Source organism: Microtus pennsylvanicus, chromosome 8 (genome assembly GCF_037038515.1).
Source record: "Microtus pennsylvanicus isolate mMicPen1 chromosome 8, mMicPen1.hap1, whole genome shotgun sequence".
Lineage (NCBI taxonomy): Eukaryota > Metazoa > Chordata > Mammalia > Rodentia > Cricetidae > Microtus > Microtus pennsylvanicus.
The window spans coordinates 73,992,248-74,136,426 of record NC_134586.1 but is presented as its reverse complement, the minus strand read 5'-3'; the positions used below and the strand labels follow the sequence as shown (position 1 = coordinate 74,136,426).

Below are 144,179 nucleotides of genomic sequence, written 5' to 3'. Positions count from 1 at the left end.
GAACTGTAGACAAGGAATTCCTAGGAATAATGTCTCCTCTAGGGATGGCAAGAAGAGGAGGACTCAGATTTCTGGTATATGTAGGAGGTGTGACAAAGGCCAACATTGGACCAATGAATGTAAATCAATGAAAGATAAACAAGGCAACCTGATACCATTGGGAAACTCCTTGAGGGCCTCTCACAGCCCCCCATGTCAAATGTGGTTCAATCATTCCCAGTCACTGTGAAGAACATGTCTCACCAGAAAAATTAAACAATCCAGTGCCTACTGTAAAAAACCAAACTGTTCTGGATGATGGGATGGACATGGAGGACAAATTAAAAAGTCTAGTAGGAAATAGGAAACATATATTTTGGAAGACTTTTATAAATGATCAAAGACAAAAGCTAAGACTGCATATAAATGACATTGTAATTGAGGGATTACTAGACATGGGTGCAGATGTATCATTACTCCAGAATCTTGGCATCTGAATCAGCCTCTTTAAGAGGCAGATATTTAGTTCCTAGGAATTGGAACCCTATCTCAAGTGAAACAAAGCGCAAGACAGGTTGGATGCATAGAGCCAGAAAGACAGAAAAGAAGGTCGAGGCCATATGTAGCTAATATTGGGGTGAATTTATGGGGTTGTGACCTATTGCAGCAATGGAATACCCAGAATAATGTTCCTGCAGTTCCAAAACTTCATGTTTCTGGGAAGGATATTATAAGGTATTATAGATAAACATCACTAGCCATTCAGGCTGAACAAGAACACAAAGCAACTAGCAAACCTTTAGAGGTACTAACAGCCCTGCCTTTAAAATGGTTAACTGAGAAACCAGAATGGATTAAACAATGGCCTTTAACAGAAGACAAGCTGTAGGCTTTAGAACAGCTGGTACAAGAACAACTAGATGCTCAGCATATTGAAGAGGCAACCAACCCTTGGAATTCTCCTGTATTTGTTGTTAAAAGACAAATCTGGAAAATGGAGAATAATGACAGATCTAAGAGCTGTCAACAAGGTTATCCAACCTATGGTCCATCTACAGTATGGAATTCCTCTGCCTTCTTTATTATCAAAAAGATTATTGATTTAAAAGATTGTTTCTTCACTATACCTTTACAAGAAAAGGGCAGAGAAAAATTTGCCTTCACAATGCCTACTTGTAATAATTCTCAGCCTACCAGGAGATATCAGTGGACCATCCTCCCACAGAGAATGCTCAATAACCCCACCTGTGCCAATACTTTGCAAGTCAGTAATTGGAAATAATACATAAACAATTTCCTAAGTCTATAATTTACCATTTCATGGATGACATTTTTCTATCTGATTCAAAAATAGATGCTTTAGAAAGAATGTTTGAAGAAATAAAGAAACTTTTGCCTAAATGGGGATTACAGATTGCTCCTGAGAAAATACAAAGAGGAAATTTTGTCAATTACCTAGGTTACAAAATAGTTTTACAGAAAATTAGAACACAAAAGGCACAAATTAGGAGAGACTGATTGCAGAATCTTAATGACTTTCAAAGATTGTTAAGAGACATTTCCAGTCTATGACCGGCTGTTGGAGTAACACCTGAGCTAATAATTTATTTAAACAAAACCTTAGATGGTGACAAAGACTTAAATAGTCCCAGAGAATTAACAGCTGAAGTGGGAAAAGAATTGACCATCATTGAGGAGAAATTACAGGAGGCACTTGTAGATAGGGTGAATCCAAATCTTAGTTGTATTCTGGTCATATTGCCTTCCAGGATTCCCCCTACACAAATTTTAAGGGAGAGGGAAGGTATTATCTTAGAATGGATATTCTTGCCACATAAATCAAGTAAAAAATTAAAAACTTATGTGGAAAAAGTCTCTGAATTAATTATAAAAGGAATATTGAGAATTCGTCCACTATCAGGTATAGGTCCAGCGGAGATTATTGTGCCTTTTACTACAAATGAAATAAAAAAATTATGGGAAGACAATGACCCATAGCAAAGAGCTTATGCTAATTTGGGGGGAGAAATTAATATCAATTATCCCAAAAGCAATAGATTAACCTTAAAGAGAAGTACTTGTATTCTTCCCCAAAATGTACATGATGCACCAATAACTGGAGCACCTACATTTTATACTGATGCAAATAAATCAGGAAAGGCAGGTTACAAATCAGAAGAGTTAAGTAAGGTGGAACAAAGCCCTATAATTCTGTTTAAAAGGCAGAGTTATATGTTATTCTCATGGTACTAAGGGATTTTAAAGAACCTTTCAATATAGTTACTGATTCACAATATGCAGAAAGAGCTGTCTTGCATATTGAAACTGCTGAATTTATACCAGATAATACATAATTGACTTTATTATTCATTCAGTTTCAAGACATAATCAGGAATAGGGTTTGTCCTATGTACATAACACACATTCGATCCCATATGGGTCTGCCAGGTCCTCTAGCACAAGGTAATGCAGAAATTGATCAATTATTAATTGGAAGTGTGCTGAAGGCCTCGGAATTTCATAAAAACATCATATCAATAGCAAAGGTTTAAAGAAAGAACTTCCTATTACATGGTAACAAGCTAAGGAGATTATAAAGAGATGTCCTACTTACTCTTTCTATAAGCAAATACTGTTACCTGCAAGGAGTAACTCAAAGGAATGAAATCTGACAGTTGGATGGGTTCACTTTGCAGAATTTGGAAAATTAAAATATGTATACCACACCATTGACACCTATTCACGCTTTCAATGACCAACTGCCTTGAGCTCAAAAAAGGCTGATTCAGTAATCATGCATTTATTAGAAGTTATGGGGGGCTGGAGAAATGGCTCAGAGGTTAAGAGCATTGCCTGCTCTTCCAAAGGTCCTGAATTCAATTCCCAGCAACCACATGGTGGCTCACAACCATCTGTAATGGGGTCTGGTGCCTTCTTCTGGCCTGCAGGCATACACACAGACAGAATATTGTATACATAATAAATAAATATTTAAAAAGTTATGGCCTTTGTGGGTATACCTGCACAAATAAAGACAGCATATATGTCTAAGAAAATGAAACAGTTTTTTGCTTATTATAATATAAAGCATATTATAGGTATAACATACAATCCTACAGGTCCGGCACTTATAGAAAGATCAAATTGAACAATAAAGGATATGCTAAAGAAACAGAAAGGGATGGAAAATGCCCCCAGAAATAGATTGCATAATGCTTTATTAACCTTGAATTTTCGTAATGTTAATGAGAAAGGAACAACATGAGCAGAGAGACATTGGATAATAGAAAATCTTCTGAATTAAATCAGCCAGTATATTTCAAGGATGTGTTAATCTCACAGTGGAAACCAGGAGATGTGCTGCATTGGGGAGGGGTTTCACTCTTGTTTCCACAGGAGAAGAAATGCTATGGATATCATCAAAATTAATACAAATTCAGTTTGAAACAGAGAAACCTCTTGAGGAAGAGAAATGGCAGCTCATCCACAGAGGTGACAACCGTACAAGTGGTAAGAAAAGCCCAGAAGGGTCGGTGCAGGGTTCTGTGCTTGTGTTTGCAGGAAAATACACATCTTCAAAAAGTCAAGAGATTTTGTACATTTGGATGCCTGAAGAGGAAAAAATAAATATCCAGAAAGGATTACCAAACAAAAAGGAATATGACTTATGAGGACAGGATATCTGAAAAAAAATTCATTATATATATGTATACACACACACACACACACACACACACACACACATGCTGGCTTTGGAGTTGGAAAATGGCTATCCTTCTCTAAATCCAAGCATTCAAAATTTCTGTCTCATGTCAGGAACCATCTGGTATGGGACAGAAAGAAAAAAAGAATTTAGAAAAAAATTTAGCTTTTCTCCATGTCTATTTTGTCTATTTTGCATCTTTGGTTGAGTATCTTGTCTATATGACTAATGTTTAAGTTTTCCACAATGAACAGTAGCTTTTCCTGCAGTAATCTTTGAAGTTTCCAGGAAGAAGATGGGGCCCACAACATCGACTCCACTTGGCCAATATGATGTCAAGATGCTGATAGCGCTACTATAAGACCAGTTTTGGGTGCCAACTGCTGAAATGGTGTACCTTCTTATAATGTTCTGGTCAGAACTCCAAACAGGGACCTCAGAAAAACACTATTGGCTACTCAGAGACCATTTGCAATTATACAAAACAGTAATCTTGAAACTTAACCATCATTTACTTTTATAGGATCCCATAGAAAGAACATCACCTCCATGATAGCTAGAAGCAATTCTAGAAGATGGCATCCCCTCTCCCAAAAAAGTTTATCCTCAGGGTTAAGGACAGCATTTTGGGGTTGATTATTACTCGTACAGGGTTGGGGATTGGGGTAGAAATTATGTAGGTTCAAGGTTTTCAAGGTTTTTCTCCTTGAAAAAAAAAGAGGGAAAATTGAATGGGATAATAGATAACAGATAATAAACTTATTCACACTAATAATAATAATAATAGTGAGTAATAAAGTGAATTCTTGTGAGCTAGTATTTATGGACAGTTTACATTAGTTAACTGATATAACCAATGCATATAAGTTCAAATTATCTTTATTATATTGAGTATGCTCCTACTCCTGTTTACAATATTTGTATACCTATACAAAGTTATTTTGTGAGATTTTATGCTTGCATGCTTCTACTTCTGTTTAATACATTTTGTATATGGATACATTTTTAGGATATATTTATCATATTGAATTATATATTTCTACCTCTAATCAAGAAACTTTTACATTGTTTACATTTTGAGGTCATTGTCCTCATTTACTGCACAGTGGTTTAAAGATTGCTTAATATTCTGATAGGAAGTCTTTAAGTTATATAGGTATTAAGTATTATAGGTCAATAGTCATTCATGCTTGTTGTACTTATAGTCAGACTAATTAGGTTCTTTAGATACACAGAGATTGTACTCTGCATAGATAGGTAATTTTCAACCACTTCAAAGATCTGTAGAATATGGCATTTAAATAACTTAGGGTTCTGTTGACATGAGACAAGATTGCTCCTGGCAGCACTGATCTATTCTTGGGAGAATGTTGAGCACTGAAGGCACCCCATTGGGAGCTTGTTTTCTTCTTGGCACACCTGGCCTTTGGGCAAGGAACTACCCATGCCTTGACCACTGACAAAATGCATGATGTCTGGACTGGACAAGCAGGATACAAGGAAAAAGACTGCCAAATCTTGCCAAGACAGGTTAAGATGGTTCTGAAAATTTTCCTGCCTCTGAAAATAGTCTATCAGTTACTCTAGGCCTTAGACAAAGTTGGTTTCTTCAACATTGCAAATGAGACTTTGGATGATTGCCCAGATAGCCAGTTGTCTCTGTCATCTACTGCACATTTTGGAAGCTGCTTGATTGCAATTCCTGCCTACTCAAGTAATATTATTTTTCTCTCAGGCATTCGATGGGGTTGAAGATTAGATAGTCGTAGTCACCTTCCTCTTATGATATAGCCAAATCATTTCTAATACAAGACTTAGATTCCTTAGTATAGAATGATTATTAAAACATTTAGCATATGTTCCTTGCTTGATATTGTTTAAGCTGGTTGTAATTCTAATTTTTATACTTGATATTTATTCTTATTATTTATGTTTTGTATTATTAGGCTTAGAACTCTCTTATTTAGACAAAATGGGGAGGAGGACTTGGGAAGTCCTTCTGTATTGATAGGGCAGAATAGAGCTAGGAGAGGGAGGGGGCTAAACTTAATGCTGGGAGAAAGAGGGTGGAGTTAAGGAGAAACCAGGGACCCATCAGAGGAGAAAGACACGAGGCCCCAGCTGAAGCCTTGCTGGTAGGCCACGAACCTCATAGTAAAATATAAAATAATAGAAATGGGTCAGTTTAAGATGTAAGAGCTTGTTAGGAATACACTAAAGTCATTGGCCAAGCAGTGTTGTAGTTAATATAGTTTCTGTGTAAATATTTCAGGTCAGGGCAGCTGGGAATGAACTAGCAGCCTCCTCCAACACCCTCCCACTGGGATCCACACCCTTTTTGTCTCCTTTAGAAAACAAACAGGCATCTAATGAATAATAATAAAATACAATAAATATAATAAAATGAGGGAAAACAAAAGCAAACAAATCAGAATAGGACAAAACAAGCAGACAAGAAAAAGAGACAAAGCATAAGAAATGCATATAGATAGGCACAGAGATATTCTCCTTTCAGCTCTAGGTCCCCTCTGGTGCAGACCTGTGTGGCCCCGTGCATGCTGCACAGTCTGTGTCTGTGAGCGCATGTGTGCACCAGCCCTCTTGTGTCTACAAGGCCTGTTCACTGCTGTCCTCCACCCCCTCTGGCTCTTGCACTCTCCCCTTCTCCTCTTCCACAGAGTCCCTGGGCCCTGGGGTCAGGGATTTGATGAGACAGTACTTCTAGGGCTGGGCATTCCAAGGTCTCTCACTCTCTGCTTATTGTCTGGCTGTGGATCTCTGTGTTTGTTCCTATCTGCTACAGGAGGAAGCTTCTCTGATGACAGCTGAGCAAGGCACGGCTCGATGAGTACATCAGATGTTGTGAGGAGTCATTTTATTGCTGTGTTCCTTTAGCAGAACAGTAGTATTTGGTTTTTTGTAGGCCCTTGGCTTATCGAGTCTCAGGTTCTTGGCCCCCGAAGCACCACTGGCTATGGGTTCCATCTCATAGGGCAGACCTTAACTCAAATTAGATATTGTGCCACTCCTGCATATCTAGCAGGCAGCTCACCATTGTAATCAAAGGTTTCATAGCTGGACTGGTGTTTACCTTCTTCCTTTGGAAACTTCTAGAGTGCAGAGTACCTTCCAGTGCCATTACCACTAGTCCATAGGTGTGAAGGCTCTAGGTAGCCACCAGCTCAACTTCTCCATGTTCAATGAAGTTGTGCAGGTGTTATCTTCTGCAATTGGGCCTTGCTGTCAGTGTGAGGAGAGCAAGCTATAGCCCTGGCAATAGTCTGGGTTGTTTGGGGTTCCTGTGGGATACCTTTGGCCAAGAACAAGGTTATATGTAACCCATTTGGTGATACACAGCTGAGGTTCTGTCTCCCCCGCTATTTGGTGATTTCACTTAGATGACCTTCACTTACATCTATATTTTTGGAAGCCTCTACTGAATTAGGTTTCCATATGACTCCTCAAATGGCCCTTAGTTTTAACTGTTACTCCTGGTATTCCCTCACTTGGCCCTTCTCTCCTTCTCCTCTTTGTTTCATCCTCCCATTCCAGTCCTCCCCCACCCCCACAGTATCCATCTGTCTGTCCATAACTATTTATTCTGTTTTGCTTTCCTAGGGAGATCCACCTCCCCCACCCCTTTAATCTCTTCCTAACTTCTGTGGTTATACAGATTGTAGGATGATCTCTTGAAAACTCATCGGAACCACCAGCTCCTCTAGGCTCCAGAACAGTTGAGACTATTTATGTCTCTGTTTCAAAGATTATTCTATATTGTGAGTTGATCCTTAGACTAAAACACAACCAAGTCCTTGTTGTTTTTCCTGTGCTGTTTCTCTCTTTCTTCTTATGGTCATACTTCCCCATCCTTCTCTGTTTTTTATTAGCTCCTTGACCTTGGACATACTATTTCATCAGACAGAGAGATGGCTCCGTAGGTAAAATTCCCTTCCACTCAAGCCTGATGACCCAAGTTCAGTCTCCAGAGAACCCACAGTAATGGAAGGAGATAACTGGCTCCACAAAGCTGTCCTCTGGCCTCTATAGATATGAAGTGGCGGTGCATGCCTAGACATACATATCATGTACACACACAATAATAGTAGTAATAATAATCAAAGTGCTGATGTGAGGCCAGAATAAGGCAATGCTTACAAAAGGCCTGGCATAGTGCCTGGCGTGCTTCGTGCTCAATAAATGGTAGTTTTTAGTCAAATATATTTATAAAGAAGACCTGGAGGATAGAAATTCGTTTCACACCTGTAAACCCAGCACTCATGAGCAGAGGTGGAGGAATTGCTATGAGTTTGTGGCCAACCTGTGTTACATAGTGAATTCTAAGCTGCCTCCATTACAGTGTGAGTACTTCTCTCCAAACAATTAAAAAAACTATATGTTTAGATATAAAGTAAGATTGTATTGTTGAAATAATAGTACCTGGTTATTGGATGAAAAGTGCATAAATACCATAGAAATACACTTGCAATATATGTGATATATATATATATATATATATATATATGCTTTCATTGGACATCTATGAATAATGCTTATATTACATGGTATGGTTATATATTATTTAAATATACTACACACACTCAATTCATATGTTGTATGCAAAATATATTTACTGCCAAAATGGCATGTTTTCTGAAGTTTTGAGGCTAGCTTTGGCTATATAGAAAATTTGAGGCCGTCCTGGGCTATATAATAAAATCGTGTCTCAAAAACACTAGTATGTGGCTGTGTGTGTTCAGAAACCTTCAGTTTCGAATCATAGGCAGGCAAGCCATGTGATTTGAGTGCTGGGAACTGAATCCATCTCTTAGCCCCTCTTCAATTCTGGCGATTGCTTTGGCTCAAAGCTGCATGGTTCTACTCTGTGTCCCCACCATGCCAGGGCTTTCTTTCTGTGCTTGCCTCTGAGTGTCCTGTGTCTTTCCTTTCTGCTTTTCCTTTCCTTCTTTTCCCTCCATCTCTTCCTCCTTCTCCTCCTTCCTTCCAGTGTCGAGGGAAGGAACTTGGGACCTAACTTATGGTAAGTTGTGCCACCATGGAGGCACAGCTCCATGCTCTCCTCTTAGGACAAGGGCCCAGTGTAACCCAGCGAGAACTGTATTTCAGGTCAACAAAAGTATTTCCAAGTAAGGTCGCATCTGAGGTTCCCAGTAGATAGGATTTGCTTGGGCGCTATTCTCCCTTACCTCCTATCACGAGCCTCTCAAACAGAGAGAGATAATGCCAATTACAAGGCTGAGACTGGACTTAGATTCAGACAAACACACTTTCTTTCTTAATTGGGGCACCTTTGTTAGACTTGAACAGCACGTTCCAACTGATCTAACTGTATCGCTGGAGAGGAAGGGAGGGGAGAGGGGGGCAGGGTGTGCTGTGAAGAATGAAGTAGACCAGCATAGGGGTTGATAATGTTGGCCCTCAGTCTGGATAATTTCCACAGTCCTCAGGCCTCCTAATAACTCCAGAGAAAACAATTTAAAAGTTCACCGAAGGCAGATGGAGCGGCGACCTGAGTCAGTTCCTCAAGGTGTGTGCCTCAGTCGGCTTCAGCTGCTGTAACAAAATGCCATCAACAACAGGGATTTAGTCACAGGTCCAGGCTTGGAAATCTGAGATCTGGACGCCATCGGATCCTGTGTCTGAGGGCTGCAACTCACTCAGGGCTCAAGGGCGCCACCTTCTCACTGTGCCCCACCCTAGGGGAAGGAGCGGCACGTTAGCCCTCGAAGTTTACTTTTAAGAGGCCCGGATTACTCGGCCCCCGACAGTCTTCCCTGCTGTAAAGGGGGGCATCATTTTGAGATTTAGACTTCAATATACGAACCTTAGAAATACAAGCATTCAGACCACGTCATACATTTGGTTGAATCCCCACGTGGGATTTTTTCCCAAAGAATTATTTTGTTTAACGAGACTGCCATTGTGTATATTTTCATCCTTCACCAAAGCTCCCACAAAATTTTCCAGAGGAAGAAGCATAAGGAAATTCCCATAACATATAGTGAAAATCACAGAAAACGAGAGGGAAAGGGCACTAGAGAATTGTCATCTGCATTCGGAATGCTGGGCTTTGTCAAGCAGCCATGGTCACCATGCGGTCCACGCCAGTTTTGTTTTAATTTGCTTGTTTGGTTGGTTGGTCTTTGGTTTTTTTGAAAGTCTCACTTTCTATCCCATACTGGCCTGGGATTCACTATGCAGTCCAAGCTACGAGCTATCGTTCAAACAGGCTTCAAACTCCTGGCCCTCTGCCTACCTCATCAGTATACATCCCTTCATCAAATGAACTAAGCATCTTGTGCTTCAGGGATCTGTGTGGTGCACATATTGTTCCTACCCCCAGGGAGTCCGTGAATGTCTCTGGTCCTCCTAGTCTAGCGGGACAGGAACAAGAGTGTAAGGAGGAGGGACAGGAGCACCGCAGGAGGCCGGAATCAAGAGAGGCTCTCTTGGAAAGGCCAGCCAGAGCAGAAAGAATCAGGTGCGGTAACGGGCCCACCCACAGTGGCTTCCACTAACTCAGGGCTGCTCAAGCATGGGGAGCTGATCAGATCCCAAAACCCGCGTAAAAGCTGGGTGTGTCCCTGTGCACCTATAGCCCCAGCACTGTTGGGGGCAGAGACAGGAGGATTGCTAGGGCTTACTGGACAGCCCCCCCACCCCCATATTACCAACATTCTGGTTGTAATGACATCAGTAGGTGACCCATAAAAGCTAGAGAGTACTCCCCAAATAATGCGCATGTGTATATATAGACAGATTTGGGGTGTTGGCAAGGTGGGTGAAGCATTCCTCCAAGGGCTGCCTCCTGCTCTCCAGCTCGCACAAGCGCCTGCTCCAGACCCTAAATCCAGGCCTGAAGCAGGAAGCTGCCTTGTGGCTACTTATCAGAAGTTTCTGATTCAGGCCCTAACTGCTGTGGGTATCACAGTCTCCATGGGAAATTGAATTTCTGTATCCACAACAGACTTCTGAACAGACTCAGACAGCGACCAGTTGTGTCTTTGGAGTTGTTTACAGTGGTAATCCACTTTAATAAGTGCAAGAGGACAGACATAAGGGCATTTTCTCACTGCCCAGGCTCTGGGTGTAAATGCTTCCCCCTCTCAATCCAAGTGTCTGACAAGTATGGCTCTCCCCTGCCACCCTGGCTGGCACTTATCACAGACAGAGTTTTAATTGAACTTTTGAGTCTCACTTGCTAGCTTTCATATAACTGAACTCTATTTATAGAGAAAGTGATGGGGTGGAGTAGAGAATTCTGAATTAAAAGAACTGCATTAAAAAAAAGACCTACTACTACTACTAAATCTATATATCATTCAGTAAGAGCAAACTGAAACTTAAGCTAACCGTAGAAGGCTGAATTTAAAATCTCACACATCCACGTGCCCCAGTGTCAGCAGAGGTGAGGAGGCACTGCCCAGGACTTCTGCCAGTAGCCAGAGGAGTACCCCTGAGCTCCTCGGAAACTCCACTCAGTCTTGACTATGCCACAGAAAGGAATTTCAGGAGTGTCAGAGGGAAGTAAAGTTCGTGAGTTTATTAAGTAGAGGTGAGCGATGATACAATATACACTTCCTTTAAGCATGGGCTTGTAAGGAGCGATGCTCAGAAACGAGATGGTGCATACCAGACATGGGTGTGGGCTTAGGAGCGAGATGGTGTATACTAGACATGGGTGTGGGCTTAGGAACAAGAAGGTGTACCAGACATGGGTGTGGGCTTAGGAGCGAGATGGTGTATACCAGACATGGGTGTGGGCTTAGGAGCGAGATGGTGTATACTAGACATGGGTGTGGGCTTAGGAACAAGAAGGTGTACCAGACATGGGTGTGGGCTTAGGAGCGAGACGGTGTATACCAGACATGGGTGTGGGCTTAGGAGCGAGATGGTGTATACCTGACATGGGTGTGGGCTCAGGAGAGAGAAGGTGTATACCAGACATGGGTGTGGGCTCAGGAGAGAGACGGTGTATACCAGACATGGGTGTGGGCTCAGGAGAGAGACGGTGTATACCAGACATGGGTGTGGGCTCAGGAGAGAGACGGTGTACACCTGACATGGGTGTGGGCTCAGGAGAGAGACGGTGTACACCTGACATGGGTGTGGGCTCAGGAGAGAGACGGTGTATACCAGACATGGGTGTGGGCTCAGGAGAGAGACGGTGTACACCTGACATGGGTGTGGGCTCAGGAGAGAGACGGTGTATACCAGACATGGGTGTGGGCTCAGGAGAGAGATGGTGTACACCTGACATGGGTGTGGGCTCAGGAGAGAGACGGTGTATACCAGACATGGGTGTGGGCTCAGGAGAGAGACGGTGTACACCTGACATGGGTGTGGGCTCAGGAGAGAGACGGTGTATACCAGACATGGGTGTGGGCTCAGGAGAGAGATGGTGTACACCTGACATGGGTGTGGGCTCAGGAGAGAGACGGTGTATACCTGACATGGGTGTGGGCTCAGGAGAGAGACGGTGTATACCTGACATGGGTGTGGGCTTAGGAACAAGAAGGTGTATACCTGACATGGGTGTGGGCTCAGGAGAGAGACGGTGTGAGAGAGTCACATTTGCCAATCTTCACGTGGCCATGGGTGATTCTGTCGCTTTCCTTCTTACATTGCTAAAAGGATACAATTTATGACAAGATTGAAAGACTAAGCAAAATTTTAAGATTGAGGAAGAATTATGAGCTGGTGTATAGTCATTCCCTTTCCTTAAAACACTTCCTGTGGTAAATGAAATTGTAAAATAGTTTCTTCATGACTTAGAAATGAAAATCGAGTGTTAATACAGTTAAAGAGTTAAACTCAAGGCCACACAGCCCTTCTGGACCTGGGCTAGGCGTTCTTGTTTCAGATGTCTTTAGGAAGACAGGCCCTGCCACTGTTGGCAATTTTGGTTTCAGTCATTGGCTTGCAGTTTCTGATTCCCACACGCGCTTCATATCAAGGGACGTTTTTTATCGTCCCATATCCTCTTAATTTTTCCTGTCTCTCTCCTTTCTCTCAAAAGTCCCAAGGTGCTATAGGAAATCCTACAGCTAGTAGTTACCCGCCCACTGGGGCATGGCCTCTTATACTATTTATGCCTATGTAGAGCATGCATCTGGCCTCTTTTCCGGCTGCGGGATTCGGTTTCTTTTCTCCATTCCAGGTGAGATTTCTGATTTGTGAATCTACCCCTATTTTTCTCAATTCTGAGCTAGTGTGGGATTTCTTTTAAGCTTCCTTCTTCATCTGGCATCTGCATGGATTCAGACTCCACACCTACTGGGTGGACGGCCTAAAGGACTAGCTGGTCCATGGCCCAGAAAGTCTCCCAACTTTGCCTGCTTGGCTTGCTTTTAACTAAGTGTTTTGCTTTTAACTAAGCGGTTTTTTTTTTGTAAAAACCCCTGCCACAGTGAAGCTTACTGCATATGATAATTGGGAAACTTCCCAAGCACACGCACAACTGCCCTGGTGCCGTTCCTTACCTTGTGGCAACTTGTGCAGCTTCCGGTTTCTGCTCCCTGCCTGTGAGTTCTGGGTTTCTTGCTCCGTGTATGGAATTTGAATCCAACTTAGAATGCAAAAAGATACTTGGATCTTTAAAGGTTAGATCAGGACCTATGGATGAATGGATCCTGAATATAATGAACATTGAGACATTTGACTATAATACTGAATCTTGGGTAGGAGAAGAAATTTCCAAAGGAAATCAAATGACATCAAAATGCCAAATGTTTTAATTGTGGTAGAATAGAACAACTGAGAAGCGAGTGTAGACAAGGAATTCCTAGGAATAATATCTCCTCTGGAAATGGCAAGAATAGGAGGGCTCAGCCTTTAGGTATATGTAGAAGGTGTGGCAAAGGCCGACACTGGACCAAAGAATGCAGACAAGGCAACCTGATACCACTGGGAAACTCCTTGAGGTGTCTCTCACAGGTCCCCAAGTCAAAAGTGGCCCAGTTATTTCCAGTCACTGTGGAGGACATGTCTAACCAGGAAAATTAAAAAAAAATCCAGAGTCTTCTGTAAAAGACCAGACTGTTCTAGATGATGACATAAAAATGGAGAAGTCAAAATTTCCAATAGGAAATGTATATTCTGGCAGATTTCTATAAATGATCAACGACCAAAGCTAATAGTGCATATAAATGCCATTGTAATTGTTGGTTTGATAGACACGGGTGCGGATGTGAATATCATTACTCCAGAATCTTGACATACAAATTGGCCTCTTCAAGAGGCAAATGTTTATTTACTAGGAATTGTAACCATATCTCAAGTTAAACAAAGCACGAGATGGGTTGACTGTATTGGTCCAGAAGGTCAAAGAGGGAAACTGAATATTGCAGTAAATTTATTGGGTTGTGACCTGCTGCAGCAATGGAATATCAGATTAACATTGCTGCAGTCCCAGGAACTCACAATTCTCAGGAGGATATTATAAGGTATTATACACAAAGGTCAAACCTTTACAGATACCAACAGCCCTACCTTTAAAATGGCTGAGAAGCCAATATGGATTAAGCTGTGGCCTCTAGCTGAAGATAAGTTGCAGGCTTTAGAGCAGCTGGTACAAAAGCTACTAGACACTCAATATATAGAAGAATCAACCAGCCCTTGGAATTCTCCTGTATTTGTTGTAAAAAAAAAAGAAAAGAAAGAAATCTGGTAAATGGAGAATAGTGACAGATCTAAGAGCTGTCAATAAGGTAATTCAACCTATGGGCCCTCTACAATCTGGAATTCCTCTGCCTTCTCTATTACCAAAATGATGGCCTCTTATAGTTATTGATTTGAAAGACTGTTTCTTCACTATACCTTTAATAAGAAAAGGATAGAGAAAAATTTGCCTTCACAGTGCCTACTTATAATAATTCTCAGCCTACTAGGAGATATCAATGACTATCCTCCCACAAGGAATGCTCAATAGCCCCACATTGTGCCAATACTTTGTAAGTCAGACATTGGAAATAATACGTAAGCAATTCCCTAAGTCTATAATTTACCATTGCATGTATGACATTTTGCTATCTGAGTAGTACATGGATACTTTAGAAAGAATGTTTGAAGAAGTAAAGAAAGTTTTGTCAAAATGGGGATTACAAATTGCTCCTAAAAAAATACAGAGAGGAGAGCCTGTCAATTATCTAGGTTATAAAATAAGTTTGCAGAAAATTAGAACACAAAAGGCACAAATTAAGAGAGACTGGTTGTGGACTCTTAATGCAAATAAATCAGGGAAGGCAGGTTACAAATCAGAAGAATTAAGTAAGGTGGAACAAAGTCCTTATAATTCTGTCCAGAACACAGAATTATATGCTATTCTCATGGTCCTAAGGGATTTTAAAGAACCTCCTGGGGCTGGAGAGATGGCTCAGTGGTCAAGAGCACTGACTGCTCTTCCAGAGGTCCTGAGTTCAATTCCCAGCAACCACATGGTGGCTCACAGCCATCTACAATGAGACCTGGCACCCCCTTTTGGCTTGAGGGCACACATGGAAGGAATGCTGTACACATAATAAATAAATAAATATTTTTTTAAAAAAAAGAACCTCCTAAAATAGTTACTGATTAACAATATGCAGAAAGAGTTGTTGTGCACATTGAAACCCTAAATTTATACCAGATGAACATAATTGACTTCATTATTTATCCAAGTGCAAGACATAATCAGGAATAGGCTTTGTCCTATATACATAACATAGATCCGATCCCATATGGGTCTGCCAGGTTCTATAGCACAAGGTAATGCAGAAATTGATCAATTATTGATTGGAAGCATGTTGCAGGCCTCAGGATTTCATAAAAACATCATGTCAATAGCAAAGGTTTAAAGAAAGAGTTTTCTATTACATGGCAATAAGCTAAGGAAATTATAAAGAGATGTCCTACTTGCTCTTTCTATAACCAAACACCACTACCTACAGGGACTAACCCAACAGGTACTCAAAAGAATGAAATCTGGCAGATGAATGTGTTCCACTTTGCAGAATTTGGAAAATTAAAATATGTATACCACACTATTGACATTTATTCAGGTTTTCAGTGGGCAACTGCTTTAAGCTCAGAAAAGGCTGATTCAGTAATCATACATTTATTAGAAGTTATGGCCATCATGGGTATACCTGCATGTTATATGTATCTGTGCTACATTGGAGAAGGGGTTTTGCTTTTGTTTCCACAGGAGAAGAAAAACTATGAATACCATTAAAATTAATAAAGATTTGGTTTGAAAAAGAGAAACCTCTTGAAAAAGAGAAATGACAGCTCATCCACAATGGTGACAACCATACAAGTGGTAAGGAATGCATATGGGGTTGGGGCAGGGTTCTGCTCTTGTCTTTGCAGGAAAATACTCATCTTTATAATTTCAAGAGACCCTGGATGTTTGAATGCTGACAGATGAAAAAGATAAATATCCACTAAGGATCATCGAGAAAAAAGAACACGATTTATGACATCAGATAACTGATACAGATACATTTAAACACACACACACACACACACACACACACACACACACACACACACACACACACATATATATATATATATATATATATATATATAATGAATATATAGAGCTTGCTTTGGAGTTGGACACTGGCTCTGACTCTTTATACATCCTAGAATGTTGTTAAAATAAAAATTCAGAGTTTTTGTCTCATGTAAGGAGCCATGATATGGGACAGAGAGAAAAAAGAATTTAGAAAATTTTTACTTTTCTTCATATCTGTTTTTGTCTCTATCATACCTTTCATTGAATATATATGTCTATATAAATATTGTTTACATTTTCCATGATGAACAATGAATTTTCCTGCAGCAATCTTCGAAGTTTCCAGGAAAAAGATGGGGCCCCACAACAATAACTCTATCTGGTTGATATAACATCATGATGCCAATAGTGCTACTGTAAGACCTGTTTTGGGTACCAGCTACTTGGTTAGCTGAAATGGTGCACTTTTTTTTTTTTACAATGTTCTGGCCAGAACTTCAAATAGGAACCTCATAAAAACCCTACCAAATACTCAGAGACTATTTGCAATTATAACACACAGTAACCTTGGAACTTAACCATCATTTTACTTTCACAGGATCACATAAGAAAGAACATAGCCCCCATGACAGCTGGAAGTACTTCTAGAAGACAATGTGCCCTCTCCCAACAAAGTTTGTCCTCAGGGTTAGGAACATCGTTTGGGGGTTTATTATAATTGGTATAAGGTTGGAGGTTGTGGGGGTGGAATTTTGTAGACTCAGGGATCTTTTTGGGGAAAAACAGAAGAAAAATTGGATGGGATAATAGATTAGTATGAGCTTACTCACACTAATAATAATAGTGAGTAATAGAGTGAATACTTGTGAGCTATCATTTATAGGCAATTTACATTGGTATAGACTCTTGTATATTGATACAAACTTAAAATATATTGAATATGTTCTTATTTTCATCCACCATATTTGTATACCTAGGCAAAGTTATTTTGTCATATTGAATTCATGCATGCCTCTACCTCTGCTTAAAATATTTTTGTATATTGATACAATTTTAAGATATATTTATCATATTATAAAGTACATTTCTACCTCTGATCAAGGTACTTACACATTGTTTACATTTTGAGGTCATTGTCCTCACTTGTTGCACAGTTGTTTATTGTATAATATTCTGATATGAAGTCTTAGTCTTTAAGTTATATAGGTATTAAGAATTATAGACCAATAGTTATCCATGTTTGTCATACTTATAGTTAGCCTAATCAGGAATCAGGTTCTTTAGATACACAGATATTGTATTCTGCACAGATAGGTAACCTTCGAGCACTTCAAAGAGCTGTAGAATATGGCATTTAAATAACTTAGAGTTCTGTTGAAGTGAGACATGATTGCTCCTGGCAGCACTGATCTATTCCTGAGAGAATGTTGAGCACCAAAGACACTCCACTTGGAGCTTGTTTTCTTCTTGGCAAAACTGGCCTTTGGGCAAGGAACTGCCCATGCCACAATCACTGATGAGGTACATGGTATCTGGAAATGGATATGCAGGACTGTCAAATCTTGCCAACACGGGGTAAGATGGTTTTGAAAAGTTTCCTGCCTCTGAAAACCGTCTGTCAGTTACTCTAGGCCTTAGCCAAAGTTGGTTGCTTCAACGTTGCAAATGAGACTTTGGGTGGTTGCCCAGATAGCCAGTTGTCTCTGTCATTTGTTGCACATTTTGGAAGATGCCTGATTGCACTTTCTGCTTGCTCAAGTAATATTATTTCCCTCCTTGAATCTTCAATGGAGTTGAAGACTAGATAGTTGTAGTTACTTTCCTCTCATGACTTGGCCAAGTTATTTATTATACAAGACTTAAACTAGTTAGGATAGGATAATTATTGAATATATTTGTTCTTACTGTATATAATTTTGTATTAGGCTTAGAACTCTCTTATTTAAACAAAAGGGGTAGGTGCTATAGGAAATCCAACAGCCAGTAGGTACCCATCCACTGGGGCGTGGCCTCTTATACTATTTATATCTATGTAGAGTGTGCGTCCGGCTTCTTTTCTGGCTGCAGGATTCGGTTTCTATTCTCCGTTCCAGCAGAGGATTCTGATTTGTGAGTCTACCCCTAAATAAATAACCATCTATTTTTCTTAATTCTGAGCTAGTGTGGGATTTCTTTTAAGCGTGTTCTTCACCAAAGTAGGGTGAAGAGATGTTTTGGTGGTGAAACCAAATTCAAAGCACGAACTTGAATTTGCTTCCCTGCACCCATCAGTGGCTGGCAGCCCCTAACTGCCTGTAACTCCAGCTCCAGGGATATCTGACACCTCTGACCTTGGCAGGCATCTGCACTCACACGCTTATACACATAGTCAAAAATGGTGATCTTTCTCTCAAGTAATCATTTAAACTAAATCTATCGAAATAAAAAATCCAAGCCAGGTATGGTGGCTCATACCAAAATACCAGCACTCATGATGTTGAGGTGGGAAGATTGCCATGGGCTTGTGGCCAACCTGGGTCGAATAGTAAGTTCCAGGCTAGCCTCAGCTACAGCGTGAGTTCCTCTCTCCAGACAATATGAAACAAATAAAAAATTAAAAGTATGTTTGTAATATAAACTAAAGATTGCATTGTTGAAATAATAGTACCTTGTTATTGAATAAAAAGTACATAGACAGTTTAGAAACATTGTTTATAGTACTTATTTACATACTATGTAAATGTACTATATACAGATTTAATTTATATATTGTATACAAATTTTATATATTAGATACAAAAATATATGCCTATTTTAAAAAGTATACGTATTCTGATTTTTTTTAGTCAGATTCTTATGTAACCTAAGCGGAACTTGAACTTGAAATGTACACAAGGGTGAACTTGAATTTCTGATCATCTTGTCTTCACCCCCCAAGTGCTAGGACCATAGACTGTGTGCTTCTCCCAGTTATATGTGGTTCCGGGTTGAACCCAGGGCTCTGAGCACACTAGGAAAGCACTGTAGCACTACCTCCTCAGCCCTGAACAGTATACTCTTTGGATTTAATAATCAGATGCTTACATGCTTTTTTGATGATGCTAGAGATGCCATCTTATAATTGAGGTTCAGGGGACACCTCAGAAGAGGTTTTATGTTCTTGTGTCCAGCAACAAAGACTTGAACAGACACATAGATAGATAGTAACAAGCAAAGATAGAGAATTTATTAAGAAAGGCTACAATTCTAGGAAAGGAGGCAGCTGGAATAAAGATAACTATCAACTCAATGTCCTGCTGTACAGATCTGGAACTTTTATATTACTTTAACACAGGCTTTTTGTCTCATTTGCATAATGTGGGATTTTCTGCACATGCTCTATCTTGTGGTTCCACATACAACTTCATGCATTGCATAACTCATTGAGATCTCAAATCTCCTTTGTGTGTGTGTGTGTGTGTGTGTGTGTGTGTGTGTGAGAGAGAGAGAGAGAGAGAGAGAGAGAGAGAGAGAGAGGACTTTTTTTTTTTTGGTTTTTCGAGACAGGTTTTCTCTGTAGCTTTGGATCCTGTCCTGGAGCTAGCTCTTGTAGACCAGTCTGGCCTCGAACTCACAGAGATCAGCCTGCCTCTGCCTCCCGAGTGCTGGGATTAAAGGCCTGCGCTACCACCGCCCGGCCGAGAAGAGCTTTTTAAAGCAAAGCCTGTGCTCTGGCCATCCCAACAAACTAGACTCAGTCAACCATCCCCAAAATGCCAATAAAAAATGATAAGCAATAGAAAACAGTAGAAAAAAAGAGATTTATCCAATGTGCCTAAATTGGGAAGAGGCCCAGGTGGTCCACTGACCCCTCCCCCAAGTCTGTTGTTGGACTATTCATATTGAGGTTTGAGTTTAAACTGGGGATAAGCAGTCCTTCAGGGTGGTCCTGCCCGCCACTGTCCCACATTGTCTGTGTTCAGATCTGTTCTGCAAGATGCTCTGCGCTGTTGTCAGACTGTGGAGGTCTTTCTTTGGGAGGCGAGTTGGTCCACGCTGCTGTCAGACTGCAGAAATCTCTCTCTGCGAGGCAAGTTTCTTCTCTTGTTTCACCAGGACTCAACCCTTAACTCCACCTGGGGATTCTTGGAGAAACGTTCGTTCCTTGGCAGTCTTTGTTCCAATCGTCCAGTTGTGCAGTGGAAGGGGGCAAGCATCACTCTTTAGGATGTATCTCCATCAGGACAGTTACAAGTGGTTCTTTTAAAGACGCCCAACTTTGTGCACATTCTTGATTCGTTGACACTGCACTCAGCACTGGCAGCTCCTGTCTGAGCCCAGCTGCTTTCCTAAAGCACAGCATGATCTTCTAACCTGAGAAAACACTACATACTACTTCTGCACTCTGCAAATTACCAACATAAAGAGCCAAACTCAAGAGGAAAATCTACAGAGCTCAGAAGAGGGGCCATTACAATGTCAGGGTGTAAGTTAGTGCCATCGCTATAAAGATCAGTATGGAAGCTCCTCAGAAAATTTAGGATCCTCATCTCAAACAAGAAGGAAGGAAATAAGGGAGAGAGGGAGGAGAAAGGAAGGAAGGTAGGGAGGGAGAGAGGAAGGACCTCATGCAAACAGGCTGTCTCTCTGGATAGCAGCACTTTAAGCTACGAATGTGAGTAGACAGTATTTGGCCGTGGCTAAATGTAGAAGCGTGCCCTTGCAGCCATGATACTGACAAGTGGGGTGGGGACGCTGCTTAAAGGGTCTGAAGAAGAAACAAGAAGGACTTTGATTTAATGAGCCCAGGATCCCATCCTATAAAGTCACAGGGAACCCTGGGCACAAATTGGGATTAGTGCTGGGGACAGAAGAAAAGACAACCTCAACTGGGATTGCCAAGGCCCTTGGCTTAGGGAGTCAGAGACTGGGAGGTAGCCCCTCTGGGAGCTTGCAGGCAGTCTTTGAGGGCACCACTGGCTGCGGCAATCACATGGTGTCTTAGTCAGGGTACTATTACTGTGACGGAACCCCATGATCGAAGTAAGTTGGGGAGGAAAGGGTTCATTTGACTTGCACTTCCACATCACACTTCATCATCAAAGGCAGTCAAGACAAGAACTCAAATATGGCAGGAACCTAGAGGCAGTAGTGGATGCAAAGACCACAGAGGGATGCTGCTTACTGACTTGCTCCCTTAGCTTGCTCATCCTGCTATCTTATAGAACCCAGGACCACTAGCCCAGGGATAGATGGCACCCTCCCCCATCAACCACTAATCAAGAAAATACCCTATAGACTTGCCTGCAGCCTGATCTGATGGAAGCATTTTCTCAACTGCGGCTCCCTCCTCTCTGATGACTTGTGTCAAGTTGACACACAACTACTCAACACACATGCTTGGGAGCAAGCAAGGAAGGATGTGCACAGCTGTGTGGAAACAGTAGACAGAGAGGGTTGCTGGTTCTTGGGAGATGCTTTGGCTGCTGAGCCATCTCTACTGCCCCTACACACACACACACACACACACCCTACACACACACACACACACACACACACACACACACACACCGTTTTTAAATCAGTTTTATCAAGACTTGATTTCCAGGTAATAAAGTTCAAACAGTCTGGGGGTATGGTTCAGTTGGTATAGTGCTTGCTTGTCATGCAAGAAGCCCTGGGTTTGATTTCCAGTACCACATCAAACAGAACTAGTAGCAGACCCTATAATCCCAGAACTCAATGTTATTCTAGACTACACAGAGAATTTGGGTTATATGAGACCCTGTCTCAAAAAAAGTTCACATAATTTCAAGAAAATGCTTTGTTGGTTTTAAACAATGAATACACATACTGTGTAACTGCCAACAACACACATACATACTGTGTAACTGCCAACACATTAGGGAGTTTTCTTATGATTCTTCTCAGTTTCTCCATCCAGAACACACATGAGCTTTCCATCCTTCTAATTAGACAGCTCCGTCTTAGACTTTCAGAGAAATAAAATCAAACACTGTGTATTCTTTTTTTTTCTCATTCTAAACTTTTCGTGGCTCATTTCCATTGTTACATGAATTGATACAATTCGCTGTTTTCCTTGCTGAGTACTATTCTACAAGGTGGGTACACCACATTTTCTTTATCCATTCACCTGATGCTCTTGTTTCATTTCTGTTACTGTGATAAAATACTCGGAGAAAAACAACCTGGGCACAAGGGAGGGGCTTTTGTTAGCTCATTGGTTCAGTTCCAGGCTACAGTTTGTCACTGTGGGGAAACCAAGGTAGCAGATACTTGAGCAGCTAGTCACATCCACACACAAAAGCAACATCTTCGTTAATTTTCTATTGTTGTGAAAAGACAGCAATGACCAAGGCAACTTATAGATGAGTTTTTCTGGGGGTCTTACAGTTTCACAGGGTGAATTCATGAACTTATAGTAGTGGAGCAGTAGCCAAGAGCTCACATCTTGAGACACACTGCAAAATAGAGAGAGACTCGATTGGTGCAAGTTTTTTGAAACTCAAAAGCCTGTCCCCATTGACATGCCTCCTCCAACAAGACCACAACTCTTCATCCTTCCCGAATAGTTCCACCAACTGGGGACCAATTAGATGAACCTATTAGGGTCATTCTCACTCATGCAGAGAGATAATAATGTGTCAGTGATTGCATTCAGCTCACTTTCTCCTATTTTATACACTGGAGAACCCAAGCCTAGGGAATGGTGCTGCCCACTTTTAGGATAGCTCTTCCTATGCTAATTAACATAATCAAAGCAACTTCCAACAGATATGTCCACAGGACACCTGGTGTACATACTTCCTCACTGAGACTGTCTCCAAGGTGACTAAATTGTGACAAGTTGACAATTAAAACAAACTATCACACTTGCTACAGCTCATTTGGTCATTACATACAATGTAACCATGAGGATTCATGCGTAAGTCATTATATGATCATATGATTTCTTTCTCTTGGTAAATGTCTAAGAGTAGAGCTGCTGAGCAATGAAGTAAACACATTCTTTTTTATGAATAAATATACATTTATGTATCCTCTGATTTCCACATTTAATGCACGTATTTTAAGTAACAAGAAACTGCCACGCTGTTTTGCAAATGATCACACTGCCATCAACAATGCATGGGGGTTCCAGGTACCCATGTATATACAGCACTTGGCACTGCCAGCCTCCTTCACTATTAGCCATCCTCACGAGTAGGTGGGATAGCATCTCTCTGTGGTTTTGAAGTGCTTTGCCCAGGCACTAAGCTAAGTGAGTCCATTTACTACTTACTTCTTATTACTACTTTCGGAAGCACATAATAACGTTCTCACTCTACACATTGGTAGTTTAAGACACATAAAGAATCCATAGGTTGGAGCTTGATCAAGGCCATAACATACACAGTAAATGCCAGAGCCAGGCTTCAGTGCAGGTGTGCAGACCCCAGAGGTCAACTCCTCTGCTGTACTATCCTCTCAAGGGTAAATTCTTGGGCTTCGCTATGGGTCCTGTGGTAGTTTGAATGAGAATGGCCCCATAGGTTCATATATTTGAATGTTTGGTCCACAGTTGGTGGAACATTTTGGGAAAAATTAGGATGTATGGCCATGGTGGAGGAGGTGTATCACTGGAGTGGACTTTGAGTTTGAAAAGCCCACACCATTTCCAGCTATTCCCAGTTCTCTCTCTCTCTCTCTCTCTCTCTCTCTCTCTCTCTCTCTCTCTCTCTCTCTCTCGAATAGTATGTAAACTCTTAGCTGCTACTCCAGCACCATGCCTGCCTGCCTGCTGTCATGCTTCCCACCATGGTGGTCATGGACTCACCCTCTGAAACTGTAAGCCAGCCCCCAGTTAAAAGGTTTCTTCTAGAAGTCACCTTGGCCATGATGTCTCTTCACAGCAGTAGAAGAGTGACTGTGACAAATTCCAGCTCCTTTACAAAAAGGCTGGAGGTGGCAGCAGTCACCTGAGAAGAGAGGTGCTGCGCAGATGAAGAGGTTAAGGACAGCTGAAGAGGTTGCTGCCGACAGTCCACATTCAGAGACAGGAAAGAAGGGTGAGGCCAAAGGCCTCTGGTACCAACCTGTCTTTCCCTGCTGACCCCACCAAAGAACACCACGGTAGCCCCGCCTTTGCCAAGAGTGCACAGCCACCTCTGACCCACCCTTTGTGCTGATTGAAACTTGCCAGTGCCCTGAGAAGGGCCCCACCTGGTTCAGGCACCGTTACAAGAATCTGGGGTGTGTCTGTGGAAAGACTACCCTGCTGTCTTAGATCCTCTCTGGGAACAGGTGGGGCAGTACTATAAATGGATACATGTGCTGCTTCCATAAGGGGACAGAGAACAACCGCAGACAACACAAAACACCACAGCAGCGTCGGGTTTCCGACATGTCGCCTCTGAGTCTAGCAACTACCCTGTGCAGAATGGACTTCATTAAAACAAGACCAAGACAGGAACCCCAACCGTGGGCTATAACATCAGAAACCCAACCGTGGGCTATAACATCAGAAACCCAACCGTGGGCTATAACATCAGAAACCCAACCATGGGCTATAACATCAGGAACCTAACCGTGGGCTATAACATCAGTAACCCAACCGTGGGCTATAACATCAGGAACCTAACCGTGGGCTATAACATCAGAAACCCAACCGTGGGCTATAACATCAGGAACCCAACCGTGGGCTATAACATCAGGAACCCAACCGTGGGCTATAACATCAGGAATCCAACCGTGGGCTATAACATCAGGAACCCAACCGTGGGCTATAACATCAGGAACCCAACCGTGGCTTATAACATCAGGAACCCAACCGTGGCTTATAACATCAGGAACCCAACCGTGGCTTATAACATCAGGAACCCAACCGTGGCTTATAACATCAGGAACCCAACCGTGGCTTATAACATCAAGCTGAAATTAAAAAAAAAATGTTGACCAGTGTTCAGTCCGCGTTGCAGTCATCTTCCTATTTACACACACAGAGGTAGTGGCCCAGTGGCCACTGTTCATGTTATCTTATCTCTGTTTTTTTCCTCCACGGAGATCATTAACAGAGTTTTCCGGGTAGTATAGATTGCTCTGTCTCCTGGCTACTTTGGAATAGATATTTCAACTTTCCAAACTACTTGGTAGAAAGTCCAAAATGCTTGTTTCGTTTGGTCTTAAGAACCGAGAGATACTTGATGTTGACATTCATGCTAATGAACTGTGAACAGCTGTTTTCTTGATATGGCGGTCTCGTTCTTCCAGTTTAGAACTGAGCATACCCTATGAAAGACGGTGCCAAAAATGGCATAGCCTTCTGTACCATGACATGGAGACTTATTTTTGAATGTTCAGCGTTAGCTTATGCTCATTTCTGGCTAGTATTTTTTCTCTTTAAGTTAATCTATTTCTATTCATCTACGTTTTGCCTAGGGGATTTTTATTTTTCTTTCCTTCTGTATATCTAACATTTATGCTGTTTCCATGTCTGGCTAGCAGCTGCCTGGCTTCTGGTCCCAGACATCTCTCTCTTTTTCTCCCTCATTCTTTCCTCTCTTCTCTGTTGTTCCTCTTCTCCTACTTCTTTTCTTTGTGGGCCAACCCCGCCTATCCTTTATCTGCCTATCTATTGGTTGTTCAGCTTTTTATTAGACCAATCAGTTATCTTAGGCAGGCAAGGAGAAACAAATGCAACAAATATTTGCATACTTAAGCAAATGCAGCATAAACAAAAGTAACACACCTTTACACAGTTAAAGTAATATTCCATAGCATAAACAAACATAGCACATAGTTACATAGTTAAAATAATGCTCCACAATAGTCTTATGAGCCCCAAAAAAAGCAGACCCAGGACAAAGAAAACCAGTACTGGCTTTGAAGGTTCTAAGGTCACCCACAGGAGGAGGTTAACTAAACTCTTGAGGTACTCAGTCAGGATCCTGGAAACAGGAGTGTGTGTATATCGAGCAGGCCAGGTCTGAGATACCCTGGCCAAGTTCAGGGCTTGGGGTTAAGTTTATTCCCCCTGTTCTTTCCCACCCTGTGTCTCTGGACCAGCCCCTATCTACTGTAGCTTCCCATGGGGCAGCATGATGCTGAGCAAAAAGCTACACCAGTGTAGGTGAAAAGAACCTTGAAAGATGTCTGAGCAATAATCAATTCAGATAGTGCATCAAGAAGCTCCTGGTTATGTTAGATCTGAAACATAGTCCCCTCAAGTTCAAGGAAACTCAGGGAACCAAGGTTCACTGTTGTAATAAGTGGGGGGCTGTGTTCCTGCCACCCCAGCTCCCGGCCGCCTGACTAGCTTATGCCCCGAAATAACAACACACAAACTATATTCTTTTAAACACTGCTTGGCCCATTAGTTTTAACCTCTTATTGGCTAGCTCTTACATATTGATCTAACCCATTTCTAATATTCTGTGTAGCACCACGAGCTGGCTTACCAGGAAAGATCTTAACCTGCGTCTGTCTGGAGTGGGAGAATCATGGCAACTGCCTGACTCGGCTTCTTTCTCCCAGCATTCTGTTCTGTCTACTCCGCCTACCTAATTCTCTGTCCTATTAAAGGGCCAAGGCAGTCTCTTTATTTAACCAATGAAATTAACACAAAACAGAAGACTCTCCCCCATCAGTTCACGTGGATGGTAGTTATTGAATTGAATCTTGAAAAAATTGGTTCACATACACAATCTATTTCTTCAATCTCCCATCTGTGTGAGAAGCTGCAAAATAAATGGAAAGAACTGTTCAAATTGAGACTTCAGCTGTGGAAACGGACATGTGGGGGTGGTGCCAAGGTGTGGCTTACGGCAGGGGACACGCCTGGACATGGGAATGATGTCATCATCACAGATCTCAGGGTGCACTGCTGCTGTGCTCCAGGTCGTCTTTGGGCGTGACTTGCATCCCGCAGATGCTGCATTTATGAAAACGATACACAGAGAGGTCAATAGTGTGTCATGAAGCCAAGGCTCACTCTGAGGGAACACCAGGAGCCAAAGAAAGGGATTGGGGAACTTTCCTGATGCAAAATTGGATGAAGACTAAAGAGAGGACCAGACTCCCCAAGGCCAATGTTTTATTTGTGATTAGATCAAATTGGTTGACTAGAGCCAAGGGCTTGAAGGCCAGGGGTCACTTCCACCCTCAAAGTGTTAAGAAGATAAAAAACTAGAAAAAAATTACTTGCTGACGCTGAGGATAATACTAATCACCCGCCTTCAGTGTGGGCTATTCACCAGAGATAAATACTTGGACATGGGTTAAGCCAATAGAAAGTCTTTATTAACTGGTCAGCAATGACATCAGGAGTTTGGGACCCTAGATAGTCCTGAGTGTTTCTCAGGGTGAACTTTTAAGCACAAAAACCATGTTCTGGATTGACATACTTCAGTTCACAAGAACAGTTAGAAGCAGAATTAGAGACGCTAAAAAAGCAAGGTTAGCACATTTTGAGGTTTTCCCAGAACTCTATGAACTTTGACAGATTAGGCCTTTGTTTTGGTTTTGGCAGGTAGTGCTGTCTACATGCTGAGCTTTACAGCTCAAATGACACTTCCATCATGGAGTCAGTCATGCTAAGGTCTGGGGGCCTGCTGATATCTAGGGTCCTATTATAGCAGGACCCCCAGGAAGTGACCTACAGCCTTCACTGTGACAACTTCTGTTATGATAGGCTTGAGAGAGGTGGCAGGAAAAAGAAGTGAATAATTTGCTCCAAAGTAGAAATGGTTCCATGAAGTTTGTAGAGCTATAAGACAAAGTCATAAACCAAGTTATTTTTCAAGCACATAGTGGGAATGTTAGCCAGATAAGCAGGCGTTGGTTACTACCTGGTGACACCTGCAGCTTTGGGGTCGGTGGAAGCCAATGGTCTGTTAGCAATAGGTATTACCTGACACTTGATGTGATGCTAACCAGACTCAGTGGTGGGCAAGTGTTTTGATCAGAGTTCTCTAAAGCAGTGGTTCTCAGCCTTCCTAATGCTGTGACCAACCCTTTAACATAGTTTCTCATGATGTGGTGACCCCCAATCACAAACTATTCTCATTGCTACTTCATAACTGTAATCTTGCTACTGTTAAGAATCGTAATATAAATATCTGATGTGCAGATATTTGAGTCCTGTGGAAGGGGTCCTGACCCACAGGTTGAGAACCACTGCTCTAGAGAAACAGAATTTATATATCCTCTAATCCCAAAACAGTAGGCTCCAATGCCAGTGAAGGAATGGACTTGCTAGCAAGGTGAGAGCAAGCAGGCAAAGAGAGAGAAGCTTCCTTCTTCCATACCCTTATACAGGCTGTCAGCCAAAGGTGTGTCCCAGATTAAAGATGTATCTTCCCACCTCCAAATGATTTATTAAGAAAAAATTCCCTTACAGATGTGCCCAGTCATTTGGTTTTGAGTTAATCGGGTTTTACTTCCATTCATATGTAGTCAAGCTAACAATCAAGAATAGCTATCCCAGCAAGGAATGGATATTAAGATATATAAAAATTATACAAGATGATTTGCCTATGGATCTGGAACATGATAATTTTCTATAATCAGAAAGTTCGACTAAGTCAGCCAGCCTTCTAGACTCTGTAACACGTGCATGGTCCTTTATTTTGGGAACTTTAGCTCACAGGAAAATGTAGAAGTCTCTTCTGTTTTCAGTACAAAAAAAATACTAGGGAGACATTTTTGAGTCAGCTTATGTCTGGTGATCAACCACAAACTAATTGAAGTAATAAAGACATAAGAGAAATTGCAATTTCTAAGGCTAGGATGTGAGAGAATAACTCTCGAATACAAAACAGCAGGCTGTGTCAGAAGATGGAAGAGTTTGAGGACAAAAGCAGAAGTTGCTCCATAGCCATTCCAACAGTGAGAAAAAGGATTCAAAGTGAGCCAACTGATAGTGGCTTGAGAGCCCCATTGTCTAGAAGACTGAACTCCTCCCTGGTCTCAGCGCTTCAGGGTTGTGGCCAAGGACAAACTGGAGGGGCCCAGGATGGAGAGAGCCAAGATGTGCAACGTGTTTGTTAAGAGAAATGGAATGCAACAAAAAAACACTTTCTTCCCGCCCCTGCTTCTCTCCCCGCCTGCCCATCACTCAGCCTTGCTCTATGGAACAAGTCTTCAACAAGTTGAAGAAAGCTGAAGAAAACCTGTGGTGGTTCCACTAAGTTTCTAGTCCATTCCTCCAGACCTAAGTGTTTCGTTTCAGTAGTGACAATGTCCAGTTGAGCACAGTAAGCAAACCTGAGTCTTCCATTTACCGGTAAAGCTTACCCACTGGGCTTGTCCAGGAAGGAAACACCATGGCAGGTGGGGTAGCACTCTATTGTTTCCCTACTCAGGAGGCCCCTGCAAACCACGATTTTTGAAAATCGTAATTTATTTTCCAGTTCTAAGGATTGATCTCCAGGCTTTGCACATACAAGGCAAACCTGCTACTGAGCTATCACAGGCTCTCCTTGTTGTTGCTATTGTTGTTTTACTTTTTGAGACAGAGTCTCAGAAAGCAGCCCAGGCAGGCCTCCACCTTGCAAACCTCCTTTCTCAACCTCTTCAACAGCTGGGACTACAGGCCTGTGCTACCAAGGCCCTGATCAGCCATAATAGTCCATGCCCTCCATCCTTCGAGAAGACTGACAGGCCTTCTGATATCACTAGTGAGCATGGTGGAAGAACATGGAGAGAAGTTGGGGGGATGCTCAGAAGCCCTTGGTATTGTCTTGCTCTGGCTTTGGAGTATGCAAGGTGTGCATGCATGTGTGTGTGTAAATCAAAGCTAAACCTCAGGGTCATTCTCTGGGTAGCATCCACCTTGTTTTGGAGCACAGGGGCTCTCACCGGCCCAGAGCACACCAAGTAGTCTGGGCTTTAGGTGGCCAGCGAACCCCAGGGATTCATTCTCTTGCCTCTGTCTCTGGATTGCAAGTTTTTTTTATTTGTAACCTGGATTCTGGGGGTCAAACTCAAGTCCTATGCTTGCAAGGCATGTACTTCATGATCAAACTCTGCAATTTTGCTGTGTTTTTAAATTTTTATTAATTTTATTGTTGTTATTATTGTTATTACTATTACAGGCGGTCATTGCTATACAGGTTTGCCTTTGGTGTTTTGTTATTTGATACAGAAGCTCACATTTGCAGTCTAGGTAGGGCCTCAAACTCATGAGCATCCCCCTGCACTGACCTCCCCAGTTCTGGGTCTAGACACATAAGTCACCATGCCTGGCTTGGTCTTAGGGTTTTCACTGTCTTTTAAGTTTTCCAAGCTTTTCCCCATTTAATTTTTATTGTCTCTAGTAAAGTATGGTGACGAGAGAACTGGGGAAAAAGTTAGTTTTACTCTACTTGTTTTCATACCTAGAGCGAGCACAGGCCATGTAGGACTCAAAGAAAACCACTGGGACTGCCACAAAACAGGAGAGAAGAAGCCATAGCAAATATATTCCTGAAGGAAGACAAGGCAAGGCAGGCTTACGATTTCCTAAGTTGAATCATTTCAGGGGTACTGGAATACAGGAGCATCTCTGGTTATCTCGTATCAAGGGGTACAGTGACCTGGAGTGTGAGGGCTCTGTAAGGGAAGTGGTTTGGGACTGTGAGGTTCACAGCTGCCCAAAAGAGAAATGGCCAGCCTCCAAACTGGCCTCAACACTACATTAAACTGCTTACATTGTAAATGTTTCATAGGTTCTTTAAGACTCCTCCCCACAAAAGACAGTTCTCTTACAGCGCCTTCATTGTCAGAAAGTGTTTTCTGTGTGTGTGTGTGTGTGTGTGTGTGTGTGTGTGTGTGTGAGAGAGAGAGAGAGAGAGAGAGAGAGAGAGAGAGAGAGAGAGAGAGAGAGAGAGAGTCATGTAATGTCCAGACTGGTCTTGAACTCCATAAGTAGCCAAGAATGACTTTGAATTCATTTGCCTGTCTCTACCTCCTGAGTTCTAAGGTTACAGTGTGAACTACCATGCCCGGGTTTTGGAGGGAGGGAGCTGAGACTGGTCTTAGAATATTAGCCCAGGCTCCTGTTTCTACCTCCCAAGTACTGGAATTATAGGTACATGCCACCATGCACATTCTACCACATATGAAAGCACTGGATTTCCAGCGTCTTTCAGCTCAAGTCCAAAGTCACCTTGCCTCTGCAGGAAGCCATCTTGGACAAAGTTCCTTTAGAGAAGGCTGCAAGCTAGGTCTCTACAGAATTTCTCATATTGCGCACTGAATTTTACACAATGAATACCAGCAAAGAGCATGTCACTGGGCCCTAAGCTATTGGAGGAAGGTAGCAGCAAAGCCAAAGGATAAAGGACTAAGGCTTTCCAGTGATATTGAAGGAAGGGAGGCCATAAATTTCAGTTATCAAGATAAATACTTTATGATGCAGAAATTTTTAAATGCATGAAAATGTTTATACTGAATACAGTTTCCATTCTGCCTAAGACGCCATGAGGTTCTGCAAATGCATCTGGGCAATAATATAGACAACGTTCGGCTCTCATAGCCCATCTGCTGAGGCTTGAAGATGAACCAAGCCAAGACAGACGTATATATGTATGTACACAGAAAAATCCAAGGCGCGGGTCTGCGAGACAGCTCCTCTGGTTAAGGTGCCTGCTGCCATGCCTGATAACCCAAATCAGATTCCTAGGACCCACATAGAACTGACTACTGCATGTTGTCCTTTGACGCCCACATATGTGTGGTGGTGAATGCATTCATGCACACGCACGCTCACACGCATGCACGCACGCACACAAGTAAATGAGAGAGACATAAGGTATCTGCAGGAAAAAGAACTAAAGGGGCAAGTGGTGAATGGTGATAGGGTTGCAGACAGGGTACAGATTGTGTAGGGACACTAGAACTGTCAGCAGGCAGACACTTGCTGAGATGCTGTAATGGTGACTTAAGGGGAAGTTGAAGATGTCATGTTTCTCCTGAGGCTAGGGCATGATCTAAGTGAAGAATGACAGAATCTCGCCTAGACAGGTGTAGGCAAGATTTCAAAGTCCAGAACCGGACCTCAGTTTCTCTACCTAGTACTGAGGGTGGGGCAGCCCTCCCCGGGGGTTCCGAGGCCCAGCCCACTGGGCCACTGCGAGGCAAGGTTCCACGCACCGCACCGAGGGTGCAGGAGGACCCGCCCTGGCTGCAGCCTTAGGGCTGGGACGAACCGAGCAGGGGCGGGTCGCGCGGGTGCCCTCACCGCTAGCCGCCCAATCGCCGAGGGCCCGCGGAGCCCCGGGGGGCTGGGGCAGCAGGCGGAACGTGCCGCGGCTGCGCCGACGCGCGAGCGCGGGGCCGGGCCGAGCGGGCCGCTCAGTCTGGCAGCGGCAGCGGTGCTCGGACAGACAGACGTGCCGGGAGCGCAGCACTGCCCGCAGCTCAGCAGCCCGGGCCGCGCCCGCCCGCCTGCCCTCCCGCCATGGTGTCGTGGATCATCTCCAGGCTGGTGGTGTAAGTGGCCTCTTCTACGTCTCTTCTTCCCTTCCCTCCCGGTTCCCCAGGTCCCTTTAGGGCCGCGCGCCCCTGCGAGCCACCAACCCCGGGTCGCTAGAGCTATTAATACCCGGCGGTCGCTAAATTTAGCAGGTACAGTAGCTGCTTGGGGACTCGGGGTGTGTGAGGAGGCGTAGGACGCGCGGTGCTACTGGCCCAAGGGTAGCCGCGGGCGCAGGCGGCGCCTTGCAGGGGGACCGGGGCGTGGGTCCCCGCACACTGGTGGAGTCGCCCGGGTTGGGCGATGCGCGTCTCGCCTTGCCTCTGTTGCTTTGTTCCATTACGGGTGGGGCGGATTTACAGGGGCCAGGAGTGGGTGCCCGCGCGTCTCTCTCCTTTGGGAGAAATGCCCTGGTCTCATCTGCCGCCGGGCTTTGTCAGGTGAAAATGACAGACAGACAAGCAAGAGGTGCTGCCTGGAGGGGTCATTGCGGAGATGAGTAGCCAGAAGGAAGTGGGGCGCTCAATGGAGTGAAGAAGATACTCCTTTTTAGGTTTCTCAAATAGACAGAGGCAAAGGCAGGTGGCAAATAAACTAGTATGCATCTTGGAGTAGAAGTCTTCGTCCCTCTTGTCTGCTCTCCTTTGCAGGGGTTTAAGAGACAGGGAAAGACACCTCTAGGAATGCACAGGAAATTTCCTAGTGACAGGCAGCAGCCCACCACCCCACAACCATCACCAAAGGGCGGTGGCAGTGACACCTCCCAGACGGTGCAGGAGAGCAGAGTCATCTGGGGTGAGGCCTGTATGAAGTCCTTGGGGAGGTGTGATGGAGACTTTTGTTGTTTTCTCGCCTCCCACCTTTCCTACCTGAATCAGGACGATTGATTTACCTCCTACTCAGGGGACCTGGGACTGAAATGGGTCTGGGGAGGTCTGGGTGAGGACCACGTGCCCAGCATTTTCTTTGTCTGAGAAAGAGGGGCTATTAACACTCTTTGACAGCGCGGTACCACCTCCCACGTCTCGGCACACTTCTCTTCTTTGCTTCTTGACTGATATTTCAGGGCAGTCCAGGGTGGCTTTCTTTAAAGTCCTAGCCATTGTCTCCCAGCCACCATTCCGCCCTTTCCTCCCAAAGTCCAGCAAGTGAGCCCACTCGGGTCTCCCCAACAGCTGTCGCTGACTGCTGGAGGTTTCCTCTGTATCTTCAGGGGGTATGTGAAATATTTTGATTTCTGTGGCACCACTGGCATCAATAATACAGAGAAGCCACTGACACGCCTTGCCACGCCTCGTGCCTGACTAAAGCTTGTCTTGCCTTCAGTGGTATTTTCTTTCCTGAAGTCTTGTGATATTTGAATTGCTAGTGGCCTCTGGGGGACCTTTGGGTGGAGCGCTGGCGTTTATTTCCTGGCCTGGTGGGCTTTCTGTATAGGTCCTCAAACAGCAGCATGCCACCACTGTGGTTTTCTTAGCATCCCCCACAGAAGAGGCAACGGGGGAGGGGGGTGTATAGAAAAGATGTGCAGTGTTGGGAGGGGTTGCAACAACACCGTGATGTTACCTCCTGAAAATCCACACCCTGAAGAACTGAGACACCCGATGGCTTAAATGACCGTGAAAGTTGCCCCTCGGGTCTACTGCTATCCTCTGCACCCAAGATTGCTGGGATTTGGAGCAACTTGAAAAGGTCAAGGATGCTTCCAATCTTGTCCTTCAACCATGACATAAACTCAGCATGAACTATTAGCACCGATTTTAATCAACAATTCCTGGTTCACATTAACAATACCCTTTATGGAATATTAGTGGGTGTAAACAAACTGAAAACCAGCTACATCGTTGCCTCAGAAGGAAATCTCATGATAATTTAGGGGAGTTATAGTCTTTAAGAATATAACTTGTTCTCATATGTTTATACATATATTTGTATTTATGATGCAAGGAAATAATCGATTCAGCCCAATATTCTACAGAGGTAAAGGGTAAGGAGCTGGGGGTGGGGCTGGGATATTGTGTTTGGAATCAAGAAAATCCATGGTTCAAATCCAGTTTTGCCTCTTGCCAGCAGATCCCAGTTCATAGCCCTGAGTACACCAGATCTCGGTTCCTAAGCTGATTAGCTGCACAGTGCTGTTGCAGAGGTTTCGCTAACATGTGCCATGTGGGTTCCCAACACCATGGAGAACACTAAATCAATGGTGATTCCCTTCTGCCCTTGGGGTGCTCTGCAAGAGGATGTGAGCAGTCTGCAGTTTCCAGCTGGGTTCCCAGAGGGACTTTGCGTTTTGGTGCTCTAGTTCCATATGGACAGCTCCCCCTTCCTTTATATATTGGGGTTCCAGGTAAAACAAAATTGGATAATGTATGGGTTTATTGCTAATAAAAACCACCAATCCAGTCCTCCACCCTCCTCTAGAGAACTGCAGAGGGAATGCTCCTTGCCCAAGGTCAAAAGACCAGCTGAAGAAAACGAACTCAGGATGTTGGGTCTGATGGACCCATGGTCAAGGACCCATGATGGTTACACAGAGGCTGTCTCTTTAAGGCTTCCTTAGCACTCTGGTCTGAGCTTGTGTGAAGGTTCTGTTCATAAGTTCCATTTCCTTCCTGTGATCAGGCTCTGCAAAGTTTTGTCAGCCACATCAAAGAATATTTAAGGAAGACCTATCGCTGTGTTTAAGGATGGAGAGGGAGTGTCTTCCTGTCTTTATGGTCCCAATCATCCAACCAGAGTTACTGGGACAAGCTGATGCTGTCGATGTCCTTTCTGCCACTGGCCATGAGTATTGTGAAGACAGCAACTGTGACCTGTTCCCCTCTGCAGCCCCTGTCCCTCCAAAGGCAGCAGCGGCTCCTCACCCTTCCCCTCTTCCCCCTCGCCCTCCTCTCCTCCTGCTTTAAATTAAGTACCTGGCATCTAAGGCCACTCATGGAACGTTGATTTGTTGAAGAAGCCCAGAGGCTCCAGAGGCCCTGGATACAAGGAAGGGGTGTAACAGTGCCATCTTCTGAGGACGGAAGTATCTGGGCATCAGGCAGGCTTGTGCCCAGTGGGCAAAGCTCAATGAGTGTGCATCCATTTGAGACCCTCCCGACCGGTTGTCTTCCTCCTAATTCCCTGGGCTCAATCAGGAGAAATTAAGAGAGTCAGTGTGGTAGCAAGTAGACCTTGTTAGTGCCTAACTGGTGTCTTGATGGGCATGGGGCTGGTTTAGGATTTGCCTCCTACCTTTCACTTGTTTCTACACAGGGTCTCCTGTGCCTAGGCTGGACTCAGACTCTTGTGCGTGCTAGGCAAGCACTTTACTGAGCCAGTCAGCACTCTTGTTTCTCAAGGCCTAAACGTGAATGAATTTCACACTTAAGACAATGTCCATGAGTAAACTTGTAGAGGGGCGCACAGAGGCTGCTGTGACTCGGGAGAATGCGCCCCTTTGAAGTATCCCAAGGGGCAAGCACTCATTGTTCCTGACAGAGTTTTGGCCAAGGTTCAGACTTGGCAGAATGGACCAGAGCCTCCCAGCCACTGTGTGGTTAGAAGACCCAAACCCACCTTACTACAGGAGAAAAGAAAAATCTTCATCCAGTGAAAATGTGTGACTATCTAATGGATATACTGGGAAGAAAGTTATTTCTGCCTTGTACGGCTTCTAGGATCACTTATTATCTCTGCTGTGCTGAAGATGGAACTCAGGGTCAGTGTGTGAGGGGAAGGCAAGGGCAAGGGCAAGGCAAGGGCTAGGCAAGGGCTAGGCATGGGATCAGCATAGGGTAGGTACAGGCTAGGAACAGGCTAGGCAAGGACCCTACCTCTGGCTACACTTGAAATCCTTTTGTGTATTTTTTTAAATGTCAGTTTCTGGGCTTGGGACACAGCTCATTTGTTAAAGAGTCCCTGCCTAGGCTTTGCTGAGCTCTGCATCTTATAAACATGGCATGGTATCTCAGTAATTCCAGTACTCAGAAGGCAGAGATAGGAGGGTCAGGAGTTCAAGGCTGTCCTTATCATGTTTAAGACCAGCCTAGGACACAGGAAACCTGTCTCTAAACAAAACAAGGGACCAGTAAGATGACTCACTGAGTAAAGGAGCTTGCCCAACAACTCGAATTTGATTTCCAGGACCCACATGGTAGTCGAAGAAGAAAGCCAGCACCCCAGAGTTGTCCTCTGATCTCCACACATGAGACATTACACAAGCATCCGTACATTCACACAAACCAAAATCTAACTTAAAGGGGGGTGTCTAGTGTGATGGCTGAGCAGGTAAGGGTACTTGTTGCTAAGCCTAACAACCTGAGTTCGGTCCCTGGGACCCACGTGGTGGAGAGAGCTGACTCATGCAGGCTGTCCTCTTAACCTCAACATGGCAGACACATGTATACGACATGAGCATAACTCTTCAAACAAAAACAAACACAACCATTAGTTTTAGGGAAGCACAAAGTGATGCTGAAGTCTGGCTGGATCCCAGGAGTAGGATTTGGAGCATGACGGTGGCGTTCATTTTGTGTCAGGGATGGAAAGGAGAGGGGACTGGGAGGGTGCCTGTGGGCTGGCCTCAAGCTGTCCCCCCACTGTTACAAAACAAATGCGAAGAGACTGAACCCTCAAACAGAAGCTTGCCTTTTTCTGGGGCTTGCTCTTAAAATCTGGAACACAGAAAGATAACCCAGCTAGTAGAGGGTTATGCTTGTTGAGGATGTATTTCCTGGTGCAGCTGTGTGGGACATGGTAAAAAGACCGGGTGAATGTTCCGTTGAATTGAAAGAGGAAAGACGGTGGCTTGGAAGAGAGCATGTGGGTTCTAGTCTCCACACTGAACTTCCCGGCTGCTAGAGTCCAGAGTGTTTGAGAGATCAGATGGCCAGCATCACCTGAGAGGTCCTAATAACTCCAAGAATCGATACACTTCAAGGCTGTTTCCTTCCCTACCTGGCTCCAGAGTGCCACAAGGATTTGTAAATATAAGAACCCTGCAGGAAGTGACAGTACCAGCTTAGGTGACACCACAGCTCTTTGTTCACTAATCCTGCCTGTGTGCTAGGAAGGGGCCCTGGGACCTCCTAAAATGTATCAGTGGGATTAGCTGGCAAGGGAGGGTCTGAGTGCTGTGACCGAGTGGGCCCTTCCTGAAAAGAGCTGTCCTGAGAGAGCGCAGAAAGGCTATGCAAATCAAGATGGCTCTGTCCTAGTTCCCCTGTGTGACAGCTCCGACTGTCCTAGAACTCTCTGTAGACCAGGCTGGCCTCCAACTCACAGAAATCCACCTGCCTCTGCCTCTGAGTGCTGGGATTAAAGGTGTGCAACACCACTGCCCGGCTCTAGTTACTGCTGTAATAAAATGCTGAACAAAAGCAACCCAGTGTATGTGAGGGTTGGGGGTACATTTTATCTTACCATTCCAGGAAACAGTTCATCACGGAGGGAAGTCAGGGCAGGAACTCAAGGCAGAAACGTGGAGGCAGAAATCGAAGCCATAAAGAAGTGCTGCTTACTGACTTGATTTATTTTATTTATTATTTTTTTTTGGCTTGCCCAACTACTTTCCTATACAATCCAGGACCACTAACCCAGGGGTGGCACTGGGCTGGGCTTTCCCATGTCAATCATTAATCAAGAAAAAGTCCCCATAGATTTGATGCATACAATCTGATGGAGGCAGTTCCTCAATGGAGGCTCCTTCTTCTCAGGTGTCTCTAGTTTGTGTCCAGTTGACAGAAACTACCTGGTACAGACCCAAATGCAAGCTGAGTGAGCCTGTGCACGGCACATCCTTGACAGTGAACTGCCAAAGGTATCGTGTATTATGGCCACTTCCTTGCCAGGTTTTTTTCCCTGCGCACACACACACACACACACACACACACACACACACACACACACGTTCCCACCTGCAACTCCCAAACTATAATGGTAGAATCACTAGGTGAAGAATATGCTCCTCTTACTACTGGGCTGGAGAATGCGCCCAAAGGATTGGAAGAGGAATACTTGACAAAGTGTGCTCTGAGCTCGATGATCTCATCTGCCCTCACACAATACATACACTACTGTCCTTTTGGGGTGTTTTAGTTCTTATCCAAGCAGTATCCTAGGAATATAGGGGGAAAGTGTGTGTGTGCGTGGCACAATTAGAATGTTAGAAGAAATATTTTCTTATTTTCAGTTTTTTTCGGTGCTAGTGATCAAACCTAGAACCTTCTAATATGTTTTACCATTGAGCCACACCTCTAACCCCAAAAGAAATCTTGACAGGTATCTTGTTACAGCCCTTCATGCATGGGCATAGATGCCTAGAGCAGACATTGCCCTGCTATCTCTTATGATCCCTGTGAGGCTGTGCAGAATACTGTCTGGAGGAAAAGCCTGCAGTGGGAAGGAGTCTAGTCCTTTCAATGGTTCCTTTGGGGAAGATGGAATTAGTTGCTCCAGGTTTGATCGCTGGTTCTATCCCATCTTTACTAGGTTTGTGAGTGGAAGAGCATCCCTTTCCTGAGTTAAGATACCCTCCCAGCATCTGTCTGTCCTTCAGCAGCAGCCCCGCCAGTCCCTCTCTGCACTGCACACCAGGGCCTTAAGGCCAGACATGCTGCTGGCTGTCCAGCCTAGAGGCTCTGTATGGCTGCCTCTTCCCTCGAACAGCAATCACGCATAATTTCCACTTTTATCTTTTCATAAATTTTATATTATTTAGTTAGTTTGAGACAGTGTTTCATGTGTCCTAGGCTGGCCTGAAACTGTGTAACAGAGGATGATCTTGAACTTCCAAAGCTCCTGCCTTTACCTGGCAGGTGCTAAGATCTGTGGCGCTAACCCAAGGCTCTGTGCTCTCTTCCGACCGAATGAACGTCCCCAGTGCCTCCTTTCCTTTTCCTTCTACCGGTCATAGTTCAGTTATATTTTGCCATAGGCATTCTCCTTTGTCCTAATTCTGTTTAGTTAGTTGGAGGTTTTTTTTTAATTAAAAAAATTATATGGGTGTTTTGTCAGCATGTCTGTGTGTGCACTGTGTGCCTGCCCTGCCCTTGGTTCCTCTGGGGCTGGGATGACAGACAGTTGTGAACTGCTGGGTGGGTGCTGGGAATGGAACTCCAGTCTTCTGGAAGAGCAAACCATGATCTTAACCACTGAGCCACCTCTCCAACCCCAGTTAGCCATTTTTAAAGTCAGGGCCTTGCTGTGTAGTCCAGGTTGGCCCTGAAGGCTGAATGCAGCCCAGGGTAGCTTCCAATTTTTAATCTTCCTACCCAAGCTCCATGCCCCTGGGTATCCTTATACACTTACGTTTTATACTTGTGAAAATGATGTGCAGTTCTTTAGACTGCAGGCCAAGTTTCCCATTCCAGACAAGGACCCACCCTGCCCCGTCTCCCTCCACTAAGCTTGAAGAAAGGCAAGTGACATGGGTCTAGATATGTGCTTTGGGGGGATCATCTTTTGCTTCCTTAAATTAGAAGTATCTCTCTCATTCCCCTTTCTCTTCCTTTTCTTTGTTCTGTTTTGAAATAAAGTCACCTGAGGAGACAAAGCTTGAGGACACTGAGGAATCACGTCTAGTTATAATTTCTTCCTCATTGAACTGATCACATTCCTTGTTTTTGTGATCAAATATTTGACCAGAAGCTACTGTAGGGAGGATGGATTTATTTGGCACACAGTTTGAGGAAATGCAGACCATCATGGTGGAGCCGGAGGTGGCTGATTACATTGTTTCCACAGTCAGGAAGCAAAGTGAACAGGAAATGGGATTGGGCTATGAAATCTCAAGGTCCACCCCCATGAACTCACTTCCTCTCTCAAAGCTCTCCCTCCTAAAGGTTCTACCATCTTCCAAAACAGCACCACCAGTGTGGGAACCATGTGTTCAAACACTTTGGCTTACAGTGGACGCTTTAGACTCAGCCATAATATCCATGAAACCTTGGTCCCCTGACTGAATAAAGGTGCCCGCTAAGTTTCCAGGGTAGAACTGTCAATGTATCGTCTGATACTCTGCCTTGTGCACTTACTGCTCCTTGAAGACAGTATCTGTTCCGTTGTTCCCTCGTCTGCGTAGGGGCTGGTGAGCTCCTGTTGTATTATGGGTGAGCTAGGACCCTCTTTCCTCAAACACTGGCCCCAGCACATGGACTTCTGGAATAGCTGGGAAGACAGCATTCATTCAGGGATTCACCCAAGACCTAAGGAATCTGCATTTTTACGAAATCCTCACACAGAGCTCGAGAAGTTTGCTGAGTCAGGAGACAAGCTACATCATAACCCATATGAAAGAAAAAGGAACAGATAATCTTGGGCTGCTGCTTTGGCTGGAGAACTGGGATTCAGGCTCCTCATCTCTTCAGGAGGACTAATCCTAAGAGTCGCACCCTAACTTTCAATGAGTTTCAGATGATGTGATTGGATCCTACTTACCTAGTGCTCAGGGCTTAGAGCAGTGGTTCTCAACCTTCCCAAGTCTCTGACCTTCTAATACAGTTCCTCCTGTCGTGGTGGTGACCCCAACCACAAATTATTTTCATTGCTAGTTTCATAACTGTAATTTTGCTACTGTTATGAATTGTATTGTAATTGAATAATAATAATTGAATCGTTTTCCCATGGTCTTAGGTGACCCCTGTGGAAAGGTCATTTGACACCCCCCCCAAAGGGGTCATGAGAACCGCTTACCTAGAGCCTTTCAAAGATGGGCTGATTAACTGTGAGCAATAAAAATATGCTTTGTCACCACTGAGGTTTAAATGGGCAAGACAATGCCTGCCATACAGAATATCAGGCTAGGCAGGTTACATACACCTCTCGGAGGAGAAATGCATACAGCCTGCCTAGAGAAAGAAGCTGGTTGGACATGACTAATTGGTGCTGGAGTAGATGTCTAAGAACACTCTAGGACCTGTTCTCATGAGCACAGGAGATGTAGACCCACTAGTCCCTGTGTCTTCAAGGCATCTGAGCATACTCCAGGCCAGGCCCGTGTGCCGCTGGGGTGTCTGCCTAGTGTGCACAGTGCCCTGGGTTTGATCTTCAGAACTCTCTAGCAAAACGAATAAACAGAAACAGTTCAGGAAAATTAGCCAAAACTTTTCCACCTTGATCCCTGTTCCTCTAATGATTCATTTAAAGTGTTCACGGATAAAGCCAGGCCTAGTGGCACACACCTTTAATACCGTACGCGGGATGCAGAGGCAGTGATTTCTGTAAATTCAAGGCCAGCCTGGGCTACATATTGAGTTCCAGGACCTAAATAGTGAGACTTGACCTAAAATGCAGGATTAGATTCCTGTTTCTGGAAATACTGAAGGAAGGAAAAAAAGTCTGGAAACTTTTCCTTAAAAAAAGTGAATTAGAAAATTAAAGGAAATTCTAAGCCACGCAGGGTCATTCACAACTGTAATCTCAGCACGCAGGAGGCTGAGGCAGGAGGATTTCAACATGTTTGAAGCCAGCTTGAGCTCCATAGTAAATTCTAAGTTAGTCAGAAACCAAACATAACAAATAAAACATGTAAAATTATGAGATAACATATAACAGCACACCTCTTCAAAGGTCTAGCTGAGTTGTTTGTTTAACTAACGAAGGGAAAGACCCCCAGTCAGGCAGTCGAGACGCCCTAATTTAAGCCCCAATTTCCATTCAGCGGCTCCGTGACCCCAACAGTTTCCCAAAGACGGAATCATAAGTCATTCTTCTTTATGTCTGAGATGCCCAGCTAGGGCCTAGCACCAGGAAATGATCAATAATGGACGCTGGATTGATGATGAAGTCAGCTGAGTGATGAATTAATGAATTGGTGTTGAGAAAGGATAGGAGTCCTCACTATTTGTTTTAGTTTGGTTCCTTAATGTCCCAAAGGCCTCCGTGATTGACAGTCAGGTTTGTGCCCAGCACCCGAGAAGGCCAGAAGAGCACACCAAGTACCTCAATGCTGGGACTGAACCTGGGTCTTTTTGCCGGAGCAGCAAGTATTCTTAACCACTAAGTCATTTCTCCAGCCCCACCCCACCCCTCATGTCTTGAGGCAGGATTTTTCACTGGCCCAGAATTTACCGAGCAGGCTCTGCTAGCTGGCCTGTGAGCTCCATCCTTGGGCTTACAAGCATGTGCTGCCATGCCTAACTCTTTTCAGACATGGGTCTGGGCATGAAACTCAGGCCCTTTATCAACCAAGCTATGTCGCAAACCCTCACTATGGTTGTGTTTGTTTGTTATTGTTATTGTTTACATTCCCTGACAACTTAATAGACGGAGTGTCTTTTTGAGCATTTACTGGCCATTTATGTTGTTAGGAATATTTCCTAACACGAGCTTTCTGCTGATGCAAAAATCCCAATCAAGCCAAATCACAACAAGCCGAATTAAAGGATATCCAGGTTTAATGGGATTTCTGTGCTCTCGGGTGGCCCAGACAGGAGCGGGGCCTCCAAAGATGGAGGCCAGAGACAAGGACTTACATATGTCCTCTTTCCTGTGAAGTACCTGTTCAAATCTGGCCAATCTCCCCCTACTTTCTCTCATATGGAGGAAGAGTTCTTTAAATATCCTGTATACTATTTCATTGTCATTTATTTGTCACAAATGTCACCTCTCTGTCTGTAGCTTGTTCTCCCATTTTCTTTGTGATGTATTTTGATGTGCAGGATTTCTTGGTTTCCATGTCGTAGATTTCCAGGTGCCCTTGGAAGCAAGAAGACATAAGATTCCCTGGAATGGGAATTCCCAAATGCGAGCCCTCCATTGAGGGTGCTGGGAACTGAACCCAGCTCCTTTGCCAGAGGAGCACTTGCTCTTAGCCTCTGAGCCACGTCTCCAGTCCCTTACGTACAGTGTTGTTCATAGCCTATGCAGCTTCCCTCCCTGCACTCATGAGCCTATTGTATTGTTCCCAGCTGTTCTACAGCATCCCCATTCACGTGCCATTTTTCTAAGCCATTCTGAGCTGGGTTCATGTATAACATGAAGCAGGTGCCTAATTTTTCCCATACAGAAAACCAGCTACCCAGTGCCGTGTATTAGAAGCATGTTCTTTCTCTGCATTTCTGAGTGTCCAGCCTACCGAGAACTGGATTCCCTGGTGTGGGTGTTTCTGGACTCTGCTTCATCCGTGAATGCTTTGTCTGCCTTCACTCCAGCACCACACTTTTAATTACAGAAGCTTATGAAGAGCTTAGCATCTGGCATGGCAGTTTCCTGCCAGTTTGCTCCTTCATGTATGCATGCACACGCGCGATACACACAGGCATTTTGTCTGGAACAGCACAAATATACGGAACAATGAGAAGCTGATGTTTAGGTTCTCTTTTACCTCATAACTTCATTGTTTTAAAATTGTGTGTCTGAATGTGTGTCTGTGTGTGTGTCTGTCTGTCTTTGTGTCTGTGTGTCTCTGTGTGTGTGTCTGTGTGCGTCTCTGTGTCTGTCTGTATGTCTTTGTGTCTCTCTGTGTGTGTCTGTGCATGTCTCTGTCTGTGTGTGTGTCTGTGTGTATGTCTGTGTGTCTCTGTGTGTGTGTGCCTGTGGTGTATGGATTATGAGTGCCCATGGAGGCCAGAAGAGGACAGGCATTGGCTCTCCTGGAGGTAGAGTCACAGGAGGTTGTGAGTCATCTCACATGGATGCTGGAGACTGCTGTCTGGTCCTTGGCGTAAACTCATAATCTCTGAGTCACCTATCCAGTTAATGACTCTCAATAACATTTTATTTTATTTTATTTTATCTTTGAAACAAAGTCTCATGCTATGTAGTTCAAGCTGGCCTGGAACTCACCTTATAATCCAAGTTAGCATTGACCTCATGGAAATTCTCCTGCCTCGGCTTTCTTGCGGAGAGATGGGATTGCAGGTGTGACTCCCCTTGCCTGGCTAATTTCATCATTTTTGCTGTTAGCCCCATGCAAGGCATTTGTTCTGTTTACTCTTGGTGTTTGGTATTTATCAATACCAGCATTAAGTGTCTTAATGAACTTGTTATTTTCCAACTGTTTACTGGGGCTACAGCTTTGCTAATGTTAGATTCCAGAGGATTGCTTCTCACCCAGCCATGTCTTTTGAGGATAGTGCAATGCCTGTCTTTCCAGTCACTCCTTCCCCTCCCCTCACAGCAGCGGCAGGCCTCCCAGTGCCCGAGACTAAAAGTGGGGAAGGCAGATGTACTGGCCGGGCTACTACGTGTACAAGGCAGTTCACAAGTCTTAGGCAAGGGCCTGGAGATTTAAACACACAACGACACACAGACAGAGACACGGGTCATCCTTGAAACAAGAATGCCCCCCTTTATTGCGTTCCAGGTCAGCTTATATAGGAGTCCTTAACTGATAGCCATGCTCCAGCCAAACCCACCAGAAACCCCTCCCTTGCCATCAGGAACTCCTGAGGGTCTCGTGCTCAGAGCAGCTGCAAACACAGGAAAACAAGTTGTTTACAAGAAATTCAGGGTCTGGGGGTCCACAGCCCCCAACAGGCAGACATGCTTGTTTTGTTTGTGAATAAAGAGGGAATGTTTCTGGGTTTCCCCATGCTGTTCTTGCTGCCGGCTTTTCTAAAATGAACATTTTAAATAGCAAAATAAGATGTGTTCAGCAGCTCAGTAGACATGGCTGAGGTGACACACGTGCCGAAATTTAACTGTACTGCAGCTAGTAAGGGAACAAGATGGAAGACAAGGAGGTGTGTGAAAGACAGAGTAGAAACATTCAACATAGAGCTATGAGAATACTTGGAGGGGGCACAGATTATTGGTAATTACCAATATGTTTAGAAAAATGACTGGAAGGAGTTAAGTCCTAAAATAATGTTGACCTAAGGAAAAAAGAAATTTCATACCTCTGAAGATACCGAATCAAGCAATGATGGAGGAAAGTCATTGGTTAAATTAAAAGAAACTGCTTGGTCCTCATTGGTTAGGACATAGATAGGTGGAGTAAACAGAACAGAATGCCGGGAGGAAGAGGAAGTGAGGTCAGACTCGACAGCTCTCCTCTCCGGAGCAGATGCCTCAGAGAGAGACACCATGCTCCCCGCTCCAGGGAAGATGAAGCTCTGAAGCTCCGACCCAGGATGGACTTAGGCTAGAATCTTCCCGGTAAGACTGGTGCTACACAGATGATAAGAAATGGGCTAGTCCATGTGCGAGAGTTAGCCTAGAAGAGGCCAGGTAGAAATGAGCCAAGCAGTGATTAAATGAATACAGTGTCTGTGTAATTATTTCGGGGCATAAGCTAGCCGGGCAGGCTGCTGGGGGTGTTGGGGACGCAGCCCCACCGCTGCTCCTTATTACTACAAAGCAAGAGTGGCTCATGTCTGTAATTCCAGCACTCAGGAAGGTGAGGAGAGGATGATCATGAGTTCAAGGTTAGCCTTGGCTACAAAGTAAATTCCAGGGCAGCCTGGGCTAAAGAGTAAGACATTATCAGGAAGAAAAGAAGGGAGGGAGGGAGAGAGGGAGGAAGGAAGGGAAAAAAAGAAAAAAACAGAGAAGAAAAGGAATTAATCAACAGTTTAGAATCTTCCCATGGAAAAGCATGTGTCCCTAATGACTTTAGCAGGTTCTACTCAGTAGCTCAGGAAGAAACCCAGTCTTACACAAATGACCAGGAAGTCGAGGAAAGCTTGATGATAAGATTAATCTGTACACTTTGCCACTTAACAGTGTAATGGCAGTCTCACCAGAGGCACTAAATAAAAACAACACATTCATTCATGTTTCCATCATTAGTAAATTATCATCTAATTTTTTGGAGTTACACTTAATTATTCGTGTAAACATGCATGTGGAGGTTGGAGGACAGCTTCTGGGATTGGATTCTCTTCTTGTGCGGGGGTTGAAGACAGGTCATTGGACAAGAAGCCAGTGCCTTTACTGAGCCATTTCATCAGTCCATGTTGGGTCTGCCTTTCTTTATTTTTAGATAAGGTCTTACTGTAAAGCCCAGGCTGCTAGAGCCCAGGCTAGCCTTGGGTTTGCTTGCTCCCTCATCCTAAATGCTGAGATTTTAGGTTGTAATTTTTGCATTTTTATGATATATTAAAAATCCTATTTGGTTCTGCTGCAATAAAACCTGCCTATGTATAATAGCTCTTCTACACATTTTGAACGAATTTTTCCCCTTTAAATATGTTTGGTACATTTATTTTATACTCTGTTTTTCTTTTTGAGACAGGAATTCACTCTGGCCAAGGCTGGTGTGGAGCTCACTCTGTAGACCAGGCTAGCATCAAACTCATGCCAATGCTCCTGCCTCAGCCTCCTAAGTACTAGGTTTAAGGTGTGCACCTTTTTTTTTTTAATTTTTAAGTTAATTTCTCTTTAGGGGGGCATTAGAGGGAGCCATGGCATCACGTGGAAGTCAGAAGACAACTTTCAGGAATCAGCTCCTCCCTGCCAGCATGAGTGTTCCGGAGGGTTCTGGGCATCAGACTCAGGTCACCCTCTCACCAGCTCCCGCTTCATTGCTTCTTATCCCATTGTCTCTTAATCACAGTACATTGTTTGTATGTTTGTTTGCGTAATTTGCTGAGTTTGTATGGCTTTGGGCTTTTTCTGTAGAAATTTTTGGAGGCCTGGGTTAGAGGTGAGCTCTGCCAGAGTTTGTGCTGTGTGTCCAGGGTCTCTTCCAATATTGGACAACTAGAAAGTAAATTTTTGAGGGATATGCTCACCTCAAGAGCCACAGGCTATCCAACAAAACCTCAGTGTCACACATGGGAAGCATCCCTTCAAGTTGTAAGAGACCCCCAAAACAAGGGAGTTACCGTTGCACCCAGTTGCCCACCCCCCACCAGAACTTCAAGGTAAGCCCTTATTGCTAAAGACGCCACACGTTATAGAAACAGTCTTGGAAGAATCAAGCTGGAGCTGACTTGGAAGTCTTCTCCCTAAGGACTGGCTCTCATAGTATCAGACGGTGCTGCACAGGCTGCCGGGGGAGAGGGGCAACCAGTTGTCCTCCTCAGCTGTCAAGCAAGGCCTGCACTGGCAAGAGAACCACGATGGTATGGGGGCTCTTTTATCTTGGGGTTTCCAGCAGTTGTCTGATTGGACTTCAGGCCCTCTCAACAAGGGAAAATTCATGTCTGACTTTTTTTCCCCAACCTGGCTAAGATAAATTTGGGCTCCAGGCTTTAATGAGAGCAGGCTGGGGGTTATAGTCTCCGGGAAAACATTATTTTTTTTTCACCCAGTGTCACCGCTAAAGAATATGTACCTTCAAGCAGGGTGGGATGTCTTTCTCTAGGTCACCCTTTTACTGATATTGGAGTTATTCGCATGTTTTTATTACATTTTTATGTATTTATTTTGAGAGTGCGCGGCTTGTGCACGTGCACGCACATGCATATGGAGGTCAGAGGACAACTTCCACCATGTGGGTTCTGGGGCTTGATCTCAAATAGCTTTGTCAGTAGGCTCCCATACCAGCTGAGTCAACCTGCTGTCTCTGATCATGGGGTTCTTTGGAGTCAGTATTAGTTCTCTGGGGCTGCTATAACAAAGCATCACAAGCTAGGTGGCTTAAATTGAGAGAAATTTATTCTCACAGTTCTGAGGTCCAGAAACCTGAAGTTAGTGCAGATGGGGCCTGGAGACTTGGGAGGGGGGATCCTGCACCTGCAGGATTGTCAGCAAGCTTTTGCCTTTCTGTACCTGTTGTCCCCTGGCCTTCTCTTTACATGTCTGTCTCCTGTCCTCTTCTTCAAAGGACACCAGTCATACTGGATTAGAACCCTCTGTAATAGCATTGCCTTTACTCTGCTTCCAACTAAGATCATGTTCAAACGTCCTGGGGGGTCGAGACTTTAGCACATCTTCTGGAGAGACAGAAATTAATGCATGGCAGACTAAAGAGAGAGAGAAGCTTTGGAAAGTGTGTTCTGGACCACCCTACTGATGTGGAACTACCCTCTGTATGCTAGAAATAGGTTTTATTACCTTTGGTTAACAAAGAAACTGCTTTGGCCTAAGGCAGGGCAGAAGAAAGGTAGGAGGAAAAACTAAACTGAATGCCGGAAGAAAGAAGGTGGAGTCAGGAAGACGCCGTGTAGCTGTTGAAGGAGGAGGATGTCAGAACCTTACCAGTAGGCCACAGCATCGTAGTGATGCATAGATTAATAAAAAATGGGTTAATTTAACATATAAAAGCTAGCTAGAAAGATGTCTAAGTCATTGGCCAAATGGTGTTGTAATTAATATAGTTTCTGTGTGATTTTGTTATCGGAGACTGCCTTTTAACTTCCCGGACACCCAGACCCAAATAATCACACTGAAACTATATTAATTACAACATTGTTTGGCCAATGGCTCAGGCATATGCCTAGCTAGCTCTTACAACCTAAATTAATCTATTTCTATTAATTTATGTATCACCATGAGGCTGTGTCTGGCATCCTCCTCCTTCGGCAGCTACATGGCGTCTTCCTGACTCTGCCTTCTTTCTCCCTGCATTCAGTTTAATTTTACCTCCTACCTATATTCTTCCCTGCCATAGACCAAGGCAGTTTCTTTGTTAACCAATGGTAATAAAACATATTCCTAGCATACAGAGGGGAGTCCCACATCACCTTGCCTGGGAATTTATCAGAACTGTGCGTTCTCAGCACACTGCCCCAAGGACACCGAATGAAAGTGCCTGAGGGTGGAGCTCAGGGATCTGCATGTTAATAAACATGTCTGAAAAGCCCCACGCGTCACCTTAGATCATACCTCCTGTACTTGCCACACATGATGGCTTGTACTCTGAAGTCCAACACTTGAGAAACTACCCTACTTTACTTTTCTGGGGCTCTTCCTTGACTTGCTTTTGACGTCCAGGGAATCTTTAATTAATATGTTTGCTTAGCAAATGGTTTGTACTGATTGCATCTTCAAATCTGAAAAATATTGATACAGAAATATCAGAAAAACAGTGTGTCATTCTTATTTCAACAACACTATTGCTTTCTGCATAATTACACACATTTTTTTCCTGTTGAAGCATATAAGTACCTGTAGCCATCGCATGATTACCAACACGTTAGTCTCACTCAGGGACAGGACTATTCTGTGACAGCGGCACTCACATTTGTTTGTCTCTGGGCTTCTTTATACTTAAGGAAAAAAGAAAAAAAGAAAAAAGGCTGAAGGTTCTGTCTCCCCCAAAACTTCTGCTTCTATAGCTCTATCTTTTGGTATTTATCACATTAAAATGAAAATGGAGGCATTTGGAGTATGTGTTTATATTTGGATTTTTGAGACAAGGCATCACCTGGCCTAGGCTGCCCTTCAACATGCTATATAGCTAAAGATGTCTTTCAGCTCCTGATCCTCCTACCTCTACTGCTTAAGTGGTGGGATTACATGTCTGCTTCACCGAGCTTCCTTCATAGCATAGTTTATGAACTAATTTAAAATGACAATAAGAGCCAGTGAGATGGCTCAGCAGGTAGACGCAGTGACTGCCAAGCTGCCTCCCTGAGTGATCGGGGACCCACATGATGGAGGGAGAAAAGTGACTTCTGGTCATGTCCTCTGACTTCACACAAGTACCATGGCAAACACTAGCACACACATAAACACACACTCATACGGGGGAGGGGAGGTGGGAGGGAGGGAGAGAGGTAGGAAAAGAGAATAAATACATTTTAATAAAAATAATATTACCAGAACAAAAGAAAAATGTCAAGATACATACATTTTTAATAAAAATAATATTACCAGAACAAAAGAACAATGTCAAGAAGAGGACATTGTACCTTTCTTCAGGCCTCTTTCATATCAAGATTTATTGTGGGATTTTGTTTGTTTGTTTTTTGTTTTTAAAGACAGGGTTTCTCTGTGTAGCTTTGGAGCCTGTCCTGGAACTGGCTTTGTAGACCAGGCTGGCATCAAACTCACAGTGGTCTGCCTTCCTCTGCCTCCTGAGTGCTGGGACTAAAGGTGTGCGCCACCACTGTCTGACTTCAAGATTGATTGTATTGGTCTTTTGGAAACTATGATACGTTTTGTCATTCAGCATAAAAAATGAGACTCATGAATATTGCCTTTATTCTCGTCATATAAATCCTTCCGGGCTGGGGAGGTGGCCCGGCAGTAAGACACTGGTTGAGCAAGCATGAGCCCCTAAGTTCCATTCACAGCATCCATGTTGCCTCTTACCTCAGCACTGAGGAGGCACAGATCCTAAGACTTGCCAGCCAATCAAGTGATGAGCTCCAATTTGTCTCAGAAAATAAGGTGGAGGATATGGCAAGATGGCCTATAAGGTAAATGGATTGGTGACCTGAGTTCAATCCCTGGAACCTACCTGGTAGACTTCAAAGTTGTCATTGACTACACAAATATGTCATGTAAATATGCATTCATGCATGTGTGTTTGCATTTGCATGTGTGCACGCAAGCACACACACACACACATAAATGGACTTTTCTGGTTGGTTCTGGGCATATGACTCAGCCCTACGTGTGCTGGGTGAGCTCTCTCCCGTTGAGCTCCATCTTCATCCCTAAGCCTGAGCACTTGTTGAAAGATTTACCATAGCTGTTTTCCATGCTGGAGTAAGTCAGGGTATCTTGTCTGATGCTACAGGAAAACCATGGCCCCTTCTTTATCCTTTATGTTTGAGTTTGAAGATATCACTTTTATTTTAAAGTATGACATGCTGGCTCAAAGATGTCTCAGGCGACATTGGCTTCTGGGGAGTCTTGATCCAGCAGCTCAGCACTGGTGCCAAGCCAGCAGGTTCCCTGTTCGCTCTTCTGCAGCCCTTGTGGCTGCTATATTGATATGACATGACCCCTGGCAGCCAATGGGCTTTGAATTCAGCTTCGAATTCATCTGAATTCATAGCAGGGATCTGAGATGCTTCTTCTGCAGAAGCCCCCTAGAAAGCACCTTCTAGTTTGGTCCCAAGCCTGCCATTCTACCGTTCCAATGGCTGAGAGATGGGCTATGCTAAGAGACTGAAACCAGCCAGGACCCACCAACCATCTGAGGATATTCCTGGTGCTGGTGTTTTCTGTCCTGGATGGCTCAGCTCTGGCCAGCCTGCTCAACCGACCTGCACCAGCCCCATCTCAGAGAGGCTGGGATCACCCTGGGCCAGCCCATTCCCTGCAGGATCCTCCAAGCATGGCAGGCTCAGCACTTCCCACCTTAATGCAGCTCTGGGCGGAGAGGTAGTTTCCTTGCAGGGCCTGGGCAGATTCCCCAGCTGACACGGATGCCTAGGCGGCTGAGCTGCTGATACGGCACTGGCAGGAAGGTGAGGTCAGCTGTGGTCCTTGCGTGTCTGCCACCAGGCTGGGTGAAGTCACTTGGGGTGGCAGCTCAGCTCCCAGGAGGAAATTTTGGAAAAGTTTCCTGGGTAGAGAGTCAGAACCAGTTGCTGTGGGTTTGACTTGCATATTTTCTAAGTTTCGTTTGGAAACTTAGCGGTTTCTAAACTGTCTTCTTGTATGTTGTGGCATCCAGGGTCATGGATATGCTGGCTGGAGAGAAGAGACCGGCTTGTGGGTTTGCAGGGTTTTAGGCTGGGATCAGTTGCCAACACTTAAGATAGAGAAATACAACTCCAGAAAATAAACTCTCGAACAATAAGAAGTTCTGGCTTGGGGAAGTAGCTTTGTGAGTCAAATCCTTGTTTACAATGTGTGAAGCTCCACGTCGGGTCCTCTGCGTCTCATAAACTAGACAGGGATGCATTCCTGCCGTCCAGTGCTTGGGAGGTGGAGGAGGGAGGATAGGAAGTTCAAGGTCACCCTCTGCTACTTAGTAAAATTGAGGCCAGCATGGGATGCATGAGACCCTGTCAAAAGACAGAAGTTCTGAATGATTCCAGCGGGGCAGCACTGACTGAGCTTTGGGCAGCTGCCCCTGGGACTGAAGTCTGCTAATGGTAACAAGTGTCCCGGCTCATCCCTCTCTTTTCCATCACTAGCATAGACCTTGAGCCTGTATTTCAAGAGCAACTGGGGGCAGCAAAAAGCATCAGTGTTTTGCCAGTGAGCTCACAATGGTTCAGATTGGTTTCAACATGTTATGTAGAAAAGTAGTCATGGCCTGATTCAGTCCTGGCTCTGCCGCTTAGCAGTGAATGGCTTGCCTTGTCTGGGCCCCAGGTTCCCATTTCCAGAAATGAAGGAGCTAGGTAGCATATTCCTCCATAAGAAATAGAATCTGAGAAGCTGAGGAAGGAGAGGGAGGAGAGGGGGGACAGGAAGGAAGGGAGGAGAGAAGGGAGCTGAACAGCACTAACAGAGAGGAGAAAGGCAGGGAAACCGATGAGTCAGCCAAGCGCTGGCCTCGCGAGTGAGGACCGGAGTTCCGCCCCCGGTGTCCACATCAAAAGCTGCACGTGGGGCCTGGGGAGATGGCTCATCAGTCACGAGGTTAGGAGTTCGGCTCTCAGCACCCACAACCACTTCACAACCACTTCTCACTGGAGTTCCAGGGGACCCAACCCCCCTGGCCTCCTTGGGCGCCTATATTCATGGGTACATACCCACACATAGACACAAATACATGATTGAAAATAAAATACAGCTTATCAGGAAGCCTTGCGTGGTGGTGTGTCCTCTGTAATCTCTGCAGAGATCTGATTCCTAGAGCATGCTGGGTAGCTCGTTTCGTCGGTGGAGTTCCTCTTGGTAGAGGTCCAGACCAGTGAGAGACCCTGTCTCAAAGAAAGGGGCCAGACGCCTGAGGACACATATTTGAGGTTGTCCTCTTCACCTTCACCCAAAAGTGAGTGCACACGCACACACACACACACATACACAGACACACACACCCCTTTATCTTCTGGTTTTTTTTTTAAATAGATTTTTTTTGTACAATTTATCCTGATTATAGTTTCCACTTCTGTCTTCGTTAGGGTTTCTGTTGCTGTGAAGGGACACCATAACCACTGCAGCTCTTATGAAGGAAAGCATTTAACTGGGGCTGGCTTACAGTTCCAGAGGTTTAGTCCGTCATTGCCGTGGTGAGAAGCGTGGCAGCGTGTAGGTGAACATGGTGCTGCAGAAGGAGCTGAGAGTTCAGTACCCTGATCCTCAGGCACAACTAGAGCATAGACGAGACCTCAAAGCCCACCTCCACAATGACACACTTCCTCCAACAAGGCCACACCTACTCCAGCAAGGCCACACCTCCCAAAAGTGCCACTCCCTGAGGACCAAGCACTCAAACGCGTGGTCTATGGGGCTGTACCGTTCAAGCCACTACACTTTCCCTACTCCTCCCCAATCTCACCTACACATATCATCTCCCACACAGAACCACACTCTTTCTGCCTCTCCTTAGCAAAGAAAGAAAACCCAAGTATCTAAAGAATAACAATAAAGGCTGGTTAGTGGTGGTGCACACCCATAATCCTAGCACTTGGGAAGCAGAGGCAGGCAGATCTGTGAGTTCAAGGCCAGCTTGGTCTACAAAGCGAATTCCCAGACAGCCAGGACTATAACACAAAGAAATCCTGCCTCAAAAAAAAAAAAATAGGTAGCTAGATAGAGCACAACACAATAAGATAAAACGTATCAGAATAGGACAAAGCAACCCAAAAAAAGTCAAAGAAAAAGCACATGAGATGTAAATAGAAATAGAGACACACATGTTTATACACACAGGAATTCCATAAAAACACAAAACTAGAAGCCATAATACATACACAAAGGACATGAAAATTAAAAAAGAAAAAAAAAACCCAACTAAACATCATGAGACAAAGAGGCCGTTGTGTTTATTCAGCGTTGGCTGGGCACGGGGCCTGGCCTAACGAGTGGTTTGTTTCCCCAGGGAGACTCCCGTGGAGAAAACTCATTTTTTATTTGCAAGTGGCTGTCATTTGAGATAGCTTCTGGGTTAGGGCACGAGAGCGCATGTCCACTTCTCCTTTCAGCTCTAGGTCCCCTCTGGTGCAGACCTGTGTGGCCCCGTGCATGCTGCACAGTCTGTGTCTGTGAGCGCATGTGTGCACCAGCCCTCTTGTGTCTACAAGGCCTGTTCACTGCTGTCCTCCACCCCCTCTGGCTCTTGCACTCTTCCCTTCTCCTCTTCCGCAGAGTCCCTGGGCCCTGGGGTCAGGGATTTGATTGAGACAGTACTTCTAGGGCTGGGCATTCCAAGGTCTCTCACTCTCTGCTCATTGTCTGGCTGTGGGTCTCTGTATTTGCTCCCATCTGCTACAGGAGGAAGCTTCTCTGATGACAGCTGAGCAAGGCACGGCTCGATGAGTATATCAGATGTTGTGAGGAGTCGTTTTATTGCTGTGTTCCTTTAGCAGAACAGTAGTATTTGGTTTTCTCCTAGGTCCCTGGGCTATCTAGTCTCAGGTTCTTGGCCACTCAAGCAGAATTGTGTATGGGTTCCATCTCATTCTGCTGTAATCCATTTGCTTTTTGGGTTGCATTAATTCTATTTTCCAGAATTTTCCATAAAATTGACTGTTCACACTACAAGGAAAACAAGAGGCCTGAGGTACCTAAATGCTCACTGGGATTCCTACCTGTATGGATGTTTGCCACTCTGAGTAGCCATGGGGAGTATGTGGGGAGGACAGCGGACCTGTGCGTGGTCCCCCCGCTTGGAGGCACACTTAACTGTAGTAGTACAATGAGATTGAGCAGTACCGCCAGCACAGCAGTTACACTGGCTGTCTGCTTATATGGTCACTCTTAAGCCACGTGGCGCACAGACATGCTCTAGAGGAGCAACCAAGGCTCACAATGGCCGAGGAATGCACCCAGCTCATAGAAGTCCCAGACAGGGATCCAGTATGAATCTGCATATTTCACTGTCTTCATATGGCCCTTGCCTAGTTGTTCCTACACCCCCATTCTCCGTGAAGGGATCCCCCATAGTGCAGGGTGGTGATAAACTAAAAGTTCTCCCCCAGCTCCGCTGTGACATGCAGTAACGCTGGGGGATACAAAAGCTGGTCCAGCCTTGTTCCAAACGCCTTTGCAATCCCCTTTTGTAAGGGGAGAGGCATGTTTGTTCTGGGAGTTAAGGAGAGCAAGGAGAGTGTGCAGTTACATTTGCCTGGCTCGGATGGAGAATTGGTGTGATGTTGTTGGAGGGAATTCACTACGAAAGGCAGACTTTGAGAGAAGGATCCAGAACTTTGCTTTTAGACACGGGCCAGTCAGTGAGAGCATTGTCAGGAGTGAGGCCAGACGGTGTGTCAGTGTTGTTTGCTGTCCCCGACTCTCTCCGTGTCTCTCCAGACCTCCGGAATGTGACTTTATTTGGAAGTAGCACTCATACGATGTATGTCAAGTTGGGGTGAGCTCTCACTGGATTAAATTTGGTGTCCTTAGGAGAAGGACATTTGGACAGATTTGAGATGTGTAAGGGAACACCATGGGACAATGGAAGCTGTGCATTGGGGTCCTTCCACACATAATGGTGACAGAGGAAGAGGCAAGAGAGAATTCTCTCCTACAGTCCTCAGAGGGAGAGTGGCCTTGCTGTCACCCTGACTTTAGATGTGAAGACTCCAGAGCCTCAAGAATAAATTGTTTCAAGCCACCAAGCTTGGCAGTTGCCATCCAGTGTGCCATTCATTAGTCTGAAGTACCTGTCGATCATTCCTACACCCCTGTTGCAAAAGGGACCAAGGGCAGCTCAGCTGGCTGTGTCCTTGTGAAGCCGGGCAGGCTCCAGGAATAGGTGATATAGAACTTTGTGTGATGTTTAGAATCCCAGATAACCTTATTTCTTCACTCTTCCCATGAACATCTGTATTCGTTGCTTTTCTCATTGCTGGGGAGAACACCTGCCAAAAGCAGCTTCCATAGGGAAGGTTGTTTGGATTCACAGTGTGAGGGCACAGTCCCTCGTGACAGGGAAACCATGACAGCGGAAGTGTGAGGCACCTGTCACACTGCATCCACACTCAGAAAGTGGTGCATGCTTGCACTCAGCTGGCTTTCTCCTTGTAATTCAGTCTGAGACTACAGCCTCGCTGGCGTGGGCGGCACACACCTTTAGGCGGGTCTCCAAGTTCAAGGCCAGCCTGATCTACAGTGAGTTCCAGGACAGCCAGGACTATACAGAAAGAAACCCTGTCTCGATAAAACAAAAACAAAACCCAGCCTCTGGAATTGTGCCGCCCACATTTTGGGAATCTTCCCAGCACAATTAAAACTAATCTTGAAGCTCCCTGACACACATGCTCAGAAGCTTGTCTCCTAGAAGATTCTAGATCCTGTCAAGCTGACGATCAGTAATCACCTTCACAGCATCTCTATATAACGCAACCTTTCTGCGCCATAATGGGGTCATTGCCGTCTCCCTTAGAACACGTCTCCCTGTCTCCTTCCCTGTCTATGTCCTATTCCAGATGCTGACTTTTCTGCCCTGGACCTTTGTAGTCTAATGGAGATGCTTAGTTCTGGACCTCAGAGTACACAGTGCCAGCACAGATTCTGGGCAACACCATACAGAGCTGTCCTGGGGCTTTTATGTGTTTTCATGTTTAACTCATTAGTTCTTTGTTTGTTTACCAGCTTGACCAGTGTTGCTGTGTTGCCGCTTGGGCTCCGGCTCAGCTCTAGGCAGAGAGCAGAGTCTTCTTCCTTTTCTCCTAGGTACTCTTTGTGCATTAGAATCGAATAGAAAAGGTATAGAAAGAAAGACGTTTCTAAGCGATGACTGCAGTTAATTTTCCTGGCTTGAAGAAGATTAGAAAGAGAACTGTTAACACAAGTTAAATCTGGATCTTTGGGCTATATCCTGCTTTTGTTTCTGTTGCTCTGATAAGATACTCTGACCAAAAACAACTTAGGGAAGAAAGGATTTATTTGGCTTCAAATTCTAGGTTCTGGTCCATGATTTGGTGGAAGTCAAGGCAGAAAATTAAAGCATCGCATCCACAGTCAAAAGCAGAGAGTAAACTCATGGCACCTTGCTTGCTTACTCTCAGGGCCCAGCCTAGGGAATGGTGCTGCCCACAGTAGACTTGGCCTCCATCAACTAACTGTCAAGACAGTCCCCTACAGAGTTGCCCACAGGCCAGCATGATGTAGATAATTGAAGTTCTCAGGTGGTTTTAGGTTGTGTCAAGTTGACAGTTTAAGCTAGTTAGCACAGTCTAGATTGTATACTCTGTGTATATTACTGCCATGCAAATCCCTACCCTTCTAGCAAGCCCAGCCTTGTTTATCCAGAAAGCAAAAAAAGTCATTGAGATTTCAGAATGCCCACTTCTGTGGTGAAACAGTGGCAGCCATGTAAAATAAGACAGACACGACCCTATTCCTCAGTGAGAATGTAGTATTCTCAGAAAACATGGGCACAGAGCAAGTGAGTATTTAAGTTGATTTCCTATAGCTTTTGATCATTGTAGCACAGTGCAGGCAGGCCAGCCAATCGGGCTGTGTTCCTGGAGGCCATGTTTGTTTTTCATAGCTTGCCTTCTCCATTAGCTGTGACTAACTGAAGCAGATGTACACCTGACTCAAGCTGGGTTAATTTATTTCACCTCTCCTGGAAACAGATAAGGGATTCACAAGTAGCCAGTTGTCGTGAACTGAGTTGTATTCTATCAAAGTTCTTATTCTGAAGCTCTGACCCATGATGTTGTGATATTTGGAGGTGGATACTTGGGAGAGATATGGGTATAAATATAATCATGAGGGTGGGGCCCTTTATGATGGGATTAGTGTCTGTATAGGAAGAGGCTCTCGGCAGACTTTCCCTCCCCTTCTCTCTTCCCACCATCTGAAAGTCAGAAGAGTTCTCATCAGAACCAGTAGTACCAATGACCTGGTACTTCCAGTGTCCAGAACCGTAGGGAAGTGAACTTCTGTTTAAGCTGCCCATTGTATAGTTATCAAGCGATGGCAGCTGGGTCTGGCTAACGCAGTGTTTAGTTAATAAGCGTGAGCTGTAAAGAATAAGAAGCAGGGGTGCGGTTGGAGGGTAGCTCAGTAGGCAGAGTGTTTCCCTGCCATGAATGAAACCCTAGGTTTGATTTCAAACACCTGTGAACCAGGAGTGACGCTATAGCTATAATCCCAGTTCTTAAAAATGTGGAGGCAGGAGGATAAGAAGTCCATGGTCATTCTGTGCTATATAACAAGTTCAGGGTCAGCCTTGGATACATGGAGCCCTATCTCTAAAAAAGGGGGTGGGGTGACAGGCTGTGGATGAAAGTTCCCATGAAGAGCTTGTGCATTTGATTTCTTGTTTAAAAATTTTTTTATTGTTTGTTTGTTGTGTTATGTATGTGTGTGTGTATATGAGTATATGCTTGTGTTTACATGCAGAATCAAGAAAAGGGCGTCAGATCCTTTGGAGCTGAAGATGTGTGTATTTTCTAGACACCTGGCTTATTTCATGGGTGCTGGGATCGGAATTCTGGTCCTCATGGTTGTACAGCAAGAATTCTTACTTAGCTGCTGAGTCATCTCTGCTGCCCACTGAGCTCTCTCTCATTTGGTCTTGAGTTCTCCGGTAGATGCATCCCACCTGTGACCATGATTGTCATGCACCTCAAGACAGCTAGGGATGCTGAAGCCAACACAAACCTGCAAGGTTATTTAAACATTGTGAGAGGCTTGGTTGGTTATTTATTTACTTATTTATTTGGTTTTGGGGTTTTTTTTGAGATTTAGAAAAATCTCAATTGTGTCACTCTTGGGAATGAACTTTTTAGATGACAATGTCATGTCTGAGTATCAAAAGTTTAGACATATCTACAAGGATGCTCATGAGCCAAGATAGTTGGCGGAGAGGAACCCTGATATGTTTGGAGAGATGCAAAGGGAAAAGGAAACCAAAGGGCAGGAACCATATGGAATAAATTACAGGCCCCGAAGAGATTAGGGGTGCCGGTGTGGGGCCAGTGAGCCATCTGGGCATATGGGGAGCTCAGCTCTGGAAGCACGTGTGTCTTCAGGTAGTAGCCTGTGGGGCTGTGCTTTTACTAAGGTTCGTGGGGTTCTGCACTGTGCATTCTTGTGGGCATGGTTGACCTGGGCTGGTGGCTAAGAAAATACACACTGAGAATGAGCGTGTGTCCTTGATGCCGTCTTTAGTGATTGATGTGTTAGCAGCCGTGGGATCTGTTAGGTCTGGGGTCAGTGAGATGAGGAGAAAACTCATAGACGGCCACACAGAGAGGGAGACTGAGCCAGGCCAAGACAGTGGGGTTCAGCTGGGTTTCAAATGACGAGCAGCTATGTTAAACACATTCATGACGACGTGGAAGATGGCAAAGAGAGAGAGGAGAGAGGCAACCAAAGAGCCTCTGGCTGGGAGGAATGCTGCCTGGCATGGCTTCTCTAGGATTCTTCCCTGGTTCTTGAGGACTACCAGTCCAGGCTGCCCTTGGAATTGTGTGCCACCCTAGCTCCCTCCCCCGCACGTCCCCATTATTTCTTAGCCCAAAGACCCTCTGTCAACATTCTTCCATGGGATGCCAGCGAGTAGTGGCTCCTTAGCTGCAGACAGGTTTCCACAATCATCCTCTGCTCTCCCTACTCTGAGGACTCAGGAAATCAGGCTCAAAGTGGCTCTGAAGCCACCAAGAAAGTACACATTCCTCTCACACCAGCCTCTGCACACATGATCTCTTTACACATGATGGTACCCACCCCTAATTCTAGCACTTGGGAGATGAAGACAAGAGGATCGGGAATTCAGGGATAACCTTGGCTATACACAGAGTTTGAGGCCAGCCTGGGTCTCAAAACAAAAACAAACAAAACAAATCCCAGCACTAAGGAGCAGAGGATCTCTGTGAGTCTGAGTTCAGCCTGGTCTACATGGAGGGGTCCAGCCAGCCAGAGCTACGTAGTAAGACGTGATCTGTGCTCCATCATATGTGAAAGCACCTTTCCAGCATCAAGCAAGTCTGCTTCTTTCTGTGTAACACTGTCAGAATGTGAGCAAGGCCCTCAACACCTACACTGGAGCTCTTAGATCTTGCATCTCAGAGTCTTAGCTGTGTTCCTGGCCCACAGCCAAGGTCTTCCCATTCCTGTGTGGTTTTTGCATTTGTCTTCCTTTTGTTCTTGTAATGTGACCTACAGTTAAGTCTCAAGAACAGGTGGTCTTCCCTGAGCTGTGTAATAGAGAATTCCTGACACTGTACCCTATTTGGTCCTCTTATTTAAAGATACATGCACACACATACGTGCACATGTGCACACACACATACATGCATGCACTTTTGCACCATGGGAGCTGAACCCAAGGCCTTGCATACAATAAGCAAGTCTCTCAGCACTGAGCTATACCCTTATCCACTGGTTTGCTAAGTCAGAGATTCACTGTGTACCCCGGAGTGGTCTTTAGCTCGTGATCTTACTGCCTCTGCTTTCCAAGTACTGAGTTTACTGCCACCATGCTCAGCTTAAGATATGTATTTGGGGGACTGGAGAGACGACTCAGTAGTTAAGAGCACTTGTTGCTCTTGCAGAGGACACAGGTTTGGTTCCCAGCACCTGCATAGTGGTTCACAACCCCAGTTCCAAGAGATCGGACACCTTCTTCTGAACATTATGGGCACCAAGGATATACACAATGCACATACATAGAATCAGGTGGAACACAACACATGGAGGCCAGAGGGATGGCTCAAAGGTTAAAAGCGCTGGCTGTTCTTCCAGAGGACCTAGGTTCCATTCTCAGCATGCACTTCCAACCATCTAATGCCCTCTTCTGTCCTCTGTGGATGCTAGGTACACATGTAGGCACTTGCATCCATGTAAGCCAGACATCCATGCACATAAAACTTTTACGAAATGACTCATATGCATGAAAAGATAAACCCCTAAATATTTTAAATAGATATTTTTATTTTTATTGGTATCTGTGTGTGAGAGATAACGTATATGTGCATGAGGTTGAATGCCACATGTGTGCAGATGCTCTCAAAGGCCAGAAGAGGGTGTTGGCAGCTGGAGCTACAGGTTATTGTGAAACTCCTGGCTTGGGTGCTAGGAACTGAATTCTGCTCCTCTGGAAGAGCCACAAGTGACCTTAACTGCCGAGTCTTCTCTCCAGCCTCAAGATTTTTAAAAATACTTTTTTATTTTTAAATATTTTTAAAGTGAGTTCGTTAGTGCTGAGTTACAGAGCAAGCCTAGATGTTCATCACCAGATGACGGAGCAAAGAAAATGTGGGCACATACATGATGGAACATGATGTTGAGCTGTAAAAAATGTGGGCGCATACATGATGGAGCATGATGTTGAGCTGTATAGGAAATGTGGACACATACATGATGGAGCATGATGTTGAGCTGTAAAGGAAATGTGGGCGCATACATGATGGAGCTCTGTTGAGCTGTAAAGGAAATGTGGGCACATACATGATGGAGCTCTGTTGAGCTGTAAAGGAAATGTGGGCACATACATGATGGAGCATGATGTTGAGCTATAAAGGAAATGTGGGCACATACATGATGGAACATGATGTTGAGCTGTAAAGGAAATGTGGGCACATACATGATGGAGCATGATGTTGAGCTGTAAAGGAAATGTGGGCGCATACATGATGGAACATGATGTTGAGCTGTAAAGGAAATGTGGGCGCATACATGATGGAACATGATGTTGAGCTGTAAAGGAAATGTGGGCGCATACATGATGGAGCATGATGTTGAGCTGTAAGTGGGCGCATACATGATGGAACATGATGTTGAGCTGTAAAGGAAATGTGGGCGCATACATGATGGAGCATGATGTTGAGCTGTAAAGGAAATGTGGGCGCATACATGATGGAGCATGATGTTGAGCTGTAAGTGGGCGCATACATGATGGAGCATGATGTTGAGCTGTAAGTGGGCGCATACATGATGGAGCATGATGTTGAGCTGTAAAGGAAATGTGGGCGCATACATGATGGAGCATGATGTTGAGCTGTAAAGGAAATGTGGGCGCATACATGATGGAGCATGATGTTGAGCTGTAAGTGGGCACAGACATGATGGAGCATGATGTTGAGCTGTAAGTGGGCGCATACATGATGGAGCATGATGTTGAGCTGTAAAGGAAATGTGGGCACATACATGATGGAGCTCTGTTGAGCTGTAAAGGAAATGTGGGCGCATACATGATGGAGCATGATGTTGAGCTGTAAGTGGGTACATACATGATGGAGCATGATGTTGAGCTGTAAAGGAAATGTGGGCGCATACATGATGGAGCATGATGTTGAGCTGTAAGTGGGTACATACATGATGGAGCATGATGTTGAGCTGTAAAGGACATGAAAGTAGGACGTCTAAAGAAAAATGGGTGGAACTGAAAAACACTGTGTTAAGTGAAATAAGCCAGACTTGGAAAGACAAACTTTACATGTTTTCTCTCATCTATGAAATCCAGATTAAAGTATATATGTGTGCGACATGAAAGAAGAAACCGGACTTTGAAAGGGGAGCCAGAGGTCTAAAGGGTGGAAAGAGGAAAATATGGTAATGAAATACATAGTGAGATGAATACGGTAATAAAATACACTTAAAATAAAAAAGGAGGGACTATTTAGGAGGAAGTAAGGGAAAGCCAAATAAGAACAAGGTGTAATATACTTAATTAAAAATATGTACATATTCATATAACAGTTATGTATGAAGCTGTCGCACTGAAAACCATTAAATTGCATGTTAATTTAAAAGATTAATAAAAATTTAAAAAATAGATTCATTAATTGGATGGTTACCTCAGCTTTTACCATCACACTCCAATATTTTTCTAGAAAATCCTCCTAGCCTTTTTCTCTTTGCGAAGTTAATTTGTAAAAACACACTTGTTACTATCCATTAAGAGTATCATATTCCACTTCCCCACTTAACATGGTAATCTCACGTGCTTTATCAATGTCATTCTTGTATGTGTGTAGTCATCCTGGTAAGTGGAGAACATGTTATGAAGAACATGCTAAACCCCTAGATGAAGACATTTGGGAAGTACAAGATGTAAACACCAGTGTGTTAGGCGTCTAAGTCGCTGGTCCACGGCCTGCACCTTGTGTTTGGGCGCTTCTCTGTGCATGGTATTTCATAAGCGGATGAGCGCATGCGACTCTTCAGAGAGTCTCACACGTGTCAGCAGATTCTTCTCGACAAGGACAGACGAGTCCCCACTCGCCAGCAGAATTTCACCTTTCTGTCCTGGGCTCCGAATAAGCAACACATGAGGAGGATAAAGACACATCTTTTTTCCTCAGTGTTCTGTGAGATGCATTAAGAAAACCACCCCAACCACCAATTTGTAGATCAAGTGATCAAATTGTAGATCACTACTGTAGAGGTGGGAAATACATCTTTTTTTTTTCATTTGATAAAAAATTTTCATTTGATATTTATCCCATATAAACATCCTTTAGTTGACTTTTTTGAGCAGATTAGTAAAGACTGGGTGAAGATTTGGATAAAATTGGTTTTTCTGAGACAGAGTCTCATAGAGCACAGGCGAACCTTGAATTTTCTGTATCAAAATTTTCTGTATCAAATTTTCTGTCCAGGCTGGCTTTCAACTCCTGTTTCTTCTACCTCCATCCCCTAAGTGCTGGGATTAGAGGTGAGCACCTAAATTACTTTTGTTATCATCCATCTTTTAAAAATTATTCTAAGTGCTAGAGAGATGGCTCCGTGGTTAGGAGCACTTGCTGCTCTATGCAGAGGACCAGGGTTCAGTTTCCACCACCCACATGGAGGCTCACATCTGTAACTTCAGTTTCAGAAATCTGATATCCTCTTTTGGCTGTGTGTGTGTGTGTGTGTGTGTGTGTGTGTGTGTGTGTCTGTCTGTCTTGGTTTGGTGTTTAGAGACAGGGTTTCACTGTGTAGTCCTTGCTGCCCTGGAACTCACGCCATAGACCAGGAACTCATAGAGATTCGTCTGCCTCTGCCTCGCAAGTGCTGGGATTAAAGGCGTGCGCCACCACATGCCCGGTCCTCTTTTATTTTTTTTGTGAGTACCAGGCGTACACATGGTGCATACACAAATGCAGGTAAATATTCATGTGCATAAGATTAAAATAAATGTTTTTAAGTTATTTTATTTTTATTTATGTGCATTTGTTGGTCTCTGTATGTGTACATATGTGCAGGCGTGTCACAGAGACCAGAAGAAGGCATCTTATCCTCTGGAACTCAGGTTACTAGAGATTGTGAACGGCTGACATGGTACTGAGAAGCACTCTGAACCACTGAGCCATCCATCCATTCCCTCAGGGCGGGGCTTGATCTGGGCTTTACAGGGATTTAGGAGGTAACAGAGACACAGTGTGGGCACAGTGAGGAGTATGAGGACCCCAGGTATGGGTCAGGTTACAAGATCCTGCGGAGGCGGAGTCAAGCCAGAGTCCAGAAAATGTCTAAATGTTCTATGGGACAATATAAAAGCCATGAGCAGAACGGGGAGGGGAAGCAGCCCAGCAAATCTAAATAATAGCTGGATAGTTTTTAAATGGACGTAAGTATATGTTTGTCACCTGTTGTAGCAATTCTGCTCTTAAGTATTTACCCAGGAGAAAGGACAACATAAATCCTAAGAAACACCAGACTTCGGTCAAGTATTCCTAACAGCCTGATTCCTCAGAGCTAAAGGTTTTGAGCAGGAAAGTGGGCTAAAGAGTTCTGGCCTCCAAATAAGTGTCACACACACACACACACAAACGAGCCCCCAACAGTAAGGCAGCTGCTTCCAAAAAGGATGGAGTGTCCCACATGGGTGGGTGAGTGTATACTGAGGACTGGGAAGTTCTGACTGGGGGGAGGAGCATGTTGCGGTAGAAACTTGTCTCTCTCTCTGTCTCTCTCTGTCTCTCTCTGTCTCTCTCTGTCTCTCTGTCTCTCTCTCTCTCTGGGGGGGGGGGGCATGTGGTAGGTGTTCATTAAAGTCCTCCACTGTGAGAGCCTGTCATCCCAAAGGAGACTAGAAAATCCAGTCCACTGTGGTGAAGGCTGTGTTCTTGGCCAAGAAAGATGTTCCTCTGTGTTCTTTGCTCCTAGCCAGAATGGGCTCATCTTTCATCTGGCTAGTGCTGAGTGGAGCTGGGCTGCTGTAGTCTTTCCCTGTTCTCTAATCCAGGCTTTGCAGCTAATGGTTTTACAGGAACTGGAGTATTTCTGAGTCCTGGGACAGCAGAGAGAGCGCATGTGACAGCCCCTTTCCTCATCTCCTCACTGGGAGACGTCACCTCACAGGCTCCTTCCAGTCTTAGCTAAAACGCTTCTCTGACCTCTCCCCGTGACCCCAGCAATTCACTCATCCGGCCTTTCATATTTACAGCAAACCTGCTTTGCGGTCATCACTGTGCTGGGAAATAGAGGTCCCCTGCCCCTGTTTTACATTGTCTGTCACCAGCCCTCTCTCTGGCGGCACGTGCTCTGGGGAGTGAGAGGCCCCCCTCACCCTAGCTTCTGTCCAACTCAAATGCGTTGAGCCCTGTGTGGCCCAAAGCCACCACACTGTCATGTTTTTGTGATTTGCACATGCTACTTTTCCTGCCTGGCATTCCTGCCCTTCCCCCACTCTCCCTCGCTGCCTGGGGAAGTTGCTGAGTTAGAAGCCCTGTCTCAGCCAGCACAGCATTCCCTGTGAGTGCAATGGTTTGTCTTGTGCTGCGTCCAGTTAGACTTGAACTCTGTGGGGCCTGGGTCTGTTCCACCTGTCATTATGTCACAGCAAAGATGGCTAAAGGACCGAAAGTCACTGTGATCAGCAGGGTGGGAGGCCAGTTGGAGGGAGAAAGAAGAAAACAGAAGTCACCGATATTTCATTACCCAGAGATCAATTTAGAGGGGCCCTTAGCACATTTCCGACACAGGTTTCATGTGTTTGAGGTTACTAATGCTTTCTTCTTGTTCACAAGTGTTCTATATGAGTGTAGGGAACTTTTGTTTTGTTTTGTTTGTTTTGCTTTTCTGTTTTTTGAAACATGGTTTCTCTGTAGCTTTGGAGCCTGTCCTGGAACTCACTCTGTAGACCAGGCTGGCCTTGAACTCACAGAGATCCACCAGCCTCTGCATCCTGAGGGTTGGGATTAAAGGCGCGCACCACCACCTCCCGGCAAACTTTTTGTGTTGTATAGCTCACTCCCTCTTTAGTCTGACCTTTATTTTATATTCAATTTTTGACATTAAATGCCAAGGAATGCATTATGCCTTTGTCTTTGTTTCATTTGGATGGATTCCCAGGAGGACAATTACATATCAGAGGATAGTAACACTGTTAAGGATTGAGAAACAATAGCAGTTTGGCTCCCAAGAGAGCGTGCCAAGCTCCTCTCTCAAACACAGTCCTTTCCCTTTGGACAGGGCCCTACACTGCAGCCCTGGGCAGGCTGGAATTCACCGTCGAGCCCAGGCCAGACTCAGTTGCATAATTCTCGGCCTCACCCTTCCAAGTGCTAAGAATATAGGTGCAGGTCACCACCTAGTTCCAAACGGAAGTCTCTTCATTCCTTCATTCATTCACTCATTCATTTTTATTCTCTCACCACTGAGGATAGGATCCAGGCTTTGCACATGTCAGGCTAGGCAAGTGTTCTAGCACTGAGCCACACTCTCCAGCTTAAGTGTGTGGATTCTTAGAAAAAAAAAAATGAGGGCAGGCTGGTGAGATGACTTAGCACAGGCTCGATGGCCCGAGCTCAGTGCCCCCAAACCACAGTAAAGGAGAGAATGGGCTCTGAGCTGTCCTCTGACCTCCACATGCCAATCATAGCGTAAGTGTGACACACACAAATACACACATAGACACACACCACTAATTAAGTTAAATTAAAATTTTTAAATTTAAAAGCCTATTTTTTTTTAGGGTGGGGAAGAGATTGGTCAAAAGCAAACAAAACTCTATCTCCAGTGACTTTATTGACATGGTTCCAATTTGGAGGAAACTTTCTGGGCAGCCTTTATTTGGATACGGCTAGGGCTGAGAGAGACCTGCCACACTGCAGTCTTGCCACCAGGAGTTGGGCATTCGGCGGCACTCAGCCCAGCTGTTGGGTCCCATGGCACTCTGGGAACAGAAGCCTTCTGAGAGGCTGCGGGCTCCCTGGAGTAGGGGAGGGAAGGAAGCTGGACCGGCTCTGGGCTCAGCACCCTGCAGCCAGGCTCCGTTTGTCACACGTTTATCAAGGAGGAACTCGGAACTCTGGCTTCCGGAAGCCCAGCTGGTTTGAGGAAACCCCTTGGGAATGAAAGGAAGATGGGGTGTGGATGAGCCATTTGCTGCAGTCTCCGCTGGGGAGGTCGCACTGTGCATTCATCAGCATAGAACCTTCTGGCAGCTTAGAGACAAGTTGTTTGCCTGACCACCGCCTCTGGGGCCTACAGATCTGTGGAAGGACTAAAAATGCTCTTGCTAATTTGTGGACAAGGACATTTATTAATTAATGATTGCAGACAACATTTTAAAGAATAAAATGAGCCCTAATTAAATTTCTATTTTCTAGATGACTATACATAGTGAGAATGTTTTTTTTCCTAAATTATGGTGTGTGTGTGCACTTGTATTTAAGTGCATTATCATGCACAGAGGCCAGAAGTTGACACTGGATGTCTTTCTCCATCACACTCTGCCCCACCTTATATATTGAGGCAGGGTCTTTCACTTGTCTCCAGAGCTCACCAGTTTGGCTAGTCTAGCTACTCAGCTGGCCCTGGCGATTCTTGATCTCTGCCTCCCTATTGCTGGGTTACAGGTGGCCTGCCATGCTGACCGAGCATTTACATGGTGCTAGGTCTTTGTGCTTGCTCAGCAAGCACTTTACCTGCTGACCCACCTCTCCAACCCTCGATTATATCTTAACATTAATATCACATTATCTCTTAAATTAGTTTGAAAATGGATTAAGCTGAGGCTGAGGCAGATCACCTCTAGTGTGAGGCCTGTCTAAGCTACAGAGTAAGTTCTTGAACAGCTTGGGCTCTAGAGTGTGGCTTTGTGTCAAAACAGCAACAACCCAAATCCAAAATAAATAGGTAAAGGTATAAAATGCTTTTAGGACTTTAATTTAGCAAGGTAAGCTGGGACACTCCTTGCTGGAGAGCGCCACCATGCTGTGCCCTCGAAGTACCTTGTTTCATTTAATCTGTGAAGTGCGGATTGCTGTGGTTCCTTATTTTATAGGTGAAGAAATTGAAACAGAGAAGTTTAATAACTTGAAGTCATAAAACCAATACCTGGTAGAAATGAGGCAAGAACACTTGCCTCTAAAGCCCAGCACTCAGGGGGCTGCTTTGTGTCTGGCGGGAGCTGGAAGGAAGCCCACTTCACTATCGGCTCCCGGAGGAGGATGGACTGTGCTCCTCCTGGCCAGCTGAGGTGGTGTGTGCTGGTGCTGTGGTCTGTGGGGTTGCCCTGGGAGCTGCCCTTGGGGGTGGAGCCTCGATGATCTCAGATCTCTTCCGGGATAACAGTGAAAGTAGACGAGTTTGCATGGAGGTAGAATGTGGGCTGGACCAAGGAGTGGAGGCTTCCAGGTAGCAACTTTAGCACAGTGAATAGCTTCTTGGCTAAGGCCGTCCTGGACATCTTAGTGATACAGAAAGTGAGAAGGAGTGGGGATGCAGCTCAATGACAGGATCCTTGCTTAACACATACGAGACTCTAGGTCTAGTCCAGTGCCACCAAAAACCCAAGAACAAAATAGCTCCTTAGAGTGGCCCCGAGGGCCGGCCTGCCTGAGGGACAGCAGCTTCCTGTATATGCAGGTGTCTGAGAAGCTAGGAATGGAATGGCATCCTAGAGGGAACTGGGCTGCTGGGGCAGGGGTGTGTGGGGGGGGACTAGGTAACCTTCAGGGTGCCTGTGACCAGGAGTTAATGTGGCTCGGGACTGTGGCCTTTGCAGGGTATACTTGGATTCTCTGGGCATGCTATATCAGAGGGACACATGCACTAGTTTTAATGGCATGCTCATGAGGGGCATAGCCAGCCAGTCTATCAATATTCTCACTATTTTGCCAGGTGATGGGTATATGATTTCATTTTTGTCTTTTTTTCCATATTCTATTCCATAAATGTCAGTTGATTTTATGTTAACTCTAAACAAGCTAAGCCCACCTAGGATAGTACATATTTTGTGGATGATATTATTATTTATATAAGGCTTTTTTTTAATTTTTAGTAAGAACACTTACTGCTTTTGTGGAGGACCCAGGTTTGGCGCTTAGCACCCACCTTGAGTGGCTCACAACCACCTGTAGCTCCAGCTGCAGGAGCTACATAATAAATGTGAAGACAGCCTGGTCTAAAACAAACAACAGCCAGGCATGGTGGAGCACGCCTCTAAGCCCAGAACGCGGGAGGCATAGGCACATGGATCTCTGTGAGTTGAGGGCCAGCCTAGTCTACATAGCAAGTTCCAGGACAGCCAGGGATACAGAGTAGAAAGACACAGGCTCAAAAACAACAGCAGAAAGAAAGGTGTCTGTTCTCATTATCCTGCCTTGCCCCTTGCGCCTCTGCCTAGCCACAGAGATAAGACGCGTCTTCCTTTCCTGTTTTCCTCTGCTGTCATTCACTCTGTGTTGTCCGCCATTCAAAGGAAAGCTGGGTCAGCCCTCTGCCTTGCTGACCCGGATTTCCATCCGCGGGGACAAAGAGATGCAGAGAGAAAAAACAAATAAACAAAAAAATCCAAACTGCTTTTAAGCCATTTTACTTCCTCCTGTCATTTCCCGGGATGTATCATAGCAAAGTTGACTGCCATGTTTGCTCTGGTGCCCTGGAGTAGTTTTGCCTGGCCTTGCCATTGTTTGGGTGCCTGCCATCACCCCACTAACTCAGGATGCAGAGCATTGTGACTCAGTCATGCTGAGTGATGCCCTTCAGGGGAGACAGAGCCTCAGAGAACAAAGGCCTAGCCCCAGTCACATGAAAGTGCGGGTGTGAGTACCTGGGATGGGGAAAACTCATCAGGACCCAACAAGGTACAGTCCTCCCTCCGTTCACTGTGGGCTCACCAACAGCAACAGCACTATGGGCACTCACTGTACTATAGACTGAGTGTCTTTATCTCAAAGTTGGGGGGACCAGAAATGTTTCAGAGTCAGAATTTTGTTTTCAGATTTTTGAATACTTACACACCCACACACACCCACACGCACCACAATCTCTTGCAGGTAGGACCCAAGTCACAACACAGAGTCATCTTTGGGATAGGCATGGTTGCATACACCCGTGGTCCCGGCATGTGAGAAGCTGAGGCAAGAGTCATCCTCCCCTACACAGCAAGTTCAACACCAGCCTGGATTGCATGAGACTGTCTCAAGAAAATGGGGAGAAAGAAAGAAAGAAAGAAAGAAAGAAAGAAAGAAAGAAAGAAAGAAAGAAAGAAAGAAAGAAAGAAAGAAAGAAAATCATTTGGGGGATGGGTGAGAAGGCCTGAGGACCTGAGTTGTTTGATTGTTTGATCCCGGGGATCTATGGAGGAAGGAGATGCTCTGACCTCTACATACAGTCACGTTCTCATGCCAACATCATTCATATACACATATATACATACACACACTAATAATAACAGTAAATAAAAACATAATGTTTTTAAAAATAAGTAAATTCATTTTTGTTTCGTAAGGACCATAATCTTACAGGCTGGATGGAATTTTATACAATTTCTTCTATGCTCCTGCATGTAGACGGAGACCACTTGTTTATTTCCCGGCTGCCCAGACCCTAAATAATCACACAGGAAATATATTAACTTCAATACTGTTTGGTCAATAGCTTAAGCATATTTCTAGTTATCTCTTACATCTTAAATTAACCTATTTATATTATTTTATATTTTACCAACAGGCTCATGGTTTACTGGTACTGGCGTGCGGGAGTCTGTCTCCTCTGGCGGCTACATGGCGTCTCTTTGACTCTCTCCTCCTCTATCTGCTTAGAATTTCCGCCTTGCCCTAATCTGCGCTGCAATAGGCCTAAAGCAGCTTTATTAACCAATGGTATTCACAGCATACAAAGAGGGGACTCCCACACCACCTGTATTTTGACTGCAGCTCATTACATGAGGTCAGGGTAGAATTTTCCACTTAGGCACATATATATCTTAAGTGCTCAAAAACTTAAGAATTTTGGGGGCTGGAGAGATGGCTCAGTGGTTAAGAGCATTGCCTGCTCTTCCAAAGGTCCTGAGTTCAATTCCCAGCAACCACATGGTGGCTCACAACCATCTGTAATGAGGTCTGGTGCCCTCTTCTGGCCTGCAGGCATACACACAAACAGAATATTGTATACATAATAAGTAAATAAATAAATATTTAAAAAAAAAAAACTTAAGAATTTTGGAACATCGTGGCATGCAGACCCTATAGAAAGCACTGATGAGTGTTTCCTGGATGCAAGAGTGAGACTGAGCTCCAGGGAATAAAGTGATGGCCCAAAATCACCAGCCACCAGGATCAGGGCTGAGCCTAGAGCCAGAGTCATCAACCCCGGCTGCCTCTCTCCTGTGCCCCAGCTCCCCTTCCTCTCCTGAGATCTGCTTCCTGTGCTCCGACCTCCAAACACTGTTCCTGACATCACCATCCCCCACAGGCCGGCACCCCAGATGCTTGCCCTTCCTTCCCCATGCTGCAGGCCTCAGAACTGTTGATCTGTGCTCTCTGCAGAGAAATTAGAGACTGGGAGCTTCTTCAGCTATACGCAGAGCCTCGCCGTGATACCCCCGCCGAAACTAGGAAGTGGGACCCTCTGTGGGGCTCAAGTCTTGTCCAAACTATAGCAGAGCCTTCTTGGCTCAAACTCATACAACAGAAAGGTCTTGTGTGGCCCTGCTGGGTGTTTTCTCTCTTTATTTGGAGAGGAAGCCAGACTGGGCCTTGGGTGTCTTCTGAGACCCCCCAAAGACCCTTTCTTGAGGGCACATATCCAAAATCAATGAACCAGGGCACAGGAGACAATGGTCCCCTTCTCATGATTGCTCAAACACACACACACAATGCAAATCCAAACTGGAAATGTGTTTCCTTTCCTGCCCTGTCCCTCTCAGGGAGAATCCGGCTTGCTTACAATGGCTATCCTTGGTTTCCTAGCACATAGAAGTCCTAGATCCTACAGGTACAAGGGTTGACCAGTTGACCAGTCCTATTCAAGCTGTCTCCTGGCATATTATCCCATATGACTCTCCCACCGGTGCAGTGGGTACAGCCTATTTTTCAGAGGACTTACAATAAAAGAGACTCCTCCTGGGCACCTGTCACCAGCCCAGCCCAGGCCAGCCCAGCACTAAGGTCCCTAGGTTCCAGAGTCTCTGTGGTCATCCGTTTTTGACAGTACAGCCTGAGGTTCAGGAGCTCCACAGGATAAATGAAGACAGCACATCCCTTCAGCCTGTGTTTCCCCCAGAATGTGAAGGTTCCCTCTTATTGGTTCCTTGTATGATACCCTGGTTTCCCTTCTACCACTGTGATAACAGGAGAGAAAGGTCTTATTTGGCTGCCGTTCCACATTCTAGTTCATTCCATCACTTGGAGTGTGTGTGTGGGGGGGGGTGGGAGTCAAGGCAGGAACTTGAAGCAACCAGTCACATCCACAGTCAAGAGCAGAGATAAAAATAAATGCATGCGTGCCTCAGGTGCTCAACTCACCTTCTCCATAGTACATGACCCCAAGTCCACGGAATGGTACCCCTGCTTTTAGACTGGGTCTTACCACATCCCTTAACATAATCTGTTCAATCTGTATGCCCCAGACCTGCTCACAGGCCATCATTTGAGTCTCTTCTCCAGTGATTATAACTTGGGTCAAGGTGACAAAAGTAACCATCACAATAAGAAAGCGTCCTCCATTTAGACTGTCCCTTACGCCCACCCATAATCATGGCCCCCTGGGGGCTCGCACATGGAAAGACTGTACAATATTGGGCTCACATGTGGAAAGACTGTACAATATTGGGCTCACATGTAGAAAGACTGTACAATATTGCATTCTGGAACAAGTAAAACGCCTTAGATTTCCAAAGCCAACTTTTAAATTAGATTTATTCATTTTATTTTATGTGTGTGTGTGCTTCCCCTGCATGTATGTATGTACACCACATATGGGTTTGATACCCACAGAGGTCAGAAGAGGGTATTGGATTCCTGGAACTGGCATTACAGAGGTTATAAACCTCTATGTCAGTGCTGGGAATCGAACCCAGGTTCTCTGCAAGAGCAAAAAATGCTCTTAACAGCTGAGCTGTCTCCAGAGCTATCTCTTTCTGCTAGTCTGCCTTGGAATTTTCCTCTCTATTGTAGTGCCTAATGGCACAGTTGTTGAAGAGTACGTCTCACCTGTGGTGTTTGAAGGAGTGGCTTTATTTTCTAAGCAAAGCAAGCTGCTGGTTGTTTATAGGATAACCTCCTAATTCTTGAGCTGTACTCCACTGTAAAGATTTATCATTTGGGGCTGGAAAGACACAAAAATTGAGAGCATTTGCTGCTTTCTAAAGGACGGGAGTTGAGTTCCCAACTTCCATGTCTGGTGGTTCACAACTAACTGTACCTCCAGCTCCATGGGATCTGACCTCTGTGAGCACTGGCACACGCATGTGCACATGCATGCGCGCACACACATGCACAAATGATGAAAATAAATCTTAAAATTATAACTGCCCTTTAAAGCATGGTGTCTCTGTGGCCCAGATAGGGGCCTCACTTCTCTTGAGACTGGATGCCTTATGCAGCCTGCATGATGGAGGTCCTCTTGCTCCCACAGAGCTCTGCCTGCTTCACCCACAGGAGACACCTATGTCGTGTTCTCATCTCACTGCGCCCTGCTTCCCGAGGCTCCCCAGCCTGGAAGGAGCACTCAGGAGCATCCTTACCCTTGACCGTCACTGTGTTTGCTTGCTAACTCTTCTGCACTTGCTCATAGTTAAGACTTGCTGGGAGGTCACCTCAGATTTTCAGTTTTGTTCCCTGAAGGAACCTGGCGGGTTTCCAGCTGGCTTTCTTCCTACGGGGGTTCATGGTCTAATGAGAGTGGCATTCTGGACATGAGCCCAACATCCCTCCTTCACAGGATCTTTGTCCTCCTAAGAGCAGGTGAAACTTAGTTTCAGGCCTGAACATAATATTCTTTCCCCCTAATTCTTCCTCCATTTCAGGGTAGAGACAGCAGAGCTTTGCATACAAAAACAAAACACATAGGTGGCTCTCCTTTGAGAAGACCACACCTATGTTCTTGGGTGTTTACTTTCTTCCCAAGCACCTTTTGTGTCTTAATAAATTCCAACTGTTCCATGTGTGCATTGTGTGTGCATGCGCACACCTGCGTGTGTGTGTGTGTGTGTGTGTGTATGTGTGAGAGAGAGAGAGAGAGAGAGAGAGAGAACGAGAGAGAGACAACAAGATGGCTCAGTGGATAGAAGTACTTGTCCTGTAAGCCTGATGGTCTGAGTTTGATCCAGGGAACCCACAGTGGACAGAGAGAACTGACCCCCAAAGCTGCCCTCTGACATCCATATGTGCACTGTGATATGCACACCCCTAGCCCACATCACACACACACACACACACACACGGACCCACACACATACAAACACACCACAATATATGTATGTATGTAATTATATATATGAAATTTTAAAAAGTCAAATAAATATATAAAATGTCTATAATAGAACATGTCAGGCTTGGGATATAACTTGGCTTGCCTAGCATGTTTGCGTCCCTGGGTTCAATCCCCAGAACCACAAAAACCAATCTTAGTAGTAAATACCCCAGCATCTGGGAGGTAGATGCTAGAGGATCAGAAATTCAAGGTCATTCTTGGCTACACAGTGAGTTGGAGCTCAACCGTCCTGGCATACAAGAGATCCTGTCTCAAAAACCATTTTTTTTCTAGTTGAAACATGACTTTTATCATCTCTTTTTTTCTTTCTCTTCTTTTTCGTACTAGACATTGAACCCAGCGCCTTGGGCATGCAGAGTGCATATTGTAACACTAAGCCACACCCTCAGCCCCAACAGGAACACGTTTGCTGGGTGTCTTCGTTAGGGTTTCTGTTGCTGTAAAAAGGCACCATGACCACGGCAACTCTCATAAAGGAAACATTTAATTGGGGCTGGCTTACAGTTTCAGGGGTTTAGTCCATTGTCATCATGGTGGAACATGCCAGCATGTAGCTAGACCTGGTGCTGAAGAGGTAGCTGAGAGTCCTACATCTTGATCCGCAGGCAATGGAAAGAGTCTGCCCCATTGGGTGTGTCTTGAGCATGTGAGACTCAAAGCCCACCTCCACAGTGACACACTTCCTCTAACAAAGCCACACCTCCAAAAACTGCCACTCCCCATGGCCAAGCATTCAAATACATGAGTCCGTGGGGGCCATTCCTATTGGAACCACCACCCTGAGTAACTTCCAAATGGGACATAATACACAGCCATTTTCTCTTCTAAGAAACCAGAACTACTTTAAAAAAGAGTTTGCATGCTAGCTCTCATCTTAAATGACATTTTACTAGTGGTACATACTTATGTTGGTATATAACCACTCAGCAGAATTTTGCCCATTGCGAGATTGGACTCTGAAAAACTCTATACTTATCAAACAACTCCCCCGGTTTGTCTGTATTGTTTGTTTTTTGTTGATTGTTGGCTTTCTGAGAATTTAATGTATCTGCTAAGTCTTGTAAATGGACTCACTGGGGATCTGCCTTTTCTGATGACTTATTTCACTTAGTTTAATGTCCTCTGGGTTGTAGCTTGTGTTTGAATTCCCTTCCCTCTTAAGGCTGAGTGCATTAATTCCTTCTGTACGTATTCTGAAGTTCACGTCCTCATCTTTCCATTGTTGGGCAATTGCCTCACTTCCATTTCCTGGCTGCTGCAAATTGTGTTGCTGTGAACACAGGTGTGTAAATATCTCTGTGGGAACCACTTTGGGGGCTCAGCTGCAACTCTGTTAACTTGGATGATGATGATGATGATGATTTTAACACGGAATCTTGCTCCGTAGCTCATGCTAACCTCCAATTCATAGTCCTCCTGCCTCAGCTTCCTGGGGGATGGGCTTACAGGGATGCCAGCTGGCAGATGCTAACAGAAGAGGAATTCAGCAATGGAACCCATCGGACTAGCCTCATTTGGTAATAGTTTCACATGGTGTCACGGGCTCGTATGCATAAGGGATTCACTCTCCGTATATGAGCGAGGAGATGCAAGGACCTGGATTCATCCCTGGGCAGGTGTGTCTGATGGATGGATGGTATGAAACTCTGCTGCAGGAGAAACTGAAAGTCAGCATAAAACATGATGGTTCTCGGTTCATAAGGCAGAAACTTTCCTACGTGAGGCAGAGGGGTCCCTGCCATACTGGGAGCCAGAAGAATGCCAGACCCTTCTTATATCGCTTACTTGTGTTTAGATCGTTCACTTCCCCTTATCAGCCTAGAATGGCTTGGCATGTAGGCTGGCGGGGGTGTGAATGTTTACAACAGAAACACCAATCCCTGGTGGCAATGTGGTAATGGTTCACAGGGAGAATCTGCTGTCATCGAGCTGGTTCCTCTCTGCTTACCTCTCTCTGCCCTTCTCAGGATCCCACTAGAGTCCACCTCCTCGGGAACATTCTATTCTTAGTCTATTTATGTTCAGGGTTTCATGAGATAGATTTTCTGGAACCTGAATTTTTTTTCTCTTTTCAATGTACATGTGTGTGACTGTGTGTGTGGATGCCACCTATGTGTGGTACTCAGAAGAAAGGCACCGGATCTCCTAGAGCTGGAGACAGACAGTGGTGAGCCGCCTGACACAGGTGCCGGGAACCTTTGGAAGAGCAGCAAATGCTCTTATTCACTGAGCCAGCCCTAGGCATAAAGTGTTTAGAAAAAACATTGACGTTTGTTCTTGTTTGTTTGGCAGTGCTAAATACTGAGCCTAGAACTCCGCCCATAGTTAGCGGGTGCTCTGCCAGTGAGCTGCGTTCCCATCCCCAGGTCAGAAGCATTTTGGCGAACATCCTGCTGGGGCCCCTCCCGGACCTCGTGCTGCTGAGGCACCTGGAGCTTGTCTCAGCCACTCCTGCTTATCCTCATCCTTTTACCTGTTGAAAAGTGGGGTATAATTCGTACATGGTGAAATCAGTCTTTTAATTTTACTGCACAGCTCCATGAGCTTTGACAAATGCATAGTCACTTAGGTGTATGCAGTAGAAAGAAAGAGCAGGCACACAACTCCCAAAAGACAGCCTTAATCTAGTTCATCCCCAGCCTTTGGCACGGCACGAGTTTTCCATCTCTGTGGCTTTGCATTTTTCAGTATAAAAAGGACATTTTAAGTTGGCCTGTGCCATGTGGTCTTGCTTCTTCCGTGCTGCTGGTGCGTTTATATGTTATCTGTGTCGCATGTTGCTCCTCCATGCCCAGCTCTGGTGGTGCTGAGATGGGGAAGGCTGGGCCCTCAGAGAGTTCAGAGCCAGGGATGAGGAAGGTACCTACTTGGGTCTGGTACTCTGGGTCTTTAGACGTTAAGTTGCCCTGCTGCTCCCCAGCCTGAGACGCTGCTCCTTTGGAGCATCAAATGGGATTGGAAAGAGCAGTTTGAAGTCAGGCAGATTGTTTGAAGCCAGCTCAAACATAGCAGCTCTGTGACCTTCTGTTGAACATGATCCAGAGTGGGGACCTGTTGGATGAATGAACGAACGAGTAAATGAATGAACTCACCCTTCTGAAATCTTAGTTGCTCCTGTTTGAGAGGACCCTTTACCTGGCTGCTGTAGGTGTCAGCATCTAGGGTCACCTGATGTTGGCATCCGTAAGGTTGTCCTGTTCCATGGCTGTCCTTAAAGTCAGTCCCTTGGCTCCTCCCTTCAGACTGACTTGTGCATATGGTGCAGACCTTAGAGATAAGGTTAGATCTGAGCACCTGCTGGGTGGGAGCCATGAGGGCCACTTACTGAGCAGATCAATGCCAAGAAAGCCCCACAGATGCCTGCTGACTTGAACTTCACAAGTCCAGTCTGGAGAGCTCCTTGGACTTTCCCCTCCCCTTCTTTAATGGCACAGACAGGGATCTCCCCAAACATGTACCTGGTGGGGGGGGGGGGCTTAGAGGAAGTCTTCTGGAATAATGAACTATGGTCCTGGTAGCAAGGGACCCCCTCCTCCCAAACAGGGGTCGCCTTTGGCTCTCAGATCTGCAAAGGGAAATGGGCTTGGATATAGGCAGCCATGGAGCTGTCACTCAAAGAACGGACCCAGGAGGGTGTGGTGACCATGATTATAATCCCAACATTCAAGTGGCCAAAGCAGGAGGAGAACTGTAAATTCACAGCCAACCTGCACTGCATAGTGAGTTCCAGGCCAGCCTGGGCTACAGCATGAGATGCTCTCTTAAAAATCTGAGCAAACAAATACAGAGCTGGCAGGATTCACCAGGCTGATCTTTGTTAATCAGTTATCTATATAATTATCTGTTTGCTGGATGCTTTCCCTATCAGGGGACCCAGGACACACAGTAAATGCTTAATTTTTCTTTTTCCTTTTTTTTTTTTTAAAAAAACCTGCATGTGTGTTTTTGCAGGTATGTATGTGTGTTTGTGCAGGTATCTGTGTGCGCAGGGGTGTGTGTATGTGTGTGTGTGTGTGTGTGTGTGTGTGTGTGTGTGTGTATGTGAGTTCTCTTTTTCCTGTACTGTGCTCTGCAGGCCACCTGGCCTTGTGCTTCTAGCTCCTCTTGTAGGCGTGAAGGATTACGCATGCACGCCACCATAATCAGCATTTATATTGGTGCCCTGGAGAGAACCCAATTTGTCAGGCTTAAGGACAAGTGAATTTTTCCCCCACTGCACCATTTCCCCATTTAATCGTTGAATGAAAAGGGGGTTTTGTGGTTAAAAGAATGGGGATTTGAAATTGCTATTTCTGAGATGAAATAGTAGAGAAAGAAACCAGTAATTGTGAGTCAGATGCTGTTTGTTGGGGCTATTAAATCTTTACCTACAACCTCCTCATTGAGCTCCTTAGCGGCTGTTGTAAGTAGGTGTTCTTGCCCATTGTAGTCAAGGAAACGGATGCAAAATAGTTAAGAGACATGCCTCATAACTTGTTACTGATGGAGTCAGATTCAAAGTCAGGTCTGACATCCAAGCCCAGCCTCTTGCTAGCCACAAACAGCATCTTAAGAATAGAACTCTCTACAATTTATATTTCAAACAAAAAATGAAAAAAAAGGATTTAGAAATTTGAGCAGGAGTTGAGTGGGTTGGATTATAGAGTTTAACAGCGTGAATTCAGGATTTCCAGAATGTTGGTTTCCTGCTTGCATCAGACTTTTCAGTCTTGTGTTTTCCTAAATTGGTTTGAGAGCCTTTCCATAATCCAATTTAAATGTGTTTTTTTTTCCTTTAGACACAATGCACCTAGCTCTGAGAAATGACTTCCTCTCTCTTAGAAACGCTGTGCAGGCCTTGGAGATGAAAGGCCTGGGTTTCACTCTTACCGGACTGGGAAAGGTCTTAGCAACTCCCTGGTCGCTCTGTAGCTTAGGTTTTCCTTCATAGATGGGGAAAGGATCCTCTGTCATTTTAGTGTCTTAGAGGCTGTCACCCAGATCAAAGGGGCAGATAGCCAACACAGTGCATGACAGGGATAGGCTAGGGGATGTGTGTGTCCTTTAGTCAGTGAAGATCTGCAGAAAGAAACAGGCACTTGGAACGCTGGGAAAAGGAGGGCTGCAGATGGGCTGGCAGAAGCACACACCAAGGTGAGCAGGGACAAAGCAGCTCACTTGGGTGACCCTTCATGTGCTTAGACCCTGTGGCCATACTGCTGTGTATTGCCAAGAAATTAATATTTAACACAGGACCAATGAAGGCTTGTGTTAAACAAGATAGTTGGTAAAAGATAATTGGCAATACTCTCCCCCTGGCTGGTTTTTTATTTTTTAAAGATGTGTGTGTGTGTGTGTGTGTGTATCTGTGTGTGTGTCTGCCTATCTGTGTGTATGTGTCTGTGTATGTGTGCGTGTGTGTGTGTGCGTGTGTGTGTGACTGAGTGTACACCTCAATGTGTGTGCACCACCTAAGCACAGGTGCCAGAAGAAGCCAGAGGAAGGTGTCAGATCCCCTCAAATTAGAGTCACCGGTGATTGTCACCGGTGCTGTTAACCACTGAGCTGTCCCTCAAACCTCACATTCTCCCCCTCTTTTTCCTACTCCTTCCTTCACTCAGGGACCACTGGCAGATGCTGCACTCCACAGTGTGGAGTCGGGAGGGCATATATCATAGCGGTAAGGAGTCACCACCATCAGGTTAGAGTCTGGCGCCCTGCCTAATGGTGGAATTATTTGAAGTCACCAAATTTTAGTGTTTTCACGTGTCTTATGAGAAAAACAATAGTACCTGACTTCAATGAAGGTTAGAGATTATGTTTGTTGATAAGTTTGCCTATTAAGCTTCTCATGTGTAGTAAACAAGCCACACATAACTCTCTGGAGAGCCAAATGCACAGGGAATCAGGCCTGCTGCTTTCCTGTTGTCTCCCTCCAGCCTATTAGAAGGTCATGATGGGTAGGTAGAAGCCCAAGGGTTGGGACCACGGCAACCAAGCCCAGGTGGCTTTCTGTGTTGTGGGAACCTGAAGCGCTGTGCTCAGAGCAGCTCTGCGGAGCAGTAGCTTCTGGGTGCTCATGGTGAGTAAGAATGTTCCCTGCAGAGGTGTGGGAAAGACCGGGTTTCAGTCTCATCACGTGTCTGAGACTCTCAGGACTCAGTGCCACTGCGCCTTGGAGATGCAGCGCAGGTTTTGTGAGTTTTGCTTTGTCACGCCTGGGCTCTCTGACATCACCATATCCTGATTGTCTCAGTGTGGAGGCGGACATAAAGTCAGCTTTCTCCATTTTTAGAGCTATGCACACACAGTTCACTGATGGGCATGAATTCCACCCGAAGCGTTTGTGGTTTTGGTTTTTTAGGTTGCTGAACAAACCAGTGGATTCCCTCATAGCACCCTCATGCATTTTTCATGCTGCTGATCTCTTCCCCAACCCTCCCTCCTTCCTGTGGCCCCCTAGAATAGAGTAGCCCCTGCTCCTCTTCCATGTCACGTGAGTTCTGTGGTCTTCTTTCCCCCTCTCCAATCCTGCTTTGAGACCTTTTTACTCTCATAGTCCCCTCCCCTTTATATCTTCACACACACGCCCAAGATCCAGGCTGGGGAGACACCTCAATCTGTAGATTGAGTATTCATTGTGCAGCTGTTAGTATGGAAGTTTCTAAAAACTAAAAATAGACCCTACCATATGACCCAGCTACACCACTCCTAGGCACATCCTCAGAGAAATCCAAGTCCTATCACAAGACACCATCTCATCCTTGCTTACCATGGACCTGCTCACACAGCTGGGGATGGAAGCATCCTAAGAGCCCATCGGTAGAGGAGTAAATAAGGAAACGGTGGTACATGCATACAATGGAATTTTAATCTGCCATGAATTAAAATTAAGTCATGACACTTGCAACTTTTGTGGTTTTGAGTGCCTAATTTATGGAGGCCAAGTTAGTAAAATGCACCCTTCTTGGTGAGGGTTTTCAGTGCGGACTCAGATCTTAGTATTAGGAGCTCATAACATTGAATAATCACCGCCACAGTCAAGGTCCCTGAAGTTGCTCACACAGCTCTGTATCACCCTCTGTGAGCTAGCAACCCTGGCAACCATGGAAATGGTTTTGTTCTTGTAGTGTTCCACTTTCAGAACAGTGTGTTAGTGGGTTGTGCCACGTGTTGCCAGTTTGCTTCTTTTGTTTCCACAATGCACTTCATAATCCAATTTTTATTATTGTAACTAAGTAAGTAGTCCTGAGATTGGCTGGGAAAAACAATAGCATTCGAGCATATCATTAATAACCAACGAGAAATCTAACTTAAAAAATGAACTGTATTGGGTCTGTGAGATAGTTCAGCGAGGAAAGGGACTTGTCGCCAAGTCTGTTGTCTTGAGTCCGATCCTCCAGTACTGGCATGATGGAGGAGAGAATCCCCTCCTGAGATTTTTCTTTGTTCTCCATAGGCATCCATGGCAGGAGGATGTACACACACAAACAGACAATGTAAGCTTATATAGAAAAACAAAGAGGCAAGAATAGCCATGAAAGTTTTAAGACTATCAGGATTTATTCTAAAGCATTGTTTATCAAGTTCATGGTTGTTGTTATTGAGATGCCCTGTTAGACAGCAGGTCAGTGGGACAGACGAGAGTGCTGAGCGATAATACTGTAGCATGTCAAAACCTTTACGTTTGACAGGGTAGAGCTGCACACCAGCGAGAAAGTGTTCAGCAAATGTGCTGGGCACAGTTGGGATCCAAGCAGAAAAGAATAACATCGAATCCGTAATTCATGTCACATAGAAAATAAAATCCACTTGAGTTAAAATCTAATAGTGGAAAAACAAGCGTTTAAAGTGTTTGTGTGTGCAGTTTGCATGTTTGCACGTTTGCATGTGGGCACCTGTTTATGTGTGCAAGCCTATGTTTAGGTATGTGCACATTTTCTTGTTTCACGTTTGTGTGGGCACATATGTTTGCATATGTGTGTATATTTGTGCATTGCATGGGTACACGTGTATATGAGTGTAGTGCCCAGAAGTCTTCTTATTTTTTGACTTAGAGTCTCTCACTTAACTTGGGGCTTTTTGATCTGGCTATCCTTCTGCCTCTGCCTCTTCAGCAATTGCATTACTGGTGTGCACTGCCATGTCCAGCTTTAAGATTTTTAAGATTTTTTTTTATTATGAGTATTGTGATGTGGGATATAGGTATGTGAGTTCAGGTGACAATGGCTACAACAGATCCTCTGGAGCTATAGTTCTAGGCAGCTGTGAGCCACCTGATGTGGGTCTGGGAACTGAACTTGGGTCCTTGGCAAGAGCTCTATGGACTCTTAACTGTTAAGCCACCTTTCCAGCCCCCACGTCCAGCTTTTTACATGGTGTTGGGGATCCAAACTCAGGTCCTTATCTTGTGTAGCAAGCATTTTACCAATTAAGCTATCTGTCCAGCCTCAAAAGTTTAAAACTTTTGTAAGAAAATGTGTCTAGGCCTTCTTAAAATATGCAGAAATAAGTGTCAAAGAGGAGTGTATTCATTCATATAAAATACCCAACTTTTTGGACAACAAAAGACATAGGAGGTCAAGGTCCTAGAGTTGATGTTGGGGAAAAATATTTGTAATGTATATATCCAAGGAAATATCTATGCTCAGAATTCAGAATTCCTTCTTTAAAAAAAAAGTCTCTAGAAAGGTAACTTTACTGAGGATGATGAGCAGGGCAGTTAAGCAGTTCCCGTGGGCATATATTTGAGGAAATTTCAACAAGGGCACCGTTTCACATCCATCAGATTGGCCAGAATTTCAATCTGATGATATTGTTCTGGCAAGATTGGGAGCATTAGAACTCTGTCTGCAGGAAGAAGTAGAAGTTGATACAATGCTGCCGAGTGGTTTCCTGTGACCCAGGGGAGGATGCTGTGCATTGTCACACCGTGTCCCCATCTGTCATGTTGTGGATGTGAAGTGCCTTCTCCAACAAAATCTAGGTCCCCAGCTAGTGGGTCTGTTCACTGAGAGCCGAAGGGGTTGTGAAGGCTCTAACCCAATCAGTAGGTTAATTCACCAATGGTTTGAAAATTTGTTGGCATCATTGGGAGGTGATGAGCATTTTCATGGAGGAACCTTGTTAGGAGAGCTAGATCAAGGTGAGGATGTCCTTGAGATTCCTACCTTGTTCTGGGCTTCTCTCTGGCTCCCTCTGCTTCCTGGATGGTCACCAGGTAAGAGGATCGTGTCTTTGAGACCAACCTGGACTATGTGGCTAGACCCTGTCTCAAAAATCTACGGCTTCTGGAGCTGGAGTCATGGCTCAGCTGTTAAAAGCACTGACTGCTCTTGCAGAAGACCAAGGTTCAGCTCCCAGCATACACACAGTAGCTCATAACCATCCGTAACTCCAGTTTCAACAGCTCTGGCGCCTCCACGGATGCCAGTTGTGTGAGTAGACACATGCATACACACAGACTCATACACATAAAATAAAAATACACATCTTTAAAAAATAAAATCAAGGACTGATAAATGGGACATCTCTGTCACATCTTCTCCTCCAAGACTGGGGGGCCATAGAGGAAGTGGAAGGGGGACTGTAAGAGCCAGAGATTGAGGGGGGGATTGAAGTGAAACCATGTCTTCTGGACAGGCCAAGACAGCGTCACTCCTTAGCTCGCAGCAGCTTTGGTTCCCTGCATATGACTGGCACAAGATCAAGTAAACATTCCAGCATAGAGCGGGGAGGGACTCGAGAGCCCCCACCCTGGCTGAGGCGCTGTTGACAGTTGATGCTCTTAGGGGAGGGAGACTGAGTTTCTTTAAGGGTGTGGTCCCTGGTAGCCAGACGGAGCTCCAGTGGATGACCCCATACCCAGGAGTTTATGGGCAGCTCAAAACTCGATGGGTTATTTAAAAAAGAAGACAAGGAAGCATATGGAGTTGGGAGGGGTGGGGGCAAGGGTGTGGATTCTAAAACACGGCCTAAACTTACAGAAAAGCCCATAGAACCAAACTGAGCAGGGTGGCACACATCTGTAATCCCAGCACTTGAGAGGTGGAGGCATCTTCAGCGGGAGCAGGAGTTCAAGACGACTTCTGGCTACTGCACAGCAAGTTCAAGGCCTGCCTGAGCTACACAAGACACTATGTAAAAGAAAAGATTTTAAAAAGCAGTGCCAGGGTGGAGGATGTAGCTCAGGGTCGAGAGCTCAAATAGGTTCAGGAAGCCCTGAGCACCGTGCAAACAGAGCCTGGGCTGCAAGCCAGTGCTCCGAGCACTCGGGGTAGAAGCAGGAAGGTCAGAAGGTCAGAAGGTCAGGGTCATCCTTAGCTACAGAGTGGGCGTGAGGTCGATCTTGACAACACGAGATGCTGTCTCAAAAACCAGACAAAACTAGAGCATGGAGAAGCTTCTGGGGCAGGAGTGACCGGGTTTCACTGAAATGGCTTTGTTGAGATCAGCGGGGTTCCGTCAAGGAAAACAAAACACTTGTGAGGTTGAGAGGAGATCTTACACTAAGACTTGGGCAGCAGAAAGAGCTGCTGGGAAGGTGAAGATTGCTGGCCACTTGGCTCCTTAGCAAAGCGCCTGGGACTCTAATCTGAGGCTGGTGGGGGCGGGGCGGCTGTGAGACTGGGGATGTGGGTAGTCGGATCATTGGAAGATGTTCTTTTACGAGGTGTTTGGTCTTGAACAGACCTAAAGTGCTGAGGGAGGGGGTAGCTCAGTGGTGGAGAGAGCCCTTGTTTGGGAGGCACAGGACTTAGATTTGCTCCCCTGTCATCCCCCCTCCCCTGTGAAAACTCTTCAGAATGTTCATCTGGTTTAAACAGACATAAATGCCACATCCCTCCAGCTGGACCGGCTCCATTCGTTACTTCTTGAGAACTAGCCATTTTAATCCCAGTCTCTCTTCCCTGGGGAGGTCTTGAGTTAGCAGAGACTCAAATGTAAATGTGTTCACGGAGTGAGCTCTGTTGTCAAACAGGGCAAAGGCAGGGGTTGCTGGTTACCAGTTCATATCTGAAGACACACCGGCTGTTGGAGCCCAGGCCTCCTTGGCTAGGTGCCCTGTAAGCTTTTCAGCTCTGACCACTGAGAAGGAACTCCAGTTCACTGGAGTTCAGAGGTACCACTCAATAAGACCCTGGATTCATCTTCCACTGTTTATATGCCACCTCTGAAAGGGCTGGAAACCAGCCTGGCATGGATAGTAACCATGGCATCTGTGCCCCAGGAGCTGCCTGTTATTTCCCCAGAATTGCTGTCAGTGTGCCTGAGGCCTTGCTGATTCAGCCTGGTGTTGCCCAGACCTCGTCCAAGGTCACAGGTGTCCCCTGGAGGATGCTGATTTTGATGTCTCTACTGGGCACTCTCTTTCATGGCCAAGAATGGGGCTGCAGTTACAAATAAAGCAGACACGATTCCTGACTCTGTGGAACTTCCCACCTTGTGGGAAAGACAGCCCTGAAAATACAACCTAAGTGTTTTGGATAAAGATGAGGAATAAAAAATGCAGGAAGCTTTGACTGTGTTGGCAGGATAGGGAGAGGAGCCTGATCTCGGGGGTGGTGGGGACAGCAAAAGAGGCAGGAAGGCCTCGGCTAAGAAGGAAGTGACCTCTAATTCCCAAAACTGCTTGGGAGTGGGACAGGTCAAGAGGGGGACAGAGTGACAGGACAGACCTCTTTCACAGGGTCACCTGTGCCCCTCGGGCCAGGCCACACACCTTGACCCAGCTTCTTTTTTTAATCACATTTATTTGCTTATTTAGTGTGGGGTGGGTGGGTGTGCGGGTACCGTGGAGCGTGTGTAAAAGTCAGAGGTCAAGTAGGAAGAGTCGTTCTTTTCTTCCATCACTTGGGCCCCAGAATCAAACTCAGGTCATCAGGCTTGGAGCCACCTCACCTGCCCTGTTTTGTGCTCTGAAACAGGGTCTTGCTATGTAAACCTGGCTGGCTTGATACACTCTCTAAACCAGAATGACCTCCAACTTTCAGTAATCTTCCTGTCTCTGTCTCCTGCGTATTAGACCTTCAGTCATTCCCCTTCATGCCCAGCATCACCCAGTGCCCAGCATCAGCCCATGCCCAACATCACCCCCATGCCCAGCATCACCCCCATACCCAACATCACCCCCATGCCCAGCATCACCCCCATTGCCCAGCATCACCCCCATGCCCAGCATCACCCCCATGCCCAGCATCACCCCCATGCCCAGCATCACAGCCATGCCCAGCATCACCCCATGCCCAGCATCACCGCCATGCCCAGCATCACCCCATGCCCAGCATCACCCCCATGCCCAGCATGACCCCATGCCCAGCATCACCCCATGCCCAGCATCACCCCCATGCCCAGCATGACCCCATGCCCAGCATCACCCCCATGCCCAGCATGACCCCATGCCCAGCAACACCCCCATGCCCAGCATCTCCCCATGCCCAGCATCTCCCCATGCCCAGCATCTCCCCATGCCCAGCATCACCCCCATGCCCAGCATCACCCCCATGCCCAGCATCACCCCCACGCCCAGCATCACCCCCATGCCCAGCGTCACCCCCACGCCCAGCGTCACCCCCACGCCCAGCGTCACCCCCACGCCCAGCATGACCCCATGCCCAGCATCTCCCCATGCCCAGCATCACCCCATGCCCAGCATCACCCCCATGCCCAGCATCACCCCCACGCCCAGCATGACCCCATGCCCAGCATCTCCCCATGCCCAGCATCACTCCCATGCCCAGCATCTCCCCATGCCCAGCATCACCCCCATGCCCAGCATCACCCCCATGCCCAGCATCACCCCCATGCCCAGCATCACCCCCATGCCCAGCATCACCGCCATACCCAGCATCACCCCCATGCCCAGCATCACCCCATGCCCAGCATCACCCCATGCCCAACATCACCCTCATGCCCAGCATCACCCCCATGCCCAGCATCACCCTCATGCCCAGCATCACCCTCATGCCCAGCATCACCCCCATGCCCAGCATCACCCCCACGCCCAGCATGACCCCATGCCCAGCATCTCCCCATGCCCAGCATCACTCCCATGCCCAGCATCTCCCCATGCCCAGCATCACCCCCATGCCCAGCATCACCCCCATGCCCAGCATCACCGCCATACCCAGCATCACCCCCATGCCCAGCATCACCCCATGCCCAGCATCACCCCATGCCCAGCATCACCCTCATGCCCAGCATCACCCCCATGCCCAGCATCACCCCATGCCCAGCATCTCCCCATGCCCAGCTCACCCCCACGCCCAGCATCACCCCATGCCCAGCATCACCCCCATGCCCAGCATCTCCCCATGCCCAGCATCACCGCCATGCCCAGCATCTCCCCATGCCCAGCATCACCCCCATGCCCAGCATCTCCCCATGCCCAGCATCACCGCCATGCCCAGCATCTCCCCATGCCCAGCATCACCCCCATGCCCAGCATCTCCCCATGCCCAGCATCACCGCCATGCCCAGCATCACCCCCATGCCCAGCATCACCCCCATGCCCAGCATCTCCCCATGCCCAGCATCTCCCCATGCCCAGCATCACCCCCACACCCACTATTGCCTTCCCCGTCTTAAATTCTCTCTCTCCCACCACCAACCACCCTTACTCTTTCTCTCCCTTTCAACCACTTTTGTCCCTTTTTCTTGCTATCTGCCTTCTCATGCCTCTCATCTCAGCCAGCGGTGGTGATAGGAAATCAATCATAGGAGGCCTATCTGTCGGGCCTGCTTTTCTCCCTTCCTTAATGAGACTCTGGGCAAGCAAGCAGCCAGCCTCTGTGAGAACTGGGCTGTGCATGATGCAGGTCCTCAGCTAGAGAAGTCTAGGATATATACGGCTTGTAAACAGGCATTTACAGACACACACACACACACACACACACACACACACACACACACACACACACCTATCTCCTCAGTGACAGAATTGACCTGGTTCTGTTATTTCTGTTTTCTATGGACATTGTTGTCTCCCAGCCACGGTGCTCCTGATAAAGCTGCCCCCTGCTAGGTTAATTGCATATCTGCTCTCTATGACTTCTGACTGTCTAATGGGCATCGACTTTGGGATCCTCAGCATGGTATTTTTTTCTAACAAGGCAGGTTCCTTGAAGGGACACGTACACACGCACACTCACACATGCTCTGTCTGAGGTTGCCAGCTCCTGGCAGACCTGAAACTGGGTGGCTTCTGTACCCAGTCAGCTTGCACTGAGGTGACAGTTGCAAGTGACCTTGTCATTTGGGCAAAAATATGAAGTCTTCCAGAGCTGACATTCTGTTTATTTTCAAATGCCTATTGGGAAGGGAAAACCACCCAGATGTACCCAGGAGGGAATCTACCATGAGGACCGCTGAGATGTCCCTCATCGTCTCAAGCATTGGATACTTTGGTGGAGCTGTTTGATGAGGCTTAGGAGGTGTGACTTTGCTGGAGGACTTCCTGCTTTAAAATGTGAGCTCTCAGGCTGGACAGATGGCTCAGCAGTTAAGAGCACTGATCGCTCTGCCAGAGAACACGGGTTCAATTCCCAGTACCCACAGCTGACAACTGTCTGTAATATAAAGTTTATATATATATATATATATATATATATATATATATATATGATATGCACTCTCAGCTGCTGCTCGCCTGCCGTCACGCTCCCTCTCCGAACTGTAAAGCCCAGATAAGCCCTTCTTTCTACAATAATAAATAAATAAATAATACTTGTGTGTGGTGGTGCATACTTTTAATCCCAGAACTCAGGAGGCAGAAGCAGCCAGAACTCTGATTTTGAGGCCAGAGCCACATCGAGAGACCCTGTCTCAAAAGCATGAATATATATTGAGCTGATAAAATGACCCAGTGTGTACCGGTGTCTTCTGCCAAGCCTGAGTTCAGTCCCTGGGACTTACACTGTGGAAGGAGGGTACTCACTCCACACGTTGTCTGTCCTCTGACCTCCACATGTGTGCTATTACATCCATATGAATACTTATACATACACAAATGAATAAATGTAATTTTTAAAACCCCTGTTCTGGGTCATAGTATTGCATGCCTGAAGTCCCAGTGCTAGGAGGCTGAGCCAAGAAGATCCTCAGATCGAGGTCATCCTGGACCAAATAATGAGGCCCTGTGGCCCCTCTCCTTCAAAAAGTGTTCTCAGCCCTCAGGGGCATTTACGGATCACTGGTGAGATGGCTGTCAGCCCAAGCACCAAGGAGTAGAAAAAGATCACCTTGACAATATGTACATGGTGCTGAGAGCGTCCAGTGGGGAAGGTTGACCTAGTCCGGGAGGTCAGAGAGAGGTGTACAGGAAGTCATGTGGGAGTTCAGATTGATGTATGAGCGGGTATTAATCAAAAAAGATGGAGAGGGGGGATTCCAGAAGAAAACAGCATTGACGAAGGTAAGGTAGAGAATAGGGGCAGGTAGAGCTTTCCCTTCAAGACTGATCTCAGCTGCAGGTCTGAGAGTTAATTGCACGCTGACCCTAGTGAGAGCGGAAATGCAGCCAGCCAGCTGGTGTACTATTTACTTGCATCTTAAGGGCAATGTGGAAGTGAAGGCAGAGTGGAGATAAGCTGGTGGGAGGAGAGCTCGACCTGATTAGATCTGTGAGTTTTATAAAAGCTTATTCTGGCTGCGAGGATGCTGAGGTCAAATCCAGTGATTATAGGCTTGAGGAGCTGCTGATGGGCTCAGCGTAAGGAAAGGAAGGCAGCCTTGGATAGTGCCTTGGCTGCTCAGCTGAACTGTCCCCTCCCATCTTGATCTCCAGAACACCAAATCACCCTTCTCTGTTGCCCAAACCAAAGCAGTAGGAAGTATGTGGGTGGGCTATCTCAGGAGAAGGTGTTTCCTAAGTCAGGAACCCTTCAGGGGATTTGTTTTCCTGACGCAGAGCGCAGTCCCTGGAATTGATGTAAGTTTCCCAATTCACAGCATCGGGGAAAATGATGTCTCTTCTTTCTTCCTCTGTCTCTCCTCTCCAGGCTTATATTTGGCACCCTCTATCCTGCATATTATTCCTACAAGGCTGTGAAGTCCAAGGACATTAAAGAATATGTAAGTACAGCCTCTCGTCTGGGGGTGGCTGATCGGGTGAGTGGCTGAGTGTGAAGTTGTGGTAGAGGAAGATACTCCTTTGGGACGGGTACTGGTGACAGGAGGGAACCCCTCGTCGCCCTTCTTCTCATGTGACTTCTTGGGAGTCCTGCCCCCTTCCAAAACTGCCCCCTGTCTAGACGCTAAGTGTTGACGTGAGGGACGCAGAGAAGTGTGAGAGGCTTCTGGAACTGGAGGCCAAGTGCCATGGTGACTTTCTCTCTCCCAGCTGGGGTTTCCCCGTCTGGGAAATGCTGCAGACTGCAGACCTCTGTCTGGCACTGAGAGGGGCACAGGTCTGCGAAGCCAGCTGACCTGGCTGTTTCCTGGCTCTCCAGTTCTGACCCCCTTCTGGGCTGTCTTCCAGCACCTGCAGTTTAACCTTGTTGACATGTAAGCTCTTTGAGCATGAGGTGCTCCCAGTCACATCCCTCACGATGACTCCCTGGTTAGAGGGTTGCCATCATTACTGTTAGGTGGTTTGGGTGCTGCGCACATCATTTCTGGTGATCCCGGGCACCTCCTGTTTAGCCACGCAATTGACCAAGACGGTGTGGAATAAAGGATGCGACTACAATGTCCTTTCCCTTGTAGGGGGCTAGCCCAGGTCAGAGTGCAAGGGATGGGGGTTTGATCCTAAAGAGACCTGTTTACCAAGTCCTAGCTCTGAAATTTATTGGTGCTAATTATATGCTAGACAAGTGGCTTAGACGTCCAAGAGCCTCAGGTAGTCTTCTAACCAGGCGGTGACAATCCCTCTTCCACTTAGAAGATGTTACTTGACAAATTTGGGGTCAGGAGGACGCATTGTTTAGAAGATGGCAATCATTAACGTTGGGTGCCCTCAGCATTACCCCGGTCATCCCAGGGTGTAGGTAAAAAGATAATTCAAGACTGGAGAGATGGCTCAATAGTTAAGAATGTTGCTGCTCTCACAAAGGACTAAGGTTCAGATCCCAGCACCCATTTGGCGAGGCTCATGACCTCCGCAGGCATTTGCATACACGAGAACACACACACACACGAAAAAAGAAAAGTAAAATCTAAAGAATTAATTCAGAGCTAGCTTGGAAGTCATTATTCTCATGGATTTCCCAAGAAGTCTTTATGATGTACACCTCCAAATCAGCTGCATCAGCCCCCTTTTCCCAGTTTCCCAGAACTACTTGCTTCAGCTACTTCTGCCAGGAACTCCAGAGCCGCTAACTTCTGGAGTTACTTCTTCAGTCTCCGGTATGTGTGAGGACACTCCATGTGCACACTATAAATAGCGGGGAAGTTGCAAACACAGAGGCTCCTGGTTCTCAATTGACACAGCCCAGGCTAAAGCAATAGGCAGCTTCTTCCAGCCCTGCCCCTCCTGACCCCTTCCCACCTGTGGTGTTCAGCAGCTGCGCCAGGCAGGGATGCCTTCCTGTGGTCTCTGCAGTGTGAGGGCTGATCCTCTGCAAAGCGGGGGAGGGGAGATGCGGGGTAGCTGAGCACGCTTTCAGCCAGCTGGGAGAGATCAAACCCTGGTAAATTGTTATGCGCTGACTAAACTCACAGGAGCCCGATGAATGACCAGAATGGTGATTCATTAATTTAGAGTGAAAACCAACCGACAAGCAGAACAGCTGTCTGTGTTGGCTGGCGTGTGCACACTGTCCCCCTGCGGGAAAGCTTGGGAGTTAGGATTCGAGGTTTCTGGGTAAAAATGGCATTGGGAGACAGGAGCTGGGCAGTACCAGGGGAGACCTGCCTCCCTCCTCTGTCCTCACATGTGCTCTCTCTCTCTCTCTCTCTCTCTCTCTCTCTCTCTCTCTCTCTCTCTCTCTCTGACACACACACACTTTTCTCTGTCTGTCTGTCTGTCTGTCTCTCTCTCTCTGACACACACACACACAGAGAGAAGAGACAGAGACGGAGAGACAGATAAAAAATAAAAGAAACATGAAAGCACTTTGGGGAGGAAAGAATTTGGCTAACACTTCTAGGTCCCTGTCCATCATTTGCAGAACACAGGGCAGGAACTCAAGTAGGAGCTTAAAGGTAGGCCTGTTCGCTAGTCATGCAGCAGTGCCTCTAACCAAGAAATTCACTCACAGCCAAGGAAGAGCAACAGAAATCATGGAGAGTGCTGCTCTGATGGCCTGGTTAGGCTCCTGCTCGGCTAAACTCCCTTATTTAGTCCAGGACCACCAGCCTCGGGAATGGTACTGCCCACAGTCAAGACCATCGCCTATGGGCACTGCCACAGGCCAGTTTGATCTAGGGAATTTCTTGATGAAGACTCTCCCAAATGATTCCCATCTGTGACACTCATAACCCCATCTGTGCGGGCGAAAACCTGGGACTTTCCTGAGACCCCACCCACTCCTCCCCTATCCAGTTCCATTAGTTCCCATGTCCATTTGGTGACAGTCCCCCTTCGTCCTTAGAACCCTTGTCATCGTCCAAACCAGGTCTCCCATCCTTCTCAGCCACTCCTGAGATCTGCTTCCCACCATTTTCCCTGGGATGAGTCAATGGTCTCTTAAACTAGCTTTCAAGAATACTTTTTTAGCTGGGCGGTGCTGGCACATGCCTTTAATCCCAGCATTCGGGAGGCGAGGCAGGCAAATCTCTGTGAGTTCGAGGTCTATAAGAGATGGCTCCAAAGTTACAGAGAAACCCTGTCTCGAGGGAAAAAAAGTATTTATTTATTATTTTTAAATTGGTTACATCTGAAATTATATTTATTGTCTATAATTTACAAAATATGTACAAGAAACATAGGTTATTGGATAATGAAAATTTATTTCATTTCATGTATATGGATGTTTTACCTGAATGTCCATAAGTACAGGGCATCAAATCCCCTGGGACTTGAGTTACAGAAAGTTGTGAGCCACCGTGTTGTTGCTGGAAATTGAACCCAGGTCCTCTGGAAGAGCAGCCAGTGCTCTTAATGGCCCAGCTATCTCTTTATCCCAGGATAATGCAAAGACCCGACTCAGAAAAGTTCTCCCTCTCTCTTTTTAAAATTTATTTAACCTAGTTTATGTGCATTGGTGTGAAGGTGTCAGATCTCCTGGAACTGGAGTTACAGACAGTTGTGAGCTGCCATGTCTGTGCTGGGTTTCCTGGTAGAGCAGACAGTGCTTTTAACCCCTGAGCCATCTCTCCAGCCGCTGGGAAGAATTCCCTTTTAAGGGTGCATGTGATTACAGTCGGTAGGATGACCTTGCCATCTCAATATCATTAATAACTCTGTCAAACCCTTTTAGCTCTGTCGTGGTCACCATCCCTGGGGAGACCCTTTCTCAAAACTGAAACTGTTGGAATTAATGTGTTAGCTAAGATTAGACACAGTCACTGGGCAGGAATGAGTGTGCCCCCCCCCGAGACAAAATTGATTTGCATCCTTATGGAAAGAATATTGTCGTTGAAATCACTTTTCTATAACTATAAATAATAGCCAGTGTTGAGAAGTAAGATACCTGAAGAACCAGGATAATTTGGAACTGTGCTGGACACCTGGCATCCATAGAACACCCAGTCTTTTCTATCTTTTCCTATTACGTTATCTTTTTTTTAAAAAAAAAAAATTTGTTTCTATACATATTTTAAATCCCTGTTTGAAATCTTACTTTGATTCTTTGCAGTTCAAGGTCAGGTCAGGAGCTTTGTTGTTTTTGTGAAAGGTTTTTGCTCTGTAATCCAGACTGACCCCAACCTCATGATCCTCCTGAGAGCCCCAAGTGCCAGGATTCTCATTAAGACTTTGAAAACAGCTTAGAGTGTCAATTCTGGGTCTCCTCGTCTTGGCTTCCCTTCTCTGAGGCTCTCCCCTCTTGAACTTGTGGCCAGTCTGGCAGGCTCGGGCTCCTTCCCCAGCTCTCTGTCCTAAGGTATAGCTAACCTGGGTAAAGTCTAAGAGTCCTCCAAGGGTTTTGCTTGAAGTTTTACCCTGTACAACAGCTGTTTGCTCCCAGCATGAAAGGTGTGTAGTGGAACTGTACCCGAATTAGGGAGTATGGGGAGGGTGGCGACGGGCGTCTCGGTGTCCGCTGCCTCGGGTTGGGCAGCCATGGCCTTGTCGACCAAGTCTTTCTTTCACAGGTCAAATGGATGATGTACTGGATTATATTTGCCCTCTTCACCACAGCAGAGACGTTCACTGACATCTTCCTTTGCTGGTAAGTGCTCCAGGGATTGGCATGTTTCAGAGGGCAGCTTTGTGGGTGGGGAGAGGTAGAAAGGACCTCAGCCTTCCCTTGGGCAGAGGAGCAGGGCCAAAACTGGAATCTTAGCTGCAGCATTTTTAGTAAATTACTCCATAAAAGTTGCTCAAGTAAATTTCTGTGCTGGACTTCCTAAGAGCAGGTGCTGTGTAGGGCCCTAGGGATGTAGTATGGACTGCATGGGCAGAGTTCCTCCATGACCCGAGTTGGTGACGTGTTTGCATGCCAGAGAAGGAAAAAGTGATATACGGGAGTATGCATGAAGGGGCTGAGCCTCAGGAGTAAACACTAATGCTGTACGCATGAGGTCCTGGGTTCAAGACCTAGCACTGCAAGACAAAATAAGCATGCGATCAAAATACCACGTTTGCTCCTGACCCCTGTGTTCTTTCATTACTGCTGTTCACACTTGTGTGTCCTCATAAAACATTTGTTGGTGCCAGGCATGGTATTTTAATAATTGCAGGACTCTCGAGGCAGAGGCAGGCGGATCTTTCTGAGTTTGAAGCCATCTTGAACATAGTAGGTTCCAGGACTACATGGAGAAACTCTGTCTGCAAATAACAAAAACGAAATTGATGGTGTGTTAATAAATACACTTACATAGACTTTTTTTAATTTTTAAAATTTGATTTTGTGTGTGTGTGTGTGCGTGTGTGCATGCTGCATATGATGCATACGTGGTGCACTGAGCACAAACATGCCATGGGACACAAGTGGAGGTTAGAGAAAACCTTGGAGCTGTCGCATCAACCTTGTGCGGCAAGCACCTTTACCTACCGAGCCATCTCACGGGCCCAATGTTTTTCTTTTCGTATGGTAACTTTTTTGTCGTTGTCAGGTTGATGGTGGCTCACGCCTTTAATCCCAGCACCTGGGAGGCAGAGGCAGGTGGATCTCTGTGAGTTTGAAGCCAGCCTGGTCTACAGAGCTAGTTCCAGGACAGGCCCCAAAGCTACAGAGAAACCCTGTCTCAAAAAACCAAATAAATAAAATGCAAAAAAAAAAAAAAAAGTTTCTCTTTTAGGTTCCTAAGTATGCTTCTTATATGTTTTGTTTTCTCTTTTTAAATAATAGTATTAGACATAACAGTTCTCAGTCTGCTTATTGACCTTATTTTGGAAATACTTTCATGTGAGCATAAGCATATCTACCTATTTTTCAATGGTCACATAGAATTTCATGGTCTAGATGAAGTATAACTTATTTAATTAGTGTCCTTTTGGAATGTTTGAAGATGTATTTTACTTTTAATTGTGTATAGGTCCACTTGCGTGTGGGTGGGTGGGGGAGGGGAGTTGTGCACATGAGTACAGGACTTGAGGAGGCCAGGAGACTGCATCAGATCCTCTGGAGCTGGAGTTGCAGGGTGTTGAGAGGGGCCTAACAAGAGTGCTTGCTGGGAACCACACTGAAATCCTCTGAGAGAGCAGTATGCACTCTTAACTACTGAGCCTTCTCTTCAGTCCCAAACAACTTATTGATGGACAATAAGTTGTTTGGCTTCTTTTGCTTATAAACAATACAGTTGCTAGATGTACATCTTTAATCTCAGTACTTGGGAGGTAGAGGCAGGATCAGGAGTTCAAGATCAGCTTTGGCTTCCACCCAAACAGCAGTGATTCCCATACTGGAGAATGGAAAGCTTTTTACTCCGAAAGGGCCAGTATGATTCCCCACCCTATGGCATCATAGGCCCAGAGTCAGACCTGGGCAGCAATTCCCTGAGTTCCATTTTGAGTCATTGGCCTCCAGGAGCAGGGCAAGGGACTCTCACTCCCCACCCATAAACTCCTAGACACCACCAGCTAAGAGGGCCAAGGAGGAACAGGTGAGGCATCCAGCTGACAAGCAGAAAGGCAGGAATTCTACCCTGCCCGTATAAACACTGCGGACATACCAGGTACCACATATATTCCCACTCTAGACAGGATTTTGCTGATGACCTTCTTCTCCTGGTGTACGCCCCTGTCACATGTACCTCGTTCATATAAGGTACTTACAGATGTAATAAAGGCCAATTTTAAGGTGGGGAGATAGCTGGATTATCTGGGTGAGCCTATCTAATTACACGTTACATAGCCAACACAGATCTTCCGTTGGAAGCAGAAGACACTTCTGAAGCCTGAGGAGGATCAAGATAGCATTGTTAGCTTGAAGAAGGGAGCGGTGCAGGTTAAGAAAACAGAGCCCGTGGTCCTACAACCACGACAGCTCACAACCTCAGTGACTGTAAGCGGAAATTGTTCCCAGAGCCTTCAGTCAGAGCCTGGCTGTTCCACACCTTGACCCTGGCCTTGGGAGGTTCTGAGCAGGGAACTTGGTAGAATAACGACTGTATACAAGATCAAACTTACATGTCTCACCACACAAAAATCAAATTGATGGGGGGGAGGGGCGCACACCTTTCATCTCAGTGCTTGGGAGGCAGAGGCAGGCAGATCTCTGAGTTCAAGACCAGCCTGAGGTTCAGAACAGTGAGGACGACATAAAGAAACCCTGTCTTGAAAAATAAAAAACAAAAACAAAAAACAACCCCTGTAGATGGTGCTGTGGGCAGGCCTGCTTTTCGTCCCACCCGGCTCCCACATGGTTAGCTTTACACCCGAAATAACAACACACAAACTGTATTCTTTTAAACACTTCCTGGCCCATTAGTTTCAGCCTCTTCTTGGCTAACTCTCACATCTTGACTAAATCATTTCTAATAATCTGTGTAGCACCACGAAGTGGTAGCTTACTGGAAAGGATTCTAGTGTACGTCCATCTTGGGCTGGAGCTTCATCGCATCTGACCCAGAGAGGAGAGGCATGGCGATTGCCTCACTTCCTCCCAGCATTCTGTTCTGTCTACTCCACCCGCCTAAGGGCTGGCCTATCAAATGGGCCAAGTCAGTTTCCTTATTAACCAATGACCTTCCTCCATCAACCCCCTCCCCCCCCCAAAAAAAGAAAAGAAATCCAGACTCCTGCAATGGCCAGTACATGGCTTCTTTAAAAGAAAGACTGCATAGCTATGTTGTCCACACTTCGAATGCATTGTGTGGCCTTGCTGTGGTCTCACCCTTTTGTCTTGGCTCTCTCCTGGGGCAAGGACGAGTCTAACCTATTGTCTTAGTTGTCTCTGTCAAGTTGACTCAGCTTCAGAGTCCTCAGAGAGGAAAGCACAGGTTGAGGAATTGGCCCGTGGGCGTGTCAGTGGAGGGTTGTAGTGACAAGTAACTGGTGTAGGAGAACTCGGCCCAGAGGGCAGCACACCCCTCACCAGGTGCTCCTGGGCTAGATAGTAAAGGCAGCTGAACAGGAGCCTGCCAGGGACTGAGGGCCAAGTCTGCAAGCCACATTCTTCCACTCAACAAGGGACAAGCAGGAGCTTCCTTCTCAGTGCCCCTGTGTCGGGTCTGAGGAAACACTGAAGGAAGACCCCAGACTCGAATAGTATGCAAGAATAAAGAGGGTTTATTATACCGTCATGCGTGTGGGGTCACGTAAGGTCACTCACCTGTGCGAAAGGGCAGTGGCCCCAGCGGGATGTGTAGGCTGCTTTTAAGTATAGTTAAGGGGCGTTTCAGGGCCAGCTATATAATTAGTTTAAACAAGCAGCGGTTACACTAGTATATTTCTAATTGGCTGAGGTTTGGTCTTACCACTTTTGGTCACATCTTCACGAGCTGGGGCATGACTGGGAAGAGGGCTGCTGGGTGTATCCTTGAGATACTGTGAGGCTAATCTAGGCCCTCTGTGTTTGCTCTTTCCCTCCACCCTGAATGTAAGGGCCTTGTAGATAAATAGCCCTTTGTTGAAAAAGACACCTGTGTGTCCTTGGAGTTGTGAAAGTGGCAGAGTTTAACCCCTTCACCTGGAGATGAAGCCGAGCTTTCAGTCAGGAACTTCACAGGAAGTTTTGTTGAGAAGGAAGTGCAGGCTGGGAATGAGGAAATGGAACCTGGACTGGGGCAGTTCTGTGACAAACAGAGAAACTGGATTTCCATTCGTGGGCACCATTTGTAGAGGTAGATTAAGGTCTGTTCATTCTTCCTTAGCCACAGCAAAGCTTTAGGAGTTGTTTTCTGCCTGTAAGCATCCAGTCCTGGAGGGGCAGGCAGTCCCTTATCTCTGGAGTTGTTGCGTTCCTACACCAGCTTCCCATCCTGATTCAGGGCCATAGCCCAGAGCTAGAACACGCGGGAGACAGGGAGGGTGGGAGAGGCCACATGTGGTAATGCTTTTCACATTGATCATCACAGGAACGTGCTCTATTGGTCTGACAGAGGAGGCCCAAGGGATGAACTAAAAAGTGGGGAGACAGAAAAAAATTGTTGTTTTTCAAAGATATTCTTATAAGTATATATTTGTGTGTGTGTGTGTGTGTGTGTGTGTGTGTGTGAGAGAGAGAGAGAGAGAGAGAGAGAGAGTATGCCTGCAGATGCATTCATTACAGGCACATGTGGGTCCTCAGAAGAAGGTGTCAAAATCCCCAGAGATGAAGGTATAGGCAGTTGTGAGCCTCCCAGTATCAGTGCTGGGAACCAAACACCCATCCTCTGGGCAGCGAGTGTTCTTAAGCACAGGATGTCTCTCCAGCCTTCTTGCAGGAACAGGAAGGTTTTAAAAGCTGCATCAGCATGGGTGGGATATGCCAGAAAGATTCTATAGAACAAGTGATCTGTAACAAATGGTTCAGAGAATCAAGAGACCTGAGCAGTCCTGAGGGGCCCCTGGAAGAGTCTGATAGGCATTCCTCAAACTCTAACCATGTAGCCTAGGACAGAGGCTCTTAGTTGTCTGTAGTGAGAATGCCGTTACTCCGTCTATACGGAGGTGCCTGCTATCTACAAAGTGCACACAGATAATTCACTCCTGAGCCCCCATGCCATTGCCTCGTTTGCATGTATATTCAAAGAAGCACACACAGGGAAGTGTGGTGGAAGCTTGGCTTGTAATAGACAAGGGTTGTCATCAATCCCTTTGCCTGAAAGATGCTTGCACACCTATAGGAAGCCATGAAGAGGACCGAATCTTTCCATGTTCTGGTATAAGACAGTCCCCAATGTATACTGTTGATTCTGTGCAGATTAGAGAAAGCAAGGTGTTGAAGGAAGTGTAGAGATGCTTCCGGGCTACCAATGCTACCACCAGACAGCTAAAGGAATCACAGGTACCTATGTGATTGAACAGGCCTAGCTCCTAGTCCAAGATGTGCAAGAAACTGAAGAAGAAAAAGTCTAGAGGACGTGGTGGGAAGGAGACTCTCCTGTATACTCTTACTTTCTTTAGCGTTTCTTAACTGTGTGCGTGCATGACCTACTTTTTTAAAATATCTTTTACATAATACCAGAAGAGCTGCAGTGTGACGGCTGCCCTTGGGACTGTCTGTCTGAGCTTGCTAGATTTGGTCGCCTTCCCCTTGGGCTGGCAAATAATTTGTTTTCAAAACAAAAGTTCCTCCATTATTAATCACCCGTGTGTTTCACTCTGGGGGAATCAATCACACCTCCTCTCTCTTAGCCCCAGTCTTCTGTGGCTGTGAAAGATGAAACAGCTTTGCCAGGAAAGAGCCCTCCCCACCCCCACCCCACCCCAGTTGCTTGGAGAACATTCAGGAAGAGTCTACTGGAGGCAGAAAGCAGACAGGCTTTGGTGAGGTGGAACTGCTGATGGGGAGGGAGGGTGGGGAGCGTGTGCCTTTGAAAAGGCTCTGACATGGCTTGCTAGGGATTGCTTTTTATTTTCAGCTCCTTCCTCTGGAAAGGATGCCTGGGAAAGACTTACTTTTTGATCCTCAGACTAGCATAAGGGGCCTCCTCGCCCACTGCGTCTTGTTTTAAGGATGCCTGAGATTCCTTTTAAGGAGATGTGGTCCAACTTGGGAACCTGAAAATGACTGATAGGAAGGGAGATATTTATTCAGCTCATAGATCCCTAAAGACAGGAAGTGCGGCTTACCACACCATACAAGGCCACAAGGGGAGGTGCCAGGATGGTACTGGAGGCCGAGGGTAGGAACAGTGGCTCTCACTGTGGGCACAGTTCCATGGGAAGGAATGCACTAGGAAGGTGAGTGTGTTTGGGGTTGCTATTGCCAATGGTTCTGAGATACAGGTGCATCTCTGGCTCTGGCTCGTGCTCCTAGGGAAACGCAAGCAAGGGCAGAGTGGCTCAGAGTATAAGATCCCGCAGACTCTGGACCGCTGGCCTGTGTGTGTAGCTGTTGGACTCTGAGCAAGGGCCTTTCCTCACCCACTAGCCCACTCTAACTCCCACTTATTAAGAAAGTGATTCCCCTTTCTTAATAGACTGTCTCTGTTTCTTCTTTTACAAAAACAGAAATGGAGGATGGGCATGGTGATTTGTAGCTAGGACAGGCAGATGTTTGTGAGTTCTAGGCTAGCTTTGTCTACATAATGAGTTCTAGGCTACTGGAACTACAGGTGAGACCCTCTCTTAAAATGAAATAAAAAGGCAGCTTGGGGAGGGTGCTAGAGAAATGGCTCCGCAGTTAAGAGTGTTTGCTGCTCTTGCAGAGGACAACTTAGGTTCTCAGCATTCATTAGGTGGATCACGACTGCCTGTAACTCTAGCTTCTGGGGGAATCTGGTGCCCTCTTCTGGCCTCCATGGTCACTGCACTTACATGCATAAACCCACGCTCACACACATGCACACACAAAATCTAAAAATAAAATATTAGAAAAAAAGTAATGTTCAGAAGGAGCCTTGTGCTGGGAGCGCATTCTTGGCTAGCTCTAAGAATTGGCTTGCCCTAGTAAGGACTCTTCTCCCAGGGTCAGCAAAGCCTCAGGATGCCACATTGTCAGAATTCAGAAAATCAAAACTCGTGGTAATCTACCTCTGGGCGCCGCAATATGATTGTGATTATTCAGGTTATTCACAGCCCCAGGTAGAGACTGAGGTGGTGGGGTTGATCTGGGTCAAACCCTACTTACTACATGGTCCCACTGGTCTGCACCCACTTGAGGGGCTTGGCTTTTCCATTTTTTTCAAAGACTTGCTGTAGAGTAAAAGAGACCCACTATGGCACTTGTCTCGGGTTGATATTATTTTATCAGGCAATCCTAAATTCAAGGATGTCAGGCCCTCTCCTCTCCTCTTTTCACACCTCCATCCTTTTTCTCTTTTTGTTGGTGTTTCTGAAGGGATATGTGCATGTGTGTGTGCAAGTGTGTGTTTTTAAAGATACACATCATGGGCTGGAGAGATGGCTCAGTGATTAAGAGCACTCGCTGCTCTTCTAGAGGTCCTGAGTTCAGTTCCCAGCAACCACATGGTGGCTCACAACCATCTTTAATCAGATCTGGTAACTTCTTCTGACCTGCAAGAATACATGCAGGCAGAAACACTGTATACATAATAAATAAATAATTAAAAAAAATAAAAATACACATCATGTGTGCTCGTGTATTTGTAGGCCAGAAAAGAGCTTCTGGTGTGATTCCTCTGATCCATCTACTTTTTTTTGAGACTGGATCTCCATGCCTGTGGCTCCACCTTGAGGAGGCTAAACTGGCTGGCCAGAGTCCTAGGGATTCGCCTGTCTCTGCCTCTCCAGCACCAGGGTTCTAAGTACATGCGACTACTTCTGGCCTTTTCCTTTCTGTGCGGTTCTGTGGATCACACTCGCAAAGCAAGCTTTCCCTTGAATTCACTACCTCCTCAACCAAGATGCCAAAATCTTGTCTCTTTCTGGAAGTTTCAAGGTCACAGGGATCTGTGCCACTCCCCTTCTAGCGCCTTAGTTAAGCTGGCATGGATAGGTGGAGGGGGAGTGTTTGTGGGACACATGAATGAATGGGCTCGCGGGTGTGTAGGAGGCCAGGATCATGTGTTACTTCATACCTCACAGTCTTCTTTCTTTTGGCACACACAAGAAAAGATTACGATCTCTGTGCCTGCCGTTGAGTTGAATAGAGTAAGTCAGATTCTCCTGCTTGGTAGGAGGCGGGCTCCTCTCTCTGCCTCTATCGAGACAAGAAAGGGAGGTACCTGGCCAGTGTGGAGACCCTGCTAGCTGCACCCTGCTGTAATTGCCCTGGTCTCTGTGTCTCCCGGCCATCAATAATGAAGGGTGAGTAATGACATGCCCAGATACAAACTTGACCCTCTGAGCCCACAGCTGCAGCTGGATCCACATGCCAACCGCAGTGAGCAGTCGCCCCGCCGTTTCTGCTGCCAGATGCTGTCAGGCAGAGCCATGCTGCAGTTGCTGGAGGGAACCTGCCTTCCTGTTTCTCTTGGGAAACAGAAACAAAACAAAACACGAATTAGCTTTCAGGGAGAGGTCTTGGGTGTGTAGATGTGCATGTGTGTGCACGTGCCTTCCACAGGTGGAGGATGAGGAATCTGGGAACCTCATCTGTGTCTGAGGTGGGAGGCACCCATGCCAACCACTGTCCTTTCCACACGGCCTCGGGCAGTGCTTCCGAGGATGGAATGAAAAGGGTATTTTTCTTATCTTTCCAGGTTCCCATTCTATTACGAACTAAAAATAGCATTTGTAGCCTGGCTGCTGTCTCCCTATACAAAAGGATCCAGCCTCCTGTACAGGAAGTTTGTTCATCCCACACTGTCTTCAAAAGAAAAGGTAATTGACACTGCTTCTAGCAAGCAAAAAATAAATCAAAGTTCTGTGTAGAAAGAACTGTTCTGTTCCAGGAGACCCCTCGTGGTTCCTCTTTACTTCAGCAGGTAAGCTGTTTCCTTTAATAGCTACACACACACACACACACACACACACACACACACATACACACACACACACAATCTTCTCTCTCATTCTCTTTCTCTTTCACTTACTGTATGTGGGCACGTGCATGCCGTGGCACACGTGAAGATCAGAGGACAGCCTGCAGGGAGATCAATGGTTCTCCCACCACAAGTATCCTAAGACCTAGACTCAGGTTGTAAGGCTGAGCCATCTCTTCAGTCCATCTCTCTCGATTTTTTTTTAGATAGGGTCTCATTCTGTAGCCTAGGCTATCTCTGAATTCACAATGTAGCTCATGATTCTCCAGCCTTAGCCTCCCATGTGCTGGGTGAGGGCTTACACCACTGTACTCAGTCCTCATGCCTTTTTAAAAGCACTTTAGTAGCGGGGCATTGATGTTGAACGCCTTTCGTCGCAGCACTCGGGCGGCAGAGGTAGACGGATCTCTGTGAGTTTGAGGCCAGCCTGCTCTACAAAGTGAGTTCCAGGCCAGACAAGGCTAAACAGTCCCCTCCCCAATTATTTTTCAAATTGTACTTTTATTATTCTAATTGTATGTATCTATGGATAATATGGATTATCTGCGCGATAATCTTATAGATGCATTTAATTGTGCTGACCAAATCAAGGTAGTTAGTGTTACTCTCTCCTTATAATCTTTAAAAAATTATTAGCACATAATAATTGAACATATTTATGGGGAATGATGTGATATTTCAGCATTTGTACAGTGTGTGCTGAGCGAATCGGGGTAATTAGTTCTTTCTCGTTTTTGCTTTGTCTGTGGAACCTCTGCCTCCTCTCTCTGTCTGTCTCTCTTCCCGCTCACTGTGAACTCCTGTCACTTTGCGGTTTCAGAACATTGGCGCTCATTACTTCTGTCCATAGTGCTGCTCAGCTTCCCATGTCCCTGTCTCCTCTTGATCTCTGCGTCCACACTGACTATTTTAGCATCTGCACAGGATGTACTTCTGGGTCTGGCTAATTTCACCTTACTCAGCATCCTCCACTGTGGCCCATTTTCCTTAGAAAGATTATCTTTTTGTATTATAGCTGAGTAAATTTCCGTTATGAATATTATACCATATTTCCTCATTTATCCAATGATGAGCATATGGATTTCCTATCTTACTATTATCAGTACTACAGCAATATCTGATTGGTTCAAAATCTACAGTTACAGGAAAAAAGCATTTGATAGAATTCAGTATTCCTTGGGCTGGAGAGATGGCTCAGCAATTAAGAGCACTTTGCTCTTCCAGAGGACCTGAGGTTTTTCCATCACTCACATGGTAGTTTACAACCATCTGTAATTCCAGCTCCAGGGGATCCAACATCCTCTCTGACCTCTGCAGACACCACACACACTTGTGATGTTTATATGTACGTGCAGGCAGAACACTTATACATAGCCGGGCCATGGTAGCGCACACCTTTAATCCCAGCACTTGGGAGGCAGAGGCAGGCGGATCTCTGTGAGTTCGAGACCAGCCTGGTCTACAGAGCTAGTTCCAGGACAGGCTCCAAAGCCACAGAGAAACCCTATCTTGAAAAAAAAAACACCTACACATAAAAATAAAACAGATACATCTAAAAATAAGTATCTAAAAACAGAACTCAATATTCACAACAAAGCTATCAAAATTACATACAGAAGGAGCATACATGAACATGATAAACCCCATATATGACAACTCACTGCCAGTGTTATACCTGATTGGGGAGACGTTTTCAGTTTTGCCTTTATGTCTCAGATAAGACAAGTTTGTGTCCACCTACACTATTCCTATTCTTATGGTATTGGAAGGTCTCTCCATAGCAGTCAGGCAGGATAAATATAAAAGACATATATATGTACAAGAAGAGAAATCTACCACTTCTGTTTACATATAATCTGATTCTGTTTATAGAAAAACCTAAGGATTCCACAGAAAGACTAAACTGACAAATGAATTCACTAAAGTCAAAGAATTAAAAAATATACCAAGGTATCAAATCAGTACTACTGAGGCTGGAGAGTTGTTTCTATCAGTAAAGTGTTTGCTGTGAAAGTGTGAGGACCTGAGTTCTCATCCTGCACACCCACAGGACAAGACCGGCTTGAAGTGCCTGCCTGTAACCCAGCCCTGGTGGGTGGGGGAGGAATGGAGACAGATAGGTCCCTGGAAACCCCTGTGTGGAAGTCGAGCCACATCAGTGAGTTCCAAGTTCAGTGAAGACTCTGTCCCAAAAAATGGAAGGTAGAGAGGGATAGAGATATGGCTTCCACATTTGTGTGCACATATGTACACACACATGCATAAGTAAGTGGACACACACACACACACACCACGGTCAGTAACATTCCTTCTTTATTATGGTATTAAAGATTGAGCCCAGGGACTCATGAATGCTAGGCAAATGTTCTGTCCCCAGCCCCTCAGTCACATCCTTAACACACCAATGACAATATTGTTGACAAGGACGTCTGAAAGTACTCACTTTGTTTAAAAAGTGTGTGTTTGCACATGTTTGGACATAATGGCTGGGCCCGCTGGCTCACACCTGTAATCCTCACTCTCAAGAGGCAAAAGCAGGAAGATTACAAGTTTGAGGCCAGCCTGAACTACATAGTGAGAGTCTGTCTCAAAAAAAGTGGTAAAATTATATAAAGATGTTATTTATCTTTATTGATAAAACAGTTTCATAATTTTTTAAAAAGGAAAAAAGATGAATAAATTTAACTCCTCCCAAACCACGTGCCTCTAGTTCCAGTGCTCGGAAGGAAGGGGCAGGTGAGTCTTCCTGACACAGGAGTGATCTACACAGGGAGCTCCAGGCCAGCCAGGAGCAAGCAGCTCCTCTCTCAAAAAGCAAATTAATTAATTAACTATCCAAACTCAACCTTTATTTTTTATTTTTATTTTTTTTATTTTTTATTGATTTTTATTGAGCTCTACATTTTTCTCTGCTCCCCTCCCTGTCTCTCCCCTCCCCTTCAAGCCTCTCCCATGATCCCTATGTTCCCAATTTACTCAGGAGATCTTGTCTTTTTCAACTTCCCATATAGATTAGATCTATATATGTCTCTCCTAGGGTCCTCATTGTTGTCTAGATTCTCTGGGATTGTGGTTTGTAGACTGGTTTTCTTTGCTTTTATGTTTAAAAAACACCTATGAGTGAGTACATGTGATACTTGTCTTTCTGGGTCTGGGTTTCCTCACTCAAAATGATGTTTTCTAGCTCCATCCATTTGCCCGCAGACTTCAAGATGTTGTTTTTTTCTGCTGTGTAGTACTCCATTGTGTAAATGTACCACATTTTCCTTATCCATTCTTCGATTGAGGAGCATTTAGGTTGTTTCCAGGTTCTGGCTATGACAAACAAAGCTGCTATGAACATAGTTGACCACATGTCCTTGTGGCACGATTGAGCATCCTTTGGATATATACCCAAAAGTGGTATTGCTGGGTCTTGAGGAAGGTTGTTTCATAATTTTCTGAGAAATCACCATACTGATATCCAAAGAGTCTGTAGCAGCTTGCACTCCCAGCAGCAATGCAGGAGTGTTCCCTTTTCCCCACAACCTCTCCAGCATAAGTTGTCATCAGTTCAACCTTTTTTTTAAATAAAAAATCATGCTTAGTCCCTGTCGCTCTGCAAATAAGATCTCTGCACATGCTGTTTACCATTTTATTCAGACTCTTCCTTAATAGTTGTCAAAACTGAGCTGTGAACAGTGGCACACACGCATGTAGTCCCAGACCTTTGCAAGGGAGGAAAGTCTGTTGAGCCAAGGGGTCCAAGACTAGTTCAGTCAGCATAAGAAGATCCCATCTCAGGAACAAATAAACAGAAAACTGAACATAGAGGACTGGGGAGATAGCTCAGCTGATGTCTGCTTGCCCAGCATGCACAAAGCCCAGAGCCAATTTCCAGTACTGTCTAAAGCCAGGCAGGGTGGCACACACCTGTAATCCCAGCACTCAGAAGGTGGAAGCAAAAGTTCAGAGGTCATCCTAAGCTATGCAGTGCCTTCCAGGCCAGCCTCAGTTACCCGAGATCCCGTCTCTAAATCAATCAATCAATTATTCAATCAATCTTAATATAGATAAAATATTTGTATTCAAGAAGATGGCTCAGCCAGGCAGTAGTGGCACACACCTTGAATCCTAGCACTCTGGAGGCAGAGGCAGGCAGATCTCTCTGTAAGTTAGAGGCCAGACTGGTCTACAGAGTGAGTTCCAGGATAGGTTCCAAAGCTACAAAACAGAGAAACCCTGTCTTGGAAAAACAAAAAAGAAGAGGAAGGCTCAGTTCTTTGCAAGTATACCTGTGCTCATATCCCCAGAGCGTGTAAAAGACAGGCATGGTATGTGTCTGTAACCCCTGCACTGGGGGGTGGGGAGGAGTAGTAAACACAAGTGGATACCAGGAGTTCAGTGTCAGCTAGTCTAGCCAATGTAATGAGCTCCAGGTCCAATGAGAGATCTTGTCTAGCCAACGTGATGGGCTCCAGGTCCAATGAGAGATCTTGTCTAGCCAATGTAATGAGCTCCAGGTCCAGTGAGAGATCTTGTCTAGCCAACATAATGGGCTCCAGGTCCAATGAGAGATCTTGTCTAGCCAACGTGGTAGGCTCCAGATCCAATGAGAGATCTTGTCTAGCCAACGTGGTGGGCTCTAGGTCCAATGAGAGATCTTGTCTAGCCAACGTGGTGGGCTCTAGGTCCAATGAGAGATCTTGTCTAGCCAACGTGGTGGGCTTCAGGTCCAATGAGAGATCTAGTCTCAAAGACCAAGGTATAGAAGGCCACTTAAATTACCTATAGGATAAATACCCTGGCCATCAAATCTGACCATCTGAGTTTGAGCTCCAAAACCGAGGTGGGAGAGAGGTTGTATTCTGACTTGTATTCTGACCCACCACTTCCACACATGCACAAAGTAAATAACTGTAGATTTAAAATCTTTATTGAAGTAGAGAGCAATAGAGGGAGATACCCAATGTGCATGCATGAGTGCACACATCTCCCCCTCCCTAACATGCAAGCAACACACACACTAGGTAAATAAATGAATAGGGATGAGTCTCCAAGCAAAGAGTTACTTGTATTTTGCAATAGTAAACACTGACTGTGGTCCATATCTGCCATGGTTTTTCTAATGACTGCAGTGAGAGAAACTGTTTCCTTCTACTAGCTAGATATTGAGATTACTCCAATTTTCTTCCTGTTATACCGAGTTTGTTCAGTTCCTTCTTATATCTTAAAATGAATTCCCAGGAGTAGGATTACTGGGCTAAATGATTCTAACAGTGTATAATTCATTAATTATATTTATTTTCTAACAATTGTGTAGTAGGAGTCTGTCACATCTTGGATGTGAAATATCCCCTACAGGCTCCCGTGTTTGAGTTGCTGGTCGCGGCTGGCAGTGCTGTTATGGAGGCTGTGGATTCTTTCGGACATGGGATGTAAGGGGCAAATGTGGGTTGTGGGACAGGAATTCAAGTTTCTCTCTGACTCTGGTTCTGGTACACTGAGATCTCTGGCTCCTCGTTGTGCCATGTAAGAAGCAGCTGTCACATGTTCCTGCACTATGACCTTGCGCAGTCCCATCACTGCATCTTGCCCACCACGATGGACTGTACCATCTCAAACCATCAGAAAAAAAAAATCCGTCCTTCTTTGAGTTGAGTCGTTTTTGTCAAGCACCGAGAAAATGACCAAACACAGAGCTCTGTAGGTAGCGCCCACTGGTGTGTCAATGTCTGCAGTTTCTGACGTTCAATGCTTTGGACTTCCTGTACAGGAAGGCTCTGGGGAAGAGACCAATTAATTGGGCATCTGTAGACAGCCCTGAACATCCCCTTTGGAAGCAAGCCCACAGCTGTTCCCGTCTCAGAAAGGTGGGGGTAGAGACTGGTACCTCCTGACTGCTGTCGGTCCCTCTTCTCTCCTTTCCCTGAATGATGTCTGTCTTTCAGTGGATTGGAGGAAATGCGGTGTGTCTTCAGACCTGCCAAGCATCACTCCCCTAGTCTTCTAGATCACAGAGGCAGGGACCTCCTGGGGAGGCTGTGAACAGGGACCACAGCGGGGCGCTGACACCCGCTCCCACCCCAAACAAAGGAAACTTTACTAACTAGTGGAGCACCAAACAAGACTGAAGGCACACATCTTACTGAGCTTTGAAGTGAGCCGAGGTGGCTACCAAACGCCCACTTTCTTAGAACAATAAAAGCACAAAACAAAGAAATATCCAGAATACACTAGAGGTGATCCCGAATTGATCTAAACTAGTATACTGTCGTTGGCTTTCGTCGGGAGATGCCAGAATGGTTTACTGCCTTGCCTCTCCCTGGCTGTGTGACAGCTCTGAGACGACTTCAATTTCTTTTATTTCAGCATCTGTTAAAATCTCCTTTATCCACAAAATTAATGCCTGTTTTTTTTTCCATATCCAGTTTCTCCTCTCATTACACACATGAGGCAGTCAATATCTTGGAATAACAAAACTTGGGAGTTGCAAATTTCCCATCGCCTTTCTCGAGGATGAAGAGGATGGTGGAGGCTGTCACATGTGGTAGCCAAGACGCTTGCCTTGCTAGCCCTCACCATGTACCACAAGGGAAAGCCATCATTGTTGTCCTTTTCCAGAAAATAAAACTGTGTAGAGGAGCTGGAGCGATGGCTCAGCAGTAAAGGGCACTGGCTGCTTCTAGCACTCAGGTGGTGCCTCACAGCCATCGGTAACTACAGGGATCCGACGCCCTTTGACCTCCACAGGCACTGCATGCACATGGTCCGCACACGTACATGCAGGCAAAACACTCATACATATAAAATAAATCCCCCAAAATAGAAAAACAAACCAAACAAACTCCTAAGTTTTGCCACCGACTAGCTGAGGTCTGAGACTAAAACTTTGTTTGTGGCATTCTGTCATGCCGGATTCTGTCAGTCTGTCTTGTTGAACAGCTTCTCAGGGAAAGGCAGGCTTTCTGCATCCCTGGAACTTAGAGGAACTTTAGAGATAACTCGGGGCCTTGCTGGGTCAGTGAGTTGCTGTGTTTTTACTTAGAATTCTCTTTGCATTTGGCCATAGCTAGCCTGTCTTCTCCATCCTCCATCTATGACCACATATTCAAAGTGTCCATGACATGACAGGCCAGTGAGAGCCAGCCATCAGGCAAGAGAGGTTGAGAAGAGATGTATCTGAGCTTGTCAGTTCAGTGTGCCTCTGCTTGTCCTCTGACAGGAGGAGGTTAAGAAGAGATGTATCTGAGCTTGTCAGTTCAGTGTGTCTCTGCTTCTCCTTTGACAGGAAATTGATGACTGCCTGGTCCAAGCCAAAGATCGAAGTTACGACGCCCTTGTGCACTTCGGGAAGAGGGGCTTGAACGTGGCGGCCACAGCAGCTGTGATGGCTGCTTCTAAGGTATAGTACCATGCTGGGGTCTGACTACCAGGGCTGATCCACACCCTAGGCCCCTTGGTTGCCTCTGCCTGTCACCTGTGTGGATTGCACAGGATAGGCTAAAGACCAGTCGGCACCCCGTTATCTTTATATTCGAAGGTCCCTTTAAAAACATGCTGGGGAGCGGGGTAGTAGCTGAGCATGCCTTTAATCCCAACACTTGGGAGGCAGAGGCAGGCAGATCTCTGTGAGTCCAAGGCCAGCCTAGTCTACAGAGTGAGTTTCAGGATAGTCAAGGTTACACAGGAAAACCCGACTCAAAAAAAAAAAACTATAATGGGGAAAAGATGGTGAATTTTGCCTCCAGAGCATTCTCCCCTCTTACATATATATGCAAATGCACATACACACATACATGATATGTGACAACAAGAGTTTCCCAGAGCCCATGAAGCTCCCTGTGGATCACAGGTGACGAACCTCTCACCTGGGCTGGAGAGATGCTCAGCACTTGGGAGCTACTCTTGCAGAGGACCCACGTTTGGTTCCCAGAAGTCAGGGGGCTCACAGCTGCCTGTATCTCCCGCTCCAGGAGGAGCGTTGATGCCTTCTTCAGGCCTCAGTGGGTACCTGCACTCATGCGTGGATCCACACACAGGCGTGTACATAATTAAAAATAAAATGAATCTTGGGGGGAAAAAGTACTCTAACCAACCCTAAGCTGAGGTGCGAGAGACTCCTCCAGCCAATCACTGTACCTCAGCTCAAACCTGAAGGATGTCCAGATGCCCTGGAGCTCGCCTCGGGGAACAGCATCTTGTCAGTTCCTTCCACGGTTCACGTGGCAGAGAACTTCCTCTTTCTGTCCAATGGTTTTAAATGAGAAAAATTTCCTGCTTTGTGGAAGCTTTGCTTTTTCTCACAAAATATAAATATCTAGGGAGAGAAAACACATCTTCTCCTCCAAAAATAATGCCCTCTATTTTTTGAAACAGATATGTGCTTTAAAAGTAATAATACAATCCAAAACTTCAAACGGAGTTCTCCATCAGTGGTTTCCATAGCGACAGTGGACAGCACCCAGCAGTGTTGGAGGATGACTCACTCGCTGTGGGTCCAGATCTGGCTTTCATGCCTGAACCACCTTTGATTTTAAGCAGTGCTGAATCAGAACCTCAGGCAGTGAGCCCGCTGGCCCATGGATCTCTGTTCTTAATAAGGTCCCCAGGTGATTTTAAGCATTCGGCTTTGGATAGGTCACTGCCTGGAGTCCCATCCAGAGTAGAAAACATGAGTGACTGAGGTTAAAACAGTCTATTTCTGTGTTTTTCCTGTGGCGCAAATGTAACACCTTAGAACATTAACCTTGAAGATGAGAAGAGCTGTGGGGGTGAAGGGTCGTGGAGTGTGTGTGTGTGTCTGTGTGTGTGTGTCCCTATGTGGATCAAGACATCATTGTACAGCGTGAATCTGTGCCACAGTGGAACTGCAAATTCCTCTGCCAGGTTATGTGATCAAGGAATTGGTCCCCAACCCTTCTGCTGCTCTTTCGTCCATTTTTACATCCTGTATACTAAGAGCTATACATGGAAGAAGAAAGGTCTTTTGGGTACATTATGGATGAGTGGTTAAGAGCACCTCTTCCCGAGGACCCAGGTTCAGTTCCTAGTACCCACACCACAGCTCAGAAGATCCTGGGACTCCAGTCCCAAGGAATCCAATGCCGTATTCAGGCCTCAGGGGCCCAGCATGCTCATGGTGCACAGACATACATGTAGGCAAAACATCCATATAATAAGCAATTTAAAATTAAAACAATATTGGGCTCTGAGCAACTTCCTTAATAAAATTAATACCTGTGGAGGATGTTTTATCTTCATGAAGTATGGACGGACATCTTTATAAGTCTAGGCCACTGAGGTGCTCAGTGGTCAAGGCTTTTGCTGCTAAGCTTATGATGATCCTGGAACCCAGATAGTAGAACAAAGGAACCAACTGTTAAAAAAGTTGACCTCTGACCTCTGCATGTGTGCCAAGCATGTGCATATGTACACATACACTCAAATGTTTTGAGCTTCATAAACCATATCATTATGAAAATATAATTTCTTATTTCTATATAGTGTTGTTATTTTTTATCTTGAAACTAGAAAAACTAAAACAAGAACGTCAGACATGGGAACTTTCTGTTCGCTGTTTATCCCTGTCCATACTATTTTCTCCAAAACTTTGCTCTCTGTCCCCATGGCCTTGCTGGCTTTTTTCCCCTCTATTTCCTATTTCATAGCCCATGGTTCCATGCAGAAGGAAGACAGCTCCAACTCTTTTAAAGACTAGAATTGATAATCTCTCTTTTTTAAAAACAATTCTCTTGAAAGTCAGTTGTCCAGAAGAGCTCATTCTCACATTAACGGAAGGCCCCAGTGAGAAGAATGTACTGAACCAAAGTTCTGAAACCAAGAAGCGTCCAGAACACCTTACTCCCTTGGAAACTAGCCTGCTGCACTAGGTCCCATCTACCTGTTCCTTCTTAGACTTACTAGACCAACTTTTCTTTTTAACTCCTCATTTGACTTGAAAAACAAAGTTGCTTTAGTTCCCCTGAAGATGTGTCTTTGGGACAGCCCTAATTACCAGCCCTGCTGTTAAAGTCAGCCATTGAAGAGAAATCCCCTCTTCCTGTAAGCGGCCAGAGGTTACCTGTGAAGATGGTTCGCTACTCTCTTGACCCAGAAAACCCCACAAAATCATGCAAATCGAGAGGATCAAACCTTCGGGTTCACTTTAAGAACACCCGTGAAACGGCCCAGGCCATCAAGGGTATGCATATCCGAAAAGCCACCAAGTATCTGAAAGATGTCACTTTGAAGAAGCAGTGTGTGCCATTCCGACGGTACAATGGTGGAGTCGGTAGGTGCGCCCAGGCCAAACAGTGGGGCTGGACACAGGGTCGGTGGCCAAAAAAGAGTGCAGAATTTTTGCTGCACATGCTGAAAAATGCAGAGAGCAATGCTGAACTGAAGGGTTTAGATGTGGACTCTCTGGTCATTGAGCACATCCAGGTGAACAAAGCACCTAAGATGCGCCGACGAACTTACAGAGCTCATGGCCGGATTAACCCATACATGAGCTCCCCTTGCCACATCGAGATGATCCTCACTGAAAAGGAACAGATTGTTCCAAAGCCAGAAGAGGAGGTTGCACAGAAGAAAAAGATATCCCAGAAGAAACTGAAGAAACAAAAACTTATGGCACGTGAATAAATTCAACATGAAATAAATGCAGATAAAAATAAAAAAAAAAAAAAAAAAAAAAAAAAAAAAAAAAAAAAAAAAAAAAAAAAAAGAGAAATCCCCTAAGTGAGACTTGCATTCTGTGAATTGGAGATTGTCCTGCAGGTCATTTTCAATGTGTTGGGGGGGGGGGGTGGCACTCACATGCTTGTGTGTTGCTCCCCCTCCACCCAGGAACCCCATTTTTAAAATTAGATTACTGACTTCTTAAAAACTTATTTTATTTTAAATTACATGTCTGTGTGTAGGTATTTGCACATAAATGGTGTTGCCCAAAAAGGCCAGAGATGTATGATATCCTGAGCTGGAGTTCCAGGAGGCTGTGAGCCACTTAGCATGAGTTCTGGAAGCTGGACTCAGATCCTCTGCAGAGCCGTCTTTTCTGCCCCTAGATTGCTAGTGTCTTGAGCCACAGGAATGTGCCTTCCTTTTTCCTTTAGAAAATAACCAGAAGGGGCTATAGAAATGGCTCAGCAGGCAAGGGCATTGACTGCTCTTCCAAAGGACCCAGGTTTAATTTCCAGCACCCATATGGCAGCTCACAACCATCTATATATAACTCCCAGGGCATCTGGTGCCCTCTTCTGGCATCTGCCTCTGGCATATGTAGGCACAGCATAGGCATGATACACAGACTATATACAGTCAGATGAGTAAATATAAATTAAAAATAAAATCTCAAGAAGAGTTAAATAATAGAAACAACAATGCTTAGTTTTGCAGTTAATTGGCGTGCTGTGCCAGTGGCTGGCGCAGGCACAGCACGTTTCCATCATGGGGAACCTCTACTGGGCAGCTGCCTCACGCCCTCTGAGCATCCTTGGGTTCTCGTTGGTCTTGTTTCGCTCTTTCACCTGCAGCTACTCCGGCTTTGGTGGGATGCTCCCTCTTGTACTCACCAAGTTCTTTGGGGACTCCCAGGGAAGCAGAGCTGGGAGTCCTTGCCTATAGCAGCACCCATGCAACGGCTCCTGTTCCTTCGTCCTTTCCCTTGTGCGGGCCCGGTTTCCACACCATGAGTGCCATTTCCTCTTTTGACTTGATACTAGAAACTCACACTTTGCCTGCAGTTGTGATCTGTGACCACGGGTTAGTCAAGTTTTGGCCACAGTCTACTCTCTGAATAGATGAGCAACATGCACTGGGAAATAAAATTATGTTTTCTCATTCATTTGTTTTATTCCCAGTCAATCTTAAAAAAAATAGTACTCAGAGTTGCTCTTTCTAGAATGATAAGAAAATGGTCCTGTAGGTGTAACACAAGAAGGAATGGAAAGAAAGATGGGACTAGAAGCTGGGACCAGAGCTGGGCTGCACAAGCCTCAACAGGAAGGGGGAAGAGAAGCCAGCCACTTGAGTGGCTACTGCAGTGGTCTGTGTTAGAAGGGCAGAGAAAGGGGAAGGAGGAAGGGATGCTGCAGGGTTAGGATTTGAGGAGTGGAAAGGGGTAAGCTTCAGAAGTGACTGGGATTTGCTACCTGGGTGTCAGAGAGCATCAGAAACGTGGATGAGGACTGGAGAGATCTCTGAGGATGCACAGGGCAGGCAGGGTTTTCATCTAAGACAACTTCTTTGAGCGCTCAGGGTCCGGAGGGTCCTAAACCCGTTTCCTGGGGGTGACCATTATGGGTGACCTGACACAGATTTGGCTCTCCAGGCAGTTTGGTTTTGCCTGTTATTTCTCATTTAAGGGTGCTTCTCAAAGCAGAGGTCAGGACGTGGATCTTATTCCAGACCTTCCTGTCCCCAGCTGCAAAATGAAAATAAAAACAGGAGAGAAATACACTGGTACACTGGGGCTGCTCTCAGCATAGTCCACAAACTGTCTCTAGAAGGTTCTCACTTCCTACTGTCCTCTATTGTTTTTCACGCACTACTACTCCAGAGCCTTCAGTAGAGAACTCAGTTCTGTCCTCCGCCCTTCCCTCCTGGGTGTCAGCCCTGTGAGCTCCTGTGTGAGGCCTCCATCAGACCAGCCCTGTTGTCCTTCCACCCGGACGGCTGCATGCTATGTCACCTTGGCCATGTGGTCTCTTGTACAAATTTCTGTCTTGATGCCCCAGTCTGACTGAGGTCCTTGGAAGCAGGAGACACTTCACACCGGCGTCCGTTTCTCTTCAGGACTTAGTGGAGTTTTGTCAGTATTCCCAGCGTTGTTGTGTGTGGACAGAGAAATGCAAGAGTTGAGCAGTGAGTGCGTGAACGAGGAAAGAAATGAGGATCACATGACCCTTCAGTCTCTGCTGGCCTGTGCCCATGGCTTCTTCTTCTTCTTTTTCTTTTTCTTTTTTTTTTTTTTTTTGTGTGTCCCTTTTACCTTTTATCAGGTGGCTCGACTCTTTCATTTTGTCTCCTCTTTGGACGTCAGAGAAGGGCAGGTAACCCTGTTGAGAGGTGTGACTAACTCCAAACCGATCCAGTCTGGTAGAGAGGCCTGCCAGCTGTCTCTGCCCGCCAGCCTCTGGTCTGGATCAGAGGCAGGTGTCTTGCTGCCCCGACTCCTCTGTGTGGCATGTGTGACTCCGTGCCAGACACACAGGCTGGCTGCACTTTGTCCTCATACCAGAGCCTGTTAGTGTGTTCACCTGGCAGCCTCTAACGTGACTAACTTACTCAGCCCCGTCCCCTTTGTTTAATGCCTGGAGAATGAACTGGGTTTGTACTGATGCTGTCCTGGTAGAAGTCCTCATCTCTTTCTGGTTTGTCTGTTAATCCAGTTTTATATCCTATAAAGCCTGCTCTCTGTGTGGCATGCTGAGATGGGGGAAGCTGTCAGTGGGCTGGCTGTGCCGTGAGGGTTAGCAGGAAGCCCTCACTCTTCTTGAATTACCCCTGGGAAATGTGGTTCTGTCAGTGGCTTTGCTGCCGATTGCCTGATTCACTAAAACCGGTCCCTTTTATCCTCACGGTCATCCAAAGTGAGCACTGGGTGCTCGGGGAAATGAGATGAGCTATATAGAGTTCACACTCCGCTGCACCTTCCCCTGTGACGTGGTGGCTCCATCCAGAACCTGCTCAGGGCGCTAAATTGTTCTGTGTCTGCAAGTATCTGCTTTACCTCTCCATTATGTTTTAATTTCAGTTAAATATATGGGCTATGGTGGTACTCACCTGTAATCCTAACACTTAGGAATTGGGGAAGAAAGATGTGGAGCTCAAGGTTACCTTGACTACATTGTGAGCTTGAGGCTAGCCTGGGCTGTGTGAAACCCTGTCTCCAAAATCAAAATAGGAGCAGGAGGGATCGCTCAGTGGTTGAGAGCCAGGTTCAGTTTCTAGCATCCATGTGGTAGCTTGCAAACATCTAACTACATCCAGTGCCTACTTCTGACCTCCATGGGCACCGGACATAAACATGGTGCACATACATGCAGGAGAAAACAATAATACACATAAAATAAGTAAAAGTTAAAACCAAACCAGAACTACCTGCATTGTTGTGTGGGTTGAAGACCTTTGTCACTGTCACAGAATCCCCGTCTTCACAACCTCAGGTCCTCGGGGTCATCTTGGAGATTGCTGTGTGTTGCTGGAAACTCAATTGCACTGCTTCCCTACAGGAGTGTGTGAGCCTTGTGCAAGATGAAAAGGGATAAAAGAGGGTGAGGTCATCCCTGGTCCTAGCACCTAGTAAAGCCTGTCACCCAGAGGCATGCTTCCACCAGACAGATACAGTCATGGGCACTGGCAATAGGTAACTTATTAAAATCTGCCCAAGAAATATACCTCTCTTAGGCTGGGGGTGTGGCTAAGTTGGTTGGTTGCTTGCCTAGCATGCACAAATCCTTGGGTTCAAATCCCTAGTACTACATAAAATAAGTGTGGTTCTGGTTCCTCCTAGTGGTTGAGAGTGAAGGCAGGAAGATTAGAAGTTCAGGGCTATCCTTGGCTACTTAGCAAGTTTGAGGTCAGTCTGGGATACACGAAACCCTGTCTTAAAAAAATCAAAACAACCAGGAATGGTGGCATATGTCTTTAATCCCAGCACTCGAGAAGCAGAGGCAGGCAGATCTCTGTGAGTTCAAGGCTAACCTGATCTACACAAAGAGTTCTAGGTCAGCCTGAGCTACACAGTGAAACCCTGTCTCAAAACAGACAAAAAGACCAAAAGAGCCTCTTTCCACTTGGTTCACATATTTTCACAACCAGGTTCTCCAGAAGGGGCTCTCCCCTGGAGCACTTTGCCTCACAGGTATGCAACCTGTCCCTATGTCCTACTCTTGTGGATACATCCCAAGGTGTGTTCAACAGAATGCCCCTCAGGTCTGGGCCCCTGGCCGATAGATGGGAATGGGGTGGGTGGTCTCCTGTAGCCACTCCTCTCGGGCGGTAACACGATAGACGCCTACATGCTGACGGTTTCCAGCTCCTCGGCCCTAATGTGTGTCAAGTAGAAAGGTGGATTCAGGACTGCAATAGTAAACTGTCTGGAGGGGAAGACCAGCAGACAATACCCAGAGTTAAGTGCATTTACGTGGAGAACGGGGAGCAGACTAGATGCCACGGAGAGCGTGTTTCAAGGAGTCTAGATATTTATCGGAAGCTGTTCAGAGAAGGGCAGCCCTTTTCATTACCTGGATGTCATTAACTCAAGTGCCACTAAGAAAGGAAACATTGCTAGTGAAATGGGGACATGATGCCTTCCACTTAGAGTGCTTACTGCTTCTTATTTAACACACTGCTAGACTGAGATTTTTAAAAAGCTCTTATGCACAAATTAAAGGAGCACAGAAGCACAGTAAACAGGCTAAGCTCTAACTAACCCCATTGTCGCTGTCAAGAGTCTACTGAATCACCACAGCTTAGCCACCCACGGATGCCTGTGCTAGTAGCCCTTTCTCTGGTTCTTGCAAAGGACCAGTGATATAGGGTTGTTATTTCTGGAACCTTCATCTCCCTGTGAATGCCTATTATGCCCATGCTATTGATCCTTGATGGTTCCAGAAAAGATCAGTGGAATCTTAGATAATCAGTACCCATATTCCTTTCTCTTAGCTGAACACTCAGAACCTTCCATTGTCTCCAGTCTTGCCACAGGTGATAACCAAGTACACTTGTGTGTAGGTGGAGACAGTGATATCAGAAGCACTGTATCTCTCAGAGGTGGAAGACTGTATTGATGAACTGATGATGAACTGATGAAGACCATTTGTGGAAAAACTAGGAGTGGATGGAAGTTGCATTATTTCAACATGGCTCTGGGCGATGCCCTGTGACTCCCTTTTCACCAGTTCCAGGATCTGAACCATCCTCAAAGGCAGAGAGAAGGGAGCAGGGCAGGATTTTCTCCTTTTGCATATCAAGAAGAAAAAATGTCTATCTAGCTGCAAACTCCTCAGCAGATATCTCCTCACGCCCTATTGGACAAGACGGTGGTATAACGCCAGCCATAGCTGCAAGGGAGGCAGGAACATTTAAGTTTTGTTTGTAATCATCAGGAATGAGGACTGGGAAATGGCTCAGTCAGTAAAGCACTTGCTATGCAAGGATGAGCATCTGAGTCCCCAGGACCAGAAAAAACGTCAAGTGTGGTAGCACATGCTTGTGACTCCTGTGTTGGGGCTGTTTGATGCAGACTAAAGGGTCCCCAGGGTAGCCGAGCCTAATTTGATGAACTCCAGGTCAAGGAGAGATCTTGACTCAAAGGAAGTAGACAGTGTTCCTGAGGATGTCCTCAGACCTCCACATACACAAATACACACATGCCCCAAAATACCTACATGCAATACATATTCACACATATTCAAAAGAAAAAGATGCATATGGTGGTACATCCCTTTAATTCCAGCATTGAGAAGCAGACACAAATAGACCTTGGTGAGTTCAAGGCCAGGCTGGTTTACATAGTAAGTTCCAGGCCAGCCAGAGTTACATAGTGAGATGCTATCTTCAAAAAAGAGAGAGAAAAGTCTCAGTATGTAGCACTGGGTGTCCTGAAACTCACTTTGTAGACCAGGCTGGCCTCCAACTCACAACGATCCACCTGCCTCTGCCTCCCAAGTGCCAGGATTAAAGGTGAGCGCCACTATGCCCTGCTTATATTATGCTTCTTTAAACATAGAAAATCCAGAATTATTTTCCCAGAGTAGGGAAACCAGTGTGGCAAACAGAAGCTCTTCCAGAAGACAACAGCTCCCAAACAAAAGATGGGGGTTCTCCCGAGCACAGCTTTTAAAGAAGGCCTCCTGGATGGTAAATATGATTGAGGTTGAGCGGAGACGGAACAAGGCTATGAGGTTTTCGAGTAAGAGGCATGTTGTTTTCAGACATCTCCAGCTGTTCTGATTTGTTTTTCAGGACTCTTTTTTCCTTGCTTCTGTGGTTCCCTTTGGCACCGGGCTTGGTCCTGCGCCACCCTTATATTCTCTTTCCTAACCCTTGCCACTCTCCATCTTCCTGATGCTGGTGATATTGGAGCTGCACTGGCTCGGCTTCCCTGCGTGAAACTGAGCCCTTTGCCAAATGGGCACGTAATGTGTAGACTGCTGTTTCCCTCAGGTCTGTGGCAGAGTGTTTACAAGATCTAGAAGACGTTGATGGAGTTAGTCCCTGACCAGTTATTTGGGCTTGGGGTATTGAAACCCATCCTAGTCCTTGTGGCTATAAGTTATCTTTTCTTTCACTGATTTCACTAGCAACTTGGGTGTGGCCAGCAGCAGGCACAGCAACAACCATCATCTTCAGTAGCGTGAAAATAAAATAGAGCCGGGCAGTGGTGGCGCAGCCTTTAATCCCAGCAGGTGGATTTCTGTGAGTTCAAGGCCAGCGACACAGGCAACCTATCAGTGCCTTGTTCCTGTAGAAAATTGGCTGGAAAGATGGCTCCGTGGTTTGGAGTATTTGCTGCTCCTCCGAAGGACTCAAGTTTGGTTCCCAGTGTCCACGTCCAGCAGCTCACAGTTCCCTGTAACTCCAGCTCCAGGGGATCTGATACCTTCTTCTGGCTTGGCCAGTGTGTGCTTGCTCAGACACACACACATGCATGCTCACACACACACATAGATAACTTTAAGTGAATAATCTTTAAAAAGGTAGCTGACTCCCTGACTCCTGCCTGTAGCCATCAGTTGCCAGTAACTCCTCAGCAAGGCAATACTTCCATGAATTTGATCAAAACACATCACATGCATTATGAAAGCCTCAAATAGTAAGTGGAAAATTAAACTATAAAAAATAAAATAAATCTAAACAACAGAATGTCACTAGGCTCTCCCCTGCCCTGAGGCACACCTGCACACCCAGAGCTACACCCAAACCTGCATTGCTTTTGTCCTTTCTCTTTGCACAGACCTGTCATTTGGGGTGGGGGAGGGGAGGTTTGCTTTTTCATCCACACAACACATTTACCTTGCTTTCCTAAACAAAAGAATACATTTACACTGAGTTTCACTGCACAGCTCCTTCAGTATTTAAAGTGGTTACTTAGGCAGCAGAGATTTTTTTTAATATCATTTATTCCTTCCTGATTCATTACCTTTTGGGTATTTTATGAAACTCGATATGCCCAATACGAGTAAATGTGCCTTGTAAACCATCTCAGCTTCACAGATTTTAAAAACAAAACAAAACTATTGTCATACATTGAAACAATACCAGCTGCGTTTTATAGCCTTTGGGAAGAAGTCGGGTTAAGCGCATAGAATATTAGGTTTTGAGTTTGTATCCAGATTCTGAGAACTGAGGATAACATGGCCATATATAGACTTTTACTGGTGGGAAGCCAGCAGCCTCCAGCCATCTCTGGAGAGCAGGGATTGTAGTGGGGATGTTCCTGAGGTGCATAGAACCCTGAATTTGAGCCTATCACTACATAAACCAGGCATGCCTGTAATCCTAGCATTTGGGAGGTGAAGGCAAGAGAATCAGGAGTTCAAGATCATCCTAGCACGTATGCCTCCATTGCCAAGCAGCAAGTTCAAGGTTAGCCCTGGACACGTGAGAACCCTGTCTCAAACATACAAAGTGGGGGAGCTGGAGAGATCAGTGATCCTAGCTACAGATTTCCCTGGGTCTGAAAGGGACGGGAACATCTCTAAAAGAAAGGGGACCCCCAGAGGTGGCCCTGGAACATACCTGCATATCAGCAAGTATACCCGGGAACCTGAGGAGAGGCAACCCAGGGCTTTTTTTTCTGCCTGTCCACTCACAGAGCAGAGGTCTCTCGGCCGCTGTCACATCTCATGCCTGTTCCCAGTAGAGCCCATCAGCCTGCGGTCAGGCCTCTAACAAGTGCTCTCCTGTATTGTGTCCAGGGACAGGGTGCCTTGTCGGAGAGACTGCGAAGCTTCAGCATGCAGGACCTCACCACTATCAGGGGTGATGGTACCCCTGCTCCCTCAGGCCCCCCACCTCAAGGGACTGGGCGGTCCAGCGGCAAACATGGTCAGCCCAAGATGTCCAGGAGTGCTTCTGAGAGTGCTGGCAGCTCAGGTAGGTCTGTCCCCTCCCTTTCTCACTCCTGGGCCTCATTGTCATTAGAGGCGCAGTACTGGATCACACACAAGGTATCCCTTGTCCCGTGGACCTGTCCAAACAGAGATATTTGTTAGACTATCCCAGGCCAGATGATGAGCACAGCCACTCAAGAAGCTGGCCTAGGGACTGTGCCTTTGGCAGGAGAGGTTACACACACCCGGAGGTTATTTCTCCTTCATCACTGTCCGTGGAATCCGAGTGTTGGGTGCTAGTACCTGGGTCATGTCTGGAGCAGGAGGTGTGGTCTGGGCCTTGAGAGCACTTTATATTCTCTCTGGCCCCATACTCAGATCTTGTGACCCCCTGAGCATCTTCTCCACTCCTCAGGGCTGGTGACACCCCTTGGCATTTCCTCCCTCTCCCATCTCCACTTCATCTCTGACTATTTACACACTACGCATGCCCACAGCCTGCACCTACCATGGACCACTCTAGACCTGAGGTCCAGTTCCAGGGGAGGTCAAGACCTTCTGGTATCTGAAAATCTACCTCTGCTGTTTAACTCTTGTGGATAAGTGCTTAGGATGAGACTGCCCATATAGGTCAGGAGCCTTGGTTAATATGTGGAGTCTTGGGCCTGTCTCCAGAGGTCTCAGTGAGACCCAGCTGTGTAGACTGAGGTGTGAAGCCAGTATCTAATCTACCCATGTGGACTTGTTGCTTCTGGAGGTTGGTGTATTGACTGGGAGCCATCAGTTTCCACGATAGATCCTTAGGAGATGACAATGACTTGGGGAGCAGACCTGGGTTGCTAACAGAAAATGATGAATGGCAGGAAGCATAGAGGACGATGGTGGGTTGGTTACCACCTCCTCCTGATGGCTGAGTGTGGGGGGGTGCCAGGCCACTACCTTTCCCCTCCTTGTTACAAAATAATATAATAATAATAATAATAAAAGATCATTTTCAGACTCCAAACAGATGGCAGGAGCTGAAGACAGATTAGGAGAAGGAACGGGACAGCATGGCTGCAGGCCGTGTCTGCAGCACCAGAAGCCCCAGATTCAGTGGGCATTGGTGGGTCTTGAAAGCAGGGTACCCCATAGAAACACACAACCCACAGTGCGTTCTTATGTATTTATTTATATAATGTAAATATACAGCCAGATGTGATGAAATATGCCTTAATCCCAGCATGCAGGGGGCAGAGGCAGGAGAATCTCTGTGAATCGGGGGCCAGCTTGGTCTACAGAGCAAGTTCCAGAACAGCAGGACTACACATAGAAACCCTGTCTCAAAAAAAAAAGAGTAGGTAGGTAGGTAGGTACATAGGAAGTAGGTAGGCAGATAGGTAGGTAGGTAGGTACATAGGAAGTAGGTAGGCAGATAGGTAGGTAGGTAGGTACATAGGAAGTAGGTAGACAGATAGGTAGGTAGGTAGGTACATAGGAAGTAGGTAGACAGATAGGTAGGTAGGTAGGTAGGTACATAGGAAGTAGGTAGGCAGATAGGTAGGTAGGTAGGTACATAGGAAGTAGGTAGACAGATAGGTAGGTAGGTAGGTAGGTACATAGGAAGTAGGTAGACAGGTAGGTAGGTACATAGGAAGTAGGTAGGCAGATAGGTAGGTAGGTAGGTAGGTACATAGGAAGTAGGTAGGCAGATAGGTAGGTAGGTAGGTACATAGGAAGTAGGTAGGCAGATAGTAGGTAGGTACATAGGAAGTAGGTAGGCAGATAGGTAGGTAGGTAGGTAGGTACATAGGAAGTAGGTAGGCAGGTAGGTAGGTAGGTAGGTACATAGGTAGTAGGTAGGCAGATAGGTAGGTAGGTAGGTAGGTACATAGGAAGTAGGTAGGCAGGTAGGTAGGTAGGTAGGTAGGTACATAGGTAGTAGGTAGGCAGATAGGTAGGTAGGTAGGTAGGTACATAGGAAGTAGGTAGGCAGGTAGGTAGGTAGGTAGGTACATAGGTAGTAGGTAGGCAGATAGGTAGGTAGGTAGGTACATAGGTAGTAGGTAGGCAGATAGGTAGGTAGGTAGGTACATAGGTAGTAGGTAGGCAGATAGGTAGGTAGGTAGGTAGGTAGGTACATAGGAAGTAGGTAGGCAGGTAGGTAGGTAGGTAGGTACATAGGAAGTAGGTAGGCAGATAGGTAGGTAGGTAGGTAGGTACATAAGAAGTAGGTAGGCAGATAGGTAGGTAGGTACATAGGAAGTAGGTAGGCAGATAGGTAGGTAGGTAGGTAGGTACATAGGAAGTAGGTAGGCAGATAGGTAGGTAGGTAGGTACATAGGAAGTAGGTAGGCAGATAGGTAGGTAGGTACATAGGAAGTAGGTAGGTAGGTAGGTAGGTGATAGCAGGGACTGGAGAGATGCTATATTTCTATAAGCATAAGAACCTGAGTTCGGGTCCCCAGAGTCCACAGAAAATCCCCGTGCAGCAGCACAAGCCTATAATGCCAGCTCTGGGAAGGTGATGACAGGACCCTGAGACTTGTCCAGCCAGCCAGTCTGGAAGAACCAGTGAACTCCAGGTTCAGTAAGAGATCCTGGTCAAATGGTGAAGTGGAGAGCAAGAGAAGAAGCCACGTTCGCCTTTACACTCACAGCAGGAGCAGGCTCACCCTCACATGCACATACATATATTACACACAAAATATACAGAATACAAAAAACAAAAAAAAATATACAGAATACAGAATAACACAGTTTTCAAGAGCACAGTTAAGCACAAACATGCATGTAGATATTGAGATTCATGCTTCTTGAGGAAGGCGGATGGTACGGGATAGAAGCAATGGAGTGTATCAGGACACAGTGTCAGGTCGGCTGAGAACTGGGGACAAGATCATTTGCTCTCTGCATCTCGAGGACAGAAAAGAATAAGACACAGAAACTGTAGAGGTGTGATTGTTTTGCCTACAAGCTTCTAGCAAACAGACCCTGGTTCTGCCTCCCTCTCCAGCCGACCTCCACTTGCCTGCCACGGGCCTCATACACAGCGCCCTGCATGTGTCATGAGGAGAACACAGGGCCTGAGCTTGGTAGATGGAGAAGCAGAGCCTTCTGCTGCCGCTCTCAGCACCCGGGGCGAGGCTGGGCCACACACCAGAGCTGACTCACCTGCCTGGAGTTTGCCCTCTGGTTTGAAGGGTTGGGGCAGGCAGCGATGATTGCCCTCCCTGTGGAGTGAATAAGAGGGACGGGACCATGCATTGGAATGATTGGCATTACCACCAGGAAGGGGACACCAGGAGTTGAGAGGATGAAGAGAGCCTTCCATAGATTCTGAGTCACTGGGTCAGCATGGACTTAGTGAGCACCTACTATCTGCCAGGATCCACGTGGTCTGGAGACCAATGAATGCAGCGTCCAAACCGGTACCCCGTTAGCCTTCTGCCAAATGCTCAGACACTAGTTCACTGGGGTTGAGGGACCGGTCTGAGGGGGTTTCCTGGAGGATTCTCTGAATCAAAAGTCTAGAAGGAGAGGTTTTGAGAAAGGGACACTTATTCCCAGGGGAAACTTTCCCAGTTCCCATCCCCTTAGAGTTCTAGGAGCAGGGCCTGACCTTAGAGGAAGCTGAATCAGAGGTGATCCCTTCCCACACTGCAGTGTCTGTAGACACCTCTTTCTTCCTGGGGTGACTTGCCTGTTTGCTGGGGCCCGGTTCCTGTTGGGCGGGGCCGTCTCTGACAGCGCCCTCACCCGACTCCCACAGTGTGCACCTGCTGCTCCTCCTGCAGGACCCGGAAAGGTGAGTAGCAGCCAGCCTGCCTGCAGCCTGCTGGATTCAGCTTGCTTCAGGGGGGCACTAACCAGGTGCTGGCCCCTGACCTTGGGGCTCCCTTTCAGCTGCACTGGCCAGATGGGGGACAAAACCCTTAATGCAAGCAAACGCACTGTCTTTCATTTCCATGGCCAAACCTCGTAGGACTCTGCCTGAGCTCAGTCAGCTGAAGGCTTGACCAAGCCTGGCAGATCCACTCTGATATGGTTCCAGGAGCTGCTGCCTTCAGCTGCTTACCGCCTGAGTCCCTCTCCGGCTGCTATTGGAGAATCCAAACACATGGCGAGTGAATGGCTCTAGACAGAGTGTAAGGCAAGAAGCCGTAACCTTTCATGACCTGGCCTTTGAAATCAGGCTAGCGCTTACTCTTGAGATGTTCTCTTTGATGGCCGTGAGTCACCAAGCCAAACCTCTGTTCCACGGGAGAATTATCCAGCCTCTTGGAAGGAATGTCAGAGACTCGTGTGAATCTTTTAAGCCAATGTGTAGTCCCGCACATCCCTGTACAGTGCATTCTGGGGATGCGGAGACTGCCTACGCTCCACGGAAGGGAGGAAGCCCTGAGTTTTCAGGGGAGTCAGCCCTGCTCAGGGAGCTCCGGCTTGCCACTTACTAGCTGTGCAGCTTTCTGTGAGTCAGCTAACTGCCCTGAGCCTGTTTCTTCACCACACAACAGAGGTGGGGCCCCTGCCTTCCTCCCTGCACCGTAAAAGAAATGGCTGTTAAAAGGCTTTTGAAGGGGAACTACTAATTGTATTTATTTATTTGTGTATGGGGTGCACCTGGACCTGCGATGTGCGTGCCATGGCCTCTGTGCGGAGGTCAGAGAATGACCTGGGGGAGTTGGTTCTCTCTTCACACAGTGTGAGTTTGGGGGATCATATTCAGACCATCGGGCTGGGCCGCAGGCGCCTTTGCTTGCTGAGCCATCTCTCTGGCCCGTGACTACTATTTTCACAGGCTGGACTAGCCAGACGTACTCAGGATTCTGGGACTCCCACTTCTAGACAGCCACGCATGATGTTGCAATGTTGCCATTGCTGGTGTGTGAGTGACAGCTGGCGGAGCTGTGGCTCTCTGGGGCCAGCTATACTGCTCTCTTAGAAAATGTTGCCTGAGCTTAACTAGATGCATTAGGGACTAGGGAAGGTCCTGGGTAATGAAAGCCAGAAGTCCCAGACAAGTGACAGACAGGAACACTGAGCAGGGCCACAGTGGGAGAGAAGCATTCATCCAGTCTTACTTACCAGCTGGTGTCCAACTGGGGAAGCTGGGGCCTTCCATTGTTAGACACCGGCACATAGGTCTGGTAGACTTCCTAGTTCCTAGGAAATGGCACTTCAGTGTCCCCAAGAAGGTCATGGTCATTTCTATTCCCCATTCTGCATATTAAATTGTAAATTCCACGAGCCAGGATAGTACTGCCTGGGACCAGGGCTGTCTTTTGCAGGCACTGCTCTCCTAGGGTCCTGCTAACACCCAGTATTCTAGAACTTTCTCCCTGACCCCTAGAGCTCCTTGTAAGGACCCATCCCTGATTCCTCCACAGTGTGTCCCTCTATGTCCTTAGGGACAACTCCCCACTCTCTGGGCTTCGTAAGGGCTTCTGTGGTCCCTCCAGCTCTTTGCGAGGGCTCCACTGGGAAGTGCTGGGATGTTTGTCTGAAGCTTCAACATCTTCTGAGAGGACTCCAGTGGGTCTTGGGTGCTTTCTTCCTGATCCCCAAAAATTATGTCACATGGGTGGTGTTCACTCCAGAGCGTGGGAAGGTTCTAGACATCCTTAGAGACTTAAGACCTTAGGATCCCTGAGCAGAAACTGAACTTTCTAAAGGATTTGCAAATCCAGCTCTCAATTCCGGACAGTGGAGAGAAGAAAAGAGGGCATTTGGGAGACTGATAGTCACCTTAGAGGGCAGTGACAGCCATGGCATTAGCACTCACAGGCCCAGCAAGCAGCAGACGGCAGAGCCTATTCTAAACTGTGCCTCCCAGACACCACTCTCTCCCTACCTCTGCTTCATTCTGCCTGTCAGTTTCCTGCATATTCCAGTCTTTGTAAATGCTTCTATTATTATTATTATGGGGCACATCAACCACCTCCCCTCCTTCTCCTTCCCCGAGCTGCCTGTCATTAGTCAGGTGTATCGGGCCCTTTCCAAAACCGAGTTGCGGGACATAAATTTAAGTACATGTGAGTTTTATTCAAAAGCTCCTTCTCTTAGCCGGGCGGTGGTGGCACACGCCTTTAATCCCAGCACTCGGGAGGCAGAGGCAGGCGGATCTCTGTGAGTTCGAGACCAGCCTGGTCTACAGAGCTAGTTCCAAGACAGGCTCCAAAACCACAGAGAAACCCTGTCTCGAAAAACCAAAAAAAAAAAAAGCTCCTTCTCTAACAGAATGTTCTTTCCTCTCTCCTCGGACTGCTGGGGACCTGGATGTAAGTGTTCAGACAGGCATGTCCTGCCTTGCCTCACTAATGTGTGTCGCATGGGATGTATGCTAACCCGGGTGTGGGGCTGCACTGTGGGTGGGTGGCTCAGGGCTTGGGCCTGGCAGATCTGTTCAGGTCCTTAAAGGGCTTAGACTTCCCAGCCTCTCCTTTACACCATCCAGTGGTGAGCCTGACCCTAACACATGTCCTTAAGTAGAAACCACCAACCTTGACCCAAACGTGACAAACCAGTGGGCTCCAGGCCTGGGCTGCCTTTGCTGCCATTGGGAGGAGTGTGGCGTGAGACCTCCTATGAGAGAACCTGTACCCACACAAGTTCTCAGGGTCTTGGGGTGGGGGTCCATTGCTAAGGCTGAGGACATAGTAGATCACAAGTCTATGCAAATCTACAGGCACACTCCTGAGTTTCCCGCCCCGTCAATTGTCCTGTTCCCTCAAACTGGCGGCACCCTTCAATGTGGCCAATTTTACTGTGACTTATTTCTTATTTATTCTGCTGCTTGTTTCAAAAAGGAAATGAATGTGAAGGAAATATATGTGAAATGGTTAATCAAAGTAAGGGGGAAAATGAAAGTTGGGGGACGTGAGAAGGAATAGGATTAAGAGAAAATTCTAATGCCGGCCACCTGGTCATGGAGCATCAAAGACTGGACCCCCTGGACAAATCACTGGAGAGGGAAATATGGTTAGCCAGGGCCCCCAGTGCACTGGAGCTCGGAGGCGTGGCTTGCCCATGGTTACCTTCTGTCCTGAGAGTGAGATAATATACAAAACAAGAGGCTAGGGACTCAGCTTAATGGTAGGGCCCCTGCCTGGCAGATGCAAAGCCATGGATTTGATTTCCCACACTCTAAATAAATAAATAAATACCAACGACACACGTGACAGACTTACAGGGACCATCCCAGCAGTTGGGGCTGGCTGTAGGCGGGGCTCTGTGTGGCTTCCATCTGTAGCTATTTCTCTCCCCCAGACCCCCCCCCCCCCCCCCCGCCTCTGCCAGATCAGGTCTGGCTTCTGCTCCTGCCTGTTCATCTGGAATGACCTCCACTCCTAGAAGTCACGGAATCCCTTCTTTGCAAGCTATAGCCCTTGTTCAAGGCTGCAGTGCGAAGCCTTGTTAAGAGTTTCAGTACTGAGATGGGCATTGTTTGTTTGTTTTATTTTGTTTTTGTGCCTGAGACAGAGTCCCCACACTGTAACCCAGACTGGCCTGGAATTCACTGTGTGGCCCGGGTTAACCCATGGCAATTACTGGTGTGCATGCCCAGCATTGAGGGGCTCATTAGTATTGCAGTTAATGCATGCGTGGCTGGGATGCTCAGCCTCGGTGCCTTCTGGTGGGTGGACTGGGTAATTAGATACCAAGGATCCTGCTGTGTCTCTGGATTATCTTCTGATGCCTGTGGTGATTAGTATAGGGAAAGCCCTGGAAACAGGGTTTAAGGGGTGCAGCACACAGCTGATCAGAGGCCCAACGTCAGCCAGTACCCAATCCCATCCTCAGGATGCAGGTTTTTTTGCCAGGTGGGGCTCTCCAGGATGCTTCTCCATTTTTACCTTGGCCTGGGAGCTTTGGGTCCTGGTAGGCCTGGACACAGGAGGAATCTGTGTCCCGAGGAGTGTCCTGGTTAGCGAGTGTCATGCTCCAGTGCAGGCCAGAGCTGAGTTCTCTGAGATGCCAACAGGCTTCCGTTTAGGTTTCTGGAGTGGCTGTACCAGCTGAATGCTAATCCTTCCTCAGATACTCAGAGGACGTGAGGGATGCGCAGCCACAACCCTACAACCTAAGGAAGTTTTCTGCTGAGCTGAGACAGGGTAGCTGGCAAGAGCCAGGGCATGTGGCTGGGGCCGCAGGGTACAGACTCTAAGCATTATGGGGGCCTGTAGCGGCGAACCTCTGGAGGGCCAGGGTGTTGAAGGAACTGTCATGGAGTTACTGTCCTCAAGTTCAGCAAGCTCATTTAGGTGGTGGAGGGACAAGAAAACAACTGAACTTGAAGTCATCCGACTAAGAGAAGCACAAAGTGAAGAAGGGGCAAATTTATGATGTCAGGTTCTAAGAAGGCACAGCCTGAGCCGCTAGCTCCCTCCACTCCCAACTCCGTTCTGCAAGGCCTGCTAAAGGCAGCCGTGTTCTCGTGCTGCCCCCTGCTGGCTATATGGAGTACAGCAACAGAAACTAGACAAGCTCTTAGTTGTGGGCTTTTAGTTTAGTTCATACCGGCTGCTATTGCAGGGCAACCAGCCTGCTGCTGACAGATGGAGCCAGTTCTGTGGCTGAATGTGATTTTAGGATCAGTAGCAGGGTACCCCAGAAAGCTCAGGTTTCTGCCTGCAGGCCTCAGAGTGGTGGAGCCAGAGGAGCTGTGGGCCCTCTAGCTCTACCTTCTGTGGTTTTGGGCGGCGACAGCACACAAAGAATAGAAAGACATGTCTGTAGATGCCAGATAAACTGGGTATACGCAGAGAATAATTTACATACTAACTAAGCCAGGGCCTCCTGGCTCGGTAACACGACTGCATTCAATGAGCCAAGTTAATTCTGGAGCTATGCCTATAGTTCATTCAAGTTAGCCTGAAATAGGAATCTTGCTGTCAGGTGGGGGTGGGGTGGCAGATACATTCAGATTTTGCATTGAAATGAGGGCCCTCTGCTGTCTAGCACCAGGTCCTTTGAAATGAAAAATCTGCACAGTTTAAAGCTGTCCCTTGAGGTCTCTCGGCGTGTTACATCCCGTCCCCCACAGAACTCCTAGTGCTGCATGCACTGGGGTACCGACTGCACTGTAAACATCGCCTGTGCATACAATTTAGAAAGCGGGGGGGGGGGGCCACTCCTCAGGAGAAGAGGTTTCTCTTGAGCGCTCTTCCGGTGCCAGCTCAAGGGTCTCAGCGTCTTCCCCCATCCTCCTGGTGGCTGTTCAGTGGCTTCTGAGCCTACTGTTGATTATCTGCAAGCTGCCAAGTCTTCCAGTTACCTTCACACACACACTCACACACACAGACACACACACTCTCTCACACACTCTCACACACACACACATACAAGACAGTGCAGCTTCTTTGGACCTGGGCCCCTGGTTGTCCTAACAGGTTTGTCGTGCTGTGTACCTAATCTCACCCTCCTGCCCACCCTTGCTCCTTTCTACACTGACCCCTCCCCACTGAACTCTGTCTCCTCTGTTAGATGGACATTAAGTGGTTGAGGGAGATGTGAATGAGGGTGGTGTGAAGTCCTGGGAGCCCCACCAGGTCCAAAGCCCACTGGCGTTTTCTGACGAGGAGGAGGAGGACCTGTTGGAGTTCATGTACAAGTATAAGGCCCCGAGGAGGACGGAGTTGCCCCTGGAGGTACATGGTGTGTGGGGGGCTGGAGCAGATGTCTGCACTAGAGGTACATGGTGTGTGGGGGGCTGGAGCAGATGTCTGCACTAGAGGTACATGGTATGGGGGGGCTGGTCAGATGTCTGCACTAGAGGTACATGGTGTGGGGGGGCTGGTCAGATGTCTGCACTAGAGGTACATGGTATGGGGGGGCTGGTCAGATGTCTGCACTAGAGGTACATGGTGTGGGGGGGCTGGTCAGATGTCTGCACTAGAGGTACATGGTATGGGGGGGCTGGAGCAGATGTCTGCACTAGAGGTACATGGTGTGGGGGGGCTGGAGCAGATGTCTGCACTAGAGGTACATGGTGTGGGGGGGCTGGTCAGATGTCTGCACTAGAGGTACATGGTGTGGGGGGGCTGGTCAGATGTCTGCACTAGAGGTACATGGTGTGGGGGGCTGGAGCAGATGTCTGCACTAGAGGTACATGGTGTGGGGGGGGCTGGTCAGATGTCTGCACTAGAGGTACATGGTGTGGGGGGGCTGGTCAGATGTCTGCACTAGAGGTACATGGTGTGGGGGGGCTGGTCAGATGTCTGCACTACAGGTACATGGTGTGGGGGGGCTGGTCAGATGTCTGCACTAGAGGTACATGGTGTGGGGGGGCTGGTCAGATGTCTGCACTAGAGGTACATGGTGTGGGGGGGCTGGTCAGATGTCTGCACTAGAGGTACATGGTGTGGGGGGGCTGGTCAGATGTCTGCACTAGAGGTACATGGTGTGGGGGGGCTGGAGTAGATGTCTGCACTAGAGGTACATGGTGTGGGGGGGCTGGAGCAGATGTCTGCACTAGAGGTACATGGTGTGGGGGGGCTGGAGCAGATGTCTGCACTAGAGGTACATGGTATGGGGGGGCTGGAGCAGATGTCTGCACTAGAGGTACATGGTGTGGGGGGGCTGGTCAGATGTCTGCACTAGAGGTACATGGTGTGGGGGGGCTGGAGCAGATGTCTGCACTAGAGGTACATGGTGTGGGGGGGCTGGAGCAGATGTCTGCATTAGAGGTACATGGTGTGGGGGGGCTGGAGCAGATGTCTGCACTAGAGGTACATGGTGTGGGGGGGCTGGAGCAGATGTCTGCACTAGAGATCTGGGGGTCCTGAGAACAACATCACTTGTAATACTCAACATTCTCTGAGTGCTTAGGGGGAAAGTGACTTCCCCATCAAACAGGTAGGATAAGCCACCTGGTAGCCTCTAGCTACGTGCCAAGGGGTGTAGTAATGGGGGCGACGGCGGGGCTGCGTCCCCAACACCCCAAGCCGTCTGCCCGCCCGGCTCGGCTAGCTTATGTCCCAAATAATTACACGGACACTGTATTCTTTTAAACACTGCTCTGGCCCATTTCTAATCATCTGTGTAGCGCCCCTAGGTGCGCTTACCGGGAAGATTCTAGCCTAAGTCCATCCTGGGTCAGAGCTGGGGCATGGTGTGCGTCTTCCCTGGAGCAGGTAGCATGGCATCTCTCTCTTGCGTCTGCTCCGGAGAGGAGAGCTGCGGAGTCTGACCTCACTTCCTCTTCCTCCCGGCATTCTGTTCTGTTTACTCCACCCACCTAAGGGTGGGCCTATCCAATGGGCCTAGCAGTTTCTTTATTGCTTAACCAAGGAAATCAACAGATTGATATATGACACTCCCACATCACTTCCCCTTTTTCTGTTTAAACAAAAAAAGGAAGGCTTTAACCTTAACATAGCAAAATTACATATAACAAAACAGTTATCAAGTAAAAATTACAATAATCTTTATTATAACTAAGGAAAACTATAACTAACTATTCTTAACTCCATCGAAGACTCCAGAAAGATACAATACTATCTAAGCAAACAAGAAAAAAGCAACTTTTAAAACTCTAGAAATGACAGAGACATCTCGCTGCCTGGACAGTCACCCAAAGTTCCTCTGTACCGTTGGGGCATCCATCTTCAGCCTTCAGGCCCATGGTATCCAGCAGACATTTCCATAAAGCAGGAAAATTCAAAGTCAGTTCAGTCATTATCTGTTGTGTCCTGCAGAATGTCTCGCAGACTCTTTCATAAATCAGGAACCCCGAAAGATCATCTCACCTTAGGCAAGTTCAGTAGTCCTCTCTCTGTGGGTTCTCTGTGTCCAGTTTATGCAATAGTCCAGGCAAGAGCAGTTTCTTGCCCAAATGGCTATCAAACTCCATAACGAGCCTCTTCGATGCCCATCTTCCTCTTGAAGTAGATTGGTGCTGCCAGGAGCAGAGTGTCTCGTTGTCATAAAAAGTCCTAAGTTATTTAAAACATTAAATGTCCTATTCTGTAATCTTTGAAAGACATGAAGAATGTCTATCTAAAATATATCTCTATATATCTAGAAAATCTAACTAACATGACTACAAGCTTTACTATTATCGATGATTATCCATTAACAACCTATATTTCTTAATTATACAGTACATATTTAAATGAACTACACAATCACAATACCTTAATCAAAATCAGAAACACTTATACATATAACAAAATTGACCTTAAATCTCTATAAATAAAGCAAAATCTGCACTAATGCAAATTATTCATATCTATATAATATCCCCCTTTAAATGTAAAAGAACATTTATAAACTATATTTGGGAACATGGGCGCAGTTTTTTCTCTCCAAACTGCTTTCTGCTGAATGGGGGCGTCGTTAATTAGGTCTTTCATGGTATAACCTGTGTGCTAGTTTCATCTCAGTTGGCAGTTGAGCGAAGCAATTTTCTGAAGGTGTTCACAGCAACCCTTTAGGAGGACGTGGTCCATCATACCAAATCGGAATAGAAGAAATCCATAGAGTCTCATCCTCTGTGAAAACAAAAGAAGACTCTCTCCAAAGCATCATATCCTTAGACCCAAATTCTGAAATCGTAATACCCTTATATCCATTCTGGTTTAGCTTGGCAGCCCATGTAATGAAATGTCTCTCTGTACTTAGCTCCTTCACAGTCAAAAATTTTAAAGAAAACACAATAATACAAAGAATCCAGACTCTCTGTGAATTTTTCATCTTTACGCGGCTTATTTTTACTCTATCACTTTACTTTATTCTGTCTCTTTAAAGACTTTACCTTTTTTTTTTTAACCATTAACTTTATTTTTTATATTCTTTTTCTTCTCTCTCCCAAGCCTACGTACATCCATGCAACAGTGTGACTCGTTTAGCGGTCTGAATCTGTCCTATTGTGAATCTGCAATTTTTTACTATCCAGGAGCACTTTTGATTTGTGCCTTTAAATCATTAGGCGCTTAAGAATCTAAGCTGAGACATTCCTAAGTTAACTTTTTGCTTTTTGAGCGTATATCTGTGGACCAGGCTGTCTTTGAACTCTCAGAGATCCGCCTGTCTCTGCCTCCCAGGCATTGGGATTAAAGGTGTTTGCTACTACACCTTGAACTCACAGAGATCTGTTCGTCTCTGCCTTCTAGGCACTGGGATTAAAGGCGTGTGCTACCACACCTTGAAGTCACAGAGGTCTATCTCCCTCTGCCTCCCAAGTGTTGGGATTAAAGGTGTGTACTAAGACACACAACAACTCTCTTCCTTTTTTTGTTTTTTGCTTTAAGAACTTTAACTTTTAGCTTGCATATATTTTTAACACACAGTAAACCATTTAGAAATTTTCTTTGTCTTTGAATCTCTCTTTACTGTATGTCTCTCTTTTTCTGACCACATGAGTCTTTAATTTACCAAGCAATCTCAGTAGGACTAAAGCCGTGGCTTTGCCAGCTAGATCCAGTCCATTCCTTAGCTTTCCAGCCTCATGGCGGATATACAGGCTGCAGCCATGTTTATAGCATTTCAAGGTCCCTGCCAGCCAGCGAACTACAACAGACAACACTCAAGTCCTCTCTCGGTAGCCGGCCCTCCTGCCTCAAACAGTCAGAGTTTGCCCTGGCAGGATGGCCCAGAAAGCCGGCATTTTTAAACGGGCAGCTTTTTTCCTGCTACAGCTGAAAACTGAAAAGCATGTGTTCAGCTTTTCGTCAACACCGTTTAAGTGTTTCGTGGCAGGACCTCTTAATGAGCTGCAGGGTTTTGCAGCTGAAGCTGAGTCAGGAAGCCTCTTGGGGCTACCAGGTAGGAGCGGCACTCAGCACTTTAATTCTGAGACTGAGCGTGTAGCACAGAAATTCTTTTCATCCAAGTAACATCCAAATCTGACAGGCAGAGCACTGCGCAGTCTGAAAACATGTCCCTGTATGGCGGCAGGAATCCGCCATGCTCTTCTGCCTGCCTAAGCCTGAATTTGCCTTCTGCCCAGGAGCAGGCAGGGAGCTCTGAGTCATCATCACGGTCTCAGAGCACTCTCCTTCTGATCCCAAGCGGGAACACAAACATAAAGCCAGAGTTTGCACTGGCGGCACAGCCCCGGGAAGCCACACTTTAAAATAACGCAGCTTTTTTTCTGCTGCTGTTGCTGAATCAGGAAATCTCTCTACAGCACGCCACCAACAAACAGCAAAAATCTGTGTTAAATGCTCTCTCCCTTATTTTTAAGCCTTCTCAGGTTTTGTAAGTGGGTTTAGTTAGCCCCACGTTGGGCGCCATTTGTAGTAATGGGGGCGATGGCGGGGCTGCGTCCCCAACACCCCAAGCCGTCTGCCCGCCCGGCTCGGCCAGCTTATGTCCCAAATAATTACACGGACACTGTATTCTTTTAAACACTGCTCTGGCCCATTTCTAATCATCTGTGTAGCGCCCCTAGGTGCGCTTACCGGGAAGATTCTAGCCTAAGTCCATCCTGGGTCGGAGCTGGGGCATGGTGTGCGTCTTCCCTGGAGCAGGTAGCATGGCATCTCTCTCTTGCGTCTGCTCCGGAGAGGAGAGCTGCGGAGTCTGACCTCACTTCCTCTTCCTCCCAGAGTTCTGTTCTGTTTACTCCACCCACCTAAGGGTGGGCCTATCCAATGGGCCTAGCAGTTTCTTTATTGCTTAACCAAGGAAATCAACAGATTGATATATGACACTCCCACATCAAAGGGGTGTGTGTGTGTGTGTGTGTTTGCATGCGCACATACATGCACACACACACATGTGGAATCAGTTCTAGGGATGGAAATCAGGTCAGGCTTGGCGGTTAGTGCCTCATTAGATGAGCCATTTCTCCAGCACCACATTTCTTTAAAGTTGTCAGTAAACAGTATACTTAGCACTATGGCCGGTTGGGATGCCGACGGGTGTGGCGGCAGAAAGACCATGCCTGACACTCAGGGGCTGTGTTCTGTGATACAGGTGGAGAGTCAGTAGTCACTGGCTCAGGACAAAGCCATTTGGTTCCTCTCTGGTTCACTGTGTACTGAGCTCTCTGGACTGGGGGTCCATTGTGAGAAAGTCATGATTCCTGTCACAAAATTAGAGGGACCGGCCGGGCAGTGGTGGCACACACCTTTAATCCCAGCACTCGGGAGGCAGAGGCTGGCAGATCTCTGTGAGTTTGAGGCAAGCCTGGTCTACAGAGTGAGTTCCAGGACAGGCTTTAAAGCTCCAGAGAAACCCTGTCTTGAAAAACCAAAAAAAAAAAAAAAACAAACAAACAAACAAACAAAAAAATAGAGGGCCCTGTGAGAATCAGATGAGATGCTCAGAGACACCCGCTTCATAAACACGGAGGCCTAGTTTTTTTGTTTCCTCAGGAATGGAAGCTACAGCCACCTCAGATGTAGGAGTCCCTTCATTCCCGCCCAAGATGGATCGTTCATATTCTCTCAAATATTATTTCCCCCACCTCTTCTTTAGTGCTGAGGATCAAACCAGGGCCTCCCATATATATTAGCACACACTCTACCATGGAGTTATGTCCCCAACCAGCCGGTATGGGTTAGTTCTAAGTACTGGACTAGTCCTATCTGGCCTTAGAGTCTGGGAAACCTCATAATGGAAAAATTCACTCTAAATATCCCATGCCCAAGGGATCATGCTTTGTGTGTGTGTGTGTGAGAGAGAGAGAGAGAGAGACAGACAGACAGACAGACAGACAGACAGACAGACAGAGAGAGGGTCTCATTCTGTAGCCCATGATGGCCTCAATCAAACCCCCTCTAGAGTGGATGTGGGCCACAGACTCCCGCCCCTCCTGCCTCTGCCTGCAGCATTCTGTGGTCACAGGTGTGCCCCACCACACCTAGCTGGGGTTTGTTTAAAGCATTGCACACAGCTCCCCTGCTAATGTCCAAGAAATGGGTGCCTAAAAAAGGAGGTTTTGATTGCTGCTGTCTCAGTCTCTATCCAGGAGGGACAGTGAACATTTCCTACCAGTGAAACTGTGGCCTGAGGGATCTGGGGGATGCTGAGCCCGTTCCCCACTTGGGTCAGTCATCAGCAAATAGTGACCTCACCTCAGTCTGATGTCCCACTCCCTGCGCCCGGTACAAAGCCCTCTGCTATGTGTACAAACCACGGTGAGGAAAAGGAACTGGAGGTGTGCATCTTATAGGGCGAGTGCTCACTTAGTAGTGTATGAGCCCAGGTGTGGAGCACATCTGTCAGCTCTGCTCACTGTGGAGGCTGAAGCAGGAGGATCAACACAAGTTTGAGTCCAGCCTGGGCTACAAAATGATCTATCTCATGGCCACCACTGACCAGGCCACGATGAGAGACAAAGGTGGCTGTGTGGCCAGGCAGGTCAGAGTCAAGAGGTCTCCTAGACAAGCTCAGGGGGACCAGAAGTGTCAAGACAGAGAAAGGAGCAATAGGACTTCCTGTCAGAAGGGACAGTGGTTGACAGTATGGGGGGAAAGTTCTCTGTCCTGGCAGAGAAGCTCAGGCTGTGGACAGTGGGTCGGGGCCAGCTCTGGGGACCCTATTGGGTGGCATGCTAGGAGAACACCTTCCCTTTCCCTTATTTGGATCAAAATGCCTCCTGTGGCTTGTGCCTCCCTAAGAGAAAGTCCCCGCAGTCATTGTTGGGGAGATGAGGTGCTGTTGGCCTTTGTGGTGTGGCCTGCTGGATACTAAAAGGTTTCACATCCAGAATAAAGACTGAAGTTTGAAGCATACACCAGAAAACAGTTCCCAGAGGACCTGGAAATAAGCAAAGGGCTGGAGCCGTCTTCCTTTGGACTCAAGAAGGCGTGATGGCCTTCTCAGGGGGCTCAAGGGTAGGACCGTAGGAGCTGATTCCTGTTGTGGGGACCCCAGCTCTACCTGCTAGGGAAGCTGGCCAAAGGAGATGATGTCTCAGTATCCCTTCCCCAGATGCTGTCCCCAAGCTCCCCCACTTCATTCACATGGAGGATGCCCTTTCTCTGCTTCCTCTACCAGGCACCGCCTAGAATCCTTCGGTCTCGCTTCAGGAAGAAAAGTACCTCATCCTTGGCCACTGAAACCACGTGAGTGAGATGAGCCAACAGCACCGGATCCACAGATGTCTCTCCTCTGCCTTAAAGAGCTAGTCACTAGTACCACGGCAGTCCACAGGCTGGGTGTGCTTTGTGTGTGCAGCCTCACAGACATGGCCTTTACTTACTCCCCTCTTCTGCCTTTAAAACTCTTTTGTTCTTCCCTTCTTGTTCCTGCTGGGGAGAGGCTAAAGGCTAAAGGCGGCGGTGGAGGGTGACCTTTCCGTCTTCTGGGGTTAGTAATGTCCCGCAGCTGGATTGTCATTGTGGCCACAGTGTTTTTAGATACATAAGCTCTCTTACCCTGCTGCTGAGATGGACGTTTGTAATTTATTTGTTGCATAGTTTTCGGTCCTGTAAATGCAAACGAAGTGGTCGTTTTAAAAACCCTTTTTGTTGTTCAGGGTACTAATGCATTGGACTATGATGTACATATTTACGGCTTTTCGCTCAATGGAATGAACTTGCAAGGGCTGCTAGAGGTTCTGATAAGTGAGAGGACTGCAACAAAATGGAAATGTAGACAAATATTTTGATTCTAGACAATGTCTCCAACCTGCTTACAGAGCCAGTGCCAGTAGGGCATGTCTTCTCCTGCAGGAAGATGGCCCACGTCCTTCATGTGGCTCTGTAGTCAGCAGAGCAGAGCTGAGCCGGAGTGCAGGCTCTCGGCAGCAGGAAGGAAGGTCGCTGAGTCAGGGAAGAGGAAGGAAGTACATCTCCTTGGGTTCAAGATCAGAAGCGTCTGAGCCCTTCGGAGGGCATTGGAACTGCCTCAGGCAGGCAGACGGCTCACCCTTAGCAGAACCTTTGGGGGGGAGGGGTGGTAACTCAGCTGCTGGAAGAATTCCAAGTATCTCCAATCACTTGGCAAGAGTATTTCTCCTTCAGGGACCAGTGCCGTGGCCGATTTCTCCAGGAGGAAGAGCCTACATCTGAGCACCTTGTTTTAGAGAACACTAAGCAAAGAGGAAAAGCTAGAACTAGGCTTTGTTTCAGATGTGCTCCGAAACCACGAGCTGCTCACAGAACCACAAGAAGGCAGGATCTGGGGAGGACCGAGGCTGAGGTCCACAGGCAGCCGTGGCTTTTGCCCCCTCCTGGCTTGTGTGAAGATGAACCGGGTGGACTGACACTTACGCTCACTCCGTGTCGTTGTGGATGTTTTACGCAAGCCAGGACTGAAGGGAGAACTTGACAACTATCTGACTTAGATAGCATGGTGGTCTGTGGAGCTGTCCTCCCCTCTGAGAGCTGAGCCAAATTGTAGGGCTAGTCTGTTTGTGCTTAGAGCTGGTGTTTCCTTTCCGTGTAATGCATGCAGTGGTCCCAACCCAGTTACTCCTATTTGGATTGTATTTGTTCATAGCTATGCCCTGAGGACTAGAGAAGTAGTGTTGTATACCACATAGACCGGCAGTAACTGCTGACAGGCTCCATTACCGAGCTACACATGCATACGCTGGGAGACTGCCAGGCTACGTTAGCTGCATGTTGGCTGCTTCACAGAGGGTTTCAGTTGAAGTTCATTGCTGCCAGATACACCTAGTGAAATTCTACCAACATGATTTTGTATTTTAGTACTAACCCTAGAAAACTAACCCTAGGGAACTAACTTAGAAGCTGGTGACTGGGAGGGCAAAGAGTCTGCCTATGGCCCACACCCATCTGAACCCGTTAAAAACATCTGTCCTCTTCAACAGCTCCAGACAGGCGACATGATGCCCTGTACAATGTACAAACCTGTTGGTTGGGTGTATCTGGGATGAAGAGAAACAGGTGCAGAAAAGCCTGAGCAGCAGCTTTGCAGCCCCCCCCCCCTAGCCCACTCCCCCCAAATCAATGGCTTTAGGAGCAGAGTTCAAGTCCTGTTGTATTTTCACCATTTTACTATGGGAAGTCAGAGCATGTCTAGGCTACCAAGCTTGTACTCAGCGATGCCAAAACCCAGTGTGAAGCACTCCTCTCGGACGTGCCGCATTCTTGCTCGAGATTTAAAATAGAAAGGTATCTAAATGATTGTCTTATTGTAAATGTAACTACTTTTCCTTCAAGTGTTGGCTAGAGGGTCGTCTCCTCTCTTAAAGACACTCACTATAGAGCCGAGCGCAGCGGTCGTGTTTCCGACAAGCTGTGCACTTGTATGTGGACTGACATATGATGTGAATGTCCCTGTCCGTGGAGTGGTGTGGTGCTGTCTAGACGAGAAAAATGAATGTTTCTAGTTTGCTGACTTAGACACGGGCTGTTTACAAAGTGCTGGTTCAAAGGTCTGCGCTTGTCTCAGCTTTGAGCTGCTCGCCTTGGAGGACATGGCCATTTCTGAAGACGTGAGGTGAGAGCTCACGCCCATCAACTGGAGATTTAGTCGTAACCTCTCCTGACTTTGTGTGGTGAGCTTGCTCACTCTGCTGGCCTTCGATGTGTACGTTCTCCGTGGTAACCTGCCCGTGTGTTTGTGTTAAGAGCGCTCATCGACCACAGTGTAGCGTAGCCTTCCCGGTCTTCAGCTCGCACAGTATTTGAAGTGGCGAAGGATGCGCTTCATCTTCGGACAGCGAACCCTCAGCAGCTGACGTTCCGGATTGTGACTGTGCACACTTCCTCTAGCTTATTTCTGAAGTCTCTCTAGAGTGAGCTGTAACTAAATAGTACCCTGAACTGTGTCTCTAAGGGGTGTAAACTGCAGTATTCCGAAGGCTGAAGTTCTGCTGTCGTTATAATGCCTGGTAAACATCTTGAATAAAGTCTTAACATTTTCTTTTAAAAAAAATTGTAATGTTGGGCTTATGAGAAAAGAGGAAATACTTTTTTAAAAAAGGGTTTCTTATTTTGGTGGTTTCTAAACAATTATTGACAAAGACTGTCAAGTCATTCCTCAGTGGTCCTAAGGGGGAGTACCAGGAGGTGAGAAGATAAAGATAAAAGCTGGGCTGGGAGGTGATGCACAAGCTATGCCTTATCCCAGACAAGCTTCTTAAGAAGTATAACATCGGGCTGGAGAGATGGCTCAGCGGTTAAGAGCATTGCCTGCTCTTCCAAAGGTCCTGAGTTTAATTCCCAACAACCACATGGTGGCTCACAACCATCTGTAATGAGGTCTGGTGCCCTCTTCTGGCCTGCAGGCATACACATAGACAGAATATTGTATACATAATAAATAAAAAATATTAAAAAAAAAAAGAAGTATAACATCTTACATACAGTTTGCGGGGAGGGGCGGGGCCGAGTCAGCAGAAAGCCATCGTACAGTGGGATGACGTCAGCGGAAGCTGATCAAACAGTGCTGCACAAGGGCACACAGGGTATCTCCAGGGCATCAGAGACCAGGCACACATCAGCACTGGGACCAATAACTCCAGTCTCTTCAAGGGAAAAAGCCAAGTTCCCAGAAACCAAAACCTTAACTCCTTTAAGGGCTTGGCCAGGTCACAGAACTAGGTTCCTTTTGTCCTTTCACTGGGGCCTCCAAGAAAGCCCTGGATTGGCCTGGCTTTCAGCAAATTATGTGTATGTGTGTGCCTGTATACAAGAGCGCAGATACCCAGAACATAGGCCAGAAGAGGGCATCAGATCCCGTAGAGCTAGAATTACAGTCCAAACTTGGGTCCTCTTAGCATTCTTAGCCACCGTACCATTTCAGCAACTCCAAGACACGTGTTGAAAATGTAGACACGTGTTGAAAATGTAGGGAGGGATGGTGAGATGCTTAAGAAGCAGAAGTGCTGGCCAGCAAGCCTGAGGACTCGAGTTTAAACCATGGGACACGCTGGGTGGTGGTGGCGCACGCCTTTAATCCCAGCACTCAGGAGGCAGAGGCAGTCTGACCTCTGAGGTAAAAGACCAACCTGGTCTACTGAATGAGTTCCTAGACAGCCAGGGCTACACAGAGAAACCCTGTCTTGAAAAACAACAACAACAAAAAACAAAAAAAAAAACAAAAAAAAAAACCAAACCAATCAAACAACAA

The 144,179-nt window shown here is 46.2% G+C and overlaps 1 protein-coding gene across 3 annotated transcripts; it reads left to right on the top strand.

Annotated features, from left to right (window-relative positions):
• Positions 1 to 32,273: 32,273 nt before the first annotated feature.
• Reep1 (receptor accessory protein 1) lies at positions 32,274 to 142,982 on the top strand. Of its 3 annotated transcripts, XM_075983858.1 has the most exons (10): positions 32,274 to 32,627; positions 91,083 to 91,155; positions 95,278 to 95,354; positions 103,879 to 103,999; positions 111,431 to 111,544; positions 117,144 to 117,194; positions 123,069 to 123,246; positions 126,955 to 126,990; positions 132,681 to 132,832; positions 140,133 to 142,982. In XM_075983858.1, the coding sequence occupies exons 1-10, from the start codon at positions 32,596 to 32,598 to the stop codon at positions 140,202 to 140,204; spliced, it is 906 nt and encodes a 301-aa protein (XP_075839973.1). In that variant the 5' UTR covers positions 32,274 to 32,595; the 3' UTR covers positions 140,205 to 142,982. The 3 variants fall into 3 exon arrangements, with proteins under 3 accessions (XP_075839973.1, XP_075839974.1, XP_075839975.1); XM_075983859.1 differs by lacking the exon at positions 117,144 to 117,194 and having other exon boundaries at positions 32,279 to 32,627; XM_075983860.1 differs by lacking the exons at positions 117,144 to 117,194; positions 126,955 to 126,990; positions 132,681 to 132,832 and having other exon boundaries at positions 32,286 to 32,627.
• Positions 142,983 to 144,179: the final 1,197 nt, after the last annotated feature.

Coding starts and splice junctions, on each gene's coding strand:
- Reep1 (XM_075983858.1), top strand. CDS start 32,596: ATGGTGTCGTGGATCATCTCCAGGCTGGTGGT. Junction 32,628..91,082: donor ATCATCTCCAGGCTGGTGGT/GTAAGTGGCCTC, acceptor TCTCCTCTCCAG/GCTTATATTTGGCACCCTCT. Junction 104,000..111,430: donor CACTGTCTTCAAAAGAAAAG/GTAATTGACACT, acceptor CTCCTTTGACAG/GAAATTGATGACTGCCTGGT.